Raw genomic sequence first — 122,652 nt, 5'->3', positions numbered from 1 at the left:
AATACTATTTGGGGGAAAAAAATACTCTTTGGAAAACATTATTTTTGCCCTTTGAGGGACCCTAAAAATCCATTCTATGATGCATTATTCCATTTTCCCTTTGCAGTCTTCCCTTCCTCAATCTATGTCTTTTCAAAGAATTCTTCTCCTCTTTGACCACCAGGTTGATAGATTTATATTTGCTTTTTAATTAAGTACCTTAACTGTAAGAGAGTAGATAAGAAAAGCTCATAGTCTAACACCCCGGGAGAGAGCAAATGTTTGCCTCAGTGGCAAACCCACGTTCTCAGGGGTCTAAGAGCAAAGAAGTTCCACTTGGGGATTTTATTTCTTCTGAAAACATCTTCTGGTATTTGAGAACGTCTGATGCTATTTAGTGGGGCAGACCAACCCCTGATTAGATCTTTTAAGAACAAAAGCCTTTCCTTCTGACCCCAGAGAGTAATGAATTCCTTGTAACACTACATGGTAATTATGATGAAAAGTGTATTTTAAAATCAATGTACTTTAAATAACAATTACGTCAAGTTGAATCCAGAACCAAATTAAATCGACTTTGGCCTTTTGGTGTTCTTGGGTCATGTAAGAGCTGGGTTTGACTTTATCCCTGACTCAGTTTCCCTACTCCCTCCTTATATCACAAGACCCTGTAAGGGGCATAAAAAGTGCCCCATGACTATGATATTGTCTTCTTGGAGACCTAAAGATGTCATATATATTTTTTCTTGAAAATAAAGTTTATAGGGGCGTTTGGCTGGCTCAGTTGGAAAAACACATGACTCTTGATCTCAGGGTTGTGAGTCTGAGATACATCCATATTGGGTGTAGAAATTACTTAAAAACAAAATCTTAAAAAAAAGAGAGAGAGAGAAAATAAAGTTTATACAAGCAATACATTGTAAGACCTGACCCTGAACCCAAGAAGCTGAGTCTTTTTTCAAAGAAGTTGAGATTGAAACACAATTGTTTTTATTAATATTTGGGGGATAGTCTTCACATGCAAGTGAGAATTTTGCTCATAAAAAATGATATCCGAATTCACTCTAAAAAGTGTTGTCTCCTTCCATTTCTGTACATTAGCAAATGATTTCTGCCCTCTTCTTCACTTTTCCAAATTATGAAAGATTTTTATGGCTTTCTTCATCTTCCAAGTATGCTGCAAAACACTGTAAATATCAGAGAAACACTGGAATCTTAACACTGGAATCATTCAAAGTTTCTGCTTGGAATCCAGGGCACCCGCCATTGACAGCATAGTCTATTGTATTCTGTTTACATAGAATCCAGATGAATGGTACCCACCTGGAGCTGTTCAATGGACTGAAAATAATCTTAGCAAACGTGTAATGGTTTGGGTACAGCCACTGCTACGTCATCATCTAGCTGGGGCCACTGCTGCTGCCACTGTCTGTTAGATAGGACCTTCAAACCCTGCTGGCCTTCTTGATATTTCTTTGCCTATCAGTGGATCATTAGTTGGAGCATTTCCTTAGTCATAGAGCCTGGCCGTTCGTTGGGATGTTCTCAGTAGGAACTACGGTTGAAGATAACAGAATGGTTATTTAGACGTGAAGGGGGGGGGAACACCTCTTTCTTCTCAGGGGCTCAAGATTGTTTCGTTATTTTCTGATTCTTGAACTTTTAGTTCTTCTTAAAAACAGAGATCTGATTTTTTTTTTAAAGCTTTCCAATGACATTTGAATGTTTAAGTCTTTTGAAAATATTTACATTTTCCAAGCAGCTAGCAACACTCTCTGTCTTCTATAGTTCTTAAGATTAGGGAAAATAAGAGAAAGCTAGAGAGTTGGCAAGCAAGTGTATCATAACCTGGCAAAGAAATTCCTGAGCAAAACTATATGGGTTTGAGCTTATTGGAACATTTGAAAGCAATTAAAATGCTTCCCCCCCCCACCCCAGACTTATTTTTGTCCTTTTTTACTTTAAGCACACAGAGGCGTACAGCTGAAAAATAATATGACAAGCATGAATGAGTCATCAGGCAGATCAAGCCAAGAAGCTACTGTCAGGGGTCTTTATGGAATATATTGGATGGAATGTCTATTTTCCACGCTTCGGCTTATTGGAAGGGTCAAGACCAGCCCTTTAAGAAAAACTGATCAGCTTCCCAATATTCAAATTCCTACTTATTGACCTGACACAGAATATCCTGCCTTGTGTCAAAAATACCATCTTCCAAACCGTGGGGATAGACACTAAAAAGAGGCCTGTGATTCAACTATATATAAAGTGTGTGTTGAGCACATGTAAACAGAAGATAGTAGAAGCCACGGGAGATGAATCAGAATTATTCAAGATAACTCCACAATGAGCTCAAAGAATATCATTAGGCCTACGGACCTGCCTTATTTTAAATACAAGCGCTCTCAAACTTGACAATACTTCTTAGGAAAAATTACAGGGTGTATACTCCAGTATGCAGTCGACAAGTCCGTAAAAATGCCACTTTATTTTTATGATTGGAAGCCTTACTGTTCATGGTAGAAAATTTGAAAACCGCAGAAAATACCCCGAAAGCCAACACCAAACACTCAGAAACAGCCACGGTTCCTACGTTGCTGGGTTTCCCTGCACCTTTACTCATTTGTTTGTTTATTTATTTTCCCTGCACCTTTTTAAAAAAGACACAGTATTTGGTGTCTTTGTCCAAATTTGGCCGCTTTGTCCTCATCTGATGGTTCACAGTGACGGTTTTTCTCAGGTGTTAAATAATGCCAGATTCTCCAGTCACGTCTTGTTTTCTTTCTCTTTTAAAATCTACAAAATATGAATGCTGTACAGACCCCCAACCGGCTCACCCATCCGCCTTCCACATACAACACCTTCTGGTCAGGGAGGGTGGTGCAGAATATCTCTGAAAAGTGAAACAGAAAAAAAAAAAAAAAAAGTTTCACTCACAGTTGAATTCAAACCCTAACAGGTAAAGACTTTCATACCAGGAAACTCTTCCCCCCCCCACCCCCCGCCTTTATCTTAAGATATTTCAGAGCAAATTATCTGGGAATAAAGACCACAAAAGGGGTATTCACGTTGTAAAGGTAAACCAAATTGAGAGGGTAATTGTCTCCTTAAAAAAAAAAAAAAAATCTTAGCTCTGGTCGTGGTGACTTGGAGGGAGGGCCCCGGGTGGCTGGAGAACCGCAGTGGGAGGGGTACCAAGTTTCTCTGTGTACCCTTTGTGCTTCCTGAATTTGATATCAGAAGAGGGCATTCACTTCTTTTAAAAATACAGACGTAGATTTTTTAAGTACATATGTCTGACTTAAGGGATCAAGCTCATTAAAGAAAAAACGTAACCACCTCTGTCTCCCGAGGTTCCTCACCTCCTCCTCTCACCTTCCACTTTAGAATCAAACGGCACTAAAAACAGGACACCTGCTCCATTTTGACCATGAGTACATTGTCAGAGGGGCCTTGAAGGTGCCTTCCCAAGTGGATTACCTGACCACATAAAAGAGAGACAAGTAATTTATGAAAGGAATCTTCATGGCATTTGTACTTTGTCTATTTCCAGCCTGTTTCAGCTTTCTCGGGACCCACCCGACCTCGAGGATGGTGAGTGGGCTCCTGGGAGTGAAACCGATGTCCGATTTGTCGATTTGTCGCAGTCCAGAGCGAGATGCTACGGTGAGCTCCACGTGAGGGCTTCCTCCACGCCTTCCCACTCCGTCGTGTGGGATTAATTCAGACATTTTCTGAAGTATTTACTTAGATGCACTCTCCTTCTGAGTCAGTATGGACTTCGTTCATCCCATTTCCTTGAAATATGTCCACCTTCGTGGGTGAACACAGGAGCGCGCTTTCTTCCAGAGCACACGTGGATAGTATGTATTTACAGAGACATCAAACAAACAAACAGACATACAAAGAACAAAACATGTAATATTTGAGCTTCCCTCCCAAAGGGAGGACAGGTGCTTCTCTGGCTTGTAGTAAACGTTGCAAGATTGGTAATTTGATACATAGCGTGAGAATCCACTGCGGGGCGTCTCTCTTTTTTGTCTTTCTTTCTCTCTTCTCATCAGACTGTGCGTCTGGCTTGGAGAACCAGCCAGGGACCCAGGTAGTGGTGAGCCCAACAACCTGCCACACCAGACTCAAGTGACAAAAAGCCTGATTGCGCAATATTCTCAGCAGGTTGGCTTTCCACGTTCTAGAAAACGTTTTTAATGGGTTTGAGCTCCTTTCACACCAAGCACTTTGGGCTTGAACTGTCGTGCCTTGTCATGAAGTTGTGTTTTGAACTGTGGTGAAAGTCGGGATTTTTCTCTTCCTCCTCTTTTGTTTTTTTTTTTTTTACTCCCCCCCCCTTTAAAAACAAGATAAGCCCCGTACGCAAATAGAGTCCACAGCGACCACCACCGTCCAGGTTCTCAGCTTTATTTCTCCTGCTGCAGAGCCCGCCTTCACCCATTATGCGCTATTTGCATACCTTTAACATTAGAAACATTTATTCCAGGAATGAGTCATTGGAGGCATCTTCTGGGTTTACAGCTCGGAAGCTGGATTCAGGAGCATTAATGCCAGAAGAATGGATGTCTTCTGTATTAAAAACCTCGGGATTGTTTGTGCGTAGAGAGAGACAGAAAGAGAGAGAGTTTCTGTTTTGTTTTTGTTTAATTTGAAGAGCGAAATGTGCTCAAATGCATTAAAGATAATGCTTGAGATATATTTAGGTACATGCTTCACACCCTAAAGCAATATTCGGTATGAATGAGAATGTCTCACTCTGCGGGGAGAGAAATGGCAGACTATATACCCTTCCTGAGCTGCCTATAACCAGCCTCTCAAACGAGAGTGAGGGCTGAGTACCTTGAGCATTTTTTTCCCCCAGCTCTACTGCGATATAATGGACACACGACATTGTGTAAGTTGAAGGTGCACAACCTGTTGATCGGATACATTCGATTTTGACAGATGTCTTTTAATGGAAAAAAAAAAAAAAAAAAAAAGGAAAGAGAAAGACAACCCCAGTGCTTTTCTCAGAGAGAACAGGAAGCCTGAAGGAGGAAGTATGTGACAGTTTATTTTTCAACAAGCACACAGTGTCAAGTGAATGAAATCCCTCTGGAAGCTGTAAAAAAATGGAGGCTGGAAGGTGGTTGTGTTCAGGTAGCACAAAAGGCTTCTCAATATTTAGAACCTTTTTTTCAAAGCTAAGTTATTAATGAAATCCAAGATTGCACTTTTCCAAAAGGAAACACTGAGTCATTCATGAAATGATCTAAGATTTCGAAACTTGCTTACACCATTTTTTTTTTTTTCTCCTCCTTTCCTACCTGTGCCAAAAGCAGGCTCAGAAAAGCCAACCAGTAACTTGTGGCCTAAATCCAGGGAGCCGGCCAAATTAGCCGAAGAATGGAGTAATTTAACAAAGACTCCCGACGCCCCAGAGGGTTCCTGTCTCACCCCATTGGCGGGCCAGAAAGGGCCTGCCAGCCTCCCTGGGTCCAGAGCCGAGGGGCCTCTGTCCCCGCCTCCCTCCGAGGGAGCCCGTGATTAACCAGTTCTGGCACAGCGGTTATTTGGCCATACCCCTGGCCTGCCTCCAAGTTTCGTGTGGAACAACAAATGGGCGTGGGCCCCAGATAGGCAGGCCCGTGTTCCAAGGAGGCAGTGAACACTCACGGCCACGAGCCCTGCACGATGTGGCCAGAGCTGGGGTACGGCCGAGAATGCGTTCGGGGAGGGAATGCCAGCTTCTCGGTCCGTTTATCGAGGGTGTCTCCACTTAGGCCATTAAATAGTGTCCAAAGACCGTCAACACGCGTGTGGGTCAGGAATAAAGTGTGAGTCAGGTCGTTCTGACCCCCTCCTCTCTCTCTTGCTGCGGAAGAGGGTTTCCAGGTACTTGATTATTTTATTTTATTTTGTTTTATTTTATTTTATTTTATTTTATTTTATTTTATTTTATTTTATTTTATTTTATTTTATTTTATTTTATCTATTTCATTTGTTTCATTTCATTTCATGTATTTTAGGAGAGAGAGAGCACAAGGGGGAAGAGGGGCAGAGAAACAGTCCCAAACAGACACCACGCTCAGCACAGAGCCCTTTGCAGGGCTCGATCCCACGACCCTGGGATTATGACCTGGGCAGAAATCTAGAGTCAGACGCTCCACCGACGGAGCCACCCCAGTGCCCCGCAGGTACTTATTTTTAAAAGCATGACTTTAGGGGCGCCGGGGTGGCTCCGTCGGTGGAGCGTCTGACTCTTGGCTCAGGTCGTGATGTCACGGTTCATGAGTCCAAGCCCCATGGTGGGTTCCGCACTGACAGCATGGATTCGACTTGGGATTTTCTCTCTGTCTCTCTCTGTCTCTCTCTCTCCGTCTCTCAAAAATAAATAAACATTGAAAAAAATAAGTAAATAAAAACACGACTCCAGATAAGAGTACTTTATGAATGACACCACCAAACTTTCTGAATAGGCACAGGGGAAAGCTCCCGTTTTCATCTTTGCAAACACCCAGAAGTCCATGTAGATAAATCATGTAGACAAGGAAACAGTGCTTTGGTCCAAACAATACAGGAAACGCCTGGAATGGCGCCTCCTTAACACAACGCCCTATGTTTGCCTTGTACTATTCAAAGGATTTTACAGATACATTATCTTCAGACGACTCTGCGAGGTAGAAGGGGGAAGCGCACTTGCCCATTTTACAGATTCGGAAACCAAGGCCCAGAGAGGCCGTGGCCTTTCTATCTAAGGTCACAAACTCAGTCAACTGCAGAGCCCAAACTTCGGTCCAGGACTCCTGACAAGGAGGCCCGATCCTCCCCCTCCTCGCCCCGTCCCTTGTAACCAGGCTCCGAATGTTCCCTTCCGTGTGATGTTCCCGGCTGTATGTCCGGGCTCTGTAGGCTCCCGGGTCTGTTGCTTTTGCCCCGCAGCCTGTGTTTCCAATTCCTAGGATTCCCAGGAATATTCAAAATCTTACTTCTGCCCCCTACTTAAGATTCTGGTCCTTTTTCACAACAGGGGATGTACCTATTTGACCAGGAAGTGGTCTAGGCTCTGGAGTTCGTGTAGAATGACTTCCTCTTTTTCTCCCTGAATTTATTATGGTATTAATTTTATCCCAACGCCTAAAAACAAAAAAATCCCAGACTCCGCACTGCGTACGAGGGACTTTTCAAAACAAAAAACTCTCCTCCACTAAGATGTTACTAACAATCACCAGGGATTTTAAATTTCCTGTGTGTGTGTGTGTGTGTGTGTGTGTGTGAGACTCTTTCACACTTTTTTTTTTTTTACAAAGATTTTTTTTTTTCCTGGTCATTTAGGAAGCAGCATATTTTTAAAAACTATCTTATTGTTTTTGTGTCGCTCACATGGGCGGTTATCACTAACACCAGAAGGAAAAATATTGCAGACCTTCATGACAAACCATTACACTGACATAGGTCTGGCTTATTTAGAATATGCCCGGTAAGCACTGGTTAAAAATTGATGATTCGGGGCAGTCTTTCTCCAGTGATTTTTGTAAAATACCTAGGAGACCTTGAACATTCTGTTACACTTTTACAATCACGGAGAGGAGGACGGAAGGTGGTGTTCGCGAGGGATATTGCTTTATTACTCAGCTAAAAGTCCCTTTGGCTCTAAAAGTCCCTCCTCCCGGCGGCTGCAGGCTGGGAGAAGTCAGCATTTTCTCTCTCCCTTACTGGTGCTTTTACCATGCAGAAGAGACTCCATTTTCAAAATCTGTGAAAGAAAATTTTGTGCTTTTAGCGAATGACTTTCCCCCTAGTGGGCAGAGACCGCCCCCCCCCCCGCCCCTTCTTTGCGAAGCAAGAGCCACTGGGTGAGAGCAATCTGTCACCAGCTCACGTGGCTGTGATGGAAAGCCCTTTTACATGCTGTTCACCATGTCTCAGGCACTGTTGTGTGCTTTTATCTTTTTTTAATTAAAAAAAAAATTCAGTTTATTTATTTTGAGAGAGACAGACGGTGTGAGCAGAGGAGGGACAGAGAGAGAGGGAGACAGAGAATCCCAAGCAGGCTCCCCGCTGCCAGCGCAGAGCCCGACACGGGGCTCGAACTCACGAACCAGGAGATCATGACCTGAGCCGAAGTCAGAAGCTTCACTGACTGAGCCACCTCGGGGGCCCTTTCTTGCACATTTTTAAACATACAAGGAATATTTTTATGTATTTATTTAGTTTTAGATTTTATTTTTAAGTAATCTCTACACCCAATTTGCCCAACATGGGGCTTGAACTCATGACCTGAAGATCAAGAGACAAACACTTCACCAACGGAGCCGGCCGGGTGCCCCAGAAATACCTCCTAATCTTCAAACACGGAAAGTGGTAAATGTGTCATCTTTTAGGAAGCAGGTTTGGATGCCAATAAACTAAACCACGAGTCGAAAAAGTATCATTTTTCTTGGATAATTCAGACTTTTTCAGTGCCCTCATTCTGTACTGAATAACCATCCATGATGAAATAGAAAGAACATTAAGTCAAATTGTACCCACGTGGACTCTACGCCTTTCCCTGGAAACTTCTTTCCTGGGGCCAAATTCCTAATATCGGTTCTGTTCTCATGGTTATCTCTTCTTCCTCCTCCTAAACAGAAAGTGCGAAAATAAAGGACTCGGTTTTTAAACACACACACACACACACACACACACACACACACACACACATTTTTAAATGCAGCACACACACTATGCATATTACAGTGCAGTTTTAAAAAGAGAAAGAAAAACTGTGTCTGCAACATAAGACAAGTATGCAGCACTCACACGGGTCATTAAGACTTGCCTTTATTATCATGTTGCTAACCACTAAGGGACACATGCAATGCTGTGACAAGCATAATTTAATTAAGCTTTCCATTCGGTGTTGTTTGAAGAGACCTGAAGGCTCTCACCGTAAAGTAAACCCAGTGCACATCCCACAAGAAAAAGCGGAAATGATTTCACCGAACGAAGGAACTCAGCGAGCTTTTTCCTTCTTATCGAGCAAAATGGATTTACGCCGATGAGCCAGACCCCGTGAGCGCCAAATGCTGCCCCGGTGCCTTCACAGCGAAGTCGCCTCCCCCCCACCACACACAGGAACACAGGATGTTTACTCTTCACCCAAACCTTAACCAAAGGAAAATACAGCAAACGAGTCATCTGTGTAAAATCCATGGGCTTCTTACGTCTTTGGCATTCCAGATCTTGGATTCAAATAAATAAAAATATTTACGAACCGATTCATCTGTGATCTGAGTGAAATCATGACCGTGTGCAATATACGAAAATCGTACCCCCCCTGGACAGCCACTCAACAGCATACTTCGATTGCAGACCTACTCTGCTGGGCAGTATTTTAGGGGAAGGCGGTCTATTGAGTCCTTTAAGACTCACGGTCCTTGGGGGCTCCTGGGCAGCTCAGTCACCTAAACATCCAACTTCCGCTCAGGTCATGAGCTCAAGGGTTCGTGAGTTCCAGCCCCACATCGGGCTTACCGCTGTCAGCACAGAGCCCGCTTCGGATCCTCTGACTTCCTCTCTCTCTGCCCCTCACCCCCCCTCCCACAGCTTGCGAGCATGCTCTCTCTCTCTCTCAAAAATAATAATGATGATAATAAATAACTACACATAAAAAAAAGACTCACAGGTCCTTGAAACCATACTTTCTTACAGCCATGACAAAATGGAAGTCTTGCAAACTGTGGCCCGGCACCTTCCCTTTGTTTTTGTTTTTCTTCTTCACTGAAAACGTATCGCGCGCCTACGGTGTGCCAGAATCCGGGTTGGTGCAGAAATGCAAACTTGCACGCGCCAAAAGGTCCTGGCCAGAGGCAAAGTTCTATTTAGCCGGGTCGACAGACGTTACAGGCGACAGGCGAATTCTAGTGGAACCCAACCATTTGTAATCATTTGGATTACTAACAGCTTGATTAAGGATGCATATTGGCCAGGCCTTCCCTGGGAGACTAGGGGTCACTTGCATTCTGAGTGTTACCCCAGGGGAGTTAGATGCAGGAGTCCTGAGCCGCACCCTGCAGGAAGTCTTTAACTACAGTCGGAATAAGTGATCAGAAAAATTACACGGCACTGTGGCGGCCGGCTTCTCCCCGAGGAATAAGGGTCAGTACTTGGGCCCTGTGATACTTTTCAGGGCCCACAAAAATTTTTTTATTTTAATTTCTCCCAAAGCCAGAAGAAAAATGAATCTGACAATAATGAATATATAATAATGGTCCAGCCGGGGTTATATGCATCTTGAGGCCAATGCCATGGCAAAATAGAATTTTTAATATCCTTTTTTTGGAGGAAGGGATTCACAAAGGCTAAATAATACTGTGGATCCCTAACTGCTATGGTTTAGCCCTGGTGCTATGGGAATATATATACAAGGGATCTGATCCTGGAGGTGCCGGGGGGTGGAGAAGGCTTCCAGGTAGAAGGGACCATGGAGCTGATATCTTCAGGGAGAAGAGAAACCAGCTATGCTACAGGCAGTGTAGGGAGGAATGAGAAGGGGAGGTGAGAAAAAGGAGAGGTTTCTAAGGAGAGGGAACAGAATGTGCAAAGGTCCTGAGGTAGGAAGGAGCATTTTTCATATCCACTGGAATTTAGGCTCCATGCTTGTTCCATTCTCAGCCTGAAAGGTGCCTGACCCACAACAAGCATTCAATAAATATTTGTTGAATGAATCGGGACCTTGTCTCTTTTTCACAAGGGTGTGACAGCCCACCTAGCTTTATCTCTCCTTCTGAAACTTTCCTAATCAATATTGTCTCTCTGTCCTGTCTTCACAGCTTACGAGCTGTGTGACCTTGGACAAGTTGCTTAACCTCTCTGTGCCGCTTCTATTTACTCACACTCACCTGTAAATAACCCTCGATCTTTCTGTGAGGACTATCTTAGTTAATATGTGTAAAATAGTTAGAACAATGTCTGGTACATAATAAGTACTCAATACATGCTAGTTAGTTTTATTATTTAATCACATCTTACTAATCTTATATTCGTGTATCTTTCAGTAAAATGGAAAAATCCTTTATGTGCTGATTCGATGACTTTTACCTTGCTTCTCTCAAAGCAATTAGCATGATCCAACCCACAGAGTAAATATTCAATAAATATTAGGGAATTGATGAAAATAAAATTTAGCAACAATATTAATTAGGATCAGAATCAGTTGTAAATAAGAGAAAAACAAGGTAAGAGTTTATTTTTCTCCATAGATTTGTGTCTAACATTGTGTGACACTCCATCATGTCAGAACCCGTCCCTTTCTATTTTCTTGCTTAGCCAGCCTTTCATGTGGCTCCAGCCTCAGGACCCACCCTTGCTGCTCAAGCTCCAGCCATCAGACCACATTCCAGTAAGCAGAAAGAATGCAGGGAGGTCAGAAAAAGAGACATGTTCCCTTAAAGACAATTCCAGGAAGTCCTCTATACCACTCCCCCTTACAGACCATTGGTTAGAATATAGTCTCGTAGCTACGCCCAAGAGCAAAGGAAGCTTAGGAAACATTCTTGTATCTGGGTGGCCATGTGCCAGCTAAAAGTTGGGATTTTATTACTGACAGAGAAGGGGAGACAGAGATATTGGGGCCACTGTGGTCTCTGTCCTGGCGGCCTGGCCAGTTGAGTTTGACACGTGATACTCCAGAGAACGGGAATGATCTCAGCCCTCTCAAAGGAAGCCGGCCACATTGGGCCTGGCTGTGATTTTTATCAAAGCACTGTTTTATGGTCCTCTTCAAACTCTAATAATACCTTTAGAATTGACGGCTCTCCATTTATAAATGTCCGCGTGCGCTAATGATGCAACTCCCTGAGGAAGAAAGACAAATGCATAAAGCCAGATGATTGCATAATTTTTACAAAGGTTTTCTTATATATGTACAATTTCAAGCAAAAGAGAGAGGAGGGAGTAATGACTTTCCATCTACCCATTCTACAGTTTCCGCAACTGTCAACTCATGAACCCTTGTGTTATCTATTGACCGAGCCACGCAGGTGCCCCATCAAAAAGTTTTTAATGTGATAGAAGGTTTTTTGCCAGTGTTTGAATTTCCCTTACTGTCTCAAAAAATAATAATAATAAAAATAAAAAAATAATAATAAAATAAAATAAAAAAAAATAAATTTCCTTCATTGTTTCACAGGTTTGTTGTTGTTGTTTTTTTAAGTTCATCTGTTTGAGAAACCATCAAGGTCTTGTCTAGGGCCATACCACCCTGAAGGTGCCCGCTCTCGCCCGTCTGGGAAGCTAAGCAGGATTGGGCCTGGTTAGTACCTGGATGGGAGGAACCAACAAGGTCTTCCCAGTGTGGTCGGACGGCATGCCTCTAAGTACCTTTTAATCTGGCTGCACAGCTCAGCACCGTAGCCACTGGCCACATGTGGCTATTTAAATAAACTTATTTTAATTAAATAAAAAATTCAGTCAGCCACACAAGCCACGTTTGAAGGGTGCAACGGCCGCTTATGCTGTGCAATAGCACCTACCACGCGGGACGGTGCAGACAGAGAATATTTCCATCGTTGCCGGAAGTTCTGCTCCAGCGGAATAGCACCGCTCTAGAGGATGCCCGACCCCCTTTTTTCCTTGCAACTTATTTGTTGAAGAAGCTGAGGGTGTTTGTCATGTAGAGAGCCACACATTTTAAACTCTGCTGATGGAGGGGTGCCTGGGTGGCTCAGTCCGTGAAGCATCTGACTTCGGCTCAGGTCACGGTCTCCCGGTCCGTGGGTTCGAGCCCCGCGTCCGGCTCTGTGCTGACAGCTCGGAGCCTGGAGCCCGCTTCGGATTCCGTGTCTCCCTCTTTCTCCGCACCTCCCCCACTCACACCTGCCCCCCCCTCAAAAATAAATCAACAGAAAAAAACTTAAACTCTGCTGATGGCAACCCCTCATGGTCAGTCAACATGCTTCTCTGTCTTCTGTGTTCCCCATAAATCAACAGTTAGACTTACCACCTTGATCCAATTCAGAGTTGATTCCTTGGGGTGGAATAAGATGACAGGGCAACCCAATTGTAGGTAGTGTGTTTAAAAAAAAAAAAGCACACAGAGAGATCAAAATCTGGAAGGACGTACACCAGAACATTATCAGTAGTTATTTTGGGGAACTAGAATGACCTTATTTTTTGCCTCATTCTTGCTGATCTCTATGTCATTACTTATTCCACAGTGCGCATGCCTTTCTAATGAAAAGTAAGCAATACCTGCTATTTACCGCAAAAACAATGTGCCAAGCACAGCGCGCAGCGATTCACTTACATTAGCTCATGGAACCCTCGTGACAATTCTATGAGGTCATTATGATCTCTGCTTTGCAGTAAACACTCAGAAACATTAAGTACCTTGTCCAAGGTCACGTAGTCAGTATCTGGTGCGGTCTGGATTTAATCTCTCCAACTGCCTGACTCTCGAGGGATTCTGATGTTGGGCAGTGTGGCGTGCAGCCTGAGAGACTCAGTTTCTGGAAAATCCCGTCAGGTTATTCCGAGGCAGACCCAGGTCTGGGAACCGAACCGCATCCCTGCCCAACCACACGACGCCGTCCTCCACAAACATGCCGTCTCCCCCACGCTCACCCCTGCTCTCAGCTGGAAAGCAGTCTACGTCTGGCACGTTCGAAGCATAAAGCCTGACGCCTGCCCCGAGCGTCTGCTCCGAAAAGGCACCTTGGAGACCACGCTTGAGACTAGTTGCCACCCAACTTCCGGCTTCGTGTGGGGCGTCCACTTGTGACACGCTATTAAGACGGGATAGGAAAAATGGGGAGCGTGTGGACGTGTGCATGTGCGCGCGTGCGTACGACGTCTGGGCAGACGGCCGGGGAAGCTCTCCCTAAAGCAGGGGTTGACGCACGAGGGACCGAGGTCTCCCATCCAGCCCACTGCCTAAGCATGCTTTTTCCCCAGCCTGTTGGAATAAAACCATTTTTAAAGAGGACAAAATCTCGTGACACATGAAAATCACAGGACAGCCCCTTTCAGCGTCCATAAATAAAGTTTTATTGGCACACAGCGCCGCTCGTTGTTTGCGGTCTGCGGTTGCTTTGGCATGGCAATGGAAGGGTTAATTATTGCCCCAGCGACCACGTGGCCCAAATGCCTAACATGTTTACTCTGACTATAGGAGCAGGTGACACAGTACATTCGAAGGCCTGAGGAGGGACCGTGCCCGGTGTATTCCTGGCAAGACGAGGACCTGGTGGTGATGGGAGCAGAGCGGACGAGGGCAGAAAGCACGGGGGACCAGATGCCACGCAGTCGGTCCATCATAAGGACTGGGGTCCAAGCCTGAGCAAGACGGGAGCCAGCGCGGTTGTGTGGTGAGAGGTGTTCCGGTCTGGCTTCTTTTAACAGATTTCCCTATTTTAAGAACAGACTGAAAGGGGGTGGGGGAGAATAGAAACAATGAATCCAGCTCTGAGAGCAGAGCTGTCCGAGAAGCTATGCAAGACGTGATGAGGGGTTGAACCAGGAAAGTGATAGAATTGCTGGGATGTATCTAGTGGGATTCTTTTTTTCTTTTAAGATTTTTCATTTTCTAAGTAATCTCTACACCCAACATGGGGCTTGAACTCACAACCCCAAGATCATGCGCCACTGACTGAGCCAGCCAGGCGCCCCTAGCTAATGGAATTCTTTTTTTTTTTTTTAATGTTTATTTATTTTTGAGAGAGAGCCAGCGGGGGGGAAGGGAAGAGGCAGAGGGAGAGACAGAATCCCAAACAGGGTCCATGCAGAGCCCAACACGGGGCTCAATCCCACAGACCATGAGATTGTGACCTGAGCCAAAATCAAGAATCAGATGCTTAACCGACCAAACCCCCGAGGCGCCCCTAGTTTTCTACTTTTCATAGCCTGCATTGTCTAACCGAAGACTATCTAACCCGTCTAGCATCTACACCCTCAGTTGAGACGTCTTTGGTCACAACTGTAGGCTTAGGAGCTCAACGCTAGACAGGCATGCGACAACGAAGGGGATCGGGAGCAAGATGTCACATCTTCAGAGACAGCAACAAACAATTTTGTGTCCTTGCAGCTTAGTAAGATAATCAGGGGGCACCTGGCTGGCTCCGTCAGGGGGGCACGTGACTCCTGATTTCGGGGTCACATGTTCAAGCCCCATGTGGGGTGTTGAGGTTACTTAGAAAATTGCTAAAAAAAAAAAGATAAATTACAAAAAATATATAATCAGGATGTGCAACTATAAAACCTGGTGAGGGGCAGATGCTCGTTGGACACACCCCTTCCAGTTTCTGGCTTGTTCGCTCTGTCATTTGGAGGAAAGGGGCTTCCTCTTGGGTATTTGGCAAAGCAAGTTTTGGTATTTTCCTGTCTGGGCAGAAATACACCAGGAGAGGAGATCTTCCAGAGATATGTGAGTTGCAGCCAAACAAAGTGGCTTTCTGTGGGTCTCTGCCAGAAAGGAGAATCAGCTGTCATCTATTCCTAAAATAAAAGTCCCTTGGAGAAGGAAAAAAGGGGGGAGGGGAATGGCAATTACGTTGAAAGTACAGAATTTAGCCTTTTCTCCGCCATGGTGGTGGGAGTGGTTAATTGTTACTCGCTATGTCTTTTTCTTTACCTTTTTTTTTTTTCTAATTTTTAATTTTAGAGAGAGAATGTGAGTGGGGGAGAGGGGCAGAGGAAGGGAGAGAGAGAATCTTATGCAGGCTCCAGACTCCGCGCAGAGCCCAGTGTCCCGGGGATCATGACCTGAGCCGAAATCAAAAGTCAGACGCTCAACCCGCTGAGCCACCCAGGTGCCCCTTGCCAGATCTTCTCACAAGACTTTTAGGATCAAGCTATTCCTGGCCAGGAAACAAAACCAGAATTGTCCCATTCCCCAGTGGATTCAGATGAAAACTAGTAATAAAATCAAGTACAAGTACAGAGGCTCCTGGGTGGCTCAGTCAGTTAAGCGCCCGACTTCGGCTCAGGTCATGATCTCACAGTTCGTGAGTTCGAGCCCCGCGTCGGGCTCTGGGCTGACGGCTCAGAGCCTGGAGCCTGCTTCGGATTCTGTGTCTCCCTCTCTCTCTGCCCCTCCCCTGCTCATGCTCTGTCTCTCTCTGTCTTAAAAATAAATAAAACATTAAAAATATTTAAAGAAAATAATAAAATGAAATAAAATAAAATAAAATGAAATAAAATAAAACAAAATAAAATAAAGTACAACTCCAAGAGGAGGCATTGGAGAAGTACCAGGCTGGGTCTGTAAGAGATCACACATGAGATGAGACACATATTTATGCCGCATGAAAGTCACATGCTTGTATCCTATCATTCTGTAAACATGACTGCTACCTGAACAATAGACATATTTTATCAGGGAAATGATTTTTCTCTGTTACTATGCTTCTGCACTAGTAGGTTTGTTCAGTAACAAATATGTGAGACTTCTGTTTGTAAGAAAAGAAAAAAGTACAGAATTCAGAATGGATGCTAGCAGAACACAAAGGGAGGATTTTTTTTTTTAATTTTTTTTTTCAACGTTTATTTATTTTTGGGACAGAGAGAGACAGAGCATGAACGGGGGAGGGGCAGAGAGAGAGGGAGACACAGAATCGGAAACAGGCTCCAGGCTCCGAGCCATCGGCCCAGAGCCCGACGCGGGGCTCGAACTCACGGACCGCGAGATCGTGACCTGGCTGAAGTCGGACGCTTAACCGACTGCGCCACCCAGGCGCCCCAAAGGGAGGATTTTTAAGGGCAGTGAACCTGTTCTGGATGGTGGTGTATGGTGGGTATATACCATTATGCATTTTTCAAAATCTATAGAACTACAACATAAAGGGTGAACCTTAATGTAATCGATGGATGTTAGTTAATAATCAGGTATCAGTATCGGTCCATCAGTTGTATCAAATGTGCCACACGAATGCAAGAGGTTAATAAAGAGGAAATTACGCAGGGGAGGGGTGGGGTACACATGGCAACCTTCTGGACTTTCTGCTCTATTTTTCCGTATACCCACAACCACTCTAAACAGTAAGGTCTATTAATTATGACAAATAAAACTTTAAAGGGCGCACTTTTTAATGAGAGCAAACCTTGGTGTTACTGACATACAGATGGGAAATAGAAACCTTTTAAGGCATAGCTATCTTTTGAGAGGATGAGGTGGAAAACAATGTCGGCCGCCATTCCTTAATTTGGAATATTGATCCACTGTTCTGGAGTTTGAACTGTATGCGAGTTTGCTTTTGTTGTTGTTCTCAGTACTTTGTCATCCAAAGAAAGCCCACAGAGAGCTGTGACTCTTAAAAGACGGTATGAAATGTTTCAACAACGGACAAACCTCAGACTTCCTGTATTTCTGTAACTTGTAGCTTTCCCTTCCTTCTTTTAATTTGTTAATGATCTCTCTTCTGTCACACGTCCCTAACTAGATCAGTGGATCAAAGGTGAGGCTTTGCTAAGTAATCAGTGTAATTTCAACCATGTAGCCAGCTATTAAAAACAGACCTATAGGGTTTTCAAGGACAACCAAGGTATTGATTTCGCACCAAAAATTCATGCAGTAATACACCAGGGCCAGTGTTTCTAAACCATCACCTTTCCTTATTCACTGGGTCCCTAGTGAAATCCTGCACGGCTCAGAAAAGGCAAATCCACCCAGACTCCCTCCCCCACCCACCCCCAGCCCAGTTCCTGCCTACAAGAAGAGAATTTCACTCTTATAAATTAGACAAGGGGAGAGAAAACTCATTTTTTCGACAAGCATTTTTATTACTTTTTCTTTTTACAGATGTGTCTTCCCATGCATTAATTTTCCTTCCCAGTTATTACACTTGTATGTGGATTTTTTTTTTTTTTTTAGAGGACACATCTCTTATGTAATTTGTTTTGTGTTTCTGGAATGAGGAAACTTTTTTACTCATATTGTTAAAATCTACACAAGGCACCCGTGTGATAGATCACCCTGAGCCTTGGAAGGAAATGATTCACCACAATACTGTAACCGAAAGTGTTCTAATACCAGGGAAGAAGGTAGGTCATTTAACTGTGTCACCTGCACAGAGCAGCTATGGGGGCATCAGAGCCTTCTCAGCTTAGCCTTTGCCCTCAGAACTGTGCTGCGCCTGGTGTAGCCTTTTCCCACCAGCTCTGTTCCTGTTCTCTGGTTCCTTTCTCCAAATATATTAAAAAAAAAAAAAAAAAAATTGATGCTGGGAACTCCATTTTTAAGTTTTAAGAGAAACCTGCAACTTTGTGATTTGTTAATTATCTACATCCATTCATCTGCCTCCAAGGTCCTTCTCAGACTACTCTCTACTGTCTCTCTCTTTTTTTTTAATACTTTTTTTTAAGGTTTTTTTTTTTTTTTTAATTTATTTAAGTAATCTCTACACCCAACATGGGGCTGGGACTCACAACCCCGAGATCAAGAGTGCACGCTCCTTGGACTGAGCAAGCCAGGCACCCCTCAGGTTACTCTCTTCTAATTTTGTACCTAAATTTGTTGGGTGAATAAATGAATAAAACCAGAAATGCCCAGAATAAGTCCAGAGTTGTAAAAATGAAACACATCTATTAAAAAATAAAATAAATAGGGGCACCTGGGTGGCTCAGTCGGTTAAGCGTCCGACTTCGGCTCAGGTCACGATCTCGCAGTTTGTGAGTTCGAGCCCCCGTGTCGGGCTCTGTGCTGATGGCTAGGAACCTGGAGCCTGGTTCGGATTCTGTGTCTCCCCCTCTCTCCGCCCCTCCCCCACTCTCTCGCAAAAATAAATAAACATAAACAAAAAAATTAAGCAAATAGATCACCGTTGATGGAAAATTATCTAAATATTTTACACTCTGAGATTCAAGTTGCTGCTTTAATTATTCTTATTCCACATGGAAGTGACTATGTGTTTGATTTGATCCATGTGTTTTGAACAAACGTGCTAAAATTAGGTAGGGCTGTAATATGACTTCCATGGTTCTTTCCTTTATAAAAAAATAAAATAAAATAAACTATATTGTATAACTGCATTGGTAGAAAAACAAATATATTAATTTTAAGTATTAACATTTTTTCTTCAATCTAAAAGGTCATGATTTTAATAGATTTTAAATAGATACTTCTGATTGTAATAGATACTAAAACTAGGACACCTTGGCTGGCTCCGTTTGTGGAACCTGTGACTCTTGATCTCTGGGTCCTGAGTTTGAGCCCCAAACGTGGGCGGAGAGATTGCTTAAAAAAATAAAAAACAAAACAAAACAAAAAAGACCCCAAAACTATTTTCTGGGCCTGCTGTGTCTAATGGAGAAGTCTTCTCCAGAGAAATGTCATTTTATAGAAACATAGATTAAATAATCATAAAACCAGTGACAGAAGACAGGTTTTTAAAAAATTATTTTTAAAAAGTCTGTCAGTGAATTGTCACAATTATGAAAAACATTTATATTTTTTAAAAAAACCTTCAATATAAAATAAAAATCAACTGAACGCTCATACTAGGGGAATATAAATAACTTCTGGTACCTCAATGGAATATTATTCCCTCACTAAGAAAATCAGTTTTCAATAACCATTTTTTAATATATTTGAAATGCAAAAAAAAATTTTTTTTTTAATTTTTTAAATGTTTATTTATTTTTTGAGAGACAGGTTGACAGAGTGTGAGCAGGGGAGGGGCAGAGAGAGACAAGGAGACACAGAATCCGAAGCAGGCTCCAGGCTCCGAGCCGTCAGCACAGAGCCCGATGCTGGGCTCGAACCCACGAACCGCGAGATCACGACCTGAGCCGAAGTCAGACGCTCCACCGACTGAGCCACCCAGGTGCCCCTCAAACAAAAATTTTTTTTAACGGATTTTCTCTCTAGAGTTAGTGAAGGTCTATGGAAATAAGTACTCACTTAATGGGTAAACCAGCATTGACTTTTTGGAACATTTTGGAAGACATATTGGTGACATCTATTAAAATGTCAATTTGCGTACAGTCTCCAACTCACAAATTCCACTTCCAGGCGTTTATTCTATAAATTCCTTTCCACAAGTGTGCAAATATAGAAAGTCATATCGTTGACCAACCAGAACAGCAGAGAGCCAAGAAGGAAATGGCCATCATTAGTGGTTACATAAATGGTTATATAAATGACGGTCTGTTTTCACTATGGAATACTATGAAGTCATTAAGAAGAGTAACATAGATATGTCACAACATGGCTCATTGACCAGGATTGCATCACCTACTTATTTCTAAGCTACTGGTGGTCGGTCAGGTGGGTTTTTGCTCTCCAGAGGACGTTTGCAATGTCTGGAGACATGTTCTGTTGTCCCAGCTAAGGTGGATGGGGGGGAGGGGGTGGCGTACCCCATCTAGAGGGTAGAGGCCAAACATCCTACAAGCACAGGGCAGCCCTACAACAGAATGATCCAGCCCCAAATGTCGAAAGTCCTGAGGTTGAGAAATGTTATTCTAAACTGATCACTGGCAAGGATAATGGGACATCCAGATTTGCGTGTTAGATGAATCAAACTTTACCTTCTGGGACAAGGGTGGGTCCAGCCTTCACTCTGAAGAAAAACACCCAGAGACAGTCATGGTTCTGTGAACAAGAAAGCACAGAATAGTTGCTGTGTTGTGTAAACAGCCAACAGCATCTGCCGCAAACATGGAAAACAGCGAACAATATAAAACAAAGAATAGTTTCATGTGTACGTAAAATACTGAAAGGGTATGCACTCACACCATTCAGGTCCTTAGCTGAGGAAGAGTAAAGGTGCGAGTGATGTTTATTTTCTGGTTTATTTTCTGATGTTTATTTTCTTCATATTGTAAACATTTTCTGTAATGATCATGCCTTACTTTTATTATTAGAAAAAAATACAAAAATATTTCCGTTACATTTATAACTGAAATATAAATCTGGCAACAATATAGTTCTTGAGGTGTTTTTTTTTTTCCATGATGCTGCCATTTTCTCAAGTTGGTGGATGAAATTTAAAAACAAGTGAATGCTTCTACGAAACTTGAATACATCTGACAAAATCTTGATTTTCCAGATTACAGCTGAAACTGAGTTAAGTTGATACAAATATTCAGCTTGTTTCTTTATCTTTTTTTTTTTTTTTTTGCTTTGGGTAATTTTATTTTCCATATATAGCCTTGAATGGAAAGAGGAGTAAACGGAAGTCAGAAAGTCTGGCTTCTCGAACCAGGCACACGGACCTGGGCAAGTTGTTCGTCTGGCACGATCACAACAGCACCCGAAGGCAATGGGATCACCGTCTGGAATAAATATCTGCACTCCCGTGTTCAGGGCAGTGTTATTCACGAAAGACAATATATGCAAACACCTAAGTAACCACCAGGTGACAAATGGATAAAGGGAAAGTATATGTGATACATAATGGAAATATTATATTGGAATATATATCATGGAATATATATATATATATATATTTCCCCTATATATTATAACGGGATATTCTGGGATGTTCATGCTCTGAAATATTATTCAGGCATACAGAAGCAGGAAATCCTGCCGTTTGCAACAGCATGGATGAAACTGAAAGGTTTTATGCTGAGTGAAATAAGCCAGACAGAGGGAGCTCATTACTATATAGTATCACTTGCATGGAGAATTTTTTTCTAACTGAACTCATAGAAACAGAGAGTAAAATGATGGTTACCAGGGGTTGGCAGGGGGCGGGGGTGTCTTTAGGGTGGGGCAGAATGAGGAGATGCAGGTCAAAGGGTACATCTTACAGTTAGAAGTAAAGTCCAGCATGGTGACTATAGTTAATAATACTGTATTACTGGGGCGCCTGGGTGGCTCAGTCGGTTGGGTGACCAACTTCGGCTCCGGCCGTGATCTCGCAGTCTGTGAGTTCGAGCCCCGCGTCGGGCTCTGCGCTGACAGCTCGGAGCCTGGAGCCTGCATCGCATTCTGTGTCTCCTCCTCTCTCTGCCCCTCTCCTGCTCCCATTCTGTGTCTCTCTGTCTTTCAATAATAAATAAACGTTCAAAAAAATTAAAAAAAAATAATACCATATTACTGTCTATACTTGAAATTTACTGAAAGAGTAGATTTTTTAAAGTTTATTTATTTTGAGAGAGAGAGAGAGAGAGAGAGAGAGAGAGAATCCCAAGCAGGCTCCGTGCTGTCCGTGTGGAGCCCCTGCGGCTCTTGAACTCTCGTGAACCTCGAGGTCATGACCTGAGCTGAAGTTGGACCTTTAACCGACTGAGCCACCCGGGTGCCTCACTAAGAGAGCAGATCTTAAGGGTTCTCACACACACATAAAAGGTAGCTGTGAGGTGATGAAGGTGTCACCTTGCTTATGGTAATCATTTAACAGTGTATACAACAGCAAACCATCCCTTTGTATATTTTAAATATATTACCATCTTATTTGTCAATTACACCTCCGTTAAGCTGGGGGAAAATGATCACAGCAAACACCTCCACGGACCCTGCTGTGTGCTGAGAACTGTTCTATGTACTTTACAGCCATTTGCTCACTGAGTCCCCAGAGCTACTTTGTGAAGCAGGTGCTACTATGTTCCCGTTTCACACAGGTAGACTCAGAGCTCTAGAGTCTTTCTCATGCTCACAGAGCTAAGCGGTGAGTTGGGGATTTGAACCCAGGCGTTCGGGGTCGCTATGCCTCGGGATATGCTGGGGCACTATGTTGGCCTCCTAACTCGTCACTTACCCAGCGTCTTGGTCCCCATCGATCTCTCCTATTCCCTTCTTGCCACAAAAGTCATTTTTCTATAAAATTTTTTATGTTTTTATTTTATTTTTGAGAGCGAGAGCACGAGAGAGAGACAGAGAGACAGAGCATGAGCGGAGGAGGGGCAGAGAGGGAGGGAGACACAGAATCCGAAGCGGGCTGCAGGCTCTGAGCTGTCGGCACAGAGCCCGACGCGGGGCTAGAACCCACGAACCGTGAGATCGTGACCTGAGCCGAAGTCAGACGCTTAACCGAGCCACCCAGGCACCCCAAAAGCCATTTTTCTAGAACACAATTCCTGTCACTCACCTTCTTGGAATGTCTCAGTGGCTTCGGATTCCTGCTGCAGGGACTCAGCCCCAGCATTGCAGGTTGGGCACTGGTAGCTAAATACGGCTCGCTGAGAGGTGCCATGGGTTCTCACAGTGATCTCGTGTGTGTGTATGTGTGTATGTGTCTGGTTTCACTTTTTATGAATTACTTTTTTTAACACCTAAAATCCTGGAGAATGTGTAAACAGTCATACACATCCCCCCAAAAAGGCATCCTACAGGACAACTGGCCTGGCCTGTTTAACAAGGCACGGAGAAAGGAAGAAGGGACTGAGCTAGACTGGAAAAGACCAGAATGACATAACAACCCAATTCCGTGCCAGAGGCCTGGATTGCATCTTGGTTTGGGTAAACCAGCTGCAAAAGATACTTTTTGGGGGGGCGTCTGGGGGGCTCAGTTGGGTAAGTGCCTACAATCGTTATAGAGCTCCAAAGTGCTAAGGGACTCAGCAGGACTGGCTTGACCCAAATGACAAATAAGGAGGGGGGAAAAAAGGATGAGACAAATGGAGACCAAGCAAACCAGCCCTAATGAAGCGGTGAGGTTCTTGGTACTGAACTCCAGGCTGGCCAGGCTCATCCCAAGAGACAGGCGGCCCAGGCCCACCCGAGGACGTCAGCGCAAGGGCAGGACATTGACTTGAAGCTTGTCAATAAAAAGCTTTGGCAGCACGTGCTCTTGGTGAGCAAAGGGGGCGGACCTAACCCAACCAGTTCTCCATCCAAACTCAGCATCGGATTAAACCACGGACCCGACCCGCCTGGGGTCAGAGGTGCGAGTGGCGAGAGGCCAGGGGGTCACGCTAGTGGCACTCCTCCTGCAGGGAAGGAAACATCAGGGCTGGGGAAGCATTGCCCTGCCTGTGGCATCAATCCCCACCGTCCTTTCTCAGTTCTCTTCGGACTTGCCTCTGGGCGGGATGCCTCTCTGTCGACCCTTCTTTCACCCGCACCCACTCCCCATAATTCATCCACATTTGCCTTGTAATCATAAGAGGGAGCAGTTGTTCAATGACTTTGCACCAGGCTCCTCTCCACTGCCTCCTTTACACCTTATTAAGATGAGACACCATGCTGATCCCGTCTTACAGACGAAGAGAGGAGGCGGGGGGATTCGTGTCCTTGGCACAAGCTCTCACAAGTAGTGAGTGAAGAAGTCAGGACCTGAACCCCACCACTCTGGCTCCAGAATCTGCACCACTGATGTTAGAGTTAGCGTGATGCTTGTTTCTGTAACAGGGAAAATGGGCATTCAGATGCCAGTTTCGGTAGTCACTGGCTAAGTGACTTACCTTCCATCCAGTTTAAGCTTCCCCTTCTAAAATGGGATGACGCTCTGTCGACAAGAGCCAAAGTATGGAAAGAGCCCAAATGTCCATCGATGGATGAACGAATAAAGAAGATGTAGTATACATACACAATGGAGTATTACTCGGCAATCAAAAAGAATGAAATCTTGCCATTTGCAACTACACGGATGGAACTAGAGGGTATTATGGGAAATTAGTCAGAGAAAGACAAATATCATATGACTTCACTCATATGAGGACTTGAAAACACAGAACAGATGAACATAAGGGAAGGGAAGCAAAAAGAATATAAAAACAGGGCGGGGGACAAAACCTAAGAGACTCTTAAATATGGAGAACAAACTGAGGGTTGCTGGAGGGGTTGTAGGAGGGGGGACGGGCGAAATAGGTAAAGGGCGTTAAGGAATCTACTCCTGAAATCATTGTTGCACTCTATGCTAACTAATTTGGATGTAAATTAAAAAAAAAATTAAAGAAAAATACTTCCTGGAGATCTTTTCATATAGATCTATCACAGCCTGGTAACAGCTTTCAAAATGTTTCATTTTAAGGTCTGACTGTATTTAATCAGTCTCCTGTGGAAGAACTTTGAGTCCCTTTAAACTATCCTCTTGCCACAATCTGACAACATTGATAAATTAAAAGACGCCAAGAAGTCATCTACATGAAGGTCATAGAATATTCATTAATTATGTTCAAAGCTTTGTTACAGTATATGTGATAAATGCAATAAAAATACAATAACCCTGCTAAATAAATACATTAATAAAATGGGATGCTGCTGCTCCCCCTCGAGGGTGGGCCGTGACCACTGAATGACCAAGTACATCTAAGGCAGGTCTCGGCCATCCACCCCCAGAGGCAAATCTGGGCAAATGCCTGTTTTTATAAATAAAGTTTTATTGGAACACAGTCACGCCCATTCATTTGTGGATTATCTCGGGCTGCTTTCACATGACTTGGTGAAGGTGGTTGAGACAGACTGAATGGCTCTCAAAGACTAAAACATGTGCTATCTGACCTTTAAGAATAAGTTCACTGACTCCTGAGCTAAAGCAGTCGGGACAGTCTCTTGCACCTGGAAGATACCTGATACTTATATTTAACGTAAAGTCAAGAGCAGACATCAGGTTCCGTTTATCACTCTTTCCCTGGGTCCAGCAAAGTCCTTACACATATTAGGTGCATTATACAAAGTAAAGTTAGAGTAATTAGTGATAATGAAATGTAACAGTTATAGCACAGCATTCAGATGAAATTAGTTGTTTTTTTTATTTTTATTTTTTTAATATCTATTTTTGAGAGAGACAGAGACAGAATGCGAGTGGGTTAGGGGCAGAGAGAGAGGGAGACACAGAATCCGAAGCAGGCTCCAGGCCCCGAGCTGTCAGCACAGAGCCCGACGCGGGGCTCGAACGCACAAGCTGTGAGATCATGACCTGAGCCGAAGTCGGACGCTCAACCGACTGAGCCACCCGGAAGCCCCTGAAACTAGTTAATAATAAAACTTCAGGCACATTTCTAACTTGAAATGACCCGTTTACTTTTTCAGTATTCTGTAATTTCAGTTAGAATGCAAATAATCGTGTAACATTGGAATGCCACTCAGCTGTCTTACATTCACACGGAGGAGGGTTGGTTGACGCAGGAGACCAACTTTGCTATCTTTTATTATTTTTCAGGTTGTAACGATCATAAGATGAAGCATAAGTGTATTCTGCAAACTTCAAATTGTGGGTTCTAAACCATTCTTTTGTTGTTGTTGTTGTTTATTTAGAGAGAGAGAGAGAGAGAGAGAGCTCAAGCGAGCGCAATCGGGGGAGGGGCAGAGAGAGAGAGGGAGAGAGAGAATCCCAAGCAGGCTCTGAGCTGTCAGTGCAGAGCCTGATGCGGGGCTCAAACTCACAAACCGTGAGATGGTGACCTGAACTGAAACCAGGAGTCGGGCGCTTAACCGGCTGGGCCACCCAGGCGCCCATCAGATTGTGTGTTTTGGTGCCTTCCACCCCACGAAAGTCAGCTTTTAGAGCAGACACAACATAGAAATAGGGTACTGGCTAGTGGTTGATGCAGTGACGATAGTGGGGGAGACGGAACGGGAGAGAAGTCAGGAAAAGAATGGGAGCAGGTGTCATCAGATCACCAACCCGGGGGGCAGATCAGTAGGATGCAGTCCCACACCAGGAGCCAGTACGGGCGTTTCTAAGTACGCTCAGCGGGCGCATCTTGTTTTAAAGGGAGGCATGTTAACCTCCAAGCAGAACCTAACCAGAGGCAACACTCCAGGCTTCCCCACAACACACGGGGAATGGCGGGCTGGCTTCCCCAGTGCAGTCCACGTACAGTCGTGGGCTGCCCCATCTTGCTGCCCGTTGGTGGGTCTTTACAGCTTATTTTTACTACTGCTGTAAGACAAAAGGAAACAAAGAAAACCAAGGCTCTTGGCCCCGACGAAGTACATTGCAAGCCAAACGTGAAGCAGCTTGGGAACCAGCCAGTTTTGCATTAGCCACTTTTTCTCCAGTTAGGGCCAAGAAACAGCGTTTAGCAGCGCTCCTTCCACCAAGGTGGCCTCGCTCTCTTTCGTTTTTTACTTGTTTATGCAAAGACTGTAGCCCGTGAAGACAGACCCCACAGCTCACGGCTGTATCACCAGCCTCCAAAACAGCATCTGACAGGTAGTGGGTCTTCGGGGTCTCCCGCTGAAAGGGAGTGGGGGCTGGTTCTGTTCCAGGTCGTGGCCATACGGTGGTGAGCAAGAGAAATGTTTTCCCTGCCCTCCTGGGGCTTACATCCCAGGGAGAGGCTGACATTCATCAACGAGCAAGGAGGAAACAAGTCTATTTTTATTGATTGCACCAAACGCCACGAAGGCAACAGGGTGTGTCCCCTTACCAGACTAATGGATCTGAATACCAGACTACCTGGATGTGAATTTTGGTTCCCGACCCAGGGCCAGGGCGCAGGCGAGGCAAGCGTGGGCAGCGTTGAGATTCTTAGGTCGCCATCGCTACAAAGCGGGGTGAAAACAGCATCACCCTTTTAGGCCTTTGTGAGGATTAAATGTCAGGGAATTTGCACATCTGCTGGCACACAGGAGGAGCTCAGTAAATGGCAGTAATGATCATTGTATTATTGCCATCAGTGTTATTAAGCCTATGGAAACCCATCACGCTTGAAGACATACGTAAGCAATATCGTCAAAAGAATCCAGAAAACCAAAGGGGCTAGGTGCCATATTTTGTCGAACCGAAAACATCACGTTGTAAGACGCTCTGCTATTGTAGGAACTCTTGAGGAAGAAAGAGTTGCTTCCGCTTCCAATCGCAAGATGCCATCGATCGCAAAACACACACCAATTTCGGTTATGTTAAAATGTAAAAATTAACGTGAACCTTAGAATTGATCAACTGTGGTACCGTCACCCCAATTCCATGGCCATGAAGCAGAAAGGCGTGTCTTAAGTATTCTCTATTTCCAAAAGATTGGGTGTTTCAATAAGTATTTTTTTTGGAAAGTGTGGCTAGTTCATATCATCGAAATTCTAGGATCCCTGGGCATCTAGACTGGTACCATTTAATAATAACTACTGAACAAAAGATGACTAAATGAAATAATTCGTTAAAGCTACAATTATAAAGAGTCTCCGCTCATAAACAGTAGTAGAAATTCTATAAAATGGGGGCACATAGTTGGCTCAGCGGAAGAGCATGTGACTCCTGATCTCGGCATCGTGCGTTTGAGCCCCACATGAGGTGTAGAGATTACTTAATTAAAAAAAAAAAAAAAAGAAAGAAAGAAAGAAAACTTAAAAAAAATTCCATAAAACAGCAACAAATGCTCTAAGAAAGTAGATGGAAGTCTGTCATCATACAAACACGAGGGGGACTTGCATAGGCATTTTCTTAATTAAATTAGCAATGCCACGGTTAATGGGCGTGTCATTGTTATTTTTTTAACTCCACATCATTTTGTTACAATGGTTCTATGTTAAAATCCACCTAAATCCTGAGCACCTGTCCTGTCTCTATCCTGGATATGTAAGTTGGCAGTTACCATTTTTAGGAGGTGGATCTTAATGAACGTTGAATAAATAAATGAAAGAACTCTGTGCATATGGGAGACTGGACCTAATTTTCAGACCAAACACGATACAGTCCTCCAATGTAATCAGTCCAAGTTTCGACTTGAGGAAAATAGTTGGACTACTCCCACAGAGAGAATATTCATAGTCAGAAGCATCCTTTCAAAGAGATTGGGCTCATTGTACTCGATTGAGGTTTTTGACATTTAATTTAAAAGAAAAACTGCCCATTTTTGAAACCAGCATTTCTAGACATTTTATGAAAAAGGAGACTCGACCGTTTCTGTAACTAATAAACTATTTTCCCCCGTTGATTTTTTTTTACAGTCACTTTGCATAGTGACATGAGCTAGCCGTTCCCAAGATTCATGAGTTTTTTCTGTGTATTTTGGGGGAAGAATTTCACCCGAACTGCCTTGGAATATTATCACCAGCCCCACTGTTGTTTTGTTTAGTTAAACCTATGCCTTTGCGTTTATAACATTTTGTAAATATTATTACCGTACCTTTCTGGTTATGTCCTTTTGAAGAAAGCAGGGGGGGAAATTCTACCTCCTATGATGAATTAAGAGTACACAGGCTTCTCTTTCCCTTTTGTAAAAAAAGAATGTATTTTGGCAGTTGAAAACAGGTGCTCGTTGGGTTCATTCACGATATGAGACAGATCAGTGTGCATTTGAAACTCCTCTTTCTTCAGAGCAGAAAATTGTGAGGGTTGAGCAAAACAGAAAACAGAGCCCTTTTCTAAATTTAGCAGTGTCATATGACCCCACTCGTCTTTGTACTCAGAGCATTAAGGTATTAGCCACATTGCTTCATGGATGTAGCATATAATTACTCTAGGAAAAGGGGAGCATGACCAACCAGCATAGATACAAGTGTTGGGCTTCTATCTGTCCTTTTTGATCTAAGGAAATGGACCTCAGAGTGCCACTGGAGCATCCCCCATGACAGCTTGTCATTTGGGTAAACTTTCCCACTGCCGGCAGAAAACAGTTCCTCCATTTTTATACCTCTTTTCAGAGCAGCCGATGTTTAAACACTTTTCACGCAGATTTTTTTTTTTTTTTTTTTTTTTTTTTTAAGAGCATTTCAGGTTTACTGCACTTCGGGAACTTGCAATTTAAGATTAAGCTGGGAATGAGAATCTCAAGAGCTATCACTGCCTTTACATGTGTTTATCTGCAAACTAAAATTCTTAAAATGCCATTTCTGTTTTGCAGAAGGTAGATCTTTCCAGCCAAGCAAGGGTTTGCAAAGCCATGGTTAGGAACTAAGACTCGCTTTAGTAGCAGTGGGGGATGGGGGAACCGACACATATTAAAATTGAGAAGAGGCCTACCCAAGCTCAGGGAAACAGCCGTGGCTCTCACACGGTATCAGTGTTTATGGGGGAATTTTTTTTGCTCTCTGGGCCCACGGAAGGGAAGGAGTAGGAGGAAGTAACTAGGATTGTCCCATACTTGAAGGAAGCAGAGGGCCTCAGCTGGTTGCTAAAAATTCAATTAAAAAAAAAAAAATGTAGCTCAGGCGTGTAGGAAGCTATGAGAATTTGGTTTTAGGATTCCGGTGTTTCTACTTGGAAACTTATCACCCTGTTTCCTCAGTCTGCCTTTAAATATGTTTGATGATGATGCCCACTGATTAGTTTTGGATGTCTTTCATGAAATCCATTTTTTTTCTTAGACCTTGTGTACATAGTGACTTTTTTAAACATCTAGAATGCATTGAGATATTATCCTAGAGTTTAAATTATTTTTTGAAATTATTCTTCACAAATAAAAGGCTCCAGATTTCTCTAAATACCCTTCCTTCTTTTCTTTCTTTCTTTCTTCTTTCTTTCTTTCTTTCTTCTATTTTTTTTTTAGTAACCTCGAGGCCCCACACCACCCCAAGATCAAGGGTCCTATGCTCTCCCGGCTGAGCCAGCCAGGCACCCCTAAATACCCCTCTTTTTCCAAACAATCCTCCTGAAGTTAGATTAAAAGTTGAGTTGGTCTCTATGACCTTTGCTTGTCTTTAAAAAAAAAAAAAAAGTAAAATTAAACAGACTGCTGTTTTGGAATGTCCCTTGCCAAACGATAAATCATAACTTTATCAACTTCCCCAGAGGCCTTCAGAACGAAAGAAAGAAAAGAAAAAAGTTCAGCTAAGTTCAGTTGCTCTGTAAATTCATCCTAAAAGGTACCATTCCTTGCTACGTATTTGCTCACAAGGCGGCATTTGAACGACCGCAAAACACACTTTCCTTTTTTGAACCGGGGTGAGGATCCTTGATGCAGGGGAGGTTTGGGCGGAGGACAGGCTCAGCCCAGGGATGGCTCAGCCTCAGATTTAACTTCCTCAGGTGCAGAACTGAAGCCTGGTACGGGGGAGAGTGATCCAGAGCTCAGAGTTTCCAAGTTAAGGAAACAGTAGATTCATTTCCAACGGTGGTCTTTCCAAACTACTCCTGCTTCTAAATATGGAAGCTTCCTTTGTGTTTCAGTGGCTCTGCATGTACCATTTTCCAGTCTGTGGCACAGTGCTCTCTCTCTCTCTCTCTCTCTCTCTCTCTCTCTCTTCCCGTCTCTTAATAATCCAGAGTACTTGAGAACGCATTAATACTCGAGAGGGTTTGGCACTTTACAAAATGTCTAGCATGTCAAGAAAGGGAAAGAGTTCCTCCAATCACATTATCTATGTGCATTTTCTGCCTCTTTTTAAACATCTCTCCAAATCCTACTCCTAACTACATTTCTGATTAATCTCTCGGCTCACAAGTGAACTCGGGAACCACACTCCACTGACAGTGAACTATCTTTAGGAGATGAATTCACTACAGTTCACTGTTCTGCTACTTGGACTGATCCATCCGGCAGCATTTTCTTGTCTAAGAAGGTCTAGATATTTCAATCGTTGCAGTACAAGGATGAGGTGTGTTTTTAGGAGACTCACTCTTTTCCCTTATTTCTCTAATCATTTTCATACTATCTCAAAAATGGAGAATTAAAAATCTGCAGAAACATCCGGCTTCCCTTTTTTTCTTCTATAGTCAGTAGGTCAAAAAATGTAGTAATAGGAAGTGGACGCATGAGAAATAGGTTTTAAAAATTGTCATATGCAAATCATTTAAGCTTTGTTTCTATAGAACTTTAAATTGAAGTATCATATTTTCATGTGTATATACATATATGTATATATATATGTATGCACATATAAATATATATGTATATTTATATATGTATATATGCATATAAATACTCAGGCTCAGTGACATTCTTGAGAAAGTCGACCTGAAGTCAAAGTACTAAAACCACAGCCCTTGAGAATTGGAAATCATACAATTTTGTTTATCCCAGCTCTGTCATTATACGAAGGGAAATTTAGGCTGAGGAAAGCTCTTTCGCTTGCCTCAGGGTCCTTGGGTTCTGGTCCTGACTTCGCCATGTAATTTTGCACTGATCCTCTAGGACCTTTAGTTTCCTCATCTGTAAAGTGGGTCCACCGGGAGGTGAGATTTTAAGATCTATAACGTGTACGATTTTGCAGGCATAGGATGTGGGTCACGCAAAGGTGGACGTCCCGGACTCCAGGTGACCCCTCAGTCCACCTTTTCTCCAGGGGATCTGTTTATTTTGGTCCTGGACAGGCATTAGCCACCCTTAAGTAAAAGGTTGAGTTCTGGCAGCTGGGGTTTTCCTGCCTATGTGGGTTTCTATATTTTCACCAGCCTTTGACTCAGAAAAACCCAATTCAAGTGGATGCCTTTGGTACAAGTGGCAACAGATACCAGCATATCCAGAACCGTCAGGATCTCATTTCCTGCTTCCCCCGGCCTCCCTGTCTCTGCCTCGGCTTTTAGCTTTGCCAGAAGGAGTCCGTTGTCCTTTTGGGAATTCCCTCAACCACCCGTCATTTCGGGCTGAACATAAATGATTTATCCAGCAAGAGTTAATAAAATTGACTGTGGTCTCCGAAGAAGGGATAGTTTGTCAAATCTATATCTTCAAACTAATTGAATATATTTTTCATGAATTGTGATTAATGTAAGGTAATTTCAGAGGATGGCTTTTACTAATTAATGAATCCATCACACTGACTCATCTTGGCAGACTAAACTTTAAAAGTTCACGGCTGCCTTCTTCAAAACCAGGATCCCATACATACCTAGTTTAGTGGTTTAGTGTAATTCTTAAGAAAGCAAGCAGATTGGGCAATACTTTAATTCAGAAACAAGTTGCTCAATGTGTGTTCTCTGAAAATAACAAGCCTGAGAAGGGGAAACTATAAAACACGGGCGGTAAGCTAATGTATTCCTGCTTCTTGATTGATTTCACATTTACAACAAAGCTCACATTATTAGAAAGGATTTGGAAAGGTCAGCCAGAAGCATCTTACTACCCATAGAAGGATTTCTGAAGTAGCACCAAATTCACTCAAAACAACAAAATAAAGAGAAAACTTATCTGAGTTAGGACAACACGGCTGGCTCTCCAACTTTACAGAATTTAGGAAATAAATGCAGGTGGGTTGTTTTTTCTCCCTGCTCACAGAAAAGTTTGTTTTAAAAAGGCAAGGGAGTTATGGTTTCAAGAAAGGAAAATGGTTCGTGTTTTTCTTATCACATCAAAAGGGACATACACGCCCTTTAACAGAAAGCAATTAGGGGCCTTTCAAAGAATGAGTCTCCCTGTAGCAAATGGCAGTTGGTGTGGAAACAGGTAACACACACACCTAGAACCAGGCAGGACCAAAATGGAAAAGAAACAGAAGAGAAGGAAGAGAAGAGAAGAATTAAGAAAGAGAAAGAGAAAAAAAGAGAAAGAAAGAAAGAAAGAAAGAAAGAAAGAAAGAAAGAAAGAAAGAAAGAAAGGCCTGGATTCCAGCTTGGGGGGTGGTTTACAACCACACAACGCTCGGAGAACTAGAATTCTGCCCTTCTAGAATATTCGCTGAAGTGAATCTCAGTGATTCTGGGCCCAGGACCCCACAGACTTCTGCCTGGTGTCTCTGGATGGGGATAGGAGGGCAGTGGTGACAGTGCAAACGGCTTCCTGAGGTGGGCGAGTGGAGAGGGATGGGGGGTGGGGCGGGTGGGAGGAGTTTGGAAGGGTCCAGAGCCTCCAGAACCTTTCTCCACACCTACCCTGAATAGCTGCAGCGCGGAGAATTCTTCTCCTTTGGGATGCAAATGTGGCATTCACAGCCAATCAGGTCTTCTGAGTGGATTAACCAGTAGTCAGTCCAGTTTTGGTTGGGGGAGGAGGGGAGGGAGACAAGAAAGAGAAAAAGGAAAAGAATTTTCTTCTAATGGAGCGGAGGGAGAGACGGAGTAATCCTCACCATAATGGACGGTGACTTATAGGGACCTTTCCCAAGTGCCAGTTCTGGGCTGAGTAAGGGCTTTCTATTCTTATTCCCTAAACTTCCGGTTAGGTAAACCTCCCCTCGCTGACACTCCCTGAGTTTCCTAAAATCCCGTAGTCATCTTTCCTGAGGGCATTTGATGTTTTTCCTACCTTAAACACCCACTCTTCCTAAGCGCCATCTATGTGAAACAGGTACAGAACCCTGGGGGTGAAATTGTGAGGTTCCCAGTTAAAATATAAGGGGAAAAAACATCGTTGGATTCTGTATAGTATGATGTCTGGCACACACCAAGCCCTCGATAAAACCTGACCATTGTGTTTGCATTCCCTTTCAGGTTATCTGTTCAGAAACTGCCAGTAAAGCTAACGTACCGACTTGCTTCAGTCTGGAACCGGATTAAATAGTAAGAGTCTCAAAATGTGTTAAAAATCAGTGATTCTTGAGAAAACTTAACTCATCCATATCGTGACTTACCTACCACAGAAACTTCTAAAAGCTTGATATTATTTTTATGTATGAAATTCTAGGCTCTTGGTCCCATCTGGTCTCCTAATATCCAAGTTCATGAGAAAAGTAAGTGCTTCCCCTGCCCCCCCCCCCCCCCCCCCCCCCCCGTCCCCCAATTTCCTACAGTGAGCATTTAACAGGTACCTGCATCCAACAAGCAGGTAAGGAAAAGTAACAGCTTCCAGATGTAAACAGGACACCTTACTGGGCTAATTTGGTCATTCATTTCCCCCCCCCTTAGACAAAGGTAGGTTTTCAAGCCAAGTGGAACATAGGAATATCTACAAATGTAAAAAGTCTGCTCTCGGCGTGTAATTACATTTGTTTTTCTATTCTTGATGTTGTTGTGAGTACTTTCTCGTCTTTCTTACCCATTCCAGCCAAATATGTGTCATAACTTTATTGGACTTTTTAGAACCAGGAATTGATATTGGGTTTTGTTTTTTGTTTTTTTGGTTGTTTCTTATTTATGTCAAAATTTTCTGCTTTTAAGTGTGCTAATTCCTTCTTCCATTTATGTTGATAGATAATATCTACATTTATATCGCCTTAAGGTATATTGAGAATCGCTCCGGGTATGGAGGGGAAACCAGGAAGCTAGAACTTAGGAAAGGAAAATACACTTAGCAGATGATTTCACCCCTCACAGAGGGGTGGGGTGGGAAGGGGGGTGCTTGGCTTTGAGATTTTACTTTTTTTTTTTTTTTTTTACAAGAAGGAGGTATTTAGGTATGGCTTGAATAATTGAAAATACAAAGAAAACACGCCAAGATTCCTGAACCATCTGCTGTGGGGTGGGCTCACCTGTTGGGTCCGGAGAGCAGGAGGCGGGGAGAGGGCTGGACTGCAGCGCGGAGGGCGAGGGCGGGGGCGGAGGGCGTGGGTTGGGTGGCGGAGGGGGGGGTGGGGTGGGGTGGGGACTCTGGGGACTCAGCTGCTCGCTCGGTTGGCCTGATTCTCAGCCGTTTTCTGTCTCCCCCACCCACGAATTTCCCCCAAGTGTGCAAAGACCTGCACCTCGCAACACGCTGCAGGGGCCACGGTGACTGTGTTAAAGTTGGGGCACACAGCCTGGCTGGAGGGAGGGGGAGGAGAGAGGGAGAGAGAGAGGGAGGGAGGGAGAGATCACGTGATTTTCTGGAACGCAGATTAGCTTCTTTATTTTGATTCTCTAGCAAACTCACTATCTCCAAAATGCGTTGAGTGCATGGAAAGAGTAAAGTCACGTTCCACTGGAAAGGGTCACTTCTTAAGTTCACACGAACTGACTCTTTGATCCTCCCTCATTGCTCTGAAGATTTACTTCTCTTTCAAATCAAATAATTTGTTTCTCATTCTGAAAAAAGCTTTCTAGATGTGATTTCCCTTTTGAAAGAACGACTTTGAAGTCTTCCTCCAGCACATCCTTTCTTAAAGGGACTTGGAAAGGGGGGACAAACGGGGGTGGGGGTGGGGAAGACCGTTTTGAAAAGTCACTTTCCAAATACTCTGTCTTTCCATGAAAGACTCTTGAACTGAAACCGGCCAGCTGCCTGGAGATCACTTCAAGTGCACCTCCTGGGGCTGGACCACCCCATGCTCCCAAGGGGAGCACCCAAACTTCTCCTTGTGGACCCAGGAGCCCGGTGAAGGTAAAGGTGGGCAGAGTAGAAAGAAAACTGTGTTTTCATTTTTGAGCAAAGCCACTTCCGTGGGAGGGCTCTTGGCTCTGAATTAGCAAGGATTGCCAAACGCATTTAGTTCTTGTCTCCTAGGACTTCGGGGCAGGGACAGCTGAAATCCCGGGCTGGTGGGTTTCTGGGATGGTTGGATTTCAGGCTTCGGGTTTGTGGAGTGTTTATTAACTTCATCCCGGTAGGTGGACTGTGCCAGGTTGCAGCACCTGCCCCACAGTGGCCAAAAACACTGGCAACACATTCAAGCCTCTCAGTGCAGAATAAGATGTGTGCACACGAAGTGACCTTTAATTGTGCCTTAGAAACTCATGTCAGACCAACATGTGGTTTCACTTATTCAGCAGAGGTTATTACATTTCAAGCTGGTTTGTGTTAGTTTTCAGCATTTAAATAAAGCATTTTCTCTGTCATATATTTGATGTGGCTCAAAGAAGCTTGCTTTTTTTTTTTTCCTGCCCCTCATAGACTGTATTGTTTGATTAGTTCTTTTTGTCAAGTGAGATCAAAGATGGTTTTTCTTTAGGAGAGATCTTTTCTTCAATCAACAGAATGGATTCCATGGTAAAGAGGAATTTTGTTTAAAAGATTTTGAAAAGGGAAAAGATTTCAATGGGAGTGAAAAAGAGGTGGTTTGAGGGGCACCTGCGTGGCTCAGTCGGTTGAGCATCCGACTTCAGATTGGGTCATGGCCTCGAGGGTCATAGATTTGAGCCCCCTGGTGGGCTCTGTGCTGACAGTGCAGAGCCTGCTTGGGATTCCCTCCCTCTCTCTCTCTCTCAAAATAAATAGAAATCAAAAAAGCATTAAACAAATAAAGCCCCTTCCTATAAAAAAAAACAGATGGTTTTATTTTTGCATTACACTTATCTGTCAAAGAGTTCGACGAAAGTAAATACTGTGGCGTGCTGAACTTTGGATTCACTATAGAAAAGCTTTTGCAGTCTTAGCTTCCCCTATTGTGGCAATATCCATTCACATTTTGTGATCTGTGGCCATCAGAGAGCTACCCGTCTCTACTGCTGGCTTTCCTACGGAGCAGGTGCTGGCCCCCTGGCCTTTGCTCATGCTGTTTTTAGCCACCTGGAATGTCCTTTCCATGCCTCTTGACTGGACACTCCCTCCTATACTTCAAGAGGAAACTCAGCAGTTTCCAGAAAACAACGTCGGTGTCACAGTTAGCTCTAGGAAGGGCCAACCAAGTTATATTGAAACTATTTACTTGTGGACCTGCCTCTCCCTAGGGGCAGGAAATGTGTTCTTCACCAATGTTCCTCTCACCTCCCTGTGCTTGTCAGAGCTCAGCACGCGTCTGTCAATCTGAACTGAACAAAGACAGACATTGTGGTCAGCATCTGCTTCGCTATTAAAAAAAAAAAAAAAAAAAAAAGACACGGGGCGCCTGGGTGGCTCAATCGGTTAAGGGTTAAGTAGCCGACTTCGGCTCAGGTCACGATCTCATGGTTTTTGGGTTCGACACCCGCATTAGGGTCTGTGCTGACAGCTCAGAGCCTGGAGCCTGCTTCGGATTCTGTGTGTGTGTCTGTCTCTCTCTGCCCCCTCCCCCGCTCACGCTGTCTCTCTCAAAAATAAATAAACATTAAAAAAATCATAAAGGATCAAACAGTGAAATTCATACTTAAGAGATAAATTGTTACCAAAAAAAAAGACGATTAGGATTATATCGGGAGTATTTGGCAGTCCCACAGTAAATATCATGTGTCATGGGGCGCCTGGGTGGCTCAGTCGGTTAAGCGTCCGACTTCAGCTCAGGTCATGATCTCACCGTTTGTGGGTTCGAGCCCCGCGTCGGGCTCTGTGCTGACAGCCCGGAGCCTGCAGCCTGCTTCGGATTCTGTGTCTCCCTCTTTCTCTGCCCCTCCCCTGCTCATGCTATCTCTCTCTCTCTCTCTGTCTCTCAAAAGTAAATAAACGTTTTAAAAATTAGAAAAAAAATAGCATGTGTCCAGCATCACGGCGGAATACACGGATACTCCTAGAGAGCGCTTACTATAATCGCCAGTGATACGTATTTTTCTTATTTACTGTGTTAACCCATTGCCTCAGCTTAAACATGTCTGCTCCACGAGGGCAGAGTTTTTGTCTTGTGTTCTTCACTGCTCTGTCCCCAGCAGTGGGAACAACACCCATTTGTCGGCCGTTGCTCCAAAATTATTTGTTGGCTGAACAATCTAGACACCCATTTGCCCACTTCCTGTCATGATGACGGGGGAAAACTGAGATAGCCATCCAAATAATTCAAACCAAAGATTACTAATTACTAAATAAGTCCTGGGGATGTGGTGACTGTTAGTTAACAATACCGCGTTGCCTATCGGAAAGTTGCGCAGAGCAGATCTTAAAGAGGTTTTCGTCACAAAAAAAACATTTGTAACTGTGTGTGGTGATGGATGTTAAGGAGCCTTCGTGTGGTGACCATTTCACAATATATACAAATACTGAATCATCATGTTGTATGCCTGCAATTAACATAATGTGATATGTCAGTGATATCTCAAAAAAAGAATTTTTTTTTAAGTCCACTTTTTTTTTAAATTTTTTTTTTTTAACGTTTATTTATTTTTGAGACAGAGAGAGACAGAGCATGAACGGGGGAGGGGCAGAGAGAGAGGGAGACACAGAATCGGAAGCAGGTTCCAGGCTCTGAGCCATCAGCCCAGAGCCCGACGCGGGGCTCGAACTCACGGACCGCGAGATCATGACCTGAGCCGAAGTCGGAGGCTTAACCGACTGAGCCACCCAGGCGCCCAAGTCCACTTTCTTTTGAGTTAGGACTCAAGAGGCCTCAGTTAGGTGGGTGTTTATTAACGATTCTCCAGTTGCACTGAGTGTGCGTTCAGCTTCGGGCCCCCACATAGCGCACCGTGTGGTTTGGATGTATCTTCAGTGCCCAAGACGGTATATTCTTTGTTTATTCAAAACTCAGGTAACGGCATGAAAAAGCAAACCTATCAGGAAAATGCGTTATCTGGTATCATAAAGAATTGCCAAGATAGCATGTAACCATTCTTTCTTTGGTCTCGTTCCGCCCGACAGTGTAGGTGTGTAGGTGCCTAATAAAGTTTCCTAGACTTGACCTTAGCCGCGAAACTTCACAAAGTCAGAGCCTTCGGGGTGTAGAACACAGGCTTCGTGACGCCATGGAACCGCCAGGTTGGGTTCCTCGCTCTATCCCACACATCCTGGCAAAATGCCTGGCGCATAGTAGGCGATCAAGAACTGTGTTGATGGGGGCGCCTGGCTGGCCCAGTCAGTGGAGCACATGACTCTCGATCTCAGGGTTGTGAGTTCAGGCCCCGCGTTGGGGGTAGAGATTACTTGAAAATAATCTTAAAAAGAACTGTGTTGAATGAATGAATGAGTGAGCCAATGAATAGTCTATCCCAGCGACTGTTGTATAGATTGAACTTTAGGCACCATTGGAGATCATGAACAGCTGGGGGAGAAATTTCCCCTGCTTGTTACAAAGTAGTGGTTGGATGGCTAACCATTTAATTTGAACATCTAGCTGGCCACTTGTATGCCCAATTAAAAGTTTCCAACCACAGTTTTGCTTGTGTACATATTGCCCCTGTAATTAACCTCGTGTGTGAAATACACTGGGTTTTCTGTAACAGAAGAAACAACAGGGAAATTCATATACCTGTGGGAGAGAGGTGAGCGTTACAAAAATCCCAGGAGTGAAAAACAACAGAAAAAAAATTTTTTTTCTGTAAACAACAGAAATTAATGCAAAAATTAATGCAATTAGATTCTTTTTTTTAAGTTCCTTAGAGCACAAAGCCTCTGAGAGAGAATTTGGGCCTTGGCCAAAAAAAAAAAAAAAAGAAAAAAAAAAAAGAAAAAAAAAAAAGAAGGCCAATAGGCCAATGCAAGGTCTAGCCACCTAAGTATCTTGACTCAGTATGTTGGTTTGCTTTTTCTGTGTGATGAACCGTGCCAAAATGTAGAACCTTGAAGCAACCAACTGTTACAAAAATTATTCTAATTTTGGGGGCGCCTGGGTGGCTTAGTCGGGTAAGCCTCCAACTTCGGCTCCCGTCACGATCTCGCGGTCCATGAGTTCAAGCCCTGCATCCAGCTCTGCGCTGACAGCTCAGAGCCTGAGGCCTGCTTGGGATTCTCCGCTGTCTCTCTCTGCCCCTCCCCCGCTCACATCCCGGCTCTCTCCGTCTCTCAAACATGAATAAAAACATCAAAAAATAACAAAATAGAGACCAACAAGTATTTTAATTTTTAATAACTGCAAAAAGTAGTAGAGCCGTTTTAGGTTCAGAGCAAACTTCAGAGGAAGGTAGAGAGATTTTCCGTGTATCTTCTGCTCCCACACGGGCGCATCCTTTCCTGCCCAGCCAGGCACGGCCTTTCCCCAACCATTTAGTTTCTAGGTCGTCTTCTTCTAGGTGAAGCCAGGCAGGCCGGTCACAGTTGGGCTCTCGCTCATGCATCTGTGGCCAGCTGGCCAGCCGCTAGATGATGACGGATGGCCTCTCTCACGTCCAGCTGGGGGGGGGAGTCGAGGAGTCCTCAGCTGGGACGGTTTGTCACCCTCATCCTCCAGGACAGCAGCCCAAAGTTCTGCACCTGACGGTCTCAAAGTCCCGAAGGGCAAGAAGAGGGAAACATACAAAGCGTCTCGAGGCCTGGGCTCAGGGCCTGCCCCGTATCACCAGGCCTTGAAGATAATGCTAACAAAGTATTCTGGTTGGGGAAAAACTGGTTTAGGCAAAACTAAATAATCCAGTCAGTAAATCAGCGGAATCTGGCAGACAGTGACCGCTGAATGTAAACATTGGAGAGACGATTTAGCCAAGCGCTATCAGCATACAATAGTTGGGCCATACTTACACTAAAAAAGGACTTGTTGATCTGCAAGTCAAATTTAAAGTAAAGCCTCGGGTCTTTCTTACTATTTTTATATAAGAAGCAAGTAGAAGTGGACCCCCTTTGCCATGCAGGGGATCAACCATCCTCTCCACTTTGGAGACGCTCTATATGCTGAGTTTTTTGTGGGTTTTTTTTTTTTGACTTTTTAAATGTTTATTATTATTTTTTTTTAAATTTACATCCCAGTTAGTTCACATATGGTGTAATAATGATGTCAGGAATAGAATTTAGCGATTCGTCCCTTATACCCAATACCCAGTGTTCCCCCCAACGAGTGTGCCCTCCGTAACGCCCCATCACCCATCCAGCCCATCCCCCTACCAACACCCGGCCAGCAACCCTCAGTATGTTCTCTGTATTGAAGAGTCTCTTGCGGTTTGTCTCCCTCCCCGCTTTTATATTATTTTTGCTTCCCTTCCTTTATGTTCATTTGTTTTGTACCTTAAATTCCACATACGAGTGAAGTCACATGACGCTTGTCTTTCTCCGACTGCCTTCTTTTGCTTAGCATAAATGCACTCCGGTTCCATCCACGTCGTTGCAAATGGCAAGGTTCTGTGTGCCGCCTTCTCTCGGCTTTGAGGGCAGGGATCACTTCTCATGGGGTTTTGTATCTCCAGGGCAAATTAGGAGCTTCTTTTAGACCACATGACTTTCAGTGAATGTTTAAATCTTCTGCTTCTCGGTTTCTTCATCTATGAGATAAAGCTAATAACAGTACTCGTCTCATAAAGCCATGGGAGGGTCATATGTATAGTGCCTACAAGGTGCTCAGAGCGTCAGACACGTGATAGGCCCTCATTACACGTTAGTTATTCTTAACCATTACTGTTATTGTTAATCTCATCGTTACTGGCTATCATGGTTGATCAAATTCTGTAAGAAAAACTGTTGTAACTCTCCATTTTTATTTCATTTTTTAATGCGTTTTAAAGTTTATTTATGTTTATTTCTTTCTTAAATATTTACTTATTTTGAGTGAGTGGGGGTGGGGGCAGAGAGAGAGAGAGGGAAAGAGAAGCCCAAGCAGGCTCCGCACTGTCCGCACAGAGCCCGATACTGAGCTCAAACCCACGAACGGTGAGATCACGACCTGAGCCGAAAGCAAGAGTCGACGTTTAACTGGCTGAGCCACCCAGGTGCCCCAATATAACTCTTTTTTTTTAAAGGAATCTTAAAATTACTTTCAAACTTCATATATATGTTTTTTTTAATATCTAATGCTACTGAAAGTACATAGAACTGGCATATTCTCAAGACAGCAAGACTTCCATCTCAATTTGGTGTTACAGTGCGCCCTGGGGCGTTTTCACGCATGTATAATCTCATGCGTGCCCCCTACTATCTTGGGAAGGTGGACCAGACCTTTAAAATTTGTATTTTTTGGTTTGTTTGTTTTGGTTTGTTTATTTTTGGGAGATAGAATGTGAGCAGGGGAGGGGCAGAGACACACACACACACACACACACACACACACACACACACACACAGAATCCGAAGCAGGCTCCAGGCTCTGAGCTGTCAGCACTGACACGGGACTCCAACTCAAGAACTGCGAGATCATGACCCGAGCAGAAGTCAGATGCTTAACGGAGCCACTCAGGTGCCCCAGACCTTTCAAATTTGTAAGAAAGAGATTACGTCCCAGCTACCTGGAAATATGGATGATCGGTATACACCAGGAATGATAGCAATAGCATCCTACTGATACCCGGGTGAAGATCACTGACTGTGTGACCTCACGCCTGTCACTTAGCCCTCCAGAGCCTTGGTTTTCACATCTTACCTTCCTCTAAGATTTACCAGCTACGTGAACATTGTATGGGCAACCACTATTTTAAATTCCACTGTGCTGCTCACACATTATCAGTTATGCCTAGGAGGCACTTGCGTCTTTGTAGCTGGATAGTAAAAATCCATTTTCAGACCCAAAGAAGACACATTAAAGTTACCTTCAAGTTTATGGTCGAAAACAAACACCTGACTTAATTTTCAATTCCAGCCTCTTTTAATTCACGATGTTTTGGTCCCTTGTGTTCGAATGAGGATCACGGAACCTTGTCTTTGTGGGCTGAACATACTGTTCATGAGGTTGGACACAATTACCTAGGTTCTAATTAGATACTCGAGATAGAGAGGCGCCTGGCTGGCTCAGCCGGTGGAGCGTGCGACTCTAGATCTTGGGTTGGGAGTTTGAGCCCCACGTTGGGGCACAGAGATTCCTTAAAAAAAAAAAAAAAAAAAAAAGATAACAGTTGTTGATGAAAAGGAAATTGAGTGGATGAGTGAATGAGTGAGTGCTTTGTATTGGAGGAGATCCTGTCCATGCTTACGGGATTTATGTCACTGTTGCAGGTGGTTATAAACCTGTGCTGCATTCAGAGCTGGTTCTTGAGTCCTTCGTCTGTGGGACTGAAGTCCGATCTAGCCCAGAGAACCACTCCCTCAAATAAAGCATTTAGCACAACGTGAGCCTAATAATAGGGAGCCCGTGAGATTTTGCTTTCTGCTGGGCCCAGGGCTACGTTCATTAAAAGTTTTTCTGGTGGGGCGCCTGGGTGGCTCAAGTGTTGGACTCTTGATTTCAGATCAAGTCGTGATCTCCCGGTTCCTGAGCTCCAGCCCCCGAGTTGGGCTCTGTGCTGATAGTGCAGAGAGCCTGCTTGGGATTCTGTCTCTCCCTCGCTCTTTGCCCCTCCCCTGCTCACGCTCTCCCTCCCAAAATAAACATTACGTACATTATATACATCAGCATTAAAAAAAAAAAAAAAAAGGTATTCTGGTTTGAACTCTTGGATCAGTTGATCTGGGTTTTTGTGTTTCATTCAGACTTTACTGCTGTGGGAATTTGTGCGACGACTTGGCTTAATTGCTCTGGATCTCTGTGTTCTCGCCTGTCAACTGAGTGAGCCAACAAGGCCCATCTCACTGAGTTACTATAGTTATGGGAATGGTTGTGTTTGTTATAATACTTATTGGTACTTATTCCATGTCAGGCATGTTCTCATCCCTCATCATGGCCCCTAGAATCCGTCAAGGTGGGCAGATCATGTCATGAAAATACATCCCACCCCGTGCAATAAACTTCTTTTCACTTTGATGACACACGTATACATGCCTTTACAAACAGTTTCCGTTTTTCCGAACCGTCCCTTATACAAAAATTTTTGCACATGTGGTGGGGTGAAGAAATAAAATAGTTGTGGATCAGCAGGAAATAGTAGAACATAAAAAATAAGGAATTCAAAAACAATTTTTTAATGTTTGTTTGTATTAGAGAAAGAGAGAGAGAGAGAGAGAGAGAGAGAGAAAGAGACAGCGCGGGAATAGGGGAGGGGGCAGAGAAAGACAGACACAGAATCGGAAGCAGGTTCCAGACTCCCAGTTGTCAGCACAGAGCCCGAGTGGGGCTGGAACTCGCCAGCCGTGAGATCATGACCTGACCTGAAGTCGGACACTTAACCTACTGAGCCACCCAGGCGCCCCAGGAAATTTTTTTTTTTTTTTTTAAGGCAAGGATGACTCACTCATTATTATCCTTTTGAAGAACTGAGTTGTTCTTTGGGGAGGGACTAGTTCCACGGTCAATAGATTCAGGAAACACAACCTCCTCCCTTTGAAAATCCACAGCAAGTTTCCTCCGCTGATTGGACCACAGCAATCGTTGTTGTATATTCATTCTATCATGGCTAACATAGTCTGGAACCCTCTAGCTGATTTGCTATATATCTGCAAGAACTCAAGCAAACGTTGAGTATGTGCACCTGAACCAGAAGGCACCTACCTTCCTGTGAGCTGGGAGGGTTTGTAATCCAGGAGGGAAGGCAAGCGAATAGCCGTCTCATGAGTTTTTCAGCTGATTCTTGTGGTTGGCAGAGGTGGCTTTAAAAGCTGATCGACAACACAGAAGATCTGGTGAACAGGAACTAGATCTGTAAGAAAATAATAAAAAGGCGCTGAGCGTGGCTTGTACAGTGTGATAAAATGGCTCTCTGTCCTTTTAGCAGGGGTGGGGGGCATTCAGGGAAATGCTGTCCTGCCCCAGGCGGAGGTACTGGGAGGTGGCTGTGTACCCTAAGTGTGAACCGTTCTAACCTCTGACCCCTAATAGGGGTCAACACTATTCTTTAATCGAGAAAGTTATTTATTCAGCTTTCTTATTTCTACTTCTTTGCTTTTTCTCTTCCCTACCCTGCCCTACGTCGTTTCTCTGCCTAATGCATCCCTAATTCTTTGGAAAAGAGAACTTTCTTATTGTTTAAGCCACCTGTGTTCAGCCGTAGAGAAAAGTACGCGGAGAGTAAAAATCAGGAAGATTCTACCACACAGGAAAGCGCGCTCCCAACATCTTGTGACCATCATTCTTGACTTTTCCGACAGTAATTGCACACGAATTCTGTGCTGTATGTCGGAGACCGTTTTTCTGCAATAATAAACATAGGCAGACATTATTTTTGCCGATGGCTTCAAATATTCCACTGTGTGGCTTGGTCGCAGGGTCTGTAACCCTTTGTCCGCTTTGGGGGGACCTCCCAGTTGTTTGCAGTTTATGATTATTCCAGATTGGGCCTTGCTCAAACACACTCGTGTGAGTAGTTCTTCACACTTGAGAGAGGTTTTCCTTAAGGTAAATCTCTAAAGGCAAGAAATCCGTATCAAAGGGTACTTGTATTTTATATATGCCTTCATACTGCCAAATTGCCTTCTGGAAAGGTTATACCAAATGACCCCCATTCCAAATGTGCAAGAAATTGCTTCTTTTGGTACCTGCAATTTTTAAACCATTTATAAGACCACTCTCGATCTCCACTTTAAAAGTATTACTATCCCTAGGGAAAAAGATGAGTTCTTTTGTGAAGTGGATCACTTCCAGAGGGGAGAAAAATGCCTACAATACAGAAACCAGTTAATTTTCCATTTTGTCCACATAATACCAAACGATAAACGTGAATGTCTCTTTCAGGGAATTACTCGTGTTTTAAGCAGCGTAGAGGTCAAATCCGAGCTCAGTACTGTACCACAAACACAGATGAGACAGAGTTTCATCTTTTCTTTTTTTTTTTTTAATTTTTTTTTCAACGTTTATTTATTTTTGGGACAGAGAGAGACAGAGCATGAATGGGGGAGGGGCAGAGAGAGAGGGAGACACAGAATCGGAAACAGGCTCCAGGCTCTGAGCCATCAGCCCAGAGCCTGACGCGGGGCTCGAACTCCCGGACCGCGAGATCGTGACCTGGCTGAAGTCGGGTGCTTAACCGACTGCGCCACCCAGGTGCCCCGAGTTTCATCTTTTCTAAGATTTCCAAGGTTTGGGAATCCTAAATGAGTGTCCTCAAGTAGATATGAATCGATCTATTGAATCAAGGATTTAATTACTTCACGTACAACGAGCAAGTTGCTAATGTAAGAGTGAATAGCATCTTCCAAGCCTGCTTTATAGAACTTTCCTGGCATTATTGACTGGGCATGTCCCAAAGAATGGGTTTCTAATGCTGGGTTTCCCTTTCGACAAGAGCACACTATACAATGCCTAGTTCCCGGCATCTAGTAAATATTCAATAAAACCTAGTTGAGTGTGGGGTGCCTGGGTGGCTCGCTCGGTTAAGCGTCTGACTTCAGCTCCGGTCATGATCTCCCAGTTCATGAGTTTGAGCCCTGCGTGGGGCTCTGTGCTGACGGCTCAGAGCCTGGAGCTGCTTCAGATTCTGTGTGTGTGTCTCTTTCTCTCTGCCCCTCCCTGTTCATGCTCTGCCTCTCTCATAAATGAATAATAAAACATTCAAACAAACAAACAAATCTAGGTGAGTGAATACATGGCAAATGACAAAGTTAAAGAGTGAAGTATCCACGCTATCAGTCAGTATCTATCTAATCAGCCAGAGTTATTCAGGAGCTATTAATAGGTAACCGAAGGGTGTAAGTATAGGCTCTGAACAATCCTTCCTGGATTCTCATGTTGTCCAGAAGTAGCCACAGCAAAGCTGTGGCCAAGGGGGCCCACACGCGTGTTTTGCTTTGTTTTGTTTTGCTCAGGTGGTATTTAAACGTTTTGAAATAGTGGCCAGCATTTTTCAAGTAACCTTTACATAAAGATCGGGATTTCTGGCTTTTCTCAACGAAACGTGAGCTTTGGCCAAACCAAGTCTGAACTCACAGCCCCATGGCAATAGGGGGCCAGGGGTGAGGAACGGTGGCCCCTCCTCCAGACCGACTTGGCCCCCACCTGGCTGCCTGGCTCACCTCTCTCTCTACCTGCCTGGTCTCTGTATGCATCTTGATTTTGCCACACCTCTTTCTTTCTTTCTTTCTTTCTTTCTTTCTTTCTTTCTTTCCTTTAAGTTTGGAATGTGTACCTTGGAGATCCTCTTATCTTAGATTATTACCCCAACTCAAAGAAATTTACGTGCTCTCTCTCTCTCTTCCTGATTTTTAAGACCGTGCTATTTCTGAGCCTTCCCTTAGAGCTTGTATTTTGTTCTTTGTCGTCACCAGACTAGCAGGGACGACTCTCTAGAGAGACTGTCTCTCGGCAAACTCTCTACTGTAGGATGGTGACAATCAAAGACATCGGAATACTTTCTCCTGGGCACGTGGAGTGGGGGAGGGGAAGATTCCGAGAAAGGAAAAGACATAAGATTATGGAGGGTCATTGCTCAATCTTGCTGCTCTCGGCCAATCCTGGTCGTCAGACTAACCCCAGCAAGACGTTTACTTGAAATATTTATTTTGGAGGGCGGGGGGGGTGGGGGAGGGGCGGGAATCATGATTCTACTCTGCTTTGAGGGAAAAAAAAAACCCCAAAACTGTTGACTGTTACATAATTAGACATCAAAAATACAGAGAAACATTCTTAATATTTTGCTATCAAAAAAGCAGACATTTTAGGCATTGCATACAAGATAAACACGTTGCCCATCCCATCCCCCTCCTCCCCTAATAACGTAAGAATAAATGCCAAACTTCTATTACCAATTTGTAGAATTTTTTCCACCGACAAGTAGGTGTTTGGTGGCGATGTCCATTTTTTTCCAGCCAAAATGCTTCCTGTCCCCACACTATTAATTTTGTTTTTATGAATAATACAGTAGGCCCCAGTTATTATTTAGTTTGATCGTATGCTAGAGTCATGCTCTGCATTTTAATTTAAGTGTAACTGCTCAGGAAAAATGCAAATCTCTTCTATTCAAATTCAAAAGAAAATAAATGGATTTTTTATGGCCTAAAGGATCTATTCATTACCAAATCATTTATCTTTTCAGAAGGAACAGTTTATATATCCAATATGCTCTCGTGCCGTCTTTATTTTCTTCATTTTTTCTCCTTTGATAAATATGCTCGCTCTTTCAAATCTCCCTCGAATCTCTGCCGATAGGGCCAGCTTATAGCAGACTGAACAAGAATATAATTAATAGCATTAAGCAGAAAGCAATGGTGGCAGAAGAGACTCGAACGTATTGGATATTTAAAAAATAATAACAAACAAATCCAACACTTGGATTGCCAGGTTAAAAAAAAAAAAAGAGGCAGAAAGAAAGATACATGCCTGGACTTAAAGTAAAATGACATAAAGGGGAGGGAAAAGGCAGAAGTACACGTCTTTTCCACAGACTCGCTTTTTTGTGAGTCTGGTGCTCCGAGCCTTAAGAACTAGGCGCACTCGCGTTCTAATCACGCGTGCTGGTTTTGCTTCTAACATCACCTGCTATTAGAAGTTTGCCATTTTGCGTGTCAGCCTGTATTCTTTTTTTTTTTTTCCCCTTTTATGGAACACTGGTTGATGTTTACATCTTGATGAAAGAAACCAGTTTAGAGAGCATTGCTTCTGGGCGGGAGGGGCGTGGGCATACACAAACGGCTGTGATACAGCGAGCAATTTCCTATAAATACGTTTCATCCTAGCTGCTCTAAAGGGCCCGAATGGTTTCCTCCTGAATTAGGAAGGCCCTTAAGTGAGAAACAGTAATGGCAGGTGTGAGTTTGTGGCCTTTTTTTTTTTTTTCATCTCAGACATTTGCTGTTCTCTGGCATACCGTACTTTAAAAATCATAGGACTGCGTTAAAGTTACGCAGAATGTTGACTTTCCCCATTCATGTTTATGTATTAAATCGGATTTCGGGGCACACTGAATGGATTTCTTTGTTCTGCCTAGATTAAGTCCGGATAGAATAATCTAGTTTAGTTATGGCCACATTGTTCAAATAATGCTAATTATAGTGCTTAACAATACAACGGCAGATTTAAATGTTCATTCTGAAGAAGGGAAAAATCATCCGCCACACGCTCAAAAAAAAAAAAAAAAATGTGGACTCACTCTAACTTGCTCCCTGAAGGCCAATTTAAAGACTGGTTTTCAAAGCACTGTTTACCTTGAAATTCTTAAACACCAGCCCTGCTTCCAGCCTGCGTCTGGGACCCGCAGTAACCTTGGGGGGCTGATTCTGAGTCTTCTGTAGAGAGAGTTGCAGTTTCAAACCAGTCTGCAGGCTGCTTTTCGAACGATCTCAGGAGGGGAAGGGGAAGGGTGATCTCAGCCACCGAGGGCCCTTTCTGACCACAGGCTTCCCAAATAAAATTAGGGTTGCAAGGAGGCGGAGGAGGGATCTTTGAGGGAAGGACAGGTTCTGCTGGTCCTAGCAGGCCAGAGACAGAGCAATCCAGAGACCATCTGATAACTAACTCCTCCGGAGACAAAAATAAATCAGGGTTTCCCGCAGAGCTTCTATGAAGTGCTGTGTGTTTTTTTTGTGTTTGTTTGTTTAAGAGGAGAAATGATGGGATTAGGATGGGAAGGGACGTGAGAGGACATATAAGCAAATGTTTGCCCAGGCTACTTCTTTCTGGATGCTGGGGTTTTCACTTGCATTGTCCTCCATTTTGTGATTTATTTGGGAAATTCCTGAGGTTGGAGCGCAGTGAGAGATGAAGCTCATGGCACCAGAAAAGAAAACAAATAACACGTTGAAATATCGTTAGCAGGTGATGATGCAGAATACAGACAAATGGACGGAAGATCTCTTTAATCCCAATCATAAAGGATTTAATCATAAAAAGAAATAACTCGTGCCACGCCGACTCCAAAGTGATAAAATACTGAATGCAAGGCACAGACTATTTAGGGAATGTGTGTGGAATTTTCGAACATAAATCACCTATCGCTCAGGGTCTGGGCGACCGTAGGAGGAGAATAGACACAAACAGCACCTCTCGAGGAAGGAAAGAAAGAGCATGAGACTCTCCAGGCCAAGGACCGCTTTCTTGTTTAACGTGGCAAAAACAGGTGATAGATTATGCTTTGAAAAAATTGGGTGTAACATATGAATAGGATCCTGGATCAGATTTACAAGTGTTTCTTATAAGCGCCATTCATCAGACAATAGGCAACGTTTGAATAAGATTTTTTTTTTTTTAAGACTTTATTTTTAAGTCATCTCTACATACAATGTGGGGCTCGAGTTCACAACCCGGAGATCAGGAGTCGTACCCTCCACCAACTGAGCCAGCCTGGCGCTGCATTGGATAAGACTTTTATTGTTTTTACTTTATTAAAAAAGTGTTTTCAACGTTTACTTATTTTTCTGAGAGAGTGACAGAGAGTGTGAGCGGGGGAGGGGCAGAGAACGAGGGAGACACAGAATCTGAAGAAAGCTCCAGGCTCCAAGCCGTCAGCACAGAGCCCGACAAGGGGCTCGAACCCACGAACCTTGAGATCATGAACCTGAGCCAAAGTTGGACGCTCAACCGACTGAGCTACCCAGGTGTTCCTGAATAAGACTTTTAAATTAAATAAGGGCACTGTATCAGTGCTAATCTCGATGAGTCTCCTGTGATTATGTAGGAGAATGTTACTTTTAAACAAAAAATACAGGGGCACCTGGGTGGATCAGTCGGTTGAGCGTCTGACTTTGGCTCAGCTCATGATCTCATGGTTCGCGAGTTCGAGCCCCACGTCGGGCTCCATGCTGGCAGCTCAGAGCCCGGAGCCTGCTTCAGATTCTGTGTCTCCCTCTCTCTCTTCCCCTCCCCTGCTCACGCTCTGTCTCTCAAAAATAAATAAATGTTAAAAAAATAAACAAAAAAATATATAATACAAAAGGACCCAAAGATTGGGAATTGTGGGAAGAGAGCTAACTTTTGCTTGCCACCACGGAATTTTCCATGACTCAAAGCTACTGCGATTTCACACAAGATAATAATTTTGGGGGCGCCTGGGTGGCGCAGTCGGTTAAGCATCCGACTTCAGCCAGGTCACGATCTTGCGGTCCGTGAGTTCGAGCCCCGCGTCAGGCTCTGGGCTGATGGCTCAGAGCCTGGAGCCTGCTTCCGATTCTGTGTCTCCCTCTCTCTCTGCCCCTCCCCCGTTCATGCTCTGTCTCTCTCTGTCCCAAAAATAAATAAACGTTGGGAAAAAAAAAAAATTAAAAAAAAAAGATAATAATTTTGGAAGATAAAAATGAACTCTTCAATTGTTGACCCGACCTGCTCTACTGTTTAAGACCTTGGGCAAATTAATTAAGCACTTGCTTTACACCCCCATTCCCTCAGCTATAAGACTCGTTTAACAATAACTCATCCCAACTACAGCCGATCCTTGAATAGCACAGTGCGGGGGACCCGATGCCCCTCACAGCCAAAAACCCATGAATAACTCTTGTTTTTCTTAAGTGAGCTCTACACTGCCTGACCTGGGGCTTGAACTCACAACCCAGAGACCAAAAGTCATGGGCTCTACCAACTGAGCCAGCGAGGCCCCCCCATGAATAACTTTTGACTCCCCCTGGACATAACTACTTATGGGCTACTGTTGACTAGAAGCCTGATAACACGTGTTTTCTATGTTATCTGTATTACATACTGTGTTTTTACAATAAAGTACGCTAGGGGAAAAAATGTTATTACGAAAGTCGTAAGGAAGAGAAAATACAGTTATAGTACTGTATATATTGACCTACGTTAAAAAATTCGTGTAAAGCGGACCCACATAGTCCAAGCCTGTGCTATTCCAGGATGAGCTGTATTCGTTACAAGGATTCAAGGAGAAATGTCTAGAGCATTCAGCTAGCACCTGGCTCAAGGCAGCTATCAGGAGTTGTCTAGTATGTGGTCACGATTATGCTTAGAATTATTTCTTTAGCTTCTGTTTTGATGAGTAAGCTTTTGTGTGTTTGGTAATAACTTAAAATAGAATGGTTTGCCTGTGAATCCAGGGACCTGGAAAATGTTCGTATGCTTTAGAAAACACAGTGCTTGGGAGTTGGACTTAATTCTTACCAACATACACACCTTTATAGTTACTTCTGTTCTTTCCTTGTGGAAACATACTTTATGAAAAGCATAATTAACTTGGGCTTGGAGGAATAAAGCTAGATAGGTATTAGTGAGTAGTTATTGGTTGTTGTGTGGGAGAAAAAGAGGGAGGGGTCTCCGGGTTGGCTCAGTGGACAGAACATGGGACTCTTGATCTTAGGATCATGAGTTCAAGCCCCAAATTGGGCAAAGAGCTTACTTTAAAAAAGGGAGGAGGGGCACCTGGGTGGCTCAGTCGGTTAAGCATCCGACTTCGGCTCAGGTCACGATCTCGCGGTCTGTGAGTTCGAGCCCCGCGTCGGGCTCTGGGCTGATGGCTCAGAGCCTGGAGCCTGCTTCCGATTCTGTGTCTCCCTCTCTCTCTGCCCCTCCCCCGTTCATGCTCTGTCTCTCTCTGTCTCAAAAATAAATAAAAAACATTAAAAAAAGATTTTTTTTAAAAAGGGAGGAAAGAGAGGCACCCAGGTGGCTCAGTCGGTTAAGCATCTGACTTCGGCTCAGGTCACGATCTTGCGGTTTGTGAGTTCGAGCCCCGCGTCGGGCTCTGCACTGACAGTGTGGAGCCTGCTTGGGATTCTCTCCCTTTCCCTCTGCCTCTCCCCTGCTCTCTCTCTCTCTCAAAATAAATAAATACACTTTAACAATTTTTTTTTTAATAAATAAAAATAAAACTTAGGAACAAAAGGGAAATACGTCCAAAAACAGACCTTCAATAGTAATAGCAGTGACCGTAGCACATGTGGGTGTGTAGGAGTCCAGCTTCCTAACCCTTCCCCTGTTAGGGTTCTTGAGGGCTAAGTTCTGCATGTTCTGTGGATTTTACATCTTCCACTAATTTTTCGCAATGTATTCTGGGGGCGTGGAGAAGGGGAAAGGAGCACTACGAGTGTAATTTTCAGCATGGCTTTTTGCCTTCTTTCCTTCGACCCGTAAAGGCGCTCTATGTTCAGAGGAGACTTAGGAAGGTTCTACGACAGTCAGCATCAAGTAAAACAGGAAGAGTTCTCCACAACCCTCCTCCCAGAAATGTTAACGTCTTTTGGCTGTTTGATGTAACCGGCTAACACGCTTCCTGGACGTCTACTTATCTGCTTGCTAATGCACTCTGGTGTCATTTGAGGACACGGGTGTCACCGTGTCCCTGTCTGCGCCGTGCACCTCGCTGCAGAAGCCGTCAACCATACTTGAAGCAATTGGAATATCAGATGATATGAAAAGGCACTGCGCTGAGAGGGACAGATAAGGCCTGGAAGGGGCCGTTCAGCAGGCACAGGGCTGATTGTGAAAGACTAAAAAGGTCAAAAGTGTCAGGAGAACTAACCAATGATATTATCAACAGCGTTGCTGTTAGGAGCGTGAACTTTAGATACACCCGCCCTGCAAGGGAGTCCTGAAGACGATAGTTTACAGGCCGTGTGACCTTGAGCAAGCTAGTTTGGAAGGTTTGGGAGCCTTAGTTTTCTGATCTGTTAAATGGGGTGACAATGGCACCTGTCTGATAGGTGACAAAAGGATTGAATGAGAAAATGAACGAGCAATACCACTGAGGTGAATAATAGAACACCACTTATATTATTACGGGTTATTAACAATTCTGGAGAATGCATTGGGTAGAGTGAGCCAGATGTCCACACTCCCACGTGAGAATTTAAGGCTGCAAACTGGTGACCCAGGAGGCCACCCTGCATTTGCAGACTTGCGTTTGCTTCGCTGAGTATTTAAACGTTTTTCAAATGGGGTGGATTCACATACGCATTCAGCCCATCCCTAGAAAAATAGGAAAATCCCCCAACTTGGCCGTTACATCCCCCCCCCCCCACGGCAACAATAGCTAAGTAACAAAGACTTGACTTTGATCGGCATGAACTTTGCTAGGATCTATTATCCTTCAGGATCTTCCCGAATTCTTCTGGCATTGGACTTTCAGACCCTTGAATTCACTTCTTTCTATAATACTCGCGCTGAAGGCGATTGATGTTCACACAGACGATACTGTATTATTCAGCCATAAAAAAGAAGGACATTTTACCATTCGCAATGGCACGGATGGCGATAGAGCGTATAATGCTGAGCGAACTGAGTCAGAGAAAGACAAATACCGTATGATTTCACTCTCATGTGCAACTGAAGAAACAAAGGAGCAAAGGCGGGGGGTGGGGGGAAGAGAGAGAGAGGCAAACCAGGAAACAGGACTCTTAACTACAGGGCATATAGTGGTGATTACCAGAGAGGAGGAGGGTGTGGGGATGGGTTAAATTGGTAACGGGGAGTAAGGAGTGCACCTGCTACGAGGAGCACCGGGTGTTGTGTGGAATTGCTGAATCACCACACGGTACACCTGAAACCGATATGACACTGGATGTTCACTAACTGGCACTCAAATAAAAAACATTAAAAAAAAAAACAAACCCGCAGAGGATACTGATATACTGAGGGTAGAGTTTTTGGCATCACGAGAACACATTTTAGGGGGTGCTGAGGATTCCCCTTCAGCGTCCTGCAGGACATGCAGCAGAGGTTTTCCGACTCCACTTAGGCATCAGAATCCCCTAGGGGCGCCTGGGGGCTCAGTCGGTCAGGTTCAGGCGTCCGACTTCAGCTCAGGGCCTGGTCTCGCGGTTCGTGGGTTCGAGGCCCGCATCGGGCTCTGTGCTGACAGCTCAGAACCTGGAGCTTGCTTCGGATTCTGTGTCTCCCTCTCTCTCTGCCCCTCCCCTGCTCGTGCTCTGTCTCTCGCTCTCTTTCAAAAATACGTAAACATTAGAAAACATTAAAAAAGGGGCGCCTGGGTGGCTCAGTTGGTTAAGTGCCCGACTTCGGCTCAGGTCGTGATCTCATGGTTCATGGGTTCGAGCCCCACGTCAGGCTCTGTGCTGACGGCTCGGAGCCTGAAACCTGCTTCGGATTCTATGTCTCCCTCTCTCTCTGCCCCTCCCCTGCTCACGCTCTGTCTCTGTCTCTCTCTCTCTCAAAAAAATAAATAAATAAATAAATAAACATAAAAACAAAACATTAAAAACAAAAGAAAAGGAATCCTCCAGAAGACTCACGAAGGTACAGGGAGCTGGACCCCACACTCAGAGTTTCAGATTCAGTAAGCCCCGGGTGGGGATTAGATTTTGCATCTCTCTCAAGTTCTAGAGTGATGCTGATGTTGCCGGTTCTGGGATCCACACTTGGAGATCCACAGACCTATAAAATGTATATCTTTACTTGGCTTTATTTGCAAAAGCAGTATCTGCTTGCTTTAAAATAAAACACATACACTGCAGAAAGGAATACAGTAGAAAGTGAAAAGTCTATAGTTTTCCTACTAGGTAATTGCAGTCAGTAGTTAATTTCTACCCTTCAAGAAGAATTAAAGAACAAAAGTTAATTAAAAAAAAAATTGTGGGGCGCCTGGGTGGCGCAGTCGGTTAAGCGTCCGACATCAGCCAGGTCACGATCTCACGGTCCGTGAGTTCGAGCCCCGCGTCGGGCTCTGGGCTGATGGCTCGGAGCCTGGAGCCTGTTTCCGATTCTGTGTCTCCCTCTCTCTCTGCCCTTCCCCCGTTCATGCTCTGTCTCTCTCTGTCCCAAAAATAAATTAAAAAAGTTGAAAAAAGAAATTAAAAAAATAAAAATAAAAATAAAAAAAATAAAAAAAAAATTGTTGTTGGGGCGCCTGGGTGGCTCCGTCGGTTAAGCATCCGACTTCGGCTCAGGTCACGATCTCGCGGTTCGTGAGTTCGAGCCCCGCGTCGGGCTCTGCGCTGACAGCTCGGAGCCTGGAGCCCGCTTCGGATTCGGTGTCTCCCTCTCTCTCTGCTCCTCCCCCACTCATGCTCTGTCTCTCTCGCAAAAATAAATAAACATTAAAAAACAATGAAAAAAATTGTTGTTTGTTTCTTTATAAACTGCCGTGAGAAAAGCTATACCATACCAATGTAAGAGCTGTGAAGCTTTTACTTTTCTTCTCGGGGCTGATTTGGCGTTAGAGCAAATTAAACAGAAGAAACACGGGAAGAAGGCCTGAGGAAAGGTAAAATGAACCCCGACGTAGACTGAGGCTCACCACATACCTGCTGCCGTGCTCAGCGATTATCCCATTTAGTTGCCAGAGTCGCTTTGCCATGCAAGTGACTCAGGTAAAGTCACGCATCTAGTGACAGCAGAGTTGGGATTTGAACACGAGCCACCTTCGGGGTGAGGCTACGTGGTCTCCTACCCACTACCCTCTCCTACTTACCCCTCACCAGTTGGCATTTACTGATTGTCCTTGAGATGCCAGACAAGGTGATGAGTGTTGGTGAGTACAAAGGTCTCATGGATGTAAAGCCTGGCGGGTGCCACCTGCCTGTTTTCGCGGTCACGGATTTTCTACGGACTGTTTCCCCGGGAGAAAAGCACGCAAACACAGCACTTCGGGCACAATTTCAGGAGCGTCGTGGGCACCCCCCAAGTTTATTTGTGAACCTCCTCGCCTCCCAAGCTAAGGACACCTGATCTTGTAGCCTAACGGCCAAGTTTTGCCCCCGTGGACTCACAGAATGATCCGATTCATGCATGAGACTTAGCTGAGGCGTTGGGTAGTGACTTACACCAGTCGAGTGACCATTTTGGCTCAGCATTCCATCGCTAATCTGGAATCATTAGACACAGGGGCTGGCATCGCAGGCGTGTGCCCTGGGCCCCTGCACAGGCCCCCACCATCAGAAGGACCCCACACTTAGTGCTCTGCTGTTCCCGTCTTGAAATCTTTTTTTTTAATTTATTTATTTTGAGAGAGAGAGGGAGAGATATCACACGAAAGGACAGAGAGAGAGAGAGAGAGAGAGAGAGGGAGAGAGAGAATCCCAAGCAGATTCCACACCGTCAGTGCAGAGCCCCAGGCGGGGCTCGAACTCAAGAACCGTGGGACCGTGACCTGAAGCTTGGAGTCGGATGCCCAACCGACTGAGTCACTGAGGCACCCTGCTGTCTTGAAATTCTTAATAATTTCTGAACAAGGGGCCTTTTTCATTTCACACTGGTCCCTGTAAATTATGGGGCTGGTCCTTATTAGACATTGTGACACTCAACGAGACCTCCCCCCGGCCCCCAGAGGCCTGAACACTTGGAAATAAATAATTACTGGGCAGATATTAGTTTATTCCACTGTCACAGTGGCCGGTGGGACAGGTTCTAGTTCCCCGGGTCAGGGAAGCATTTTGTAAATACCGTCAGTCCTTGAAGCGGCTGGTGTTTGGTGATCAGTGAGCCTTATTAATGAGAATCGAGTCTAGAATTTTGCCAATTTGTCTAAATTCCCCATCTATTTTAAACACAAAAAAAGTTGAATCTCTGGGGACCTCGCCCAGCTGTGCAGATATTTTTTTTCTGAAAACACTGAGTTGCCGTCTTGCGTGTCTTTGCGTGAATTCAGGAGGCAGGCTGATGTCGATTCATCTATTGATCACGCTAGAATCCAGCTCTCCGTAATGGACGTGATTAGAAGCCCCCAGACTGAGCTCAGACTACGTCCCTGGCCTACTAGAGGCGGCTGTGATGTGTGTGGGGGGCGCAGGGAGGGGAGGACGGGCCGGTGGTTTCTCACAGCTGGAAGCAGGTGGCCTGTGGCGAGGACGCTGTCATTCTGTTGAACTTGGGAGTACCTCTGACTCCTGGCCAGTTCTGTGAGGAAGCTGGCAATTCAGGCCCCGATTCAGAAATTCCGATTTCACTTCACAGGCTATTCTACCCAAGCCGGTTCACGGCCAGGCTCTCTGTCCGTTGCCGAGTTGTGATTTTTTAAAAACAAAATGGATTGCTAACTCAAAAGAGAACCGAAAGTTTTCTATTTTGGTACTAAAAAGAAAAAAAAAAAAAGAAAAGAAAATCTGTGGTGCCGTTAAATGCTGAAATATTACATGTTCTAATGAATCTTCTCTAATAAAATACTGTTCACCTTTCTCTGTGCCAAATGGTATACTGTTCCCATAACTATTTGATTAAGAAGGAAAGAAGTGTTTTGAAAACTGTATTATTATAATATGAGAATTAAAATTAAGTTCGTCATTCTATGATATTGGCTGTGGAGCTTCTGACCTTTCTCATTATGCCAATTTGTGAGTTTTTTTTCCCTTTCCAATGGGGAAACCCTGTGGCCTGCTTTCTTTCTTTTTCTTTCTTTCTTTCTTTCTTTCTTTCTTTCTTTCTTTCTCTTTCTTTCTCTTTCTTTCTTTCTTTCTTTCTTTCTTTCTTTCTTTCTTTCCTCCTCCTTTCCCTCTCTCTTTCTTTTAAAATAGAGCAACTAGCTTCTCATTTTTGTATGTTATATGTTTACTCGATAATTTTGGGCATGAGTTGGCTTCCTCTCATGAATAACTCATTAATAATAGTAATACACTGCATTGAAAAATATATATCTAGGGGCACCTGGCTGGCTCAGTCGGTAGAACCTGTGACTCTTGATCTCTGGGTCATGACTTCAAGTCTCAGGCCGGGCACAGAACTTACTTAAAAAAGGAAAAAAAAAAAGCTCACAGTAATTGAGCTCGACTGTATTAAGTATAACTTGCAGACTGGAAAATGAAACAAATTCCCAACTGTTTTCTTTTTTTCTTTTATTTCTTTTTGTTGTTTTTCGTTTGTTTGTTTTCCAAATGTGTTTTTAAACACCCACGTGCTAGGTCCTGTGACTAGCCCTGGGAACACTGAGTCAACGAAGACTCAGTCTGAAACGTGATTACTTCACTCTTAACATTTATTGAAGTCCTGTGCTAAGAACTTTGCTATTTTTTATTTTATTTTTATGTTATTATTTTTTTAAACTTTATTTTTGAGAGAAAGAGAGAGAGAGAGGGGGGAGGGGCAGAGAGAGAGGGAGACACAGAATCTGAAGCAGCCTCCAGGCTCCGAGCTGTCAGCCCAGAGCCCGACGCGGGGCTTGAACTCACAAGCTATGAGATCATGACCTGAGCCAAAGTCAGATGCTGCACAGACTGAGCCACCGAGGTGCTCCCAACTTAATTTTTTTTTTTTAATTTTTTTTTTCAACGTTTATTTATTTTTGGGACAGAGAGAGACAGAGCATGAACGGGCGAGGGGCAGAGAGAGAGGGAGACACAGAATCGGAAACAGGCTCCAGGCTCTGAGCCATCAGCCCAGAGCCTGACGCGGGGCTCGAACTCACAGACTGCGAGATCGTGACCTGGCTGAAGTCGGACGCTTAACCGACTGCGCCACCCAGGCGCCCCCCCAACTTAATTTTTAATTTTTATTTTTTAAAAGACTTTATTATCGTTTATTTTTTAATTTACACCCAAGTTAGTTAGCATAGAGTGCAACAGTGATTTCAGGACTAGATGCCTTAGTGCCCCTTCCCCATTTAGCCCATCCCCCCTCCCGCAACCCCTCCAGCAACCCTCAGTTTGTTCTCCATGTATAAGAGTCTCTTCTGTTTTGTCCCCCTCCCTGGTTTTACATTCTTTTTGCTTCCCTTCCCTCGTGTTCATCTGTTCGGTGTCTTCAAGTCCTCATATGAGCGAAGTCATGTGGTATTTGATAAGACTTTATTTTTCTAGAGCGCTTTTCGCTGCACAGCAGAATTGAGTGGAGAATTCAGAGACCTCCCATCTCCCTCTGGACCCTGTGCAGGCCGCTTTGCCCACCATCAGGACCAGATTGGTACCTTTGTTACTACTGACAACCCTGCACGGACAGATCTTCATCACCCAGCGTCCGTAGTTTACCCTGGCGTTCGCTCCCGGCGGTGCGCGTTCTACGGGTTTGGACACGCGTGTAATGCCATGCATCCACCATTATAGTGTCACGCACGGTGTTTTCACTGCTCTGGAAATCCTCTGTGCTCTGCTTCCTCTCCCTCCATGCCACATGTGTTTTTGCAATACAATCTTTTTTTTATAATGAGAACTTTTTTTTTTTAACGTGTATTTATTTTTGAGACAGAGAGAGACAAAGCATGAACGGGGGAGGGTCAGAGAGAGGGAGACACAGAATCTGAAACGGGCTCCAGGCTCTGAGCTGTCAGCACAGAGCCTGACGCGGGGCTCGAACTCACGGACCGCAAGATCATGACCTGAGCCGAAGTCGGCCGCTTAACCGACTGAGCCACCCAGGCGCCCCACCGATTTTTTATAAAAAGTCCTAGATTTCTGACTTTGACAGTTTGCTACTTGTTGAAATTTTAGAAATAAATGAACTTTCAGGACGTAATTGGAAGATGAAATTCGGAATGAATGGGTAGGGAAGAGAAAAGGCTGTGGGCAAAGCCACGGTGGTGGGCTTGTGTAGACGTCGTTAGTTAAGGGCAGGTAGTTTCTGAAATTAAAAAGTAGTTTCTAAACAGGTTTCAAAGGATCTGAAATAAAAACAACGTTTGGGAAGCAGGAATCCATTAAAGGTTTTTGAACACAGGTGTAGCATGATTTAATTGGTATTTTAGGCAGAATCACTTGGGGTTTACTATGGACTGTTTACATATTTACTCTGTGCCAGCCCCATAGTAAAATAATTTGGGAAAATAACGATGAGTCACAACAGACATTATGTCTTTGGTAGGCAGTCTCTAAAATGGCTCTAATGACCCCCACTTCCTAGTATTCACACCCTTGGGTGTGGGCTGAACCCAGTGACTCAGTTTTAATAAACAGAAGATGACCAAAGTCAGGGAATGTCATTCCAAAGGTAAAGTGAGACTGGAAGTGATGAGACTTCCGTCTTGTTTACCCTCTGTTGCTCTTTCTCATGTGCTCGCTTGTTCTGAGGGAACGCGGCTGCCATATTGTGAGTTGCCCTATGGAGAAGCCCACCTGGCGGGAGCTGTGTCCTCGGCCCAACCGCCTATGAGGAATGAATCCATGTGAATGGGCCAGAAGTGGGTCCTTCCCCAGTTGAACTTTCACAGGAGGCTGCATCCCCAGCCAACGCTTCGATGGCGCCCTGAGCTGGATGCATCCCCTGACGCCACAGCCAGATTCTTGACTCCCTGCAATACCAGTTGCAATAATCACCATTTTTGAAGCTGCTGTGTTTGGGGATCGTTTGTTATGTGACGATACAGTCACTGTCCTCATGGAGCCTACGGTCTAGTGGGGGTGAAAGGTGATATGACGTCGCAGCCATGACAGGTGCGTCGGGAGAGAGCTGCGCGGACTTACAAGGCTACCCCATGGAGCAGACTGATGTTGTGGCCAAGGGGCCGGTGATGGCTCCACCGGGAAATGGCGGTTACGCTGGGATTTGAAGAAGACAGCGCTTTAACTTGGAGCCCTGGGATGGGAAGGGCATTTCTGGCAGGAGGAATATGAACACGCAAATGTCTCCCGAAAGAAGGAAGCCTAACGTGTGTGGAGGGCTGAAAAAATACTTGAGGCTGGAGCCCAGATATGGCTGGAGGAGGCAGCGAGGGTTAGATCTCCCAGCTTCTCACAGGTCATGTTAAGGAGTTTGGTCTTTCTTCTCGGCCCAAGGAGAAGGGTTCTAGCGGAGAAGCAGCATGCTCAGAGTTTCAATTTTATCTCTTTTTATTTTTATTTTTTTAATGTTCATATAATTTTGAGAGAGAGAGAGAGAGAGAGAGAGCGCAAGCTGGGTAGAGGCAGAGAGAGAGGGAGACACAGAATCCGAAGCCGGCTCCAGGCTCCAAGCCGTCAGCACAGAGCCCGACGCGGGGCTCGAACCCACGGGCCAGGAGATCATGACCTGAACTGAAGTCGGACACCCAACCAACTGAGCCACCCGGGTGGCCCTGAGATCTTCAATTTTAAAAGTCTACTCAGGCCGTGGAGTAGGGAGAGCGGATTGTGCAAGGGGATGAAAGCAGGGGACCAGTTTCGAGGGTCTCGCACTCGTCCAATCTAGATTGCCGGTGGGGAGCGCAGCCTGGTGGACGGTCCTGAGACATTTCTAGGCAGCAGAATTGGTAGGACCGGATGGTCTGGACGAGGGAGGGTGAGGAGGAAGACGTGGTCAAGACTGACTCATAATTTTTTTTAACCGGGGAAGCAGCAGAGGCTGGAAGAAGGGAGGAATTCAATTATCTAGGTAAGAGGTCATGCAGACGCCAAGGCATTGATAGTAGGACGGGCAGAAAGATTCCCCAGGGCGCTGCAGGAAAAAGAATCAATAGGTTTCAGTAGCTGATTGGCTGTAGGGTGAAAGCCTTGTGAGGAAAGGAAGGCTCCAGAAGGACATCGGCCCTAAGTGCTTTGGCTGATGCTGTGTGGCATAGGCAGAGTGAGATTAGCAACACACACTGCATGCAATACCCTCAAATCTGTCCATTTGTACGGAAGGGCGCAGGCCGGTGAATGGTTAGAAGGAGCAGCGCAAAAAGGGAATAATAAAACTTTTCGGCATCCACGAGGTATGATTATCAAAGCCCGAGGAAAACAATACTATTTTCACGGATCCACTAGGCATGCTCTGGGACTTAACTGCAGCCGTAGAAACTGACCTGGATGTGTCGATGGTGGGAGAGCATGTTCCTCCTTGACCAGGGTAGTTCTGGTTCTTAACTATGGAACCGTTAGCCCCAGCGTATCTGAGTGGAACGGAACGCTTTTGATTTGGGTGGGCTCATGCAGCAAGGACAAACTAGAGACACTTCCCTGTACAGACGATCAAAGAATATACATGCACACGCACACGCATTTAGTATATAATATATCAATACTTAATGTAACACATCTTTGCTGTTAATACATAACATTATATATAAATAAAGGACAGATGTCTGTACTATTTTAAATAAATTATATTAATTTATAATTTAATTTATTATTTAACTCGTACTGAAAATAAGAAATAAAAGTTTATTTAATTTTAATTTATATACCGATGCATTTATAAACGAAGGGTGTAATATGCATATTATATATGTCGTACATATATAATGTATGTATGTACATATGCATATGCATACTACGCATATGCATAGTATGTATAATATGCATATTATATATGTCATACATATATAATGTATGTACATATATAACTCCCTGAAATTGGAGTCTTCACCTCTTTAGTGATCATTCAGGCCCTTTGATGGCCGCGAGAAGGTTAGTGACATTTACTGCCGTTGTCAGGGGTCACGCTGTCAGACGTTGCAGCCTGGTGAATGATGTCATCCGCACACAAAAACATTCCATCTGGTCAAGATTAAGAATTTACAGGGATGCCTGGGTGGCTCAGTTGGTTAAGCGTCCGACTTTGGCTCAGGTCGCAATCTTGCAGTTTGTGAGTTCAGGCTCTGAACTGGTGGTGCGGAGCCTGCTTGGGATTCTCTCCCTCTCCCTCGGTCTCTCTGCCCTTTCCCCACTTGTGCGTGCTGTCTCTCAAAATAAGTGCATAAACTTTAAAAAAAGAATTCTTTTTAAAAATCTTTTTTAATGTTTATTTGTTTTTAAGACAGAGGGAGAGACAGAGTGCAAGCGGGGAAGGGGCAGAGAGAGGGGGAGACACAGAATCTGAAGCAGGCTCTAGGCTCCGAGCGGTCAGCACAGAGCCCGACGGGGCTCGAACTCACGAACTGTGAGATCATGACCTGAGCCAAAGTCAGATGCTGAACCGACTGAACCACCCAGGCGCCCCTAAAAAAATAATTCTTAAAAAAAAGATTAAGAATTTACATTCGGGGGGGGGGGGGTGGCGCCTGGGTGGCTCAGTTGGTTAGGTGGCCGACTTCAGCTCAGATCATGATCTTGTGAGTTCGAGCCCCACGTCGGGCTCTGTGCTGACAGCTCGGAGCCTGAGGCCTATTTTGGATTCTGTTGTCTCCCTCTCTCTCTGACCCTCCCCGCTCACACTCTGTGTCTGTCTCTCAAAAATAAATAAACATTAAAAAAAATTTTTTTTTTTTAATAAATAAATGAATAAAAAGAATTTACATCCGGGGCGCCTGCTTGTCTCCGTCAGTTAAGCGTCCTACTTCGGCTCAGGTCATGATCTTACGGTTGGTGAGTTCAAGTCGGGCTCTGTGCTGACAGCGCGGAGCCTGCTTTGGATTCTCTGCCTTCCTCTCTCTGCCCCCTCCCCCCAAATAAATCAACAAACATGAAAAAAAAGAAGAAGTTACATTCATGCACAGATACATTTAGGCATAGAGGGCCCTCTGCATTTCAAACTCACCCGGCTACATTGTTGTTCAAACTGATTAGGCTTGTAAATAGCTGGGCGACTTTAACAAACAGAGGCCCTTCCCCCTGTTTTTGAGACGGGAAAGACCACGCAGAACAGGAAGGCAATTGCAATCACCTTCCTGGTCTCTCTGCTTCCCTCTTGCCCTCCCACAATCCGCTTTGTGCAGGACAGTCAGGATGTGCTTTTCAGAAAATAAATCGCGTTCTGTCACTCTGTCTTCAACCCTTTTGTCCTTGTTTCCCGACTGACTTGAGACAAAATCCAAACTCCTTACGACAGCCTTGGGGTCTAGGTGAACGGGATCTCTGCCTGCCTCTCTCTTGCCTTGCTCCCCCCCTTGCTCACGATCAAACCACAGCGGCTTTACTTCTAAACCTGCACCATGCCAAACGTGGCTCTGCCACAGGGCCTTTGCCCTTGCTGTACTCTCTGCCAGGAACACGCTTTCCTTGGAGTTTCTCATGGCTGACTTCTTCTCCTCCTTCAAGTCTAGATCCAAATGGAGCCTCAGCTCTCCCCTCCTCCTCTGGCCCTGTCTCCCATTGTGCTGTATGACCCGATGGGCACTGTTCTCATTTTCTGAAATTATCTTACATGGTTGTATGTACTAACTAGTTTTTGGCTGTCTCTCTCGGTTGAGTGCCACCTCCATCAGGGCGGTGTCCCTTTCAGTGTCCTCCGTTGCCGTATCTCCAGATTCTCGCCACTTAGTAGGTCTCAAACACTTTTTTTTCCGAAGTGGATTCCTCGAATGGATTGGCCCAGCCACTCTGAATGCTTGAAGGCTAGTTTTGGGAGCATCGCAGTGACCATTCTCCTAGCTAAAGCTTTTAACATATTCCAAGTCGTTGCTACAGGCAGAAACCCCTCGGTGACCGTGGTGACCGCCAACCTAGCCCATGAGTCAATGCAGCGATTAGTTACACATTCTAGTGAGGTATAGTCTTGGTCATCCAGCTCCTCCCGAGGCTTAAGTTAGCTATTTCAAAAATAGATTTATTGAGATACAATCCACATACCATACAACTCACCTACTGAAAATACAGATGCAGTTTAATGGCTTTTCGTATATTCACAGCCTTGTGCAACTGTCACCGCTGTCTAGTTCCGGAACATTTTCATCACCCTCTTACTTATTCGAAATCGCCTCCCATGTCCTCCAACCCTACCGCCCCCTAATCCTAGGGAACCACTCATCTACTTTCTGTCTTTCTGGATTTACCCATTCTGCACATTTCACAATTATCCAATATATGATCCTTTGTGACCGGCTGCTTTTACTTAGCATAACGTTTTCAAGGGCCCTCCGTGCGGTAGAAGGCATCCAAAGCATTTTTTTTTTAATTGCCGCATATTCGATTTGACTTCTCCGTTCATCTGCCGATGGATGTGAGGCTTATTTCCACTTCAGGAAGTGGGGATCCCCGCTAGACAAAAACCTGATTGTGGTCATGTGAATGGAGGGTTGATGATATAACAAAGTGTTTCCCTGTTTGTGGTCTGGGAGAGGACTTCAGTGGTACAGGGACAAGGCATTAATCACACAGAGTCCCAAAGTGAGAACATAATACCCTCTTCATTGTCTAGTCCCTCCTTATGATTAGTCAAAGAAGAAAGTCTCAGCGTGACGCTAATATGTCTTTAACACCTCTCTAACACTTGCAAATCTCCCTTTGGAACTGAGAGCAGGTCACGGGCTCATCCGAGAGCCAAGCCGGCAGCAGGCAATGCTACATGGCGAGAATTTAGCATAAATAAATAAATAAATAAATAAAGTATTTAAATGATTACCTTCTATTTATGGAATATGATTTGATTTTTCATTGATGGCAGTGGTACAGAGTGTCCTTCTAAAAATGTATTTAAAGTGGGAAAGTATTTTTAAACGTAAACAATGGGGGCGCCTGGGTGGCTCTGTCATCAGTTAAGCGTCTGACTCTCCATTTGGGCTCAGGTTGTGATCTCACAGTTCATGAGTTCGAGCCCCGCGCCGGGCTCCGTGCTGACAGCTCGGAGCCTGGAGCCTGCTTCCGATTCTGTGTCTCCCTCTCTCTCTGCCCCTCCCCCGCTCACGCCCCCCACCCCCCCCCAAATAAATAAACATTAAAAAAATTTTTTTAATCTCTTTACTGACCGCTTGGAGCCTGGGCCTGCTTCATATTCTGTGTCTACCTCTCTCTGCCGCTCTCCTGCTCATGCTCTGTCTGTCTGTCTCTCTCTCTCGCAAAAATAAATAAATTAAAAACAAAATCTCTTTAGTGTGGCAATCACAGTTTTAAGATTTTTACACCCATCAACTTTGCTCCACACTGAGGTAACGGATGCACAGAGAGGCTAAGCAACTTGCTCAGGGTCACAGAGCTAGGAAGTGTCCGGGCTGTGACACGTACCCAGGCAATCAGTACTGCCCACCCCCCGCCCCTGTTAGGAAAGTGGCCTGGGGATGCCTGAAGCTTGGAGAGTCCAAGGTGGTACGTTTGGGAGCACCGCCCGCTCGCCAGGACTCTTGAACTGCCTTTTCCCCGCCCCCTTCCACGGAGTGGGTCCCAGCCACGAACTTGAACTGAAGGACCATGCTCCTCCAGCTAATGTCGAGGGAACAAAGGCAAGACTTGACCCAGGCAGGGCGAATCCAGCTGTTCCCTGAGAATAAGCCGTCAGTCTCCGCGGCGGAGCTCGTATTGCAAGAGATGTGGGGTCCCCAGTGGCACTGAAATGTGTCAGACGGAGAGCCTCGGACACCTATGTTTTCTGCAGACCAGTCTAGAAAGAGAACGAAGATGCGCAGAGAGAGGCAGAGTTCAGGGGTGGGGTCTCCCTGTGCTCCTAGCGGTTTCCACTTCCGGATGGACTCCAAGTCAGGCGGTACCCAAGCCTTTCGCTCTGGACTGATCTCCTGCTTTCTGAGATAAATGTCCATTGTGACCTAAGCCAGCTAGGTTGGGTTTGTGCCCCACCCCCCCCGCTTTTTTTAAATGAAAACATTTTTTTAAATTTTTTTAAATTTTTATTTATTTTTGAGAGAGAGAGCATGAGTTGGGGAGACGCAGAGAGAGAGGGAGACACAGAATCCGAAGCAGGCTCCAGGCTCCCAGCTGTCAGCACAGAGCCCCATGCAGGGCTCGATCTCACGAACCTCGAGATCATGACCTGAGCCGAAGTCAGACGCTTAACCAACTGAGCCATTCAGGTGCCCCATTAAATGAAAACAATTTTTTTTAATCTTTTTTTTTTTTTAATGTTTATTTATTTCTGAGACAGAGAGAGACAGAGCATGAACAGGGGAGGGTCAGAGAGAGGGGGAGACACAGAATCTGAAACAGGCTCCAGGCTCTGAGCCGTCAGCACAGAGCCTGACGTGGGGCTTGAACTCACGGACAGTGAGATCATGCCCTGAGCCGAAGTCAGCCGCTTAACCGACTGAGCCACCCAGGTGCCCCAATGAAAACCATTTTTAAAAAGAAATGGAAACTATGTGGAAGCAATAGGGGGAAGGCAGGGGGACTCCAGATCTACAGGAAGAGCTTTCAGGAAATGAGAGGAGTATCCTCAAGAGTATTCATTCTTCCATGAGTTCATCTCAGCTAGCATACATCGAGCACCCCGTGTAGCCCAGAACTCTTCCTGGCCCCTGCAACACAGGGGTGAATGTGATACGAAGGCTTCAACTCGGGGCGCCTGGGTGGTTCAGTCGGTTGAGGGTCCTGCTCTTGATTTAGACTCAGGTCGTGATCTCACAGTCTGTGAGATCGAGCCTCGCATCGGCCTCTGTGCTGACAGTGCAGAGCCTGCTTGGGATTCTCTGTCTCCCTCTCTCTCTGCTCCTCCCTCCCTCTCTTTCAAAACAAACAAATACACATTTAAGAAAGAAGAAGAAGATGGGGCCCCTGGGTGGCTCAGTCGGTTCGGTGTCCGACTTTGGCTCAGGCTCAGGGCATGATCTCTGGGTTCGTGAGTTCGAGCCCCGCGTCGGGCTCTGTGCTGACAGCTGGGAGCCTGGAGCCTGCTTCCGATTCTGTGTCTCCCTCTCTCTCTGCCCCCCTACCACTCATACTCTGTCTTTCAAAAAAATAAATAAATGTTAAAAAAAATTTAAAGGTTTGTAGTGCTTATTACTTGTCAGGCATTGTACTAAAAGTTTTACTTTTCACCGTCTCAGTTGAACCTCACAACATGTCTGTGAGGCAGATACAATTACTACCTATATATTTCAGATGAATTATCCGGTTAAAGAAAAAGCCCAGATGGAAATTAGAGTCTGACTAGAACTATACAACGAGAACGGAGGGCTCTACATGAAAACCCGTGGGTTGAGGGCAGAGCAGGATGCAGAAGGAAATACGTAGCTTTAAGATGCATTTTCTTTTTTTTTTTTTTTTAATTTTTTTTTTCAACGTTTATTTATTTTTGGGACAGAGAGAGACAGAGCATGAACGGGGATGGGGCAGAGAGAGAGGGAGACACAGAATCGGAAACAGGCTCCAGGCTCCGAGCCATCAGCCCAGAGCCCGACGCGGGGCTCGAACTCACAGACCGCGAGATCGTGACCTGGCTGAAGTCGGACGCTTAACCGACTGCGCCACCCAGGCGCCCCTAAGATGCATTTTCAAGGGGAAAAAAGATTGGCAACAAACATATTAACTGAAGAAACTTGGAAAGAGTAACAAAATAATTTCAAAGAATGAAAGACAGGAATGGGCAAAGTTAAAGGTAAAAATTGATAAAATAGAAACCAAAAAGGTCGGGGGGCGGAGGCTTGATCATTTCACAGATGAGGAGGCTGAAGTGTGAAAAGGTGAAAATAATGTGTCCAAACCTGACAGTTAGCAAGGGGCAGAAGAATTGGGACTTGAATCTGGATCTCTTTAGATTCTAGAGCCTGATTCCTTCCTTCCTTCCTTCCTTCCTTCCTTCCTTCCTTCCTTCCTTCCTTCTCTCCTTCCTTCCTTCCTTCCTTCCTTCCTTCCTTCCTTCCTTCCTTCTCTCCTTCCTTCCGTCCACCCTCCCTCCCTCCCTCTCTCTCTCCTTTCCTTCCTTCCTTTCAAGATTTTAATTTTTTTAATGTTTATTTATTTATTTATTTATTTTGAGAGAGAGAGGGAGAGAGAGAGTGCCAGCTTGGGAAAGGGCAGAGAGAGAATCTTAAGCATGGGATGGGAGCTCGATCCCATGAACTGTGAGATCATGACCTGAGCCGAAATCAAGAGTTGGACACTCAACTGACCGAGCCAACCAGGCACCCCAAGATTTTAAATTTTAAAATAGTCTCTACACCCAACGTGGGGCTTGAGCCCACAATCCCAAGATCAAGAGTCACACACTCCTCTGACCGGAGCCAGCCAGGCACCCCCAGGGCCTAATTTCTTAACTACAGAAGGTTTGGCCTCTAAGGGCTCTCAAATGCTAACCATTCATCTTTCTTACAACTTTTTCTTTTGTTAATTTAATTTAAATTTATTATAATTTATTTTTATTTATTTATTTATTTTTTTAAATTTTTTTTTTCAACGTTTATATATTTTTGGGACAGAGAGAGACAGAGCATGAACGGGGGAGGGGCAGCGAGAGAAGGAGACACAGAATCGGAAACAGGCTCCAGGCTCCGAGCCATCAGCTCAGAGCCTGACGCGGGGCTCGAACTCACGGACCGCGAGATCGTGACCTGGCTGAAGTCGGACGCTCAACCGACTGCGCCACCCAGGCGCCCCTAATTTATTTATTTTTAAATCCACATCCAATTAGTTAGCATATAGTGCAACAATGATTTCGGGAGTAGATTCCTTAACGCCCTTTACCTATTTCGCCCATCACCCCTCCCACAACCTCCAGTAACCCTCTGTTCGTTCTCTATATTTGAGTCTCTTCTGTTTCGTCCCCCTCCCTGTTTTTATATTATTTTTGCTTCCCTTCCCTTATGTTCATCTGTTCTGTGTCTTAAAGTCCTCGTATGAGTGAAGTCATATGATTTTTGTCTTTCTCTGACTAATTTCACTTAGCATAATACCCTCCAGTTCCATCGACGTAGTTGCAAATGGCAAGATTTCATTCTTTTTGATTGCCGAGTAACACTCCATTGTATATATATATACCACATCTTCTTTATCCATTCACCCATCGATGGACATTTGCGCTCTTTCCATACTTTGGCTATTGTTGATGGTGCTGCTATAAACATGGGGGTGCATGTGCCCCTTCAAAACAGCACACCTGTATCCTTTGGATAAATACCTAGTAGTGCAATTGCTGGGTCGTAAGGTAGTTCAATTTTTAATTTTTTGAGGAACCCCCATATTGTTTTCCAGAGCGGCCGCACCAGTTTGCATTCCCACCAACAACACAAAACAGATCCTCTCTCTCCGCATCCTCGCCAACATCTGTTGTTGCCTCAGTTGTTAATGTGAGTCATTCTGACAGGTGTGAGGTGCTATCTCATGGTGGTTTTGATTTGTATTTCCCCGATGATGAGTGATGTTGAGCATTTCTTCACATGTCGGTTGGCCATCTGGATGTCTTCTTTGGAGAAGTGTCTATTCATGTCTTTTGCCTATTTCTTCACTGGATTACTTATTTTTTGGGTGTCGAGTCTGATAAGTACTTTATAGATTTTGGATGCTCACCCTTTATCTGATATGTCATTTGCAAACATCTTCTCCCATTCCGTCGGTTGCCTTTTAGTTTTGCCGATCATTTCCTTTGCTGTACAGAAGCTTTTTATTTTGATGAGGTCCCAGTAGTTCATTTTTGCTTTTGTTTCCCTTGCCTCCGGAGACATGTTGAGTAAGAAGTTGCTGAGACTGAGGTCAAAGAGGTTTTTTGCCTGCTTTCTCACCTTTGGCATTTTGATGGCTTCTTATTTTACGTTTAGGTTTAGGTCTTTCATCCATTTTGAGTGTATTTTTGTGTCTGGGGTAAGAATGGGGTCCAGGTTCATTGTTCGGCATGTCACTGTCCAGTTTTCCCAGCATCACTTGCTGAAGAGGCTGTCTCTATTCCATTGGATATTCTTGCCTGCTTTGTCAAAGATGAGTTGGCCATACGTTTGTGGGGCCATTTCTGGGTTCTCTATTCTGTTCCGTTGATCTGAGTGTCTGTTCTTGTGCCAGTCCCATACCGTCTTGGTGATTACTGCTTTGTAGCACAGCTTGAAGCCCGGAATTGTGATGCCTCCAGATCTGGTTTTCTTTTTCAAGATTGCTTCGGCTATTCGGGGTCTTTCTGGTTCCATATACATTTTAGGATTGTTTGTCCTAGCTCTGTGAAGGATGCTGGTGTCATTTTGATAGGGAGTGCTGTCTTTGTTATGACTTTGACAGAAAATGCACTCTGTTTGCCTCTAGAGGGCTGCTTCTGCCAACCTACTACCTGTGAAGTGACCATGAAGCTGGGGGTCCCAGGGAGGGGAATTCGCTCTGTTCAGCCAGCCTCACCTGGCGAAGTACCCAGAGGAGAACCTGAAGGACTCTACTGACATTTCTGCATATGAAGGAGCGACTTTGGCCCTTTCGTTGCATCCTGAACTCACAGGGTGACCAGCTGGTTCCGACTGGCCCAGGACTTCCCCAGTTTCAGCACTAAAATTTCCACGTCCCGGGAAACCCCTCAGTCCTTAGCAAGCTGGGATGGTTGGTCCCCTTAGCAGATTGCCCCCCAGGGCTTGGGGATTCCAGAACCTTCTGAGGGTAGAGGCCTGAGAATCTAGGCCAGTGGTCTTCAAGAGCAGACTATGTATGTGGCTGAAAATCGGGGCGTAGTGAGAAAAGGGGTTTCTGAGTTGAACAGACATCTGACTTCCCATCTGTCCCTGTGCAAGAAGCCAGCACCACAGTTCAGTTTTCTTATGTATAAAATGGAGATAATTAAAGGAAATGGTACACGCACCCCTCCCCCCCGCACCTGGTAACTGCGTGATAAATTTTAGTTCCCTCTTTTTAGACTGTGATTGAAAATCACTATAAGAAGTGGGCATAGAGAGCAATTCTGCACATGTAGAAATTGCTTTTCAGAATATTTTCCCATGATGACGCCACTGTAAAATATCTCCTGGGAAGTGTCTTTTAGAATTTAGCATCTGACAAATAAAGTCTTTCCCTGCCCCCCCCCCCCCGGGCTCCGACTTTGTTCTTTTTTTTGTTTTGTTTTGTTTTGTTTTATTTTTATTTTTATTTTTATTTTTTTTTACCAGATTTCTCCTCTTTATGGCCGGGCTGTTAGAAATCTCAGGGTCATATGCTGAAAATGTACGTAATTATTTCACTTTAAAAAATTATTTACTTATTTTTTAATGTTTTATTTATTTTTGAGAGACAGAGAGAGACAGAGCGTGAGCAGGGGAGGAGCAGAGCGAGAGGGAGACACAGAATCCGAAGCAGGTTTCAGGCTCTGAGCTGTCGGCACAGAGCCCAATATGGGACTTGAACCCACAAACTGAAATCATGAGCTGAACCGAAGTCGGATGCTTAACCAACTGAGCCATCTGGGTTCCCTTGAAAATGTAATCATTTTAAAAGCCACTGACTCTTGGGGCACCTGGATGGCTCAGTCGGTGGAGAATGCGACTCTTGATCTCGGGGTCATGAGTTCAAGCTCCATGTTGGGTGTTAGAGATTCCTTAAAAAGAAAACCTTTTCTCCAGAAACCAGTCCATAGACCTGCATGGCACCGTGGGACAGTGTGAAAATCGTTAGGCTAGATAAGCATCACAGATTCTGCATCCTTCGCAGTACAGCAAAGCTTTGCCGCCTTAGTCTCTCAGACTTCTGTTTGTAGACACAACACCACATTATCAACAGTGGCTCAAATTTTATTGGCCTAGTCAGCCACCATTTTAATCAAGGATCTGGGAACCTTTTCCAAATGAATTTTTGTGGCCATCCAGAAATAAGTCACATTTGATAATTACATGGGTATTCCATTAAAAATTTTTTTTTAAATGTTTATTTATTTTTGAGAGAGACAGAGCGTGAGCAGGGGAGGGGCAGAAAGAGAGGGAGACACAGAATCCGAGGCAGGCTCCAGGCTCTGAGCTGTCAGCACAGGGCTTGACGTGGGGCTCGAACTCGGGAACCGTGAGATCGTGACTGGAGCCGAAGTCGGAGGCTTAACAGACTGAGTCACCCAGGCGCCTCGATGAGTATTCCACTTTTAAATAATAAATCAGATTACTATGCATATACACTTAACAATACTGTATTATATATTTGAAAGTTGTTAACGGTGGATCTCTGAAGTTCTTATCGCAAGAAAAAAAAGCTCACCATGTGAGGTGATGGTAAACTCATCGTGGTAATCATTTTGCAATACATACGTGTGTCAAATCATTATGTTGTACGCCTCCTGTTACGTGCCCGTTATATCTCAATAAAATTGGAAAAGATAACAATAAAAAAAAGAAAACCTTAAAAAAAAAAGCGACTCTTAAGTAGTCTGTCCTCCTTTGAATGGACTCAATCCACTGACTTGTTCTTATTGGACACGTACTATTGAGTTTTAAAAACGATTTATTTTCAAGTTTATTTATTTTGAGAGAGACAGAGAGAGTGCGAGCAGAGGGAGAGGGAGAATCCCAAGCAGGTTCTGTAGTGTCAACGCAGAGCCCGTTACGGGGTTCGGACTCACCAAACTATGAGATCATAATGTGAGCTGAAATCAAGAGTCAGACACTTAACCGACTGAGCCACCTGGGCACCCCTCCCCAAAGTCATTCTAAGCTGAAGGTGATGCCGGGGATATATCTTATAAAGAGATAAGGAAAGTGAGGCCCAGAGAGCTTACGACACTTGTCTAAGGTCACAAAGTCGGTAGTCTGGCCCAGAGCCCAGACTCTCAACCACGACCCCTACCTGTCTGCAATGCCACACACCTGTGACATCATCCCCAGGTCTCCTGAGCACACCCAGTGGGACCGGCTTTCCTGGGAATCATTGATGCCATGGCTTGCCAAGCAGATATTATTCAACACATTCGAACCAACTTGTAGGAGTCAAATTCCTCGGGCTCACTCTCTTTTCTTTTCTTTATATATATTTCAGTAATCTCTACACCCAACGTGGGGCTCAAACTCATGACCTCGAGATCAAGAGTCACGTGCTCTTTTGACTGAGCCAGCCAGGCACGCCCTTGGGCTTTCTTTCTTTCTTTTTTTTTTTTTTTTAATTTTTTTTTTTTTCAACGTTTATTTATTTTTGGGACAGAGAGAGACAGAGCATGAACGGGGGAGGGGCAGAGAGAGAGGGAGACACAGAATCGGAAACAGGCTCCAGGCTCCGAGCCATCAGCCCAGAGCCTGACTCGGGGCTCGAACTCACGGACCGCGAGATCGTGACCTGGCTGAAGTTGGACGCTTAACCGACTGCGCCACCCAGGCGCCCCACTTTCTTTAATGTTTATTTATATTTGAGAGAGAGAGAGAGAGAGAGAGCGCGCATGAGCGGGGGAGGGGGAGAGAGAGGGAGACACAGAATCCGAAGCAGGCTCCAGGCCCTGAGCTGTCAGCACAGACCCCGGCCCGGTGCGGGGCTTGAACTCACAACCGTGAGATCATGACCTGAGCCGAAGTCGGACGCTCAACCGATTGAGCCACCCGGGCGCTCCAGGCTTGCTTTCTTGACAAAAGAGCAGGTCTTTGGATACAACAGCTGACAGTAAGTAATACAATTTTAGGTGAAATTTGAGATTCACAGAACGGAAGGTAAGCAGAAGCAACATAAAATGTCCTGATATTATGGGTATCACCTGATTTTATACAGAACGCCAGGAGATTCAATTTCTATAGCATCTTTTTTAAAAAATGTTTTCTTTTATTATGGTAAAATATACATAACATAAAGTTAGCCACGTTAACCATTTTTGAACGTACAATTCAGTCCCGTTGATGCCATTAACAATGCTGTGCAACCATCACCCCTCTTTCCAGAAGTTTTCATTACCCCGGACAGAAACTCTGTTCTCATTAAACAATAATTCCCCATTCCCACAGCTACTTTCTGTTTCTATGAATTTGACTAGTCTAGGTATTTCCTGTAAGTAGAACCGTGCCATTTTTGTCCTTTTGGGTCTGGTTTCTTTCGCTTAGCTTAATGTTTTCAAGGTTCATCCACAATGTAGCATGTATGAGAGCTTTATTCCTTTTTAAGGCTGGCCACTATTCTATTGTATGCACACACCCCATTTTGTTTGTCCATCCTTCTGTGGATGGACACTTATGTTGCTTCTACCTTCTGGTGGTCGTGCTGTAATGCACAAGGAGGTCTGAGTACTTGTTTTCAATTCTTTTGGGTTCCATCTAGGAACAGACTTGCTGTTCGCTTGGTAATTCCATGTTGAACTTTTTGGAGAACTCCTTGATTCGGTTTTTGAACAGAATGTTTCCCAAAAGGAGAACAGGTAGACAAAGAAAAAGAAACCACACCTAAACCTCAGAGCCCCGGCTCAGAAGAGGTGTTTTGCACTGATTATGTTTCCCCCCCGCTTCCTATCAAGCATTCCATCTGTAATTCTGCTAGTTCACATTCAGAAAGAGAGACTTAGAAAAATAGGGTTTGGGGTTTTCTTTTAAGGCAAGCCTTTTCTTCAGAAGTCCTGATAAAATAAAACTTCTCTAGAACTTGAAACTATTTGAAAACCGTGCTTGATCTTCAAGCCAAAATAAGTCTCTTTTTCTGAGCCTACCTTGGTTTTACTGTTTGAGGTTGCCCGTGAATAATTGCACACAGCACGACCAGCATGAGGCAAACTGTATCGATACATTTTTTTCCCTCAAAGGTGTGTTTCCTTGGATTTGCGATCTTCCTGGTCGGATCACAGTTAGTAAGTCGATCTTCCTCGTTGAGACCTCACTTTCTAAGCAGGCAAGGTACCTACTATCTCAGACATGCAACATTTGATGTCACTTGTGTGACTTTTCTAAGACTGAAACTCGGCCACCAAGGTATAGTCAATGGAGGATAAAATTCTCTAGGAAAGTCAAAATATTTCAGGAATCTTAAATATTCTATTTGCACAGACAGTAAAGTATGCTCTCAATCCATGGAACCAGACCGTGTGGTAAACACCACTCCTCGAGGAGGAAAAGAAAAAAGAAAAAAAATCCACCCTGCCTCTATACTTGGTACACTTTGCTCTACGTACATTCTTGGACTGAGAGTTCCCCTCTACCGGTTCTGAGAAGCAATTTGTTATTTTTCTCTAAACCCTTCAGGGATGGCCAGACTTTCTTACTAGTTGAATCTAGTAAAATGCTGCAAGAATGTGCTTGCGTGCTATTGAATCCCTCACTGGGAGCCCAGCTAGGGTTTCTTGCCAGAGGTAGAAATTGCCTCTTTCACAAATTCCCCTTCCTGAGCAAACGATGATAACCCACACTGGGGGCCACTAACACCCTATCAGTGTATTTTTAAACAAGAGAAAAGGGCTCCACCTTGTATCATAAATTACAGTAACATCATCGCTAACCACAGACGTGCAGTTCCTGTGAGCAGAAACGAGTCTATTTCGGAATCTGGGGGATAAGCAGAAACTTTCTAATACAAGTACGGTGGCAGGCAGGCTGGTAGGGCATCTGGGGCGGGAGGAACCTTGGGTTGTCAGTTGCCACGGTGGAAATGCACCCACCAGGCCTGATTTCCGGCTTCCACCTGATGTCCCCAAACTCAGAGTCAGGAAGACACGTGTGGATCAGAGCCAGCACAGGGGAGCAAGACTACTATGCTCTCCCACTCTCCTTCGACTCAAGACCCAGGGGCCGAAATCTCCCGAAGCAGCGACATCCCGTTTTTCTTTCTCGGAGAAAGTTAAAAATGAGGTTTTGCTACACCCGTATTCCGTCTCCGTACAAAATCCCAGAGGCTCTGCTAATCCTTTCCGAGTAACAGAATTTACTTAAATTGTTCCAAAGTTAATATTAGACCTCAACCACTGTTCTGATCCAGCGGATAAGCATTCTAAGAAATCAAATATTTTTTGGTATTAAAAAAAAAAAAAGGAATCTCATTAGTGCTTCCCTTTTGTGGAGCTAATTGCCATTTAAAAATAATTGTCACGTGGACTTTAGGACTTGGAGTTATTTTAACAAAATGTTCTTGTCATGTTGATGTCATTCTAATGACATGTTATTGGTATTTTTCTGCTCCAAATGTGGATGTTTCCCAGGAAACTGACCAGTGGGAAGGAAGGTGGGTAGAAAGTGGAAGTGTGTCAGAGACTGTAAGTTAAGGTTCTGGTTAACTCTCGTACTTTAGGTTCTGGGGTAACTAAATCTTCCGGGGAGGAAAAGCTTTCTAATTTCTCAGGACAAAAAACAAACAAACAAACAAATCCCTTCTCTAGGATCCTCTGGGCTTCCTTAGTATGCCGCCCGAATCTCTGTGTAACATTTCTGGGGTGTTTTCCACACGGGTCTGGTGCTACTGATTCCTTTCCTTATTCTGTTAGATCGGGCTCTTCATCAAGGAGCTGGCGTCTCTGTGAATGCTCTCCAGTGCCCAGAAAAGCACCCGGATTTGTTTGTGGAATGAGTGACATAGATTGTTTTCTTTAACTAAAAGATATGGGGGCACCTGGGTGGCTCGGTCGGTTAAGCAGCATCCGACTTCGGATCAGGTCATGATCTCACAGCTTGTGGGTTCAAGCCCCGCGTCGGGCTCTGTGCTGATGGCTCGCAGCCTGGAGCCTGCTTCCGATTCTGTGTCTCCCCCTCCCCTGCTCACACTCTGTCTCCCTCTCTCAAAAATAAATAAACATTAAAAAAATAAAGAAACTCAAAGATAACATCCGGCCTTCTAGATTCTAATGGACTCCTCTTTTTTCGTGAATCCATCTTCCACAAGCGAGCCCCAGTTAGGCCCACTCCCATGATGGCTTTATTTAGCAAGGGATGCTATGGCAGGCTGCACAGAGCTGAAGATGTTTACAATGACTCCAGCAAATGACAAGGCGCTGTGGTGTGGGTTGAGGTGGGAGGTTAGTCGTGCGGGCAGAGGGCAAGGCGTGTGGGGTTGAATCACAGCCTCATCACTCACCACCGAGAGAGGCCCTTTAATGGGTCTGAGTCTTGGTTTGTTCAACTGTAAGCCGGGATCATGTCTAATGTTTAAGGATGTTGTAAAGATTAAAGGAGATCATGTACGTAAAAGGCATCATGGCTGACTGGTCCAAAGTAAGCTTCACTCAGTCAATGTTGTTCCTGTCTCTTCCTTCTTTCTTCCTCCGTCCACTTCCTAGCCTTGCTTCTTTTCCAGCTCATCTTTATTTATTTATTTTTTTTCCAGCTCATCTTTTTTTTTTTTTTTTTTTAAATTTTTTTCTTTCAACGTTTATTTATTTTTGGGACAGAGAGAGACAGAGCATGAACGGGGGAGGGGCAGAGAGAGAGAGGGAGACACAGAATCGGAAGCAGGCTCCAGGCTCTGAGCCATCAGCCCAGAGCCTGACGCGGGGCTCGAACTCCCGGACCGCGAGATCGTGACCTGGCTGAAGTCGGACGCTTAACCGACTGCGCCACCCAGGCGCCCCAACCAGCTCATCTTTAAAGTAGTGAAAACACACGTCACATAAAGCTTCCCATTTTCGCCATTTTAAGTGTGTCGTTCAGTGACGTGAAGTACCTTCGTACTGTTGTTACGGAGGGAGCCATAACATCAGCCCTCCATCTCAAAAGCTTTGTCATCATCCCAGACTGAAACTGTCCCCATTAAACACGAACTCTTCATTCTCCCCAACCCCTTCCGCACCCCCGCCCCCTTGCCCGCGGCAATCACCATTCTGCTCTCCGTCTCTATGGATTGGACTATTCTGGGGACCGCGTATCAGTGGAATCCTATGCTATTCATCCTTCTGCGCCTGGCTTACTTCCCTTAACACAATGTCTTCAAGGTTCACCCATATTGTAGTCCGTGTCCGGATTTCAGTCCTTTTTAAGGCCAAATAGTATTCCGTTGTTTGCACCCACCCCGTTTTGTTTATTCACTTGTCTGTTGATGAACGCCTGGGTCGTCCCCGCCCTTTGGCTATTGTGAGTGGTGCTTCTGTGAACACGGGTGCACATGTATCTGTTCCAGCCACTTCCCCTTTCAAAAGTGGGCTCTACTGGGGCACCTGGGTGGCTCAGTCGGTTAAGCGTCCGACGTCAGCTCAGGTCACGATCTTGCGGTTTGTGAGTTCGAGCCCCACGTCGGGCTCTGTGCCGACAGCTCGGAGCCTGGAGTCTGCTTCAGATTCTGTGTGTCTCTCTCTGCCCCTCCCCTGCTCGTGCTCTCGCTCTCTCTCTCTCAGAGAATAATACATATTAAAAAAAAATGTTTTTTAAGTGGGCTCTATTCTCACCCCAAATATTGTTGGTAAAGGTTCTAGAACAACTTGAAACCTCTTCCTTCCTCCTAGAGATCTTGCCCAGCCTCCCCACCCCCCTTCTCAAAGAGCCTCTGACTGTCACTCTCCAGCTCTCCCCTTAGCTTTATATTTCTCATGAACGTCCTCATCATCTGATACCCTAGATATCGATCTGTTTATTAACTGTCTCCAGGGACTACTGTGTCAATTCCCGGACAGCAGGGATTGGCTTTGCCTGTATTCCAGCTCTCAGGACAGTTTCTGGCATACAGTGGGAGCTCAAAGAAAATGTGGTGAATAGCTAAATGGCAACCGGTTGCCTTACCTCTGCCTGGCTCTCACCCGCTCCACCCGGAGTGCAGCTGGGGCCCCGACCTCGCGGGAGGAACGTGTCTATCAGGCCTGTGGGAAAGGGCAGGCAGCCGGGCCCCGGGGTCGTCTGGACGGACAAACACCAGCGTAGGCTCACCTTCAGCCAGAGACACAAGCCAAGCTTTCGAGTTGTTGGGCATCTTGAACGATCCCACGTGGGGAAGTCCAGGCCCTTCCCTGGACTCGGTCTGACAGGCAGCCTCGGTCCCCAAGGTCCCGGAGCAAGCTCCGACTCACACCTGCTAACAAAAGCGAGTCAGGCTTCAGTGAGGACGGCACATGATGCCCGGCAGTCTCCTTTCAAAACAAACCCACCTCCCCTGCTCCCTCCAGATCGTTTCAGGCAAAACCATGGCCTCGTGGCCACTGGCTCAGCCGACTGCCGCTTCCTTCCCAAGGCGTTCGTTGGGACGCTTTTTCTTCTCCCTCTTTCTTTCCTGTTCTTGTGGTTTCTCAAAGACCCCCACTTGCTCAGGCCCAGACCTGCTGCAGCAACAGAGAGACGATGCAGCAAAGCCGAAAGCCCCGGGGAGCAGGCCCGAGATGGGAAGTGGGCCCCCTGCCCCTGCCCTTCACTCAGCTACTCACTTAGTCCGAGGTTGAAAGGGACAAAACGAATGCCCTCTGCCAACTCAAAAACCCATTATTTGGTTTCCTCCTGGTCTGTGCATGTTAGAAATAAGCCGTCCACCTGCTCCCCGGCTAGCTGCGTAAACGGGGACTAGTTCCTGAACTCCTCTGGGCCTCAGGTGTCCTCATTCCTAGAAGGAAGCGGTTGGAGTAATAACAAACACCAACAACAAACGGGAATGTCACGAGCACAGACGCGACATGGGTGAGCTCGAATTCCATAGAACTCGTTCTGGAAAGGGTCTTTGCAGGGAAACCCCGGAGTCCTAGCTTTGCTCTGACGTCCTCGGCTTGGAGGTCTCAAGAGTTCCCAGATCCTTCTGCAGAAATCGTGGAAACCAGGAAACCTGGAAACCCACCTCTGTGGGAAATAAGGCAGTTTATCCCAAGGCGGGGGTTCCGGGGGTGGGGGGATTTGGCCTTCAGGGGCGTGGGGAGGTGTCTGGAGAGAGTTTGGCGGTCCCGGCTGGGGAAGGGGGCCCGCTAACGGCGCCTACTGGGTAAGGCCAGAGATGGTGCTAACCTTCCCACAATGCACAAGGCAGCGCGGCAGCAGAGGGCTGTCCGGCCTCCAACGTCACGGGCTGAGGTGGAGAAGCCGCGCCCGCTGGTGGGCCTGGTGTGAACCGTCTGCAAATGCTCCTTTTCTCTGGCGAGCCTTCCCTCCGTACCCGCGGCCCTTCCCCACGCAGGTGCTCGTTAACCCGCACGGATCCATCAGATCCGGCTGTGATGCCTTGATTTCATTCATTCACTCCACAAACACTTAGTGAGAATCCCCCCCCCGACCCCCGACCCCCCCTCCCCGCACCTGCTCCCGCTGTAGGTGTTGGGGAAGACAGAGGTGAGCACGGTAGGGGGCGATGCCCCCGGTTCCCATACCGCCCCCAAGTGGAAGTTTAAAGGAAAACAGAGGAGCTCCCACCCCCCGCCCCCCAGCTGGCCCAGGGGTGTGGCTGGGCGGGGCCTTGGGTGGGCACCACTACCCCCTCTCCCTTCAAACCACATCCCTGAAGGTCCTGCCTGTGCCTCCCGGGCCCCGGGCACTGGGTGTGAATGACCGTGCTTTGCGAAGCCCGGGGTTAGCGATGCCTTTTTTTTTTTTTTTTAATGTTCATTTTTGACAGAGAGAGAGAGAGACAAAGCATGAGCAGGGGAGGGGCAGAGAGAGAGAGAGACACAGAATCCGAAGCAGGCTCCAGGCCCGGAGCCGTCAGCACAGAGCCCGACACGGGGCTCGAACTTACGGACCGTGAGATCATGACCTGAGCCGAAGTCGGCCGCTTAACCGACTGAGCCACCCAGGAGCCCCTAGCGATGCCTCTTTGGAAGGCACCAGCTCCATCAGCTGTCTGGCCTGACCTAGAGACAGCGCTCTTCCAGTGCCATCGATTGAAACGGGGGCTGGCAGAAAATGCGGGCTCTGCAGGCCACTTTGCAGGGCAGCTGGGGCGGGAGGTTGACGTGGTAAAACCTTCTGGTCTTTCTTTTTTGAAGTTGATTTATTTATTTTGAGAGAGAGAGCATGAGCATGGGTGGGGGGAGAGAGAGAGAGAGAGAGAGAGAGAGGGAGAGGGAATCCCAAGCAGGCTCAGTGCTGCCCATGCAGAGTCCGATGCTGGGGTTGAACCCACCAACCGTGAGATCATGACCTGAGATGAAATCAAGAGTGGGAAGCTTAACCGATTGAGTCACCCAGGTGCTCCAAACCTTTCTAGTCCTAACTTTTTTTAGTTTGTTTGTTTATTTATTTATTTGGAGAGAGAAAGAGAGAGAGCAGGAGAGGGGCGGAGAGAGAGGGAGAGAGAATCCCAGGCAGGCTCAGCACTGTCAGCACAGAGCCTGATGCGAGGCCCGAACTCACGAGCCAAGAGATCGTAACCTGAGCCGGAATCAAGAGTCGGACAGGTAACCACCTGAGCCCCGCAGGTGCCCCACTGAATGCGCCTTAGTCCCTCTAGTTTGCTCAGAAACTTCTGCCCCTGCCCTGCCTCTTTCTCCTCACTCTCCTTCCCTTGTCCCCCATGTTTCCAAGGTCACCCTGGCTCACGTTACCTTCGTTGCTTTCCCTGCCCCTCGTTCCCCCCCTCCCCCCACGCCCCCCACCCCCTCCCCTGAGCACTCTAACCTGGTCTCTGTCTCCAGAGGAGAGAGAGCGTCCTTGAGCTGCACGTGGAGATCATTTTCTCAGGGGCCACCGGGAATGGTCAGTAGAGCTCACTCTCCAGACCTCCCCTCCCCCGCCAAATATACTTCCCGTTGGTTCCCTCCTCACCATCCCCCTCATCCCGTCTGGGGTCTGGCGAGGACTTCCTTGCCCAAACTTTCCCCCCACCAGCCTGACGATGCCACGGAACTCTCTGGAAGCCTAACCATTCATTCCAAGGCAGTCTGGCGGCTATGGGTACAGTCTCTGGAGCCAGACAGCCCAAACACATATGCTGACCCCACCATTTCCTCCTAGCTGTGTGACCTTGGACACGTCACTCAATCTCACTGTACCTCAGTTTCCTTATCTCTAAAATGGGCAGAATGATTGCCCCCCGCCTCTTCGGGTTTTATGAAGGCTAACCGAGTGAATATATATCAAATGCCCAGAATGATATCTGGCATGTAAGTCCTCAATACAGATAGCAATGTTTCCCCCCCTTTCTGGGCGCCCTTCGAGATCAAGACCTTTCTGTGCCACAAAATATCCATCGCTGTATTTGTTTAGAGCTACCGAGCTGCTCTACGCACGTCTGCTCCTCCCCGTTGATCCACACAGAGTTTCATCTCCTCTAATCCTTGAGCCCTTGCTAGCCAAGAGAGGGCCTGTACGTGGAGGCTTTGCAGGAAACGCAGCCCCTTCTCTCAAGGAGCGAAACAAAACTCATGAAAATTGACGCTAAGACGTTTTGTTTGGCCTTCACGGGCAAAGTCAGCTTCAAGGTGCACGCCCTGAGTAGGCTCGCTTAGTTAAATGCTCACGTGGCTGTCCACGTCTTGAGATTCTTAATAATTTTGAACCGGGGGCCCCGCGTTCTCGGTTTACATCGGGCCCTGCAAATTAGGAAGCTGTTCACAAGCCGGCTGGCACCGTTAACTATTCTTCTGAAACATTATTTAACTGCATTAAAAAAGGGGGAGATTTTCCTATGAAAGTTTCTCGCTCCTCCGAAGCTATCGGCAGGTCTGACCATGCTGAGCTGGTTTTTCTGCACAGCAAAGAATTACCTGGGGCTGAACATCTCCTTCTTGTCTGTCACCTTCAGTCCTTTACTGAGCCGTCTGCAGTGTGGGCTCTGGAGTCTGTGTCCCCAGACCTACTCTTTGCAGTGCCCACGTGAGCCACTTTATAGGACAGACTGGGGTACAAAATGGCCCACGCACAGAGCTCCAGCTTTTCCTTAGAACCAGACCTGCCTTCTGTGTGGTCCTTACACGGGGCTGGTCTGCTGCATTCGACAGATTAGCTGCATGGAATCCAAGCAAAAGTTGGAATTGTGCTTTGTGTGGTATTGCTTTTTTGTTGTTTCATTTTTCCTCCCCAATATCCAGTATCTATTGTATTTTACAAAGCGTCTGCCCGTAACCGATTGGAAAATGAAAGGAAACTGGTCCTGCAGCTTAGCAAGACTCCACAGACCTTTTCTTGCACCATGCTCCAGGCTGACTTTGTACCCGGGCCGCCTTCTTCGCCTGTAGCCACAGGTGAACATAGGTTTATACCCAGTAGAAAAACCAACAAACAAAGCAAAAACCTTTGGTAGATGGAACCCCAGCTAGATTTCACGACCTCAGGTGAGTTTCACAGCGTGAGTTGGGTAATGATGCTCCTCCCACTTAATGGATGGGGAAACTGAGCCTGAGAGAGATTAAGTAACTTGCCTTTTTTTTTTGTTGTTTTGTTTACAAAACATACCTTTTTGTGTGTAGACGAAGAAGCAGGAGCCAGAAGCCCCTGTTTCAACCCAAGTTCTCATACAATGTGTGTTGGATGTAACATGTTCTCTCTCTTTTCATCGGTAAAATGGGGTCAATGTAAATTCCTGCCACCTGGGGCTGTCGGGGTGGGGGGAGCTGCAATGACGCTTAGCATAGTGCTTCGCAAGTAAGAGATACTCTCAATAAAATCGAGCTGTTATCGTCACAACTCCTGCTCGGACCATCAGCCGGACAGGCGCTCTGCCACACGATGTGCCGCTTTCTGGTGGCTTCGGGGGTCCAGGCGCGTGGGCACGTCCCCGCTGCACCCAGATCCGGGCAGAGTCTTTCCCTCCCACTCTTCCTATTGGCTGAGAACGGAGCCGATTATAAAACTGTGGCGCTTGGCTGTCACTGATTGGAGGAGGCGCAGGGGCCGCGGGGCGGTATCCGGGCTTGGGATGCTGGGACGGAAGGAGATCGTCGGTAGAAGCAGGTGAAATCAGAGCGAAGTGTGTAGTTTAGTGACGAGTATCGCACCGCTGTCCGATCTCTTCGTTTTCATAGACGAACTACGGTTCTGTAACACGTTCGTAATAGAGGAAGTCGAGAAGGCGACCCAGGAACTAACCCTCTGTACTTTTAACCTCTTTTGTAAATTTCAAATTATTTCTATATAAAAATACCATGGCGGGTGTTGGTGGGGGGGGGGGGAACAGTATGGTTTAGACGTTTCCCATCTTCCCCCGAGACACGTTAATATTACAGTCATAATTATATTGGGGGAGGTGTTAGTTAAACGTTTAAGTACATATTTATTTAAAAAATGATTTAAACTTTTACGTTCCCTACTTATTTAAAAAATCATTTATATTAAACATCTATATTTGTTTATATTAAAATCTATATTATATATATTTACTTATTATATATATATTTTTTATTTTATATATAAAATTGCCAGAGTACCAAGTTCATCAGGTACAAAAGGTTGTTGAATAATCTCCTTTAAACCGTGTCTCAAGTGACTAGTTCCCTTCCTTGGAGAAAACTTGATTTTACAAGTTTCTCATGTATCTTTCCGGAGCCATTCTGTGAATATACAAGCAATCTCTTTGATGGGCCCCAGGTACGTTTTGTTTGTTTTTATTTCACAGTGTATTTTGGAGATTGCTTCATATCTGTGAAGAAGTTCCTCATTCTCTTTTTATTGCTACATAGTATTCCATTTAACTAACATGCAATCGGTCTCCCCTGGCTGAACATTTGAATAATATTCTGCTCCTTTGCTCTTGCAGACAGCCGCTGCAATAAACAGCCAGGTACACTATTTCAGGAGCGTGGGAGTCCATCTGAGGAATAAATTCCTAGGGGCCATGCATACATTTCACAGAACAGGAAAAGCGAATCGCAGCCAAATTTTTCCCATTCAGGACTCGAGAGGTGATAAAACATATTCTCGAGTGCCAGCATTTTGTGTTGGAAGTGCCATGTTCAAGGAAAGTCTTCATTCTCCAGCACAACAGAGGCAAGAGGGCACGCTTCAAACAGCTAATCTGGCGATAATAACCTCCCGAAAGCAGAGAGGCAGACAATAGTACCAATGAGTTTACACACTTGAGAAATGACTTGAAAATAATTGGGGCTGGTATAGCCATCTGCCTGGTTCTTTCTTTCAAGAGCCAACACGTTTATTCCACCCAGGCACCAGGAGAGCCCCGCTCTGGCACCAGCACACTCTGCGGTCATTGGAGGAGGCGGTGTGTTTCTGTAAAAGCCCTCGGAACTGGCCTGGAACAAAGATGCTTCCTTTCTCTTTTCCCCTGACTGCCAATTGGAGAAGACGGCTTGTTTTACTTGTTAGGTTTTTGTTAGTTTTTGTTTTTTTTTTTTTTTTTTTTTTTTTTTTTTAGAGAGAGAGAGCGAGCAAACAGGGGCATGGGGAAAGAGAAGCAGAGAAAGAATCTCAGGCAGGCTCCACACCCAGCGCCAAGTCTGATGCGGGGCTCGATCCCACCACCCTGGGATCATGACGTGAGCGGAAATCAAGAGTCGGACGCGCAAGCGACTGAACCACCCCGGCGCCCTTTGCTTCTTGGTTTTAAAAACCTTTTCCGTGGCTTGCGAGAGCTAATGTTTCAGTTCGCTCAGAAAGAAAGACTTCATTTCATTAGCTCCTGAGTTTTTTTTATATCAGTCCCAGCTGGGGGTACTTGTCTATGCTGTTCACGAGTCGATCCTACAAAGCCCAGAGTGGGCACTCTGCCACCAAAAGATATATTGATAATTAAGAAGGATAATAAAATTAGAATACCTACTGTGTCTTGAGAATTTATGGTTTCGCATGCATTGTCACTTTTAATTCCACAAGAACCTTGTGAGATAAAGCCGTTATTATGTATACGTTCTAGGAAGAAAACTGAGGTCTGCAGAGGTTGAATTATCCCTAAGTTTCTGCAGCTAGTAAATAGTAGAGAATCCGGATTTCTGTCCAAAACAAATGCTCCGGAACATAGTCCAGAAGTGATTTTCAACCCAAGGGTGATTTTGCCTCCCGGAAGACATTTGACAATGTCTGGAGACATTTTTGGTTGTCACAACAGAGTGGGGAGTGCTGTTAGCATCTAGTGCATAGAAGCCAGGGATGCCGCTAAACATTCTACAGGGTACAGGACAGCTCCCCAGAATGAAGAATGTTCTAGCCCCAGGTGTCGAAGTGCCATGTTTGAGACCTCTTGTGATACAGGGACAGGTACTTCCATCCAAAGCATTTCAGATTGCTATTTGTATTCTCTATTTTGCTGGGACCCATGTATTCAAATTAAATACAGTGTGATCAACATTACGAGACTTTGAATTATGTACACTTGTGTTTCTTTGAAATTTTAAAAATTATATGCATTTAAAATAGTGTTATATAGGGGCGCCTGGGTGGCGCAGTCGGTTAAGCGTCCGACTTCAGCCAGGTCACGATCTCGCGGTCCGGGAGTTCGAGCCCCGCGTCGGGCTCTGGGCTGATGGCTCAGAGCCTGGAGCCTGTTTCCGATTCTGTGTCTCCCTCTCTCTCTGCCCCTCCCCCGTTCATGCTCTGTCTCTCTCTGTCCCAAAAATAAATAAACGTTGAAAAAAAAATTTAAAAATAAAAAAAAAATAGTGTTATATAAAATATCAAAGGGGCGTCTGGATGGCTCAGTCAGTCGAGCATCCAATTTTGGCTCAGGTCACGATCTCATGGTTCCGTCTGTGGGTTGGAGCCCTGCATCAGGCTGTCTGCTGACAGTCCAGAGACTGCTTTGGATCGTCTGCACCCCCACCCCCCGCTCTGCCCTTCCCCAGCTCGCATGCTCTCTCTCTCTCTCTCAAAAATAAGCATTAACAAATTTTAAAAATAAAATAAAATACTAAAAATGTGTCATCGACCACAAAATTTGATGTACTGTGAACGTCCTCTCAAATTGCAAATTTGTCAAGAAACATAATTTTGGAGCCAGGAAGTTGAGGGAGTTATAAAGCGTTTATGGTATAGGCACACGACAATGCCGGTAAGCTGGCAAAGAGAAATGTTTTGAACTGTCCGATTCATTCAGTTGCAAATCCCTTGCAAAAAATACACCGGCCCTGTGTGGAGAACCCAATGAAAGAACGGTAGGCATTCTTTGATTTATATTTTTGATTTATCTCAAATCTATACAGATTCGCCATAAACTATCCTTTAACCAATACCCTAGGCTCGTGCATAATGCTTCACAAATTATTCCTCAGATAATTTGCACTTATCAAACTTGTAATTATCTCAACAAATACGAAGTTGTCTTTGAATGAGACTATTTCCATAACATACAAAGCTGGATAATTTTAGATTGTTCCCGTGTGTGTGAGTCTCCCGGAACGTCTGTGGGCATCTGGAGGCGAAAAGTGTGTTTATTCTTCAGTGCAAATGATTGTCATTGTCGTGAGAGACACTGGAAGACGGCTCAGGATTGCTCCGACCTTGCAGCAGATATCAGGGGGAATGCCTCTTCCAGCTCAGATGTTCCTTGAATGGTCTTTGTTAACGGGAGTTACGGCAAGAATGACGAAGAAACGCTGCGGTCACGATGGAGGACGGCTTGGTTCACCTGTTATATTTGGGCCTATTCGCATTTCAGCGAACTGAGTCACCCTGAGGTGCAATGCATTTTCCCAGAGATAGAAAGGGAGAGAGTAAAACAAGGCCAGACAGGAACTATTTTCGGGCTTGGGGGCCGGACAGCCTCTGTCGGAATTACTAAACGTTGCCTTTGTAGCGTGAAAGCAGCCATAAACAATAGATAAATGAATGAACGTGGCTGTTTTCCAATAAAGCTTTATTTACAAAGGCGGGCAGCGGGCCTCGTTGATCAAACCCTGGAGTAAAGCATAAAGAGATAAAGATACAGATATGAATAGCTATAAATAGATACTCGGGCTGTGGCAGAGAATGTTAATTGCCTCTTTACCGCCCATTTCTCCTTCTTCTTTAAGAACAGAACCTTCATGCTGTAGAGGCCAACTGTAGCCTCAACTCTTGCCAATAAAGGTGATTCTTGAAATGAAAGCAGAAAACTTAGACGAGATGTCTGGGGATGCTCTGTAAAGAGGCCTCATCTAGCTGGCGGGTGATATTTTGCCTTCCACTTTTCTTTTTTCTTGCTTGGAACATGGGAACGATTGCTGGCACTCCAGTGGCTATTTTGTGACTAAGAGGGCGAGTCCAAGAACACGTCAGAAACCTCATCCTTCTTCTTCTTCTTCTTCTTCTTCTTCTTCTTCTTCTTCTTCTTCTTTTTTAAGTGTTTTGGGGCGCCTGGGTGTCTCAGTTGGCTAAGCAACTGGCTTCGGCTCAGGCGATGATCTTGTGGTTCGTGAGTTCATGTCCGCTCAGAACCTGCTTTGGATCCTCTGTCCCCCCGTCTCTCTACCCCTACCCCACTCTCTCTCAGAAGTAAATAAACATTTTTTCCTACAAAGTTTATTCATTTAAGTAATCTCTACACCCAACACGGGGCTCAAATTCATGCCCCCAAGATTAAGACCAACATGCTCTACCTACAGAGCCAGCCAGTTGCCCAGAAACCTCATCCCCTTATGTCGCCAAGCCAGTGAACCAAAGCCAGCAGCAGCTGACCTCCAGACTTCTTAAAGGAGAAACAACCCTTATAAGCTTAAGCCACTGGTTAAGTCAGGTCTCCACTTGCTGTATAACCAAACTTCTGATACATGTTGATAAGGATCACGGATGTAATCGTTCAACGTACAAATATTAGAAGCAACGGTTAGTTAAGGCTACGTTAACTACGCAGAGCCAGGATTTACAACTGAAGATTCTTAATCCATCGGATCTGGTGGCCAACCCTGACTCCAGTACTGACCTTGGATAATTACTTTCTCCACGCCTCAGTTTCTTCTTCTGCAAAATAGGAATAATGTTACGTGCCTTACGGTATTATCGAAAGCCTTAGATATAAATGCGTGCGTGTATAAAGTGACTGGCACTTTATATTTGGGAGTAAGTGCTCCCAAAATATTAATCTAATCTGATTGTCACTGTTACCATTAATTTGTTGAATTACCATTGCCATCTGGTGAGTGACCATTCGCCTCTTTGAAAGAAGGCTATCGCCGGGGACGATTAGTGACGGCATTTCTTCGCCACCACTCACTTTGTGGGCCTCCCCTCCATTATTAGAACAATCCATAGAAATCCACCCACGGTCTCCGGGTTTTTCGTAGTTATTATACGTCCGGCAGAGTGCAAGGTTCTGGGAGTTCCGAGATGAGGAAGACGGTTCCTGTCTTCGGTAAGCAACAGCCACCTGCAAAACAATTAAACATTTGAAGAACAGTATTGAGTGGGCGCTAAGAAGATGAAATGGGCATGGTGGGGAGAAACAGCGCTTTGGTTCTACATCGTCGTGTGGAAAGGCTCTAGAAATATAGGGGAACTGGAATCTAAATGTAAGTAATGAAGAGAGTGGTTTCTAATATTATCTGTTATGAATAGCCAAAGATAATAAGAGGGAGAATTTTAAATGTCTACTTATTTGGGGGAGAGCGCCAGCGGGGGAGGGGCAAAGGGCAGGGGACAGAGGGTCTGAAGCTGGCTCTGTACTGACAGGCTGACACCAGCGAGCCCGACGTGGGGCTGGAACTCACGAACTGCAACATCGTGACCTGAGCTGAACGGAGCCACCCAAGCGCCCCATAAGAGGAATACTGTTGAGATCACTGACATGTTATGTATTGTTCTTTTTCTCCTCTTGATCCGCTTTTCAGCCGGCCTCCCTTTCTGGCCTGTATGGACAGACTCTTCCGCTCTGGTTTCCACTTGGGTCTGGCCAGCGCGAGGCACCTGCGGGAGACTGGCAGAAGGGCAGTGAGGTCGGGGTATTTCTTTGCCCAGCTCCCCGCCTGCCCCCGGCTGGCTGCTTCCTCTAACTGAAGGTCGCCCGCTCTTATCAGGTGGCTTTCTCCCACAGCTACTTTCTTCGGGTCCTGGCCACCACACCCTACCCTTGTGTCTTCTGGCCTGGGGGCAGGTCAGGGTCCCTGACGAAATTGCTAGCCTCAGAGGGCTCACCGGGCCTTACTCCTCTCTCTTAGCCGTGCTCACGCCTTCGCAGTCCTCCCTATTTCAGGAAGGCGTCCGGTGTTTGCGTGGACCCACAGACGCAGTTGCTAGCGAGGGCAAGATCTGAGTGAAGTGGCCCGAGGCCAGGGCGACAGGGAAGGGCGGTGACTGCGGCGTCCTGGGCAGCGCTGGACCGACAGCTGTTCCTCAGCTCTGGCAGCTTGTGCCGTTTGGAGAGCTGACCCTCGGGGCTGCCGGACCTTCTAAGTTGTGGGTGGAAACTAAAAATACGCATTAAAAATTTTTTTTTGATGTTTATTTATTTATTAAAATTGTTTCAAGTTTAGTTATTTTGAGAGAGACGGAGACAGCGCGAGTGGGGGAGGGGCAGAGAGAGAGAGGGAGAGAGAGGATCCGAAGCGGGTTCTGCGCCGAGAGTGGAGAGCCTGACGAGGGGCTCAAACTCACGAACCGTGAGATCATGACCTGAGCCAAAGTCCGACGCTTAACCGACTAAGCCACCCAGGTGACCCGAGAATTGCTCCAAGGCTGCACCCAGGTAAGAACCCACAGTATGATTGTGGAGACTGAATGCCTCCTCTGGGGCTCTCCCTTCCTTCCTTCCTTCCTTCCTTCCTTCCTTCCTTCCTTCCTTCCTCCTTCCTATTTGTTTATTTATTTATTTACTTATTTATTTATTGAAAGTAACCTTTATGCCAAATGTGGGGCTCAAACTCACGACCGTGAGATCAAGCCAGGCGCCCCCTCCCATCTTCTTCATTAACTGGGTCGCCTTGAGTGAGGCACTGGGCTTCAGCCTTTCTTAGCTCTCTATATCTGTGTCTGAATCAACTTTTTCTTTTTTTTTTTAATTTTTTTTTTTTCAACGTTTATTTATTTTTGGGACAGAGAGAGACAGAGCATGAACGGGGGAGGGGCAGAGAGGGAGACACAGAATCAGAAACAGGCTCCAGGCTCCGAGCCATCAGCCCAGAGCCTGACGCGGGGCTCGAACTCATGGACCGTGAGATCGTGACCTGGCTGAAGTCGGACGCTTAACCGACTGTGCCACCCAGGCGCCCCAATCAACTTTTTTTTTAACTCGGATTTTATGATGTTAATCTGGGGTCCCTGGGTCCCCCAGATAATATACAGGTGGTTTCTAGAGAACTCTTTATTTTTTCATGTTTATTATTTATTTATTAAAGTTTTACATGTTTATTTATTTATTTATTTATAATAACGTCATTTAACTTTATTTTTTCCAGCTTTTTAAAATGTAATTTATCGTCAAGTTGGCTAACATACAGCGTATGCAGTGTGCTCTTGGTTTTGGGGGTAGATTCCCATGATTCATCGCTTACGTACAACACCCAGTGCTCATCCCAACAAGTGCCCTCCCTAATGCCCGTCACCCTTTTCCCGCTCTCCCCTGCTCCCCCATCAACCCTTTAAATACAGTTTGTTCTCTGTATTTAAAAGTTTTGAGAGAGAGAGAAAGAGAGAGAGAGCGTGCATGAGTGGGGCAGAAGCATAGAGAAAGAGAGACAGAGCATCCGAAGTGGGCTTTGCACTGACAGCCGGGAGCCGGACGCGGGGCTCGAACTCACAAACCGTGAGGTCATGACCTGAGCTGAAATCGGAGGCTTAACCCACTGAGCCACCCAGGCGCCCCGAGAAGTCTTAAAAATCATAGGCCAATTTTTTAGGTGCTTATGTATATTTTGGGGGGTGGGGAGCTGTGCTACAACTTTCCGCAAAAAATTAAGAGCATCTGTGATGGTGTTGGAAGACAAATTAAAGAATAACTCAGACCTGTTAGGTGGTATCATAAAAAGAAAAGAAAGGTAAATAACAAGGGGTGGTGAGGAGGTGGAGAAATTGGAGCCCTTGTACGTTGCTGGTGGGAATGCAAAATGGTGCAAGTATTTTGGGAAACGGTTTGCAAACTCCCATCCCCCCGAGCACCAATGCTGAGTTGAACACCCGTGAGGCTATGTACTGTGCTAAGAGATGAGACTAAAAAGGTGAGCAAGCACAACCCTGCTTCTGCCCTCTGAGAACCCATGGTATTATGGCAGAGAAGGCCTCGATCAAACAAACAGATAAACACAAAAACTCCAATCTTGACAAGTGTGACCAACACGAAGTGGATGGTGTTACAAAATTATGTGAGGATCAGAGGAACCTAGCTTGGTGCCGGGGTGAGAGCATCAGAGACAGGCATCCCCAAGGGACAAGGGAGGGGGGATCTGGGGGGGAAATAGGAGTGGAGTTTGGAGAGGGGAAAGCAAACCACTTGAGCAAAGGCCCTGTGGTAGGAAGCAACCTGGACCATTTAAAAAGTCCTGTGTGGGTGGAGCTAAAATATACGACAGGAGGGTGGGGGAGAAGCCTAGAAACGAAGGCAGAGGCCTGGCCAGGCGGGGGCTCATAGTGTCCCCACCTAAAAGATGTAGTGAAATCCTAGCCCCCAGGGAACTCACAAGGTGATCTTATTTGGAAGCAGGTGGGCTTCAGGTCCAGTAAGACTGGCGTCCTTCTAAGACACAGACATGGACACACAGGGAAAGGCCCTGTGACAACAGAGGCAGAGACTGGAGTGCTGTGGCTGCCGTCCAAGGAAGCCAAGGGCTGAAGGCCAGCTGGGAAGAGGAAGGATTCCCCCTACAGCTTCCGGAGGGAACACGGCCCTGCCAACACCTTGCTTTCGCACTTCCAGTCTTCAGAACCATTCGGTGATACATGTCTGTACTTTTACCACACTCAGTGTGCGTGCGTGTGTGTGTGTGTGTGTGCGCGCGCACGCGCTTTGCTATGCCATCTGTAGGAAACTAATGGAAAAGTTATTGCAGAATTTTGGTCTTTGTCCAAAGACGATGGGAGGAAAGGGGGTCAGAGCACGTTCAGGGAGACTAGTTAGGTGACTGCAGGCAACCAGTTGAGAGGCGGCAGGGAGACTGGTTAGGCACCTGAGGGGGATAGGAGGCTACAGGGAGACGAGGTAGGAGTTTGGTGTGGTTTCCCGGGGGAGAGATGCCGGCAGCTTGGAATAGGGGTTGAGGATTAAAGAGGAAGCCGCATGAACGGATTTGGGATCCCTAAAGGTGAGTGAGAGACGGGGGGGCACGTCAACAGTGGCTTCCAGGCTTCTGGCTTGCCCCCCTGGCCGGAGGGTAGCACCGATCACCGAGCAGGTGAACCCGAGGGAGACCAGACTCCGCTCCGCACAGGGTCTGCACAGTCGGCAGAGGAGGTTCAATGCAGTAAAACAAACGCACACACGACAAGCCCCTTTTTATTCGTATAAACAGGATTGAAATACGCACAGGTCTGTAATGTTTTGTTTTGTTTTTTTTTACTTTTTACAAAATAATATATCTGAGTGGCTAGTACAAATCGGCATGTGGGAATTGATCTTTTTCTCACGAACAACTGCTTGATAATTCATCGGCTGGATGTTGTTTAACTTATTAAACCAATCTCCTATTGATGCATTTAGGTTGTTCTAGGTTTTAAATATTCTATGGTGGGTTTTCCCATTTTTAACTTGACCCACTAAAAGAATTATGTACATTTTTACATTGGGACCCACCACACACACACACACACACACACACACACACATTTATTTACATAGCAAAAGTTTTACAGAACAGATCTTATCCTTCCTATGTGTTCTACATCCTATCCTATCCTATCCTATCCAAAAAATGATAGTTGGGGTCCACTAAACTACTCTCACCACCTACCGATAGGTCACAGCCTGCAGTTTGAAAAACCTTTCAGGGCATGCTTATTAAGTAAAAAGACAAAAGCGCTTACTTGTACTCTGTATCATTCTGAACATTTTTGTGAATAACAACTTATTTCATCCTTGCGAAGTCCCAGTGGGATAGGAACATGTATTATCCCCATTTTCCAGAGACGAAAACTGAGGCACAGAGAGGTTAGACGAGTGCCCAGGGTCACAAGCTCATATGGTGGGGAGCTGTACTTCAGACCTGGACAATCTGACTGCTGTTTACACTCTTAGCCATCAGCCCACGTAGTCTTAGGAATTGATGTGACACCAGCCAACTGTTTAGGAATGTACGGTTCTAAGTAGCCTCATTCAGTATTTCATAGTCCTCATTCAGGGTCTATTCCTTTACAAGATGTTTAAACAGGACACGACAAATGTACGTTGCTATTCAATACCTTGATGACTGTAGAAGGTAAACAAAGAATCCCCACATTTACCAGTCTTCTCCAGAAACTCTGCATCAGCAACACACACACACACACACACACACACATCCCAAATCCCCAAATCCTCAAACCCCAGATGTAATAATATTAGAGAGGCACTTCTTATTCAGAGGCAGTAGGGAGCTTCCCCATTATTTATTGATTTCCCCCCAAAGTTATCAAGTTCTAAAGCCTAATTATTGGTGTAATAGTTAGCCATGATGTTTGGAGGATTGTAAGCCCCTTTAGCTAATGCATGGCATATGTCAGAGGGATTCAGCTAATTCACATATCTGTCTGCACTATTAATAGAGAAGGTTACATGCCAATTATCCAGGCTTCAATCAGCCTGTTTGGATACAATAGACTCAGTGTTCACACACTCGATGTGCCACATTCCTTCTAGACATCAGAAGCAGCTGGTCCAGATAAAGACCACTGGGGTTTTGATATTTAGGGATCACGTCCACCGAGGAGCTGGAATTGAGACTTGATTGCTACATCGTGACTGCAGGTATCTTTAACCTGGATTCTTTTGAAAACTGCCTAGTGGGTTTGCAGTTCACTGGTCTTTAAACGTTTCCTGCTCAGACTTGTTGGGTGGGTGGGTGGGTGGAGGTGCTAAGAAGAGGAGAGAGACAAAGGCACGAATAGCTGAACCGACAAAGGACAGAATAATAGGAACGGGTGAATGGATTCCGGGGAAATAAGGGACCCGCACATATTCTTGTGCCCAGTTTTAGGATCAAAGAGGCTAAGATATTTTGCCCCCAAGATTTCGACCTTGCTTGTTGAAAAAACATATAGGTGTTTGTATGCGTGTGTATGTGTATTTCACCTCCCCCCCCCCCCTTTCATTTATTTTTTTCCCTCTGCTTCAGAAACTGGTCTGGAAGTGCCACGATCTCATCAGAAAATGCCGCTTCCGGTGGTATTTTTAACCAGGAACAGAAGCAGAAGTGTCTGGAATCACCCGAGAAAGCCCCAGTTCTCCGGAGAGCTGTTCTCAAATTTTGCTGGCACAGAGCACTGGATCAGTGATCAGGGAGTTAAAATGGCAGATGTTGGGGGCTTTGCGGGGGGAGGGGAGGCAGATACCTGAGACTCTCCAGCCGGTTTTCCTATCCCTCCCCTTCCCTCAGTGTCTCCTATCACAGCACTAAATCAGAGCCGCTGCCCACTTGCCTAAGGTCACACAGCCTGACTCTGGCACAAACGTAAACAGTCCGAAACAGCCAGTTGCGGGGCTGCTGTCTCATTACCCTCCCCGACACTATCTAAATACCGCCGTAGACCATCATACCTTCCAAAAAACACTACCAACAGCTAATAGACAACAGGCAGATACAACATGCCAGCCGTTGTTTTGTGTGCTATTCAGCTCAGTGTGTATTTTTTCCCACCCTCCCAGATGAAAATACAGTAATTAACTCCATGCAGGAAGGGGGAGGGGGGGGAAGAAACTCTTTTTTTTTTTTTTTTCTTTCCCTAGACTTGAAAAGAAATTCTGGCACATAATTTGGCTGAACATGAAAAGAGAGAGGCTGCTTACAGCCGCCCAAATAAAGTGCTAGGTTGGTGAGGCTCTGCGGGCTGAGTTGAGTATTTCACGGCATGAAAAGCAGACATTTATCTGTTCCCATGGAGATGCGTTTTCTACTAGTCAATCAGACACTGAGGAGGTCAGACAATAGCCCGTGGATCCTTTTTGAATCTTGAGAGACAGTCCAGTCTTCCTTCATTTTAACATTCCACCGAAATTTAAAGGGGTCTAAATGATGTCTCCGATATACCTACAAACGCTGCCATTGTAATTTCAAGGGATGCAAAATAAGTGGAAACTCCATCTGTCAGTGAGGAAGACGGGCGCCACGGACCCCCCCTTCCAATTTCAAATCAGAGATTCTGTCACAGTCCTCATTTGCAAAAATTTGGCTTCCAAACGGAACCCCTCCCTCCTGAATAAAATAATTCATAAGGTCATAAATTAAATGCTGATAATTTCCAAATGACTGTTGGAGACAGAGCAGGGGCACTTCAAACAGAAAACTTCCTGGAAGCAAGAAAAAGCTGCCCCAGAGAGACCGCCCCCCCCCTCCCCCAACTGCTGGAAGATAGATGCGTTGTAAACTTCATTCCTGGTATTTCCTTGCCTGAAAACGCATGCAAGGCTTGCAGAAGTGATTAGGGCTGCTATTTGACCTTATGTGTTTGTTATCAATCCCAGAGAACAGATGATGCTGGCTTGCAAAATATGTTTATTTCAGCAGGTAAATTACAATGTAAATGCCTGGAAACCGGGACTGGCAAAAGACTTTCGAAACAATCTTCTTTCAAGTGTGTCTCTTCCTACATCATTCTTGCGCATGCCTAAGGCAGAAGAAAATGTAACAGAGGTCTTTCTAGAGCTAATTGAGAAGGGAGAGGGTATTTCCATGGGATCACGTTGGAGGCAGGCTATCAAATGGGTCTTAAACAGAAGCCTGTTCACAGAATGGCAGCTTCACAGAAAACAGCAGACGGCCAAAGTCAGGATTTTGTCATAGAGGAACCTCATTCTTGTTAATGGAGTCATTCAAGTGCGGCTCAACCGCGCAAGGCAGGAAAGCAAATACGAGTATGAGCCCTGCTTGTAACAAGACAGGCCTTTTCCTTGACTTGGCATTTCCATGGCCCTGAAGGCAGAGATTCCTTCTCTGCCCGCTTCTCTAGGCGGGCTATCTGGAACAAAGACACCAACCGGGACACTTGGGACACCTCGGAAAGCAATTTGGAGCAGTCCTAGCAAATAGCATTTGGGGGAAGGAGAAAAGCTCCCGTATATCTAATAATGTATAATATCCCATCGTTAAGGAGGCAAAAAGCAGAAATTTAACATTCTTGGGAGTTCCATTTCTGTGGAAAGACATGGCCCACATTTCTCATGCATTATGGGTCAGTATTTGACCATTTCCTCCTCTTATTTTCTTTCTTTTTAAAGTAAGCTCTACGCCCAACCCGGGGCTTAAACTCACCACCCCGAGATCAAGAGTCACATGCTCTACCGACTAAGACAGCCAGGCACCCCTCATTTTAGTTTTTAAAATTTAAAATAGGAGCAGTACATAATCTCATTATGTACTAAAAGACTCAAACAGTATAAAGTTCTGGTAAAAGAATCAAAAATTCCTCTTTCCCTTTATTTAACTCCACTAGCTTAGGAGCTTACTAGAGAGAGCTAGTAACTACTTTTTTTTTTTTAATAAAATTTTTTTCGATGTTTATTTATTTTTGGGACAGAGAGAGACAGAGCATGAACAGGGGAGGGGCAGAGAGAGAGGGAGACACAGAATCGGAAACAGGCTCCAGGCTCTGAGCCATCAGCCCAGAGCCCGACGCGGGGCTCGAACTCACGGACTGCGAGATCGTGACCTGGCTGAAGTCGGACGCTTAACCGACTGTGCCACCCAGGCGCCCCATAGTAACTACTTTTAATAGTATGACACATATCTGTCCGGACATGTTCCATAAATATGCAAGTGTGTGTGTGTGTGTGTGTGTGTACATAAACTCTTTGTTTTAAATATATCACCAAAATCATATTTATAGACACCAGGACAACTTTTTGTTTAATCAAAGTATCTATCATGGGCAATTTTCTTTTTTTTTTTATCATGGGCTATTTTCTATAATAACATGGAGTTTTTTAAAAAAAATTACCTATACATTTTGGGATAAAGGTAATACAGGCTTCCGATTGGGGGGAATTCAAATCAAAGGGTTTGTGGGGAAGAGAAAGTCCTCCTCCTCCCCCACAGAAAATCACTAACAGTTTTCAGTGTATCATTCCAGAAATAGTCTACACACAGATCAGCATATATATATATATATATATATATATATATATTAAACACACCTTTCTTTGTCTTTACCTTGCATTTTTCACTTAGATCTTTTGCAGAGCATTTCATGTTAGAAAAAATGCGCTCTTTAAATGGTGGCATAGTATTTCTCTGAGTGGTGTTCGTTAATGTATTTCACTTGTACCTCTTGATGGACTTTGGGTGGATTTCAGTCTCTACTTCTGGAAACAGGGCTGTAATAAATACTCTAGTGCACACCCTGTGATTCTTTGCTTAAACACGCCCACTGCTTTCTGAAAGCAGCAGCTTTACTCCACACCTATCCTTAATTTTTAAAAAATGTTTATTTTTGAGCGAGAGAAACACAGCGCAAGCAGGGGAGGGGCAGAGAGAGAGAGAGGGAGAGAGAGAATCCCAAGCAGGCTCTGTGCCCATAACAAGACACAGGGCTCAAACCCATGAACTATGTATGAGACCGGGACCTGAGCCGAAATCAAGAGTCGGATGCTTCACCAGCTGAGCCACCCAGGTGCCCCCAACACCTGTCCTTAACTTGCCTTAACCCGAAGGAGAACTGATTGAATTAAGTTCTTTTTTTTTTTTTTAAGTGAGGGTTAAAAACAGAATGAATAAGCCATTAAAAATCTATTATGAACACGTGCCCTTTCATGTAGTTTTTAGTCTTTCCTCCAGCTTGAGAGAGGCTCATGAGGAAGAAAAAAAAAAGTCATGTTCCCTTTCACCGCCCCCCCCCTCCCCCCCCCCCCCCCCCCAGAGGTCAGCCTTGCCAGATTCATTGCGTTCGCATCCCATGCCTGCTAGTTACAAATGCCGGCTACAGATTGTGTAATTCTGTCCCATCTACTGCTTTCATCGGGGGCTCAGAGCAGGATCACGGCTCACTCTTACAATTTAGGTAAAGCTTCCTGTTCTTTTTTGTGCGCAGGAGTGAAGCCTTGGGGATTTAGAACAAAGTGTGTCCTTGGAAAGAAGTGGGTGGGATTTTGTGTGCGCCGTAGGTTGGGGAGGGACCTCCCCCTCCCGGGGGAGGAGTCTGATTTCATTATACAGTTGGAAACCTGGTGAAATCATGTATACAACTGAATCTTTTTGCTCAGCTAGTGAGGTCTTTTTGTTCTTTGTCTTGCAATGTGTACAGCAAATTTGTGTTACGCCTGGGAAGAAGGAAATTTGAGTTAAAGAGGAGGGCAGCTCCCTACGCCTTGTAACAAGCAAGCTAATTGAAAGAGGAACTGGGCTTGCCAATGTTCAGAGCAGGAAAACCGAAGAAGTTACCATCCCCAAGTTAAAAATTACGTGGGGCTGGAGAATATAGCGCCTGCTGTATTTGTCATTGAAATTCACGATCTTGTTTGCTGTTTATCTTGAGGCGGGAGTGGGGGGGGGTTGCGGGGGTGGGGTGGGGTGGGGGGAGCTGTCCTGCTGGTTAGAAAAAAGGAGGCTAGGTCCAGGAAGAAATGCTAGTAATAAGAAAGGGAGGGATTAGAAGCCCCAGAGAGAAAGGGAGGTGTAAATAATACGTGGGCATTTGACAATCAGCACAAAGAAATGGGAGACAAAGCCAAGTGCCTGATGCCCGAAAATCCTAAAAACTTAAGTGGGTAACCCAGATGCTGGAAAAATGTCCCAAAGAAAAAAAAGGAAAGCAAAATCCCAGAAAATCTTTTTCCTCGGTGATGATGTTGTCCAATGGAGTCAATAAACACTGGTTTTGCCATGGTGCTCATGTGAGCAACGCTGGGTGCACAGGAACCAGCTGCCCCGATGCGTCTTCAAAAACGTTCTCCAGGACAGCTCGAGCCTTCTGATAAGATGGGGTAAACCGGGGGAATAGAGTCCTTCCACCAAAAAGGAGATTGGGGCAGAGGGAGCACACAGTAGGGGCAGAATGATCTTTCTCCCCCAAGAGCCCAATCTATTTAGATCCTACATCCCTCGGCTCCTCTGTTTTCCTCCCAGAACTACCTTGAATGGAATTGCTTAGGAAAGAGGGAAAAGGCATTTTTAGTCAAAAGCGAAGGAGGACAAAGTTAAACTCCACCAACAATGGAAACTTCTTCCGGATTCTTCCGGAGGCTGCCTGGTGCACTGGAGTGTGATGCTTCCAGACTGCAGGATTGCCCTCTTTACTGTCAGATGAGAATAATAATAAGGTAACGTTTACAGAATACTTACATGGAATAATTTATACGCTGATCCATTTTATCCTCAGAACCAGATGGGGTCGTTATAGGTGTGTCCATTTTGCAGGTGAATGAGGGGTTGGCCAAATTATCGAGTAACTAGAAAATGGTACAGGCAGAATATAATTCGAGATCAAGGTTGACAGTTACCGAATTGTCAGCCAATGGCCGACTCTGATTCAATGCCTGTTTTTATAAATAAAGTTTTATTGGAACACAGCCATGCTCATTCGGGGGTACATCACCTGTGACTGGTCTTGAGCAACAGTGACAGAAACGCTGTGCCCCGCAAAGCTTAACACTTTGTCCGTTCCTTTACAGAAAAAATTTGCAGATCCTTGTTCTGGTTACTGGAGCCCGGGCGCTTAAGCCTGTATGTTTCCTTCTGCTCAAAATGCCTCTTTTTTTTTTTTTTTTTTTTTAATGTGATGCTGAACAGGAAAAAGAAGCAGTAATAGTTATTGGAAAACTGAATCTGTTAGGGGCCCCAGAATATTAAAAACAAACAGACAAACAGTTCTTCCTTTATCCCTTTTTCATCTCAAACTTTTGTTGTTGTTGTTGTTGTTTTATTATTTTTTTTAATGTTTATTTACTTTTGAGAGGGGGAAGGGCAGAGAGAGAGAGACACAACATGGAAAGCAGGCTTCAGGCTCTGAGCCATCAGTCCAGAGCCTGATGCAGGGCTCAAACCCACCAACCATGAGATCATGCCCTGAGCCGAAGTCGGGCGCTTAACCTACTGAGCCCCCCAGGCCCCGCCCCCCAGGCCCCGCCCCTCCCGCCTTTTTTCATCTCAAACTTTGAAAAGCCCTTATATTCTAAATTTAAAACAGACCAAAAAAACCTTCATTGCCTTATCAGTTTAACGAAACTGCTTGTCTAAAGACCTAAATTTCTCGGGTAATTTCCAAAAGAATGAAGAAATGGAATACAGTGTTTCAGGAGACATACATACATTTTTTCCCCCGGTGTATGTTATTTTCAAAACTACAAGTAGAATAAGTTGTTAAAGTAAGAGGCTACCAGATTTGATAGTAAGATACAGACTCTCGGCTTGTGAAGCTTTGGTTATAAATGTAAAACTTCTGTAACCAAAGGAGAATTGAACCCTAAGGGTATTTGGGGTTATTTTCTCTTCTTTCCTACTAAGACAAGTTGGAGATCTTGGAAATTGATCTGTATTGCCAAGTAGGCTACGATTTTGGTGTTGTCACAGTGGCTTAGTGTTTTCAAGGTCTCTAGGATTGATCAGTGTAGTGACATATCCAGGTTAAAAAAAAAAAAGTTAGCAAACAAAATTCATGATCGTGTCTTCTGTGTCTCCCACATGCCAGGCACGGGACTAAAGTCCTGACTACGTGTTACCAAGTCCTCCTGATAACTCTACAAGGAAGGCATTCTTATTTTATTTTTTCGATGAGAACAATGAGGTCCTGGGGCATACCGTGTCCCAGCTAATGCATGGTGGGATGACCTCAAAGTCTTGACCCCAAATTCCATTCTCTTTCCCCTCCAAGAGGAGGTCTGTCATTGATTGTTCAGCTAATCCTTTTGTTCAACTAATTCTTACCTACTTTGGGATCTACCGCGTGTCACGCCCTGTGCTCCGTTCTGAGGATTCGGCAGTGAACAAATCAGACACCTAAGTCCAACCCAGGATATTTTCAAACGATGAGGGATGTTAGCAAGGGAAGGAAACAGGACAGATAGGATGGAGAGTGTCCGAGTTGGGTGTAGCAATGCGGGAGGGAGGTCGGTCAAGGAAGAGGCTTGGGTGATGGGTGGAGGCCACAAGGTAAAGACCTAGACCCGGGAAGAAAGTTCCAGGCAGAGAAGCAGCAGAGGCATGTTCCTTGAGATGGGAAGAAATGTAGCATGTTGGGAAGTTAAGTTGATTCTTTCCGTCTCTCGCCAATTCAACAATCATTACCAGCTGTCCAAGCTGGAAGGTCATAGGTGCTTTCAAGGAACAGGTTAGCCGAGAGTTTATCCTCAGTTCTAACAACTGTTATCTCCTTCCCCTCATCAGACAGGGAAGTAAGGTGCTCCTGCTTTATTTATGACTGCAGATAATAATAATAGTTACCAGTTACCGAGGGCTGACTGCTTACCTGTGTCAATCTCACTTAATCTGCAAAACAACCAATGGAATATTTTAGAATGGTCTTAGAATAGGACGACGCTGCCCTGACAGGCTTAAGGGAATTGATTTCTAGAATTTACATGTTTATATCACATTTACATACGCCTGAAACTGCCTGGGGATGCTGCTGTGTGCCTAAGTTCACATTCACCCTCTTCCTACCTTACAGAGAGGTCTGCGCTCAGCATTGAGCTGGTAGATGGTGTAACGGTTTTCAAAGTAACAGGTTAAAGAAACCCTCCTCTTTTTTTTTTTTTTTAAGATTTATTTATTTTTGAGAAAGAGAGAGAGAGAGGCAAGCAGGGGAGGGGCAGAGAGAGAGACACCACATCCAAGGCAGGCTCCAGGCTCCCAGCTGTCAGCACAGAGCCCGACGCGGGGCTCAAACTCACAAACCACGAGACCATGACCTGAGCTGATGTCGGACGCTTAACCAACTGAGCCACCCAGGCGCCCCAAAGAAACCTTCCTTTAATGATTAATCAAGGTGCCTAAATGTGGACATCCTATATTACTTTATCTTACATACATTTCTTTCTAAGGTGCATTCAGAACAGTCACAGAAGGGTAACAATGTTGTTGGTTCTTAGAAATACAACTGGAATGTTTTCTAGAACCATCAAATATTTCAGCATACACTGGGGATAAAAACACCTGAATACCTCAGGATAAAAATGTGATATGGTTTTCTTTCATATTTAGTGCTATTCAATGGATTAGTTAAGAGTTATTTTATCAAATCATAGAATGAATTATGGATTCTAAGCACATACACTGACCACAGGTTTTTCTTTTCTTTTCTTTTTCCTAATTTTATTTTTTATTTTTAAAAATTTACATCCAAATTAGTTAGCATGTAGTGCAACAATGATTTCAGGAATTAACAAAACAAATGATTTCAGGAGTAGATTCCTTAGTGCCCCTTACCCATTTAGCCCATCTTCCCTCCCACAACCCCTCCCGTAACCTCAGTTTGTTCTCCATACTTATGAGTCTCTTCTGTTTCATCTCCCTCCCTGTTTTTATATTATTTTTGTCTCCCTTCCCTTCTGTTCATCTGTTTTGTCTCTTAAAGTCCTCGTATGAGTGAAGTCATATGATTTTTGTCTTTCTCTGACTAATTTCACTTAGCACAATACCCTCCAGTTCCATCGACGTAGTTGCAAATGGCAAGATTTCCTTCTATTTGATTGCCGAGTAATACTCTATTGTATATATAGACCACATCTTCTTTATCCATTCATCTGTCGATGGACATTTGGGCTCTTTCCATACTTTGGCCATTGTTGATCGTGCTGCTATAAACATGGGGGTGCATGTGTCCCTTCAAAACGGCACCCCTGTATCCCGTGGATAAATGCCTAGTAGTGCAATTGCTGGGTCTTAGGGTAGTTCTATTTTTAGTTTTTTGAGGAACCTCCAGACTGTTTTCCAGAGCGGCTGCACCAGTTTGCATTCCCACCAACAATACAAAAGAGATCCTCTTTCTCCTCATCCTCGCCAACATCTGTTGTTGCCTGCGTTGTTAATGTTGGCCATTCTGACAGATGTGAGGTGGTATCTCATTGTGGTTTTGATCTGTATTTCCCTGATGATGAGTGATGTGGAGCATTTTTTCATGTGCCAGTTGGCCATCTGGATGTCTTCTTTGGAGAAGTGTCTATTCATGTCTTTTGCCCATTTCTTCACTGGATTATTTGTGTTTTGGGTATTGAGTTTGATAGGTTCCTTATAGATTTTGGATACTCACCCTTTATCTGATATGTCATTTGCAAATATCTTCCCCCATTCTGTCGGTTGCTTTTTAGTTTTGCTAATCGTTTCCTTCATTGTGCAGAAGGTTTTTATTTTGATGAGGTCCCGTAGTTCATTTTTGCTTGTGTTTCCCAGGTTTTTCTTTTCTTTTCTTTTCTTTTCTTTTCTTTTCTTTTCTTTCTTTTTTTTTCTTTTCTTTTCTTCTCTTTTCTTTTCTTTCTTTTTTTTTTAACAAAATATTTACTATTTTCCTGCTAAAAATATGAACTCGCTTGAATTGTAATAAAATTTAAGATGTCCACTTAAAAACATGCAAGAGGGGCACTTGGGTGGCTCAGTTTGTAGAGCATGCAACTTTATCTAGATCTTGGAGCCTGAGCTGAGTTTGAACCCCACATTTTTTTATATACAAAAAATATATGCAAGAGGGACTCAGTCAATTAAGCGCCTGACTTCGGTTCAGGTCATGATCTCACAGTTTGTGAGTTCAAGCCCCGTGTCGGGCTCTGTACTGACAGCTCAGAGCCTGGAGCCTCCTTCGGGTTCTGTGTCTCCCTCTCTTTCTGCCCCTCGCCTGCTCATGCTCTGTCTGTGTCTCTCTCAAAAATAAATAAACATTAAAAAAATTGAAAAAATATGCAAGACACTAGGTATTTTGTCCTCAAAATTATGTAAGAGAAAAAAAAGATCATTAGTTTAGCATACCCTGGTTGTTGTCTACCTAATTGTAATTGCTAATTATTTTCTTTGCAGATAAAACTCAAATTTACATGCACACACATGCATATATATTTAGTTTGATTTTTTTCAACTGCTGTGTACTTCAGGAAAAGTTGAAACCTCAACAGTTCCAAGGGATGGAGTTTTGACTGGTCATTATGAGTGGTTCTCAATTCTGGGCATAAGGTCAGCTTTTCTTCAGAGCTTTTAAAAATTGTCAATGCCTGGATCTCACCCCCAGCTATTGTGATTAAAGGAGTCTAATCAGTTAAGAGAATTTTCTTTTTTTTTTTTCCTTTCTTTTAATGTTTATTTATTTATTTTTTTCAACGTTTTTTTTTTTTTTTTTTAATTTATTTTTGGGACAGAGAGAGACAGAGCATGAACGGGGGAGGGGCAGAGAGAGAGGGAGACACAGAATCGGAAACAGGCTCCAGGCTCCGAGCCATCAGCCCAGAGCCCGACGCGGGGCTCGAACTCATGGAGCGCGAGATCGTGACCTGGCTGAAGTCGGACGCTTAACCGACTGCGCCACCCAGGCGCCCCTGTTTATTTATTTTTGAGAGAGAGAGAGAGAGAGAGAGACAGAGTGGGAGTGGGGGAGAGGCAGAGAGAGAGAGAGAGAGAGAGAGAGAGACAGAATCTGGAGCAGGCTCCAGGCTCCGAGCTGCCAGCACAGAGCCCAACATGGCCCTCGAACCCATGAACCTCGAGACCATGACCTGAGCTGAAGTCAGACAGTTAACCAACTGAGCCACCCAGGCTCCCTCAAGATAACTTTATTTCTGTTGGTAATAACAGGTTCAAGAATTATGTAATGTGATGATCACCAATGAGCAGGATAAAGTAAACAGGCTGGGGGTATATCTCTGGGAAAGTTATCCCTGCTCTTGAAAAGGTAAACAAGGGAAGGCATGTTCAATTTTCAGATTTTCTTTAGATGAATAGATGCCAGCTGCGCTGTGGCCGCCTTTTTGTGGCTATGAGGGGCACATCTGAAGTTCAAAGCCAATACACTGAGGTGGGCAGAACGAGAAGACGCAAAGAACTTGGGACTACAGCCATTGAATCAACCTACCCTGAAGGTGCCCTATCAAGGAGGACATTTATCGTATCTTTAGGTGGAGTCTCTGTTTCCTGAAGGTCTACCCGTTTTCAATTTTACAAAATAAGGAAACTGGAACACAGGTTAAGCTATTTGTTTACAGTTGCGTGCCTGGAAATTGGCAAAGCCAGGGCTTGAATTTGTCCGACTCTATCTCCTGTGCTTTTGATGAGTAGAGTATAAATAGGGATTAGCAAATTAAGTATGGCTTGCGGGTCAAATCCCATCCACGGCCTGTTTTTATAAAAAAATAAGTTGTACTGCAACAGTCAGACCCAGTTAGTTCACACATTATCTGTGGCTGCTTCTCTCCTATTCCAGCAGAGTTGAGTTGTAGTGAGAGATGTAATATGGCCTGTAAAGCCTAAAATATTTACTTTCCAGCTCTTTTCAAAAACGTTTGCCGACCCCTGCTGGTCTAAGCCAATCACGGTAATCGTATCTTTATCTGTGATTGTATAGGGATGACTGTATGATCCAGTTTGGGCCAATGAGATTTAAGCAGAATTCGGCTGGGGGTGGGTGGTACCTTGGAGAAAGATGTTCCCCATCCCACCCTCCCATCGAAAGAAGTGTGCAGGAAGGCGGTCACCTCCCTGGCCGCTGCCCTGCCTCTGAGTCAGAATAAGATGATTGGAGCTGAGGCGGCCATCTTGAAACCACAAAGGGAGTATAAAATACATGGGAGATGGTGGAGAAGAAACCAAGAGGCTAAGTATTTGATGACACTGCTAGTCCTATGCAATGCTGCACAATGCTCGAACTCCTTACCTCCAGATTTCGTATTTGTTAGACCAGAATTTGTCTCTGTTTGCAGGCTGTCCCGTTACTTGTGACTGCATCGGTCCCCCCCGATGCAAACTTTATGTCTGAAATTACTGCCCTTATTTTACACTTATGAAACCCAAAGCTCAGGGAGGGAAAAGGACTCGCCTAAGGTGTGTGCATCAAATGAAGTTTGTCTTCCTCTGATGATTCTCCCTGTTCCAGCGCCCTTCACAGTAACACACAAACTCTCGGCACTTGGGGCTTGGTTTGTCTATGTGAAAATTCTGTAACCAGAGGGGAATGAACACTACAGCAAATGGAGTCCCCTACCCTACAGTGATTTCTTCTCCTTCTTCTTCTCTGCTAACAGAAACTGAGTTTACTTTGGGCACCAATGTACCCAGCTCCAAGGGTTGAAAGATATTCGGTCTAAGCCAGTCATGGCTTTCCTCCTTTGCGGGAAGTTTTACCCTCTAGATGATCTGATTCCGGGCTGGGTCTGGGTGATGCATGAGAGTCCGCCTTTCTCATGAGTTCTCAGGTGATGCCAATGCTTCTGTTCCATAGAACACGTGTTGACTGACACTATTCTGTCCTAGAGGTGACAAACTTTTTCTGTAGAGGGCCAGATAGCAAATATTTTAGGCTTCGTGGGCCATGCAGTTTTCTGTGGCAACTAGTCAATTCTGCTATTGCAGCAGCTTGAAAGAAGCCACAGGAAACACATAAATAAGTGGCTGGGGCTGTGTTCCAATAAAACTTTATTTATGAAACCAGGTGATGGGCCAGATTTAACTTGTGGGCCATAGTTTGCTGGCCCCTGGCTTAGATTAGTCATCTCCTGGTGCCCATGCTTGCTCTCTGAACTGCTCAGCTAACTGATAGCTGAACCAATAGGGATTCTCTTAGGAAGGAAGACACGGGTGATGGCTACTGGGTACCAGGGAAACGGTAGCGATCTAACCGAATTTGACATGGAACGATTCCTAGGTTATTTCTGGCAGAGGCGAGCGTTTCCACACGACCTGGCTACAAGTTACCATAAAATCCGGTCTGTCCACATGTTGCTACCCTTAGAACCAAACACTGATCAGCAAAGCGCACGCAAAACAGTTTATACAACGTGTCTCGGAAGCTCCATAAAGCCTCAGCACTCCATTCCTTCAGGGGCCCTGGTCGTACCTTAAATGAAAGGTTCACGCAAGGCAGGCATAACAGTACACCGGAAGCAGGATTCTGTGCTGTCTGCTTGGCATGATGCGGTCAGAAATCCTCCTGTCCAGTGGCTGGACACCGGCTCAATCGGGGAAGGAGAGGGGAAGGGTAGTGGTGGGTAAAGGGTGGATTGTTGTAGCCTATGAAGCATGCTAGTCGGCTCACATGTCTTGAATACCTTTAATTTCACCAATGCAAATAAATACACGTCTTTCTTCACGCCTCCCTTGCAGATCTATTTCTAATGTCAGTGTGGTCATGCCAGTTGTCATCAGTCCCTCGTTTCATCAATAAAAACCCTATTTCGGGGGCACCTGGGTGGCTCAGTCGGTTGAGCGTCAGACTTCAGCTCAGGTCATGATCTTGAGGTTCCTGAGTTCGAGCCCCGTATGGGGTTTTGTGCTGACAGCCCAGAGCCTGGAGCCTGCTTCGGATTCTGTGTCTCCCTCTCTTTCTGCCCCTCCCCCACTCACGCTCTGTCTCCCTCTCTCTCTCTCTCTCTCTCTCTCTCTCTCTCTCTCAAAAGTAAAATAAACATTAAAAAAATTAAAACAAAAAACCCCAAATACCCCATTTCTGAATTGCAAAAAGCACCTGTCATAGCTGCTGCTGCTGGAGCGTGGTCCTTTCTGCCTTGGTGTTTGCCAGCTATCCCCAAACGATGCATTCTTGCTCGCCAGTTAGCTAACCACACTCTGCTGAGTTTCAACTAACTGGACTTTGTGGACAGCTTATTGCACTGATCATACTGAAGTATTTCTCAAGTACAGACTGTGTAATGAAAGGTAACCAGCTGTGTCTGCTACAGGACTCATTGCGGGAAGAGAGATGATAGATGTAAAGTCGTTTCGTTTTGTGAACCTTCAGCCCCGTGGCCTCCCGCGCTTATGTAAGTTTCTCACTTTCCGAGGTGCAGGTACAGATAAGGAAAATGCAGCACAGACGGAAAGAAAAACTTATCCCAGCCTCTGCCGTCAGTGAACCCGGGTTCAAACCTAGTCTGTCGCTTACTAGCTGTGTGCACCTAGGTAAAGTTGCAAATGCGCTCAAGGGGTGCCCTCGGGTAGAATATAGTGCTCTACGTTTTGCTCTCTGGAGGCCAAAGCGATGGCCTCGTCCATAAAATGGGTGTAACGGTGATCGTGGCAATTAAGGAAGCCGGGCATGGGAACCAGCCCAGCACCCACGCATAACGAGCTCTCTCCGTAACTTATCTGCTGGTACCTAATTCTTCATTGGTTTTCAGATGAGATCCAGAGCTGAAGGCATCTTCCTGAAGACAGAGGCAGAGCCAGTGAAAATAATAGCCACGTGGTAGTTCCGCCCACACAAAAGTCATATTCCAGGGGTTTGGGTGAGTCTTTTAGCCTAGGTTTTTCTAGAAAGTGAAGACCATCTATCAGAGGTTCACGTTTTGCATTTGGAGGAGAAAGCTGGAACAATACCTAACGTGGCGTTTGGCCGGTATAGACGGAGTCAGATCGAAAAGCCGGTCATCAGAGTTCTTGGTCTTCTGTGTCCAGCAGAGAAAGTTCCGAGATTATGTGTCTGCATCAGGTAGAGTGTGTTTATCGTTTTTGTCTTTCCTCCACCATCTGAACCGTTTCCTAAACCTGGGGAGTTGTTCCCCTTTGACTTTTGGAAAGCAGAACCCACCTATCACGGCAGGAGGGAGAAACGTAGATCGATTTCCAGCGCTCCTTGCAGCCAGGGTGTGGACACATGGCCTAGGGCTTGCCAATCAGAGGCAGCTGCCCCAGACTTTGGTTTGGAACCCAGCGATGCCAAGAAGGACGGGCTGGGTGGAGCCCGCATTAGTGACTTGTGACGCTAACATTCCTTCATCCCTGGTGGCCTTGACTGTGGTTCTCATAGCAGAACCCGACATCCACAACCGGCGTGGGTGGTGGGTCTGGCGCAGACAGCAGGGTTTAGGCCGGGGGCTGGCAAACTTTTCTGGGAAAGGGCCAGATAGATATTTGAGGCTTTGCTAGGCAAGACGCAATATCAGGCTGATGATGCAGATACTCACACAACCATTTAAAAATGTAAAGCCATTCATAGCTCATGGGCCCTTAGACAACATGGCAGCCCGATTCGGTCCATGGCTATAGTCGGCTGGCCCCTGATCTGGAGCCCTGAGAGGACATCAGCGCTGTTTTCACAAGATCATGTCAGCGTGGCTCCAGACGTAATTCCCAGCTGCCCCAGGAAAAGGACTTTTGCAGATGTAATCCACTTAAGATGAGGTGATACCGGACTGGGGGAGGGGGGTTCTAATTCAGTGACTGGTATCCTTATAAGAAGAAGGAAATTCAGGACCGCCCGGGTGGCTCAGTCGGTTAACTGTCTGACTTCGGCTCGGGTCAGGATCTCGCGGTTCGTGGGTTCGAGCCCCGCGTCGGGCTCTGTGCTGACAGCTCGGAGCCTGGAGCCCGCTTCGGGTTCTGTGGATTCTGTGTCTCCCTCTCTCTCTCTGCCCCTCCCCAGCTAAGAAACAAGGGGGAAATGCTATGGAAGATGGAGACAGAGATTGAAGTGATGTAGCCACAAGCCAAGGAAGCCAAGGTCTCCCTCTCAGAACCTACAGAAAGAAACAACCCGCAGCAGCGCGGTGGGCTGGGGCCCAAAGGCAAAATGCTCTTTGCTGTCTCCACCCTCGTTGTTCCACAAGCTGAAGTGGGTTTGCAGGGACGGTATGACGTGTGAAATTCAACTACCTGAAAGAAAAGCTGCCTTGGGAAGCTGAATGCTAAAGGCATTTGTAAAAATGTAAAAACAAAGCCACTCTACTTGCTAAATTTGGGGGCAGGGGTGGAAATAGTTAATTTTCACGAAAATACGTTATTGATGTTAATATGTCAGATGTTATTTATTTATTTATTTATAATGAACACTTATTCATTTTTGAGAGTGAGAGAGACAAGAGTGTGAGCGGGGGAGGGGCAGAGAGAGAGGGGAGACACAGAATCCAAAGCAGGTTCCAGGCTCCGAGCTGTCAGCACAGAGCCTGGCGCAGGGTTTGAACTCACGGATGGTGAGATCATGACCTGAGCCAAAGTCGGATGCTCAACCAACTGAGCCACCCGGGGGGCTCCTGTTATTGTTATTTTAAAATGATTTTAAAAAATTAACATTTCAAAAATGTCTCAGATTTGGTTTTGAGCAGGTAAACATAAATAGGTCTAACTTGCGTAGATAAAAGCTCCTTGGGGTTATCCGTGATTCTGAAGGGGGTTCAGGGGTCCTGAGACCAAAACATTTGAGAACTGTTGGCTTAGGGCAACGTCTTGCCTCCTTTCTTGGACATTTTACTGAAGGGAGACGATTTCCTGTCGTTTCCCACAAAGCAAGAAAAAAAAAAAATTGTGAAGAGTGCAGGCTTGGAATTCTGAAGGCTTGAGTCTAAACCTTTCTTCCAGAGCACGCAAAGCTGGTGATATGAAATCAGTGGCTTAAACCCTCGGAGCCTCGGTTTTCTCCTCTGTGAAGTGGGTATCATAAGACCCACCTTTTAGGGAATTCTAGAGATTAAAAGTCCTCCCTGACTGTGAGCTCAGTAGAAAGCCCTGTTCTGTGGAAGAAGGGGGTGGCCCAGACCAGCACTTTTGAGACTTTAAAGTGCACACAGATCACCTGCAGATCTTGTTAAATGCACATTCTATTTCCTTTCAATATCCATCATGATCAGTCTGGCCGTTTCCTTTTACTATTTGATTTGTTGACTGTCTTCTGCATTCAAATGCAAGTACCCACGCAGAGCTCGAGTCATGTCCGGCTTGGTCAGGGGCTCATAAACTACAGCTTGTGGTCCAGATTTGGCCTCTTGTCTCCTTTTTTGTAAATGAAGTTTTATTACAACACAGACCTGTTCGTTCTTTCCTGCTTTCGCTCTCTAACGGCGATGGAGAAGTGTGATAGCGACTGTATTGTTCACAGAGTGAAGATATTTACCCTTTCTGGGGCGCCTGGGCGGCTCAGTCGGTTAAGCATCCGACTTGGGCTCAGCTCATGATCTCACTGCTCGTGAGTTCGAGCCCTGCTTCCAGCTCTGTGCTGACAGCTTAGAGCCTGGAGCCTGCTTCAGATTCTGTGTCTTTCTCCCTGTTCCTCCCCTGCTCGTGCTTTTCCCCCATCTCTAATATAAAATAAAATAAAATAAAATAAAATACAAAATTTAAAACAAGAGGTATCTACCCTTTTCAGAAAACCTGTGCTGACCTTGGCTGTCGTCAGCTGCTCTGGTACAGTCTGGCCATAGTGGACACTCAGCAAATACTTACTGAGCATGTATTAAGTACGCTTTACAGGTATCGTCCCATTTTTTTTTTTTAATTTTTTTTTTCAATGTTTATTTATTTTTGACAGAGAGAGACAGAGCATGAACGGGGGAGGGGCAGAGAGAGAGGGAGACACAGAATCGGAAACAGGCTCCAGGCTCTGAGCCATCAGCCCAGAGCCTGACGTGGGGCTCGAACTCACGGACCGCGAGATCGTGACCTGGCTGAAGTCGGACGCTTAACCGACGGCGCCACCCAGGCGCCCCAGGTATCGTCCCATTTAATCCTCCGTGAGGCAGATGCCAGTAAGGGTCCACAAACCTGAAATTCCAAAAGCTGTATATACTTTTAAAAAACAACTTTGGCAGCAAAGTGAGCTGACCTCTCTCATCTGGCTACAGAACACGACTTGAATGAAGGCGAGGCTGTTGACCGTGGGCATCCATTCTCCCTAATTCAATCTTTGCAGGTTTCTCTGCAGACTTGTGGATGAGGCAGATCCCCGGGGCCCCGGCCAGAGATCCTGTGTAACAGGGCTGAAGCCCCACCTTACCTTTTTAAAATCTGAAAATTCTGAATTCCAAATTCTATTCGGCGCCGAGGATTTGGATGAGAGATTTGGACGTGTACTTTCCCTTATTTTAAGGCTGAGGAACTCAGAGGCTGAATAACAGTGCTCGCGTGTGGCAGAGCCCCGCTTTGAATCCCGGAATCCGATCCCTAGGACGCATCCGTAACCGGGAGGCTATCTTAAAAGAGGCGGGTGCTGGTGCTCGTCGACTGGTTGAATTAACCAGTAAATGCAGCTGACTGGGCCTTGTTCCAAACCCTGGGCTGTTTACCTGCTGCTGGAGAGACTCCTGCTTTTTCCGGGAAAGAACAGCTTTCCAGGCCAAGCGCTGCCGCTGTAAATGTGCATGCGAAACACGCACGCATGCACGCTTGCGCACACACACGCACGCTCATGCACGCGTGCAACACATCCACGCACACCCCACGCGCATGTGTGCACACACATGCACGCGTGCACACACCCACACATGCACGCGCACGCGCACACACATGCTTGCACACATACGCACACGTGCACGCACACACTCATGCACGCGTGCAACACATTCATGCACACCCCTACACGCATGTGTGCACACACATTCACGCGTGCACACATTTTCATGCACACACCCACACATGCACGCGCATGCGCACACACATGCTTGCACACACACGCACACATGCACGCACACACACTCATGCACGTGTGCGCGCACACACACATGCACACACAGACACACCAAGACTCAGAAAGGAGCTCTATGCTACTATATTTCCTAGAGCCTTGTGGCTGCCTGTTGTTTCCAGCAATCTCATCTTTATGAATCAGGTGACAAAACCCACTAGTTACCAGGCGGGGGAAAGAAAACAGATGCTTTTCCAGCCAGGCAGCGTTGAGCTGAGCAGTTTGTCATTGTGGTTAAACCTCTTCTGCCTCCATCAGGGCACGGCACCTTGTAAAAAAAACAAAAACTATTACTGATCTCTCTCTCTGGGTTCGGGGGCTGCTCTGGTCCTGAAAACTCAAAGCCACGGCCAACAGGAAGAGTGTCATTTGTCTGTTGGGTACTCAGCCTAGAATAGGGCAATGGGGTATATAGTAATGCTGTTTCCAAAGCGCGAAAGCATTATTTCCTCTAGTCGAGAGAGGAAGTGAGCCCTCCCCTTGCGCGCTTGAAAGCTTCCTTGAGAAGATGTGAAGTTGCCTCTAGAAGGCAGTGGAAAATTAATGTGGTTCTAAGTGAGCCAGAGTGCCTTCAAAAAAGGCTTGGAGGCGTGAGATGGGCTATATAGCTTCACAGAGGCTGATGTTGATTAAAACCTGGTTATAGACAGGTGACTACTATAGGATTTCCTTAAAAAGGCATGTATCTGCGTGTGTGTGTGTGTGTGTGTGTGTGTGTGTTTCTGTAAAAATATAGAAAAAAGAATAGGAAAAATACACTCCCCGTTAACACAGGAAGTAGATGAGAAGCAGGCGGGGGCGGAGGAAGGTGTATGTGTCAGAGGGAGAGGAGGGCAACTTTCTATTTTCACTCGTATATATTGCAATATTCTTCCTTTGGTTGTGGGCTCTAAAAAAAAAAACAGATTAAAATTAACTTGCAACAACAAACAAACAAAAAGCCCTCAAGGAATCAGCTTTATAATAATCAGAAAGCCCTATAGCTTCTAAGAATTAGAAAGCCCCAGGCACAATGACTTCCTGGTTTGGGCATTCCTAGTTACATCATGTTTGGAAACTTGACAGAATTCTTGTCCCTAGACGGTAGATTACTTAAAATGGTTATTGGCACTTCCTTGTTGAACAAAAGGGACACATTCGGTTCCCTCGCTCTCTGTCCTCTCTCCCTCTCTCGTACTCGGCTTAAAGTTATTGACCTTCTTTTTTTGAGAAATAAGAAGCATCTAAAATGATGGATGGTTTTTATAATGTATCTTTCAGAATACACATCTTACTCGCCTAAGACCTCCAATTATATCTTTGCGGATATAATTCTACAAATAATATAAATCCGATATAAAATCGGATCTCTTTCAAAGACCAAGACAGGGAGGCAGTAGATCCTGGAGGGGCCTTTAGATTAGGCATAAAAATATTTGGCCTTTGGTTAACCTGCTGTAAAGCAACCTGTTTGCCTTGTCACTTTCAGATGGTCATTTCGTAGAAGTTTCGCTAGATTGTTTGTGGCTTTTTTTTTTTTTTTGGATTGTCTGTTACTTTTGTCTGATTTATTCCTTATAAATCTGTTAAATAGAAAATAGGAGGTGGGTGAGGAGCCTGGGGAGGGTGGGATGGTGAAAGGGAGGAGCACACCCACCGCTATTTGCAAGATACCAGGAACTCAACACAAGGTGGCTGGTGACAAGCCCCGGGTTGAGAAGCGTTTCCAGCTTGCGGGTCTGAAACTGGTGTCTCGCGGGAGAACAGCATGCTTCATTACTGGAGCTTTAATCGTCGGCGCTGGAAGAATAAATGACCAGCATGGGTGGATCTTGATTAGGATTTGTGGAGCGGACACATTATTCTCTCAAGGCTGGGATTTCTAACTCTATAGGATGCACCACTGGTCGGAAAAAGTTTGTGTCCCTCGGGTTTCCAGACTTACAGAATAGTACCAGAAAAGCTTATTTGCACCCACCTTTTGGCACATGCTTCTATTAAATGAGAATCTTGCATGAAACTTTGCTTTTATTCATCAAATGAGATGAAGATGACCTTTGAAATGATCTTAATATTAGATTTGGTTGCTTCTTCCAAGCATTATTCTCCTATTATCTCTTTAAAAAATTTTTTTGTTTAGGCGTTTATTTATTATTGAGAGACAGAGAGACACAGAGAGTGAGCAGGAGAGGGGTAGAGAGAAGGAGACACAGAATCTGAAACGGGCTCCAGGCTCTGAGCTGTCAGCACAGAGCCCGATGCGGGGCTCGAACTCACAAACTGTGAGATCATGACCTGAGCCGAAGTCGGTCACCCAACCCACTGAGCCACCCAGGCGCCCCTCTTTTTTTTTTTTAATTTTAAAAAGTTTATTTATTTTTGAGAGAGAGAGACAGAGTGTGAGTGGGGGAGGGGCAGAGAGAGGAAGACGCAGAATCCGAAGCAGGCTCCAGGCTCCGAGCTGTCAGCACAGAGCCAGATGTGAGGCTTGACCTCACGGACCACGAGACCGTGACCTGAGCCGAAGTCGGACGCTTAACCGACTCAGCCACCCAGGCGCCCCTCCTATTATTTCTTATTGGATCATCATAGCAACCCGGAGATGGTCAGAGTTAGCAACCTACACGCCATAGAAACTAAACTCATGCATGTAAACCATTGGCCAGAGAGCAGTTAGAATTCCCAACCTCTTTTGCTCAACACTTTCAGTAAAGACAGGCATACATTTCTTTTTTTTTTTTTTTTTTTTTTTATCGGATGTTATGCAGGTGGAGTTCAGGCACCTCCAGGGTTCCTCTCATGCTAAAGGTTCTGGAAAAGTCCCAAGAGCACACTAAAATCCAACGAAGAGGTTTACCGAAGCATGAGTCACCCTAAAACACCTACTTCGGACTTTGAGGAAGGGACTAATTTTCCCTCTGTCGTCAGGTACACAGCGGCAGTGTTTGCAAAGCCCCGCCAGCAGCTTGTCTATTGATACTTTGTTTATTACCCTAGGTGGCTGTACAGCTGTGGATTTTTGAGGACCGCACGAGGCTGCTGTGAGTTAATAATCCCAGACAATCGCAGGCTCTCTTTTCCTCCAGGGGTGTGGCCCTTCGTTTACAGAAAGGAAGGCTGAATCACAGAATGGAAAACGGTGACACATAGCCCATCTCCAGCAGAGCGGGAAAACAAAAGTATGGCCGTTCCCTGCTTCACCTTGAGTCGGCATTGTCTTAAAGGTAGACTTTGATCCCAAACTTGAGTCCTTTTCCATTGCGACGCTAACTCGAAGGACAGGCTCTCCAGGTCTCTGTGGATGATCTCCCTGTCTCTGCTTGAGAGAAAACAGGTAACGGCGATCTGGTTCCTGTGCAATTTAGGGAGGGCAAGGGATCGGTTTCCAGCATGCACAAAAGCGAGGTAAAGTGAACGATGATGACAAAATGTATAAGTAACCATCACGGCTCACTTACAGCTGTGTGTTAGGTGCTGTAGGTGCTTTGCCGGTACTCATTCACTTCATGCTCGCATCAAACCCTCAAAGGGAGATGCTGTTATTTTTTAATTTTTATTTTTTTTAACATTTACGTATTATTGAGAGAGAGAGAGAGAGACAGAGCACGAGCAGGGGAGGGGCAGAGAGAGGGGGAGGCGCAGAATCCGTAGCAGGCTCCAGGCTCCGAGCTGTCAGCCCAGAGCCCGATGAGGGGCTCAGACTCACCATCTGAGAGACCATGACCTGAGCCGAAGTCAGATGCTCAACCGGCTGAGCCCCCCGGGCGCCCCGGGAGATGCTGCTACTACCCAACTTTACAGTTGAGATAGCCAAAGTTCAGAGAGGCTAAGAAACTTGTCCAAGGCTGGTAATGTCCTCATCTTTGCCCTGGAGATGATTAGGAACGTAAGTTTTGGCATCTACAATCGCAGTTTTAGTTGGCCGGGCCCATACTGGTCCATTTGGTGGCTTTGTGCTGATGAGCACAAATGATGTGCTGATGAGAAAAAGCGGCTCCCTCAGGGCAGGTGAGCTGATGGCTCCCACTTGGCGAGCGGAGGAAGGACGAAGTTTGGGCAGAAACTCACTTCTCCGCCCTGGGTGTCCTCGCATAGGGCCACCCTGTATGCCTGCGGGGGCGCGTGGCTCCCACACATGCTAGCTCTGCGACCACGAGCGGCACCCCCCGTGTCTTTGAGTCTCTGTTTCTTCGTTTAAAAATCAGGATGCTGATGGGGCGCCTGGGTGGCGCAGTCGGTTAAGCGTCCGACTTCAGCCAGGTCACGATCTCGCGGTCCGTGAGTTCGAGCCCCGCGTCGGGCTCTGGGCTGATGGCTCAGAGCCTGGAGCCTGTTTCTGATTCTGTGTCTCCCTCTCTCTCTGCCCCTCGCCCGTTCATGCTCTGTCTCTCTCTGTCCCAAAAATAAATAAACGTTGAAATCTTAAAAAAAATAAAAAAAATAAAAAAATAAAAATCAGGATGCTGCTACATCACCTCAGACAGAGGCCGGTGGTGAGGGTCCGCGCCGAATCTACCTGGCCTGTGGGAAGAACTAAGGAGGCAAAATCAAACATGAGATGGTTAGATTGCACCTTCTGTGGGATCGTAAACTCCTTGGCAACAGGAAGGAGTCATTTAGAGACTCGTTTTGAAATGCCATGGACTGTATATCACAGGAAAGGCTGTGGTGCTTCCTGAGAAGCAGATCATGGCTTCCATTCTTTTTTTCTTTTCTTTTCTTTTCTTTTTTATTTTTTAAAATTGACATCCAAATTAGCATCGAGTGCAACAATGATTTCAGGAGTAGATTCCTTAGTGCCCCTGATCCATTGAGCCCATCCCCCCTCCCAGTAACCCTCCAGTAACCCTCAGTCTGTTTTCCGTATTTAAGAGTCTCTTCTCTTTTGTCCCCCGCCCTGTTTTTATATGATTTTTGCTTCCCTTCCCTTATGTTCCTCCGTTTTGGCTCTTAAAGTCGTCATATGAGTGAAGTCATATGATTTTTGTCTTTCTCGGACTAATTTCACTTAGCATAATACCCTCCAGGTTCATCCACGTGGTTGCAAATGGCAAGATTTCGTTCTTTTTGATGGCCCAGTAATACTCCATTGTATATATAGACCACATGCTCTTTACCCATTCATCCATCGATGGACACGTGGGCTCTTTCCATACTTCGGCTACTGTTGATCGTGCTGCTATAAACATGGGGGTGCGTGTGTCCCTTGGAAACGGCACCCCTGTATCCCTTGGATAAATGCCTAGTAGTGCAATTGCTGGGTCGTAGGGCAGTTCTATTTTTAGTTTTTTGAGGAACCTCCATACTGTTTTCCAGAGGGGCTGCACCAGTTTGCATTCCCACATGTCTTCCACTCTTACCATTGAAAGATGTGGTGCTTGAATCACTTGTACAATTAAGCTACGTTCCCAGGAAACTGCCTTCCTTGGATTGCTGCCTTGAATGCACTATATTGAAGTAACAGGGTCAATAACACTAAATTTAGGAATTGTCTTCAGAATGGCTTTCAGTGAGTCTGAATCCTTACAGATATTATGTGGGGTGCCTCACGCGAGAGTGTGGGAGTATCAGACGGCCCCCCCTGTGCATTGCAGAGCCGCCCCTTAATAGCTGTGGGATTTTGGACACATTTCTTTTTTAAAAAAATTTTTTTTAATGTGTATTTATTTTTGAGAGAGAGAGAGAGACAGACAGACAGACAGAGCACGAGCAGGGGAGGGGCAGAGAGAGGGGGAGACACAGAATCCGAAGCAGGCTCCAGGCTCCGAGCTGTCAGCGCAGAGCCCGACTCGGGGCTCAAACTCACGAACCGCGAGATCATAAGCCGAAGTCGGACGCTCAACCAACTGAGCCACCCAGGCACCCCTGGACACATTTCTTAGCCATGCTCTGTATTAGTTTCCTCTTCTGTGAAATGGGGATAATAACAGCCTCTCTCATAGACCTATGAGGGGTAAATGAGAAAAATTCATCTAAGATGTGTCACATCATCCGTGGCAAATAGTAAGTGCTCAAAAAATGTTAGCTGGAAGGGGCACCTGGCTGGCTCAGCCGGTGGAACATGCGACTCTTTTTAATTTTATCTGAAGTTCATTTATTTATTTTGGGAGAGAGAGAGAGAGAGAGAGCACGAGAAGGGCAGAGAGAGAGGGGGAGAGAGAGAGAATCCCAAGCACTGTGACAATGCAGAACCCGATATGGGACTCAAACCCACAAACTGTGAGATCATGGCCTGAGTCAGAATCACGAGTTGGTTGCTTAACCTACTGAGCCACCCTGCACCCTTGCTTTATAGAATATTTGTACCGGCTCCCGAAGGTGGGTTCTAATTAGCTTAAACTATTTAGAGTGGTCCATTTCTTCTTATCAGTGATTAATTTATGTGATATATGACATCATTGATATATGACATCATTTTGGGCAATGAGATTTGAGGGAAAGTGTGACAAAGGTCTCAGGGAAAAAGTACTTTCTTCGTAAAGAGAGGCTCAAGAAACTGAAGAAAAAAAGAGTAATTTCTCTGCCTCTGGATGTGGTTGTATGAAGACGTGATGGCTGGAGCCATGCAACAGTATTGCGAACATGAGGGGGGCTGGCTTGGTAAGACCAGGCCCATCTGCTGGGGTTTGTAGAACAGAAAGATGGTAGGGGCGCCTGGGTGGCTCAGTCGGTTGAGTGTCTGACTGCGGCTCAGGTCATGATCTCCCGGTTCCTGAGTTCGAGCCCCGCATCGGGCTCTGGGCCGACAGCTCGGAGCCTGGAGCCTGCTTCGGATTCTGTGTCTCCCTCTCTCTCTGCCCCTCCCATGCTCACACTCTGTCTCTCTCTCTTTCTCTCAAAAATAAATAAACATTAAAAAAATTTTTTTAATAAAAAAAAAGAACAGAAAGCTGGTAAAAACCCATGTTATTCAAGAGGCCACTGAGCTGCTGAATCAGCTGAAGCTTCTTCCAATTCTTCCAGATTTTTTTTTTTTTTTTGTCAGCGGACAGAGTCCATACTGCTTCTCTCTTTATTTATTTTTTAATTAAAAAAATTTTTTTTAAGTTTATTTATTTTGAACGCAGCACAAGTGGGGGAGGGGCAGAGAGCGAGGGAGAGAGAGAATCTCAAGCTGGCTCCCAGCAGCCAGCACAGAGCCTGATGCTGGGCTTGAACTCCTGAAACCATGAGATCGTGACCTGAGCTGAAACCAAGAGTCGGTCGCTTAACCCACGGAGCCACCCAGGTGCCTCTATTTTTAAATTTTTACTAAGTTTATTTTTATTTATTTTGAGAGAGGGAGTGTGTGTGCTCATGTGCGTGAGGGAGGGGCAGAGAGAGAAGGAGAGAGAGAACCCCAAGCAGGCTCCACACTGTCAGCACAGAGCCCGTCTCGGGGCTCAAACCCACGAACCGTGAGATCATGACCTGAACTGAAATCAAGAGTCAGACGCTTAGCCTACTGAGCTATCCAAGTGCCCCTCTTTTTAAATTTTTACGAATTTTTTATATTAATTAATTAATTACTTTATTTATTTATTTTTCTTCTCCTTCTTCTTCTTTTTCTTTTCTTAAATGCCTATTTTTGAGAGAGACAGAGAGACAAGGTGCAAGCCTGGGAGGGTCAGAGAGGAAGACGCAGAATCCGAAGCAGGCTCCAGGCTCCGAGCTGTCGGCCCAGAGCCGGACACAGGGTTCGAACTCACGAAGTGTGAGATCGTGACCTGAGCTGAAGTCGGACGCTCAACCGACTGAGCCAGCCAGGCGCCCCTCTTTACTTCTGGACTGCCTCATTCTGTAGCGTGTAAGGTTCATCGGAGCAAGAACTTTTTGGTTCTTGTTGATAGATAGGTCTAGCTCCCCATATAGTGCCTGGTACACAGTGGTTGTTTTCTCTCTCTCTCTCTCTCTCTCTCTGCATATAATGAATGTATATACTCTGGTGGTTGAGTGCAGAATTAATTTGGTTCAAACACACCTGACTTTGAACTCTGACCCTGCCACTTGCTAGCAATGTGGGCCTGGTCGAGGGTGCTGCTGGGCCTCAACTTCTTCATCAGGAAAATGTTTTCCCAAAACCTGTCTCGGGGCGCCTGGC

At 45.3% G+C, this 122,652-nt stretch overlaps 3 long non-coding RNA genes across 3 annotated transcripts; 1 reads left to right on the top strand and 2 right to left on the bottom strand.

Moving 5' to 3' along the window:
• Nucleotides 1–8,229: 8,229 nt before the first annotated feature.
• On the bottom strand, nt 8,230–12,992 carry LOC124502901 (uncharacterized). Its single transcript, XR_006960084.1, has 3 exons — nt 12,953–12,992; nt 11,751–11,808; nt 8,230–8,593 (listed from the first exon to the last, which is right to left on the bottom strand). It is a non-coding gene; the product is annotated as an uncharacterized LOC124502901 (long non-coding RNA).
• Nucleotides 12,993–14,050: 1,058 nt separating this feature from the next.
• On the top strand, nt 14,051–72,334 carry LOC124503477 (uncharacterized). Its single transcript, XR_006960183.1, has 3 exons — nt 14,051–14,318; nt 34,086–34,154; nt 71,605–72,334. It is a non-coding gene; the product is annotated as an uncharacterized LOC124503477 (long non-coding RNA).
• On the bottom strand, nt 20,259–29,161 carry LOC124503478 (uncharacterized). The gene is made up of 2 exons (XR_006960184.1): nt 28,906–29,161; nt 20,259–20,539 (listed from the first exon to the last, which is right to left on the bottom strand). It is a non-coding gene; the product is annotated as an uncharacterized LOC124503478 (long non-coding RNA).
• Nucleotides 72,335–122,652: the final 50,318 nt, after the last annotated feature.

The sequence above is a fragment of the Lynx rufus genome, unplaced genomic scaffold (genome assembly GCF_022079265.1).
Source record: "Lynx rufus isolate CCGP_SWC_20201006 ecotype Redwood Valley unplaced genomic scaffold, mLynRuf1.p SCAF_8, whole genome shotgun sequence".
NCBI lineage: Eukaryota > Metazoa > Chordata > Mammalia > Carnivora > Felidae > Lynx > Lynx rufus.
This window is presented reverse-complemented; position numbering and strand designations above follow the sequence as displayed.